The sequence below is a fragment of the Oncorhynchus gorbuscha genome, linkage group LG02 (genome assembly GCF_021184085.1).
Source record: "Oncorhynchus gorbuscha isolate QuinsamMale2020 ecotype Even-year linkage group LG02, OgorEven_v1.0, whole genome shotgun sequence".
Taxonomy (NCBI): domain Eukaryota; kingdom Metazoa; phylum Chordata; class Actinopteri; order Salmoniformes; family Salmonidae; genus Oncorhynchus; species Oncorhynchus gorbuscha.
This window is the reverse complement of record NC_060174.1, coordinates 23,996,185-24,140,363: the sequence shown is the minus strand read 5'-3', so window position 1 is coordinate 24,140,363 and position 144,179 is coordinate 23,996,185. Positions and strand designations below refer to the sequence as shown.

Sequence of the window (144,179 nt, the reverse complement as noted above, 5' to 3'; positions counted from 1 at the left end):
TTTGTGTATACTGTATGTTTTGATTATTTAATCTATCACTTAAAATAACAAGAAAACACTTCTCAGTGAGAATCACCATAATAACATGAATGCATTAATGAGGGCAACATTTGCACTGAATGATATGCAATGCAAATTATCATAAATTGTCAATTTGCTTGAATGATTTCATGGTGCTTTTACACATATGAATTGCCTGTTGGTCCAAGGAGTGGAATAGATTGCTTAACCAGGCACAGCAATCCTAGTTTATGAACAAATATCACAGCAATTAGTGTGGAAAAAGCTTCAATGGCATTATTGGATACTGCCTTGTGCATAAATATTCATAGCTGGAATTTTTTATGATTGGAGGACACCCATTAAATGTGAAGTGTCCCGTCAAAGGAATTCATTAGATGACTGTACTGTATGCAGTCAAAACTGTTCGCTGCTCTGGCCCCCCAATGGTGGAACAAACTCCCTCACGACGCCAGGACAGCGGAGTCAATCACCACCTTCCGGAGACACCTGAAACCCCACCTCTTTAAGGAATACCTAGGATAGGATAAGTAATCCCTCTCACCCCACCCCCCTTTAAGATTTAGATGCACTATTGTAAAGTGACTGTTCCACTGGATGTCATAAGGTGAATGCACCAATTTGTAAGTCGCTCTGGATAAGAGTGTCTGCTAAATGACTTAAATGTAATGACTTAAATGTAAATGTATGTTTTGGAGCGCAGACACAACAGGCTCATCAGGCATTGACATGAGGAGCAAAGCTTTCCTTTCATCGTGAAGTAGATGAGACCAATAAATACACTATGTACTGTTTAGCAATGACAAAATGAAAGCAATAAAATAAAGTGATTTGGGATCTAATGCAAATAGTAATGCAAGCTCAAATAAATTGTATCGTATAGCACCATATAAAATCAACTGTTGCTTCTATGTGACCTTGCTCTCGAGTGGAAACTCAAATGCATTTCCCAAAAACTAGCTGGGGACCTTTGACACGGACGTCTACATTTGCTGGTGAATTAGGTGGAAAGATCACAACAACTCAGTGCTTAAAATTGACCCTTGCTTCTCATTCTTGTCGAAATAGCTTGAGACCAAAATGTTTTTAGAGACCAGCTTATGCTGCTGACACCAGTTACCATAAATGCTTCATTAGTTTGGGTTGAGTAAGAATAAACATCTCAATGAATATGAATGGAGAAAGCCTATCACCCAGCATCACCCCTAGGCAAGTCAGTTAAAAATTATTATTTACAATGGCGGCCTACCAAAAGGCAAAATGCCTCCTGCGGGAACGTGGGCTGGGCTAAAAACTAAAACTAAATTAAAAAACAACATAGGACAAAACACACATCACGATAAGAGACACTACACAACATTACATAAAGAGAGACCTAAAGACAACAACATAGCATGGCAGGAACACAACATGACAACAACAGGGTTACAACAACTAGTGGCCACATGTCACTAATGAAGATATGAGGGTTGCATCCATGTCAGTTAAGTTGTCACACAACACAGTGGTTAAAGGCAACTAAACCAAAGAATGGTAATTGACTGTAAATCTCAAAGGAGAGTAGAGGTACTGTAGCGTTATATAGCTGAATGGAATGACTATGAATCTGTACTATGAATCTGATCAACAACGAAGACTCACCGGCTGAAAGCAGCTCATCCAGCATGTTGACGATATTGAGGTAGCTCTCAATGTCCCCTGCATTCTGTGAGGAGAAAAGATTAACACTGCGTCAAAACCTCAGCCAGGCTGCTGCTGTTGCTGTCTGTAATGTTGGCTGTACAGTGGAAACTTGAAAGAGAGAACTGACATTGACATTGTTGTTACATTTCCATACCTATTTTAACAATGTGACCTTGCTATCGAGTTGCAACACAAATTCATTTCCTAAAATCCAGCCAGGGACCTATAATTCGGACATCTAATTTTGCTGATGAGTTAGGTGGCGAGATCCCTTAGGTCACAAAAACCCAGCGATGTGTGGGTCCAAATACTGCAGCCAGCCCAGGGACAGGAAACTGAATGCCCTGGGTCCAGCAGGGGTTTGGTGGAGCTTCTAACCTCTGTCTCGCTTGGCGGCACTTTGAAGAAAGACAGCACCTAAACAGTCATGGTGGTGAAGTGTGAATGGATCACCTACACCAGTGGTTCCCAAACTTTTATAGTCCCCTACCCCTTCAAATATTCAACGTCCAGCTGTATACCCCCTCTAGCACCAGGGTCAGCACACTCTCAAATTTAGTTTTTTTTTGCCATCATTGTAAGCCTGCCACAAACACACATTATACGATACATATATTAAATATAAGAATGAGTGTGAGTTTGTCACAAACCGGCTCTTGGGAAGTGACAAAGAGCTCATATAGGACCAGGACACAAATAACAATAATAATCAATCATTTTGCTCTTTATTTAACCATCTTACATATAAAAGCTTATTTGTTCAACGAAAATGGTGAACAACTGGTTAATGAGAAGGGTATGCTTGAAAGGATGCACATAACTATGCACTGTTGGGTTGTATTGGAGAGAGTCTCAGCTTTAAATCATTTTCCACACAGTCTGTGCCTGTATTTAGTTTCATGCTAGTGAGGGCCGAGAATCCACTCTCACATAGGTACGCGGTTTTAAAGGGCATCAGTGTCTTAACAGCACGATTTGCCAAGGCAGGATACTCTGGGCGCAGCCTGATCCAGAAATCTGGCAGTGATTTCTGATTAAATTACATTTTCACAGAACCGCTTGTTGCAATTTTGATGAAGCTCTCTTGTTCAGATATTGGTAGGTGGACTGAAGGAAGGGCATGAAAGGGGTAACACATCTAGTTGTTTGTGTCATCCATTTTGGGAAAGTACCTGCGTAATTGTGCATTCACCTCACTCAGGTGTTTCGCTACACCACATTTGACATTGTCCGTAAGCTTGAGCTCATTTGCACACAAAAATAATCATACAATGATGGAAAGACCAGTGTGTTGTCCTTGTTAATGCAGACAGAGAGGAGCTCCAACTTCTTCATCATAGCCTCAATTTTGTCCCACACATTGAATATAGTTGCGGAGAGTCCCTGTCACCCTAGATTCAGATCATTCAGATGAGAAAACCATCACCCAGATAGGTCAATAGTGTGAGAAACTTGTCATCATGCAAGCGGTCAGACAAGTGAAAATTATGGTCAGTAAAGAAAACGTTAAGCTTGTCTCTCAATTTTTAAAAAATGTCAATATTTTGCACCTTGATAACCAACGCACTTATGTATGTTGTAAAAACGTTACATGGTTGCTGCCCATATCATTGTCTAGTGCAGAAAATACATGTGAGTTCAGGGGCCTTGCTTTAACAAAGTGAACCATTTTCACTGTAGTGTCCAAAACGTCTTTCAAGCTGTCAGGCATTCCCTTAGCAGCAAGAGCCTCTCTGTGGATGCTGCAGTGTACCCAAGTTGCGTGTGCAACTGCTTTCACACGCATTACCACTCCACTATGTCTCCCTGTCATGGCTTTTGCGCCATCAATACAGATACCAACACATCTTGAACATCAAAGTCCATTTGATGTCACAAAGCTGTCCTGTACTTTAAAAATATCCTCTCACATTGTCCTGGTTTCCAGTGGTTTGCAGAAGAGGATGTCTTTCTTAAAACCTTCTTTGGGATAGGTGGCAGCATTTTCACTTTTGGATGAATAGCGTGCCCAGAGTGAACTGCCTCCTACTCAGTCCCAGATGCTAATATATGCATAGTAATATTAGTATTGGAAAGAAAACACTCTGAAGCTTCTAAAACTGTTTGAATGATGTCTGTGATTATAACAGAACTCATATGGCAGGCAAAAACCTGAGATAAAATCCAAACAGGAAGTGCGAAATCTGAGGTTTGTCATTTTTGAACTCACCCCTATTGAATACACAGTGGGATATGGGTTATTTTGGACTTCCTCAGGCTTCCACTAGATGTCAACCGTCTTCAGAACTTTGTTTCAGGCTTCTCATGTAAAGGGGGGCTGGATAGGAGCTGTTTGACTAAGGGGTCTGCCCGCAGCCTCGATCTCAGTCACGCACTTTCACATGAGAGCGACCTGTGTTCCATGGCTTTTCTACAGACAATGGAATTCTCCGGTTGGAACATTATTGAACATTTATGATAGAAACATCCTAACGATTGATTCTATACTTAGTTTGACAAGTTTCTTCAACCTGACTGGACCAGATTGCGCTTTTGGATTTGTTTACCAAACGCCCTAACAAAAGAAGCTATTGGACATAAATTATGGAAATTATCGAACAAAACAAGCATTTATTATGGAACTGCGATTCATGGGAGTGCATTCTGATGAAGATCATCAAAGGTAAGTGAATAATTATAATGCTATTTATGAATAATGTTGACTACCCAACATGGCGGATATTTCTCTGGCTGGTTTGGGCTCTGAGCGCCGTTCTCAGATTATGCTATTTCCGTAAAGTTTTTTTTAAAATATGACACAGCAGTTGCAATAAGGAGAAGTGTATCTAAAGTTCAATGCATAACACTTGAATTTTCATCAACATTTTTAATGAGTATTTTTGTGAATTCATGTGGCTCTCTGCAATATCACTGCATGTTTTGGAATGACTGAACGTAACACGCCAATGTAAAATTGTCATGTTTTGTCTTAGATTGTCTTGTCATTTTGCTTTTCCCTCTGTTCATTTTCCCCCTGCTGGTCTTTTTAGGTTCGTTCCCTTTTTTTCTCTCTCCCTTCCCCTCTCTCTTCTCTCTATCGTTCCGTTCCTGCTCCCAGCTGTTCCTATTCCCCTAATCAATCATTTAGTCTTCCCACACCTGTTCCCGATCCTTTTCCCTGATTAGAGTCCCTATTTCTCTCCTTGTTTTCCGTTCCTGCCCTGTCGGATCCTTGTCTATTGTTCACCGTGCTGTGTCTATGTATCGCCCTGTCGTGTCGTGTTTCCCTCAGATGCTGCGTGGTGAGCAGGTGTCTGAGTCTGCTACGTTCAAGTGCCTTCCCGAGGCAACCTGCAGTTCTTGATCAAGTCTCCAGTCTGTTCTCGTCATTACGAGTAGAATTATGCCTTTTGATTGTAAAGTTACTTTACTGGATTAAAAACTCTGTTTTCGCCAAGTCGCTTTTGGGTCCTCATTCACCTGCATAACAAAAATAAGATTTTGGGACATAAATATGAACTTTACCGAACAAAACATACATGTATTGTGTAACATAAAGTCCTATGAGTGTCATCTGATGAAGATCAAAGGTTACTGATGAATTGTCTCTCTATTTGTGCTTTTTGTGACTCTTCTCTTTGGCTGGAAAAATGGCTGGGTTGGTGTTGAGTTGGTGGTGACCTAACATAATCGTTTGTGGAGCTTTCGCTGTAAAGCATTTTGGAAATCAGACACTGTGGCTTGATTAACGAGAATTTTATCTTTAAAATGGTGCTTAAAACTTGTATGTTTGTGAAATTAGATTTATGAGATTTCTGTTGATTTGTATTTGGCGCCCTGCAATTTCATTGGCTTTTGGCCGCTAGCGAAGAAAATTGGCATGTTCTGTTTCTAAATGTCTGTGCAAAGACTGAAGGTTTCATAGAATCGTGAGATAGTACTTTTGCACATATAACGCACTGTGGCTGAGGAAAGGCACTACTCCCAATATAAGTGAACCCCAAATCAATGTAGTTCTCATTATATTTGCGCCTCTTCGATGGTCCAACGTCCCTGTCTGTTCTTCGGTGCATTCCCGGGTAAGGGGGCTGTAGATCTTCAGCTGCATCAGATTCACAACTATCAGTGTCCATACTAAACTCAGCAAAAAAATAAATGTCCTTTCACTGTCAACTGCATTTATTTTCAGCAAACTTAACATGTGCAAATAGTCACTCTGGATAAGAGCGTCTGCTAAATGACTTAAATGTAAATGTAAATGTATTTGTATGAACATAATACGATTCAAAAACTGAGACGTAAACTGAACAAGTTCCACAGACATGTGACTAACAGAAATGGAATAATGTGTTCCTTGATCAAAGGGGGGGGTTCAAAATCAGAATTAACAGTCAGTATCTGGTGTGGCCACCAGCTGCATTAACCTGTTGTGGATGCAATCCCGATATCGGGATCGATATGACATCTACCAGTGAAAATAGAGGGCGCCAAATTCAAACCACAGAAATCTCATAATTACAATTCCTAAAACATACATGTGTCTTATATCATTTTAAAGCTATTCTCATTGTTAATCCCACCAAATTGTCTGCTTTCAAATAGGCTTTTCAGCGAAAGCACTACAGACGATTATGTTAGGTCTCCACCAAATCACAATAAGCACAGCCATTTTCCTGCAAAATATAGCATGCACAAAAAGCATAAATAAAGATAAAATTAATCACTAACCTTGAATTATCCTCATCAGATGACACTCATAGGACTTCATGTTACACAATACAAGCATGTTTTGTTTGATAAAGTTAATATTTATTTGGCCAATTGGCTATTTAGATTCACTAGTTCCAAAAACATCAAGTGATTTTGCATAGCCACATCGTTTCAACAGAAATACTCATCATAAATGTAGATGATAATACAAGTTATACACATGGAATTATAGATATACCTCTCCTTAATGCAACCGCTGTGTCATATTTCAAAAAAACGTTTACGGAAAAAGCAACCCATGCAATAATCTGAGACGACACTCAGAACAGTAGCCAAATTAGCCTCCATGTTGGAGTCAACAGAAACCAGAAAATACATGATAAATGTTTCCTTACCTTTGATTAACTTCATCAGAATGCAGTCCTGGAAATACCAGGTCCACAATAAATACTTGATTGGTTCGAAAATGTCTGTTATTTATGTCCAATTTGCTACTTTGGTTAGAGCGTTTGGTAAACAATTCCAAAGTCACAAAGCGCGTCCACTATAACGTGACAAAATGTCCAAAAGTTCCGTAACAGTCAGCAGAAACATGTCAAACGATGTACTGAATCAGTCTTTAGAATGTTGTTTACAAATATCTTGAATAAAGTTCCAACCAGAGAATGATAATTACTTCAGATGAGTGGTGGAACGCAAGTCCTTCCCATGTGAAAGCGCCTGGTGAAAGCATGGTCCACTCATGGCTGTGGTGACTATTTCCTGTCTCAATCGACCCCCCTTCACATTAGAGTCATCAGACAAAGTTATATTGACTCATAACTCATCCATATCTCGCTGTAATTTCAATGAGACCTTGGTTGACGTCATTTCCGGTCACAATTTGCAGGCTTGTTTTCGAATTGCTGTGCGTTTTGTTGCCAACCTATTATGCTACCTGACAACTTTACGGTTTTCACTTTTTAATTACCGTTCATATATTTATTTATTTTTTCCTCAACTTTTTCAATCCGGACGCTTTATCTGGACACGATTCGTCAGGACCTCCAACAGCCGAAGCTAAGTAGTAACATTAACATGATGCCTTCTAATTGCAGCCGCTGTGCTCGCCTTATGGCGAGGATAGCTGTGCTGCAAGCCCAGCTTCAGACGCAATCGTTAGGCAAGGGTAATTTCAGTGTAGGAAAGGATGAAACAGCGTCTGTGCCACCAGTAAGTACAGATAGTAGTATAAATCCCCTGGCACAGTCCCCGCAGCCGGACAACTTTCTCACGGTTTCTGGAAGGAAATGCTGTAGGAACGCTCAACCGGTGTCGCTCATTCAGCCGACAGAAACTTTCAACCGGTTTTCCCCATTAAGCAGCGGGTCGGTGTCAGAGGCCGAGTCTTCTCTGGTCTCTACTCCTCCCGTTACGGGGTCTGAGACGCCGAAGCTTCCCACTATTAGCTCTGACAAATTGAAAACTCTAGTCATTGGCGACTCATTACCCGCAGTATTAGACTTTAAGCGAATCATCCAGCGATCATACACTGTTTACCCGGGGGCAGGGCTACCGACGTTAAGGCTAATCTGAAGATGGTGCTGGCTAAAGCTAAAACTGGCGAGTGTAGAGAGTATAGAGATATTGTTATCCACGTCGGCACCAACGATGTTAGGATGAAACAGTCAGAGATCACCAAGCGCAACATAGCTCCTGCGTGCATATCAGCTAGAAAGATGTGTCGGCATCGAGTAATTGTCTCTGGCCCCCTCCCAGTTAGGGGGAGTGATGAGCTCTACAGCAGAGTCTCACAACTCAATCGCTGGTTGAAAACTGTTTTCTGCCCCTCCCAAAAGATAGAATTTGTAGATAATTGGCCCTCTTTCTGGGACTCACCCACAAACAGGACCAATCCTGACCTGCTGAGGAGTGACGGACTCCATCCTAGCTGGAGGGGTGCTCTCATCTTATCTACCAACATAGACAGGGCTCTAACTCCTCTAGCTCCACAATGAAATAGGATGCAGGCCAGGCAGCAGGCTATTAGCCAGCCTGCCAGCATAGTGGAGTCTGCCACTAGCATAGTCAGTGTAGTCAGCTCAGCTATCACCATTGAGACCGTGTCTGTGCCTCAACCTAGGTTGCGCAAAACTAAACATGGCGGTGTTCGCCTTAGCAATCTCACTAGGATAAAGACCACCTCCATTCCTGTCATTACTGAAAGAGATCATGATACCTCACATCTCAAAATAGGGCTACTTAATGTTAGATCCCTTACTTCAAAGGCAATTATAGTCAATTAACTAATCACTGATCATAATCTTGATGTGATTGGCCTGACTGAAACATGGCTTAAGCCTGATGAATTTACTGTGTTAAATGAGGCCTCACCTCCTGGCTACACTAGTGACCATATCCCCCGTGCATCCCGCAAAGGCGGAGGTGTTGCTAACATTTACGATAGCAAATGTCAATTTACAACAAAAAAAATGACGTTTTCGTCTTTTGAGCTTCTAGTCATGAAATCTATGCAGCCTACTCAATCACTTTTTATAGCTACTGTTTACAGGCCTCCTGGGCCATATACAGCATTTCTCACTGAGTTCCCTGAATTCCTATCGGACCTTGTAGTCATTGCAGATAATATTCTAATCTTTGGTGACTTTAATATTCACATGGAAAAGTCCACAGACCCACTCCAAAAGGCTTTCGGAGCCATCATCGACTCAGTGGGTTTTGTCCAACATGTCTCTGGACCCACTCACTGTCACAGTCATACGCTGGACCTAGTTTTGTCCCATGAAATAAATGTTGTGGATCTGAATGTTTTTCCTCATAATCCCGGACTATCGGACCACCATTTTATTACGTTTGCAATTGCAACAAATAATCTGCTCAGACCCCAACCAAGGAATATCAAAAGTCGTGCTATAAATTCACAGGCAACACAAAGATTCCTTGATGCCCTTCCAGATTCCCTCTGCCTACCCAAGGACGCCAGAGGACAAAAATCCGTTAACCACCTAACTGAGGATCTCAATTTAACCTTGCGCAATACCCTAGATGCAGTTGCACCCCTAAAAACTAAAAACATGTCTCATAAGAAACTAGCTCCCTGGTACACAGAAAATACCCGAGCTCTGAAGCAAGCTTCCAGAAAATTGGAACGGAAATGGTGCCACACCAAACTGGAAGTCTTCCGACTAGCTTGGAAGGACGGTACCGTGCAGTACCGAAGAGCCCTTACTGCTGCTCGATCATCCTATTTTTCTAACTTAATTGAGGAAAATAAGAACAATCCGAAATTCCTTTTTGATACTGTGGCAAAGCTAACTAAAAAGCAGCATTCCCCAAGAGAGGTTGACTTTCACTTTAGCAGTGATAAATTCATGAACTTCTTTGAGGAAAAGATTATGATTATTAGAAAGAAAATTACAGACTCCTCTTTAAACCTGCGTATTCCTCCAAACCTCAGTTGTCCTGAGTCTGCACAACTCTGCCAGGACCTAGGATCAAGAGAGACGCTCAAGTGTTTTAGTACTATATCTCTTGACACAATGATGAAAATAATCATGGCCTCTAAACCTTCAAGCTGTATACTGGACCCTATTCCAACTAAACTACTGAAAGAGCTGCTTCCTGTGCTTGGCCCTCCTATGTTGAACATAATAAATGGCTCTCTATCCACTAGATGTGTACCAAACTCACTAAAAGTGGCAGTAATAAAGCCTCTCTTGAAAAAGCCAAACCTTGACCCAGAAAATATAAAAAACTATCGGCCTATATCGAATCTTCCATTCCTCTCAAAAATTTTAGAGAAGGCTGTTGCGCAGCAACTCACTGCCTTCCTGAAGAGAAAACAATGTATACGAAATGCTTCAGTCTGGTTTTAGACCCCATCATAGCATTGAGACGGCACTTGTGAAGGTGATAAATTACATTTTAATGGCATCGGACCAAGGCTCTGCATCTGTCCTCGTGCTCCTAGACCTTAGTGCTGCTTTTGATACCATCGATCACCACATTCTTTTGGAGAGATTGGAAACCCAAATTGGTCTACACGGACATGTTCTGGCCTGGTTTAGATCTTATTTGTCGGAAAGATATCAGTTTGTCTCTGTGAATGGTTTGTCCTCTGACAAATCAACTGTAAATTTCGGTGTTCCTCAAGGTTCTGTTTTAGGACCACTATTGTTTTCACTATATATTTTACCTCTTGGGGATGTTATTCGAAAACATAATGTAAACTTTCACTGCTATGCAGATGACACACAGCTGTACATTTCAATGAAACATGGTGAAGCCCCAAAATTGCCCTCGCTAGAAGCATGTGTTTCAGACATAAGGAAGTGGATGGCTGCAAACTTTCTACTATTAAACTCGGACAAAACAGAGATGCTTGTTCTAGGTCCCAAGAAACAAAGAGATCTTCTGTTGAATCTGACAATTAATCTTAATGGTTGTACAGTCGTCTCAAATAAAACTGTGAAGGACCTCGGCGTTACTCTGGACCCTGATCTCTCTTTTGAAGAACATATCAAGACCATTTCGAGGACAGCTTTTTTCCATCTACGTAACATTGCAAAAATCAGAAACTTTCTGTCCAAAAATGATGCAGAAAAATTAATCCATGCTTTTGTCACTTCTAGGTTAGACTACTGCAATGCTCTATTTTCCGGCTACCCGGATAAAGCACTAAATAAACTTCAGTTAGTGCTAAATACGGCTGCTAGAATCCTGACTAGAACCAAAAACATTGATCATATTACTCCAGTGCTAGCCTCTCCACTCTGGCTTCCTGTCAAAGCAAGGGCTGATTTCAAGGTTTTACTGCTAACCTACAAAGCATTACATGGGCTTGCTCCTACCTACCTCTCTGATTTGGTCCTGCCGTACATACCTACACGTACGCTACGGTCACAAGACGCAGGCCTCCTAATTGTCCCTAGAATTTCTAAGCAAACAGCTGGAGGCAGGGCTTTCTCCTATAGAGCTCCATTTTTATGGAACGGTCTGCCTACCCATGTCAGAGACGCAAACTCGGTCTCAACCTTTAAGTCTTTACTGAAGACTCATCTCTTCAGTGGGTCATATGATTGAGTGTAGTCTGGCCCAGGAGTGGGAAGGTGAACGGAAAGGCTCTGGAGCAACGAACCGCCCTTGCTGTCTCTGCCTGGCCGGTTCCCCTCTTTCCACTGGGATTCTCTGCCTCTAACCCTGTTACGGGGGCTGAGTCACTGGCTTGCTGGGGCTCTCTCATGCCGTCCCTGGGGGGGGGTGCGTCACCTGGGTGGGTTGATTCACTGTTATGGTCAGCCTGTCTGGGTTGGCGCCCCCCCCTTGGGTTGTGCCGTGGCGGAGATCTTTGTGGGCTATATTCAGCCTTGTCTCTGGATGGTAAGTTGGTGGTTGAAGATATCCCTCTAGTGGTGTGGGGGCTGTGCTTTGGCAAAGTGGGTGGGGTTATATCCTTCCTGTTTGGCCCTGTCCGGGGGTGTCCTCGGATGGGGCCACAGTGTCTCCTGACCCCTCCTGTCTCAGCCTCCAGTATTTATGCTGCAGTAGTTTGTGTCGGGGGCCTAGGGTCAGTTTGTTATATCTGGAGTACTTCTCCTGTCCTATTCGGTGTCCTGTGTGAATCTAAGTGTGCGTCCTCTAATTCTCTCCTTCTCTCTTTCTTTCTCTCTCTCGGAGGACCTGAGCCCTAAGACCATGCCCCAGGACTACCTGACATGATGACTCCTTGCTGTCCCCAGTCCACCTGGCCATGCTGCTGCTCCAGTTTCAACTGGCCTGGGCCCTAGGACCATGTCCCAGGACTACCTGACATGATGACTCCTTGCTGTCCCCAGTCCACCTGGCCATGCTGCTGCTCCAGTTTCAACTGTTCTGCCTTACTATTATTCAACCATACTGGTCATTTATGAACATTTGAACATCTTGGCCACGTTCTGTTATAATCTCCACCCGGCACAGTCAGAAGAGGACTGGCCACCCCACACAGCCTGGTTCCTCTCTAGGTTTCTTCCTAGGTTTTGGCCTTTCTAGGGAGTTTTTCCTAGCCACCGTGCTTCTACACCTGCATTGCTTGCTGTTTGGGGTTTTAGGCTGGGTTTCTGTACAGCACTTTGAGATATCAGCTGATGTACGAAGGGCTATATAAATACATTTGATTTGATCATCAGCATAGGCTGAAATACGAATAGGAGGAATATCCTCTGAAAGGCACACCCCTGCAACGCGACTTCTAATGCTATTTAGTAGTGGCTCTATAGCAATGGCATATAACATCCCTGACATAGAACATCCCTGCCTAATACCTCTACACACTTTAAAAGGAGCACTCAAACCACCGTTAACTTTCAATACACTTTCAATGTCACCATATATCACCTTTATCATGGCAATAAAACCAGAGCTGAACCCAAACGCCTCAAACGTGTGCCATAAATATTGATGTTCAACTCGGTCAAATGCCTTTTCCTGATCAATTGAAATTAGACCAGCATCCAACCCAATAGCCCTAGAGACATCCAAAAAATCATGAATCAGAGAAATGTTATCCCCTATCTGCCTGCCAGGAACACAGTAGGACTGATCCATATGTATGATTTGCCCCATCACCTCCCTCAGCCTGTTGGACAAAGCTTTTGACAATATCTTATAATCAGTGCACAATAAAGCCACCGGCCTCCAGTTATTCACCTCCCTCGGGTCACCCTTTTTGGGCAGTAAGGTGAGGACAGCCCTTCTGCAGCTTAACCCTCCGGTTAAACTATCATTAGCTACTTCTAACCAATCGTCTCCCAACATAGCCCAAAAAGACAAAGTCAACGGGAAGCCCATCAATGCCTGGTGCCCTTCCATTTTCCATGCCTTTCAATGCAGGATATAAATCCTGCAAAGACAATGGTTGGACTCAATCCAAGAACTGTTGTGTCACCGTTTTGTCCCCTTTGTACTCACACTTGTAGAGCTCAGCATAGAACTCTAAATCAAATCAAATCAAATGTATTTATATAGCCCTTCGTACATCAGCTGATATCTCAAAGTGCTGTACAGAAACCCAGCCTAAAACCCCAAACAGCAAGCAATGCAGGTGTAGAAGCAGGGTGGCTAGGAAAAACTCCCTAGAAAGGCCAAAACCTAGGAAGAAACCTAGAAAGGAACCAGGCTATGTGGGGTGGCCAGTCCTCTTCTGGCTGTGTCGGGTGGAGATTATAACAGAACATGGCCAAGATGTTCAAATGTTCATAAATGACCAGCATGGTCGAATAATAACAAGGCAGAACAGTTGAAACTGGAGCAGCAGCACAGTCAGGTGGACCGGGGACAGCAAGGAGTCATCATGTCAGGTAGTCCTGGGGCACGGTCCTAGGGCTCAGGTCCTCCGAGAGAGAGAAAGAAAGAGAGAATTAGAGAGAGCATATGTGGGGTGGCCCGTCCTCTTCTGGCTGTGCCGGGTGGAGATTATAACAGAACATGGCCAAGATGTTCAAATGTTCATAAATGACCAGCATGGTCAAATAATAACAAGGCAGAACAGTTGAAACTGGAGCAGCAGCACAGTCAGGTGGACCGGGGACAGCAAGGAGTCATCATGTCAGGTAGTCCTGGGGCATGGTCATAGGGCTCAGGTCAGTTGAAACTGGAGCAGCAGCATGGCCAGGTGGACTGGGGACAGCAAGGAGTCATCATGTCAGGTAGTCCTGGGGCATGGTCCTAGGGCTCAGGTCCTTCGAGAGAGACAAAGAAAGGAGAGAATTAGAGAACGCACACTTAGATTCACACAGGACACCGAATAGGACAGGAGAAGTACTCCAGATCTAACAAACTGACCCTAGCCCCCCCGACACAAACTACTGCAGCATAAATACTGGAGGCTGAGACAGGAGGGGACAGGAGACACTGTGGCCCCATCCGAGGACACCCCCGGACAGGGCCAAACAGGAAGGATGTAACCCCACCCACTTTTCCAAAGCACAGCCCCCACACCACAACTCTACTGCCCTCTTTCTAATTTCACTAGGGCTAGTGAGCTCTTGTCCAACAGCTGATTTGAGACAATGAATAATTTTTATTTGTCCATTCTTTTTCTCTAAACCAAAGAAAAATTTGGATGAGGCATCCATTTCAGATATTCCCTGAAATTTACTTCTCACCAGTGCCCCCTGTGCTCTGATAGCCAGCAGGTCTGCCAATGCAGTTTTTTCTCCTCTTGAGGGCCTGAGTATGGCCTCGATCTCCTGTGGTCTCAACCAACGTCATGAGTTCCTCTATTTCAATCTCTAGGGCTTTCATTGATCTGGTGATATCTTTGGTGACATTCCTCGTGTATTGATTACAAAATTGTTGAATCTGGATTTTCCCTATATCCCACCACTGTTGAATGGATACAAAACTGGCCTTTTGAGACCTCCACCTCACCCAAAAAACTGAAACAGTTCCTGAAGTGAGCATCACTCAATAAAGTTATATTAAAATGCCAGTATGCGCTTTTGGGTTTTACATCGTTAATGAACACCACCTCTGTTATTAAACAATGATCAGAAAATCCCACTGGAGTTATCACACTTGATTTACAGACCTGAGATTGATGCTCAAAAACATAAAACCTATCTAACCTGGCCATAGAGATGATGTTCTCTCTCACATGCGCCCAGGTGTACTGCCTTGTTCCTCCATGTTGACTCCGCCAAATATCACACAATTCATTTGTTACAATGAGGCGTTTTAAAAACATCCTTGAGGCTATATGAGGTTCTTGGTGATTTCTATCTAAATCACTAACTGTGCAGTTAAAATCCCCAGCAATAAACAAATCATCTTCTTTGTTACATTTCTCAATGGTATTTGATAGTGTCTCTAAAAACATACCCTCTCAACTGTCACCACTGGGGCATATACATTTATCAGACACATAGTGATGTATTCATACCTTGCTCTAACTTTTAATAACCTCCCCTCAACTACCTCTTCAACCTCATGTGACAACGGAAAAAACCCGTTTGAGAACAAGATAACCACACCCCCACTTTTTGAGTTTTTATGACTACACACCATTGTCCCCCCCCCCCCCCACTCCTGTTGCCACATAACTTCATTTTCCAAATTACTATGCGTTTCTTGTAGAAAAATGATGTCACTTCCCTTTCCCCGAATTAACTCATACACCATGGCTCTTTTTTAACATCTCTTGCCCCATTTACGTTTAAAGAAGAAATCTTAAAACTGCTCATGGATAATAAAAATATATATATATACATAGGAAGATCCAGCCACCACATCTCTTTAGAGTTAAGACTGCAACTGAACTCTTTCATTTTCTTTAGAATTTACATCACTTATCACTCTTGTGACCACTTTCTTGAGTCTAGCAATTTCAGGGCTTTTCAAACTTCCCCCTGTAATTTGACATCAGAAACTTTGCCGATTCAATAAACAATTCACGTTCAGGGAAAAAAATCAGTTACATTCTAATCCTGCATATATTTCTTCCCTTTTGTCAACTTCAAAAATTGACGTATCCTCTCGATCCCATACCTCCCTTCCACCCCATTTATCTCACTATATTGTTGTGACGCGTCAGATGACTCACTCTCACTATCCTCCCCAGAAGAATACACCATCTCTACACCTTGTTCATCTTCAATTGATTTATCAAACTCTACCTTTCTCTTAGAATTAGACCCTTCACCACCCCTTAAATTCTTCCTTTTACTCCTCGGTATTTTGAAAACATCTGCTTCCTTTTCCATTATTTCAATCTCTTGACTTCCAATGTCATTTTCCAGCACCACCTCAGCGACGGCAGTCTGCAATCTCACCTACTGTTTCCCCTCCCTCTTTGTTCTGATCTACCACAATTGCCCCCGTATCCACACTGCCTTCCTCTCCTACTTTTCCAACCACATCTGCCCACATTCTCTTCCACTGCACCCGTAGTATTTCCATCCCTTCGCGGCGGTGCACCCGCACTAAAGCTACTACCAGGCTCAGCTCTCTCATTTTCGGGACAACTCCGCACCAAATGTAGATGCATAGTAGACATAATCAAATCCATCAATCTTAAAGCTAAACGCTAAATTCAGTTCATATCCTTCCTTTTTAAAAATCATATGCACTTGTCTCCTATGAGACACGACATGTTTCAACAACGGAGATTTGCATCCAAAAAGAACCTTCTTTATTGTAGATACTATTTGACCATGGCGCGATAACTCTCGCTCTAACACTTCATCTCTAACAAATGGTGGCACGTTAGAAAGCATGACTTTCTTCGCGGGATTCATAAGCGGAAATACCAGCGTCTGTGTCTGCCTTAACACAACACCCCTCTCAACTATTTTATTCACCTTTTCAATTGAATCTAAGAATATCACTACAGCGCTATTCATCCTTGAGGATGATTTGATGCTATCATACCCAATGATAGCACCCACAGCCAAGCTACATTCTTCCACTGAACACCCTGCCGCAGCAGGAATCTGTTACTCCATGCCTCCGACTAAGTTTTTCAAACTCTCCATTTCCACGAGTGGCCATAGCAACCAGCCCCACCCGCTGGTTGTGCCCTCACGAAAAACCAACCTCAAAGATCCCACAACCCCTATACGTGCTTATATATTTATATATATATATATACCAAAACCCGATAGTGAAAAGAAATTCCCTTCGCTCTCACAAACACTACTGTTTGACGACTCACTCCCAGCATGCACTCCGACAAGAGAGAGAGAACTCTCCAACAGAAACAAACTTTTCAACAGAGATCCCGACGACACACTGAGCGTAAATATACATATTGATTGCAATTGTTCCCGAATGAGTGAGCGTTCATGTGCTAAGGATAAGCATGTCAATTGTTATAATTATCAACTGTGTGATGTCTTATCTCAGTCGACTCCCACTTCCCTTTTGCACACCAAGCCGCGATGCCGGTTTATCCCACTAGGGAAACTCTGTTATCATTTCCTTGTAACTATCTACTGTTTGTTTATGCATTTCTGTGAATTACTTAAATTATTTTAAAACAATTGATGTATCGATGACTCATAGTAAAATAAATAATTAATTAATCAGAAGACTAATTGATCAGAAATAAAATATCTGAAAAGTTATTAGGAAAATTATAACTTTGTAATCTGAATATTTTCCTTGGTGCCCCGACTTCCTAGTCAATTACAGTTACATGATTAATCAGTTTAATCGCGTAACACTAATTACAGAGAATCTTTGATAAAAACTAAAAGTCTTCATTTATTGATAGTAAAGACATAACAATTGTGTATGTGTGCCATTCAGAGGGTGAATGGGCAAGACTTAAGTGCTTTTGAATGGGGTATGGTAGTAGGTGCCAGGCGCACTGGTTTGAGTGTGTCAAGAATTGCAGCTCTGCTGGGATTTTCACTCCCAACAGTGTCTCTGTTTTGTACACTCAGTGTATAGCTAGGCCTATATACATATAGTCCCTATTTTAACATATTCAAAAACCACATCAGCTGTTGTGAAATATTATCTTCTGTAAGCTGTTTCTAAACATGTGCGTGACATGCAACCGCTAATCAGATGAAATAAAGAGCTAATATTAATTTCTTCAATGGAAGGTAGGTGCATGGATGTAACCTCGCCAGCCATTGACTTGCAAATGCAGCAATAAATCAGAAATAACTGAATCGATCTGAGGATCTAACGTGTGTGGATCTGAGGGGGATAGAGAATGGGTGCTATATGCCTGTGTGAGAGCAGGTATTTTTTTAAGCGTATAGCTTATGTGGTTGATGTATAGGCTTCCTGTACTGTACGTGTTGGTGGCATCAAAATGGAGACGCCAGTGAGGTTGAGAAGTCAGCCATGTCTTTTTCTCCCTGTCACCCCTGTTGATGACACAAGACAGGACAGCAGCCCACTGGCAGGGAGATGAAACTGGCTGTGACGAGAAGGGACCAGAGAGGAGAGCAGCCAGCTGCTAGGATCTGATAACTTTATTACACCGTAAGCAGCCTTTAGAGCATGGACCAGGTACACACTCTTCCTCACATCAAGGACAAAAAGAGGCCAGCTGCACTTTTTCTCGAGTCAAGGAAACTTGTATGAACCTACGATGAACCCAAGGGGTGCGAATGTTGTAACATATAATTATAGTGAGGGAGGGGATTGATATTAAACTATTATTTGCCAATATGTGATCATGCACCAAATGGCTGACCCTATCATTTGAACAAAATGGTATAACTTCACATGTAGACAGACACCTCACATGTTATTAAACATCAACAATGTTCTCCAATTAGTTTGGCCTGTGAAATGTGTGCAGTGAAAATAATCTTCAGCCCCCCCAACACCAAAAAGGGCATTGAATACAGTCATCAAGTATATGCAGGCAATAAAACATTAATGGCAGTATGAGTTGTATAATTCTGAAATGTAATGGATGAAAAAGACATTGTTCCTATAAAGCTACACGCATGCCTCATAAAATATTGTAATCCAGCTGAAGTGAGAATCCAAATATTTCACATAATTTCTGAGCCATGTAATAGCTATAGGCCTAGTTGTAGTGATACTAGCATCCAGACAGTGCCTCTGCTCTCATTGCTCTCTGTGACCAGGAGCACCCAATAAAACGGCCTGGAAAATAACACAGGTGATCAGGTTGTCTCGTCATCTGAAAAGTTACACCATCTCCTGGGCTACTCACTTTACGATGTGAAACACATCTTGCTAGTCATTACACCCAGAGGCCCCCAACCATCATCGGTAAGCACTCTACTTTTACTAAAACAGCTTACATCACATCAATGTTTCCTATCCCTGCACCTAACACACTAAGAGAGACAGGTGTCAAATCATAAAGGATGTCCACTCCTAAATGTAGCCTACAACCTGTGGCTGAGAATGAGAAAGGCTTTGCTCAGAGATTGAGGCTGTAAACGTCAAATTACTGCTTACTGGTTCAGAAATCGCTGAAGCATATCATGTACGTTTTGTAGGTGATCAGATAGTAAATTCCTGTTTTGGCTCCAGCAGTTATATTTAGGTCAGATTGAAACCTAGTATCTGTCATAAAACAAAGGTGAAAAATGATTGCACAAAGCAGATGTCCTAACCGACTTGCCAAAACCATAGTTTGTTAACAAGAAATTTGTGGAGTAGTTGAAAAACGAGTTTCAATGACTCCAACCTAAGTGTATGTAAACTTCTGACTTCATCTGTACACTAAGATTGGAGTCATTAAAAGTCATTTTTCAACCACTCCACAAATGTCTTGTGAACAAACTATAGTTCTGGCAAGTTGGTTAGGACATCTAGTTTGTGCATGACAAGTCATTTTTCCAACAATTGTTTACTGACAGATTATTTAACTTATAATTCACTTTATCACAATTCCAGTGGGTCTGATGTTTACATACACTATGTTTACTGTGCCTTTAAACAGCTTGGAAAATGCCAGAAGATAATGTCACGGCTTTAGAAGCTTCTGATAGCCTAAATGGCATTGTTTGAGTCTATTGGAGGTGTACCTGTGGATGTATTTCAAGGCTTACCTTCAAACTCAGTGCCTCTTTGCTTGACATCATAGGAAATTCAAAAGAAATCAGCCAAGACCTCAGAAAATAAATTGTTGGACATCCACAAATCTGGTTCATCCTTGGGAGCAATTTCCAAATGCCTGAAGGTACCACCTTCATCTGTTCAAACAATAGTACGCAAGTATAAACACCATGGGACCACACAGCTGTCAAAAAGCTCTGGAAGGAGACACGTTCTGTCTCCAAGAGATGAACGTACTTTGGTGCGAAAAATGCAAATCAATCCCAGAAAAACAGCAAATGACCTTGTGAAGGTGCTGTGGGAAACCGGTACAAAAGTATCAAAATCCACAGTAAAATGAGTACTATATTGACATAACCTGAAATGCGGCTCAGCAAGGAAGAAGCCACTGCTCCAAAACCACCTTTAAAAAAAGCCAGACTACAGTTTGCAACTGCACATGGGGACAAAGATCATACTTTTTGGAGAAATGTCCTCTGGTCTGACGAAACAAAAATATAACTTATTGACCCTAATGACCATTGTTATATTTGGAGGAAAAAGGGGGAGGCTTGCAAATCGAAGAACACCATCACAACCGTGAAGCACAGGGGTGGCACCATCATGTTGTGGGGGTCCTTTACTGCAGGAGGGACTGGTGTTCTTCACAAAATAGGGAGGAAGAAATGTGGATATATTGAAGCAACATCTCAAGACATCAGTCAGGAAGTTAAGGCTTGGTCGCAAATGGTCTTCCAAAAGGACAATGACCCCAAGCATACTTCCAAAGTTGTGGCAAAATGGCTTAAGGACAACAAAGTCAAGGTATTGGAGTGGCCATCACAAAGCCCTGACCTCAATCCTATAGAAAAAAATAATTGTGGGCATTACTGAAAAAGCATGTGCGAGCAAGGAGGCCTACACACCTGACTTACACCAGCTCTGTCAGGAGGAATAGGTCAAAATTCCCCCAACTTATTGTGGGAAGCTTGTGGAAGGCTAGCCAAAACATTTGACCCAAGTGGTGATCCTAACTGACCTAAAACAGGGAATATTTTACTTGGATTAAATGCCAGGAATTGTGAAAAACTGAGTTTAAATGCATTTGGCTAAGGTGTATGTTAACTTCTGACTTCAACTGTATATGGGAGAATTTGAGTGGTTCTGGCCAGGTTCAGACAGACATTTTGGTGTACAAATCTCTCTGAACACCGTAGGGTCCCGTGTCTTATAGTGCTAGAAAGCCCCATCTGTCTGCTCTCCGCTTCCACTCTCTCAGCGGAGCTGACTTGAAATGTCAGGTTTCAGACCCCACATTTGCATAAGGAGTGACGTGTCACATTTTCTGGCCTATCCAGACAAATAATCGATTTTCTCTTTCTCTGAATGACAGCACAACCAGTCTAGCGAATTCAACCGTTGTGGTTTCATCACGCTGTGATATTCTCTGCTGGATTTAGAGCTCTCAACATGAAAAAATACTAAATCATTTCATAGAATTTAAACAAAACCACTTTCTCCTGGTCACAGAGGATGTGGATGTTTAGGAGTCAATTCCCTGTTTATGATCATATTTATTTGTCTATAATTTGATTGTTATTATATTTAGAAAGCATTTCAAGTATTGCAACCCCTATTGGCCCACTTTTATTGAATTGGAAAAAAAAAAAAACATTTTCATAATATTTGTACTATGTACTTGAGCTTGTGTCCTCAAATGTGAGTACACCTCAGCAATTTATAACTATTTTAACCTGAAAGTTGACTTCCAGACCTTCCTAAAACTATGCAACATGACCAGTTAATGTTTATGGCCATCTCATGATGCCCTATCATTTATCTGGTTGGTGCATGTATAACAGGTAACGTAAATCCTAGCAAATTAGCACATTAAAAGCTAAACCAGGACTTAACCGGCTCGTTAGCAGTGGGATATGATGGGAGCCATCTTTCATCAAACTGCTTCCTCTCGAACGACACAGAGAGAACTTTTGGCCTTCGAATAAGTTGGTATTAATGAGAAACAATCTGTCCCTAGAGTTGAATTACCCCGGCACAAGTGTCTAGTGTTGGTGACACACAAGTCAGGTTTTTTCAATGACAAAGACACACACAACCCAATTACTTCTTCTTAAGGAGGAGTTGCTACCATTTCATTAAACTCTCATCCCTACAGGTCAGCAAATGAAGCTAGGTGACTGACTGCCTGTCACAACAGAACTAATTTCCCTCCCTAATCCACACATGGTCTATGAGTTATGACCTACACCTGTAGCGCTCTCTTTCTGCTCCTAGACACTGTTGACATGACTGTCCTGTGACGACAGACTCCCTCTCACCCGTTGACAGTTCTCATCCTGTTGTAAATCAAGGATTAGAACTTGCAGCTATCTCCCTCTCCAAATTCACGCAGGAATATGCCTTTGTTTCAGTTTTCCTACCAAAAGTCTAACATGTTCAAAAGTGAATACTGTAAGAATATTTCTCACATAGAACATGGGAAATGGTCAGAGGTGATCTAAAGAATAAAATGGCATTTTGATTGTTATTTTGTGATGTTATGTTGAAAAGGAAATTCTTTCTATAACTTTGTACAAGTGGGTAGTCATCGCCCCTTGAGTGAGGTCAGAGAGCGATTAAGCCTCACAAACCACCCCTTTTGAATGAACTGTATAAAACAATGGGTTAAGAATTAACATATCCAACCAGAGAGGATTTAACGTAACCTCCCGGACAATCACTGGTATGGCTGATTAGCTGTCCTAAGTAAATTATATAGAAAAGCTCATTTAAGTGGATCCATTCTCACCATAATATGATACTCTCATCACCACGGCTGGCTAGCCTATCTTCAAAGAATTATCTTCCATAGCAAGTGGAAGTAGAGTGAGCTCTGTGGTTCTGTTCAGGACTACACAATTGGTCAATAGATACCAGCAGAGGAGAGCAATAGTAGGAGACGGATGGGGACCCCTTTTGGACAATCAGAACCTTACAAGCATGCTGTGGAAAGGCCCAACAATCTTCCAAGAAGGCGTGTTCCAACAGAGATAATATGGCAAACCAAGGCATTTACACATAAATACATTCATGATTTCTTACTCCAAGCAGACGGTGGTTTGGGTGCAGAGTATATGATTACTGTGAGAGTAGTTTCTAAATGTCCCAAAGTATTACGTCTCTGTCCCTCTCTGCCCCCTCTCTTTTGTAACAAGACACAATATTCTGTCAGTCCACTAGTTCTTATGTATTGTGTGTATGTTTATCCTGTGTTACCATTTAGTTAGCTGGTAAATAAATAATGAAACCAGTGTGTGTAGTACTGAATCATAAGGCTGTGGTTTTTGCAGATGCAGGCGGTTACGGCTGTTCAGAATGATGATATGATATGAGATCGTGATTAATACGTTGACTGTTTATGGATGTGATAGATTCATTCGGGAGAGATTAATTCGGGAGATGGTAACTCTTTAAAAAACGCTATTGTGGTGCCCCAATTCCTAACAATTAAACATAGTTAGTTGACTAGATAAATATGAAAGTAAAGTCACAACACTGTGTTAAACACTTGACTCATACAGTATAACCTATTGTGGCTTTACAATATGGAAACAGATCACAGGGATAGCGCCATAGAAGAGATTGGGTAAAGAAGAGAAGGGCATTTGTATTGCAAAGCCTGAAACGATAGCTTGCTAGTGAGGTGCATCTGAGAACTGAGTTCCCAGAGAAATGAATTCACAGAGGCCTCCTGGAAGGAAAACTGTAGCAAGTGCTTCTTGAAAATCCAATATCATAAATGTTACTTCTGACATGCAAAACATTTTGAGACCAAAACATAGTTTTTGAGTGGATATTTCTTATAATGCATGGGTCTGTAAAGATACTGGACAAGATAATACACATTTCTATACATATCCAATATACTTCAATGTGCTAGAGGGACATTCTGTATATAGTCCCAAGTGTATCTCCAAATAAATGATACTGCTGTTGTGCAACATCTTGGGTTCCAACAGGAAGTTCATTAAGTAGCAGATCTTTTTTCATTTAACCAGGCAAGTCAGTAAAGAACAAATACTTATTCACAATGGACGGCCTACCCGGCCAAACCTGGACGACGCTGGGCCAATTATGCGCTGCCCTATGGGACTCCCAATCACGGCCGGATGTGATTCAGCCTGGATTTGAACCAGGGACTGTAGTGACACCTTTTTTTTTTAATTTCACCTTTATTTAACCAGGTAGGCCAGTTGAGAACAAGTTCAGAGCAACTGCTTTTTATAGAAATAACGAACTTTCCTATACACCTCATTAAGTAAGGAATCAACTGTAATTGGGAAGATTTACATTGAAACTACTAGGCTAGATATCAGTAAGCTAAAAATCTTGCAAGCGCATAGGTGGCTACAGAGTTTATTGTGGAGACAGAAGTTGGGAGAGGCAATGGCATGCAGACTAATTAAACTGAACCCATCAATGAATTAGAATCACATATCTAAGTAGCATGTAAGCTAACAATGTGAAATTCAAATCTATGCTGGGGTCCATGCTTGCACTGATACAAAAATAATAATGTCTGTGACATAAAACAATTATATGCATGTATGTGTGTGTATTTCAGGAAATGGCTTTCTGGAATCCTAAAGCAGCTGATTGGTCGGCCCCATTGCTGATTGGAGATCTGATCCCTCCCTCTTGTCAGGGGAAACAGCTGTCTCTTCAATTACCAACTCCTTCTCCAGCTTGATAAAAGCCAGTGTTCCTCCCTCATGGAGGAGAGCTTATTTTTATGTCAGGTGGTTGATGGCCAGGGAAAGTTGTTGATATTATTTTGTAGCCACTCCTTCAGAGGTATGTGTACACCAATAGGACTTTGTGTTTTTGGGTAATTGAAAGTGTTCATGTAAATTATTGATAAATTATTGTGTTTCATTTTGTTCCCAGGGGGGGGTTTAGGCAAGAGGCCTGCGGGCATATATAAACCACAGTGATCCTGATAAAGTCCCTTTATCAGGACCCTGTCTTTCAAAGATAAAAATCCAAATAACTTCACAGATCTTCATTCAAAAAGGTTTAAAAGCTGTTTCCCATGCTTGTTCAATGGACCATAAACAATTAATTAACATGCACGTGTGGAACGGTCGTTAAGACACTAACAGCTTGCAGAAGGTAGGCAATTAAGGTCACAGTTATGAAAACTTAGGACACTAAAGAGGCCTTTCTACTGACTCTGAAAAACACCAAAAGAAAGATGCCCAGGGTCCCTGCTCATCTGCGTGATCGTGCCTTTCGGCATGCTGCAAGAAGGCATGAGTCAATGTCCGTACTGTGAGACGACTAAGACAGCTCTACAGGATGACAGGATGGACAGCTGATCGTCCTCACAGTGGCAGACCACGTGTAACAACACCTGCACAGGATCGGTATATCCGAACATCACACCTGCGGGACAGGTACAGGATGGCAACAACAACTGCCCGAGTTACACCAGGAACGCGCAATTCCTCCATCAGTGCTCAGACTGTCCGCAATAGGCTGAGAGAGGCTGGACTGAGGGCTTGTAGGCCTGTTATAAGGCAGGACATCACCAGAAACAACATTGCCGATGGGCACAAACCCACCATCGCTGGAACAGACAGGACTGGCAAAAAGTGCTCTTCACTAACGAGTCGTGGTTTTGTCTCACAAGGGGTGACGATCGTTTATCGTCGAAGGAATTAGCGTTACACCGAGGCCTGTACTCTGGAGCGGGATTGATTTGGAGGTGGAGGGTCCGTCTGTAATGGCGTTCTTCGTTTGTAGAAAGAGAGTCGGACCGAAATGCAGCGTGGTGGTTACTCATGTCTTTAATGAAGAAAAACGGAACGATACATGAAATAACTAACAAATACAAAAACAACAAACGGAACGTGAAACCTATTACAGTCTATCTGGTGAACACTACACAGAGACAGGAACAATCACCCACGAAATACAAAGCGAAACCCTGTCATGTTTGTCATTTATTATCTTGTCTTGTCCCTGTGCTTCCCATTCTATTCGTTTCCCTCTGCTGGTCTTATTTGGTTCTTTCCCTCCTTCTAGCCCTCTCTCTCCCCCTCCCTCTCTCTCTCTCGCTCTCTCTTCTCTCTATCGTTCCGTTCCTGCTCCCAGCTGTTCCTATTCCCCTAATCATCATTTAGTCTTCCCACACCTGTTCCCGATCCTTTCCCCTGATTAGAGTCCCTATTTATTCCTTTGTGTTCCGTTCCTGTGCCGTCAGTTCCTTGTATTGTATTCACCATGCTGTGATTGCGTTTCGCCCCTGTCCTGTCGTGTTTTTGCCGTGATTGTGTATCACCCTGTCCTGTCGTGTTTTGTGCCTTCATCAGACGCTGCGTGTGAGCAGGTGTCTCAGTCGACTACGGCCTGCGCCTGCCCGAATGCGACCTGCAGTCTGTGGCCGCTTCTCCAGTTGTTTTCCCCTCTACAATCTAGAGGATTTCTGTTATTCCGTTTTGAACATTAATAAACTCTGTTTCTGTTAAGTCGCGTTTGGGTCCTCGTTCACCTGCATGACAGAAGGAACTGACCAAGGAATGGACCCAGCGACTTCAGACGCTGTTTACACTGCCGTCAAGATCCAAGGAGCCATGCTCGGCAGACACGAGCAGGAATTGTCTGCTGCTCTCGCCATGCCGTGGAGAACCTGGCCGCTCAGGTTTCCGAATGCTCTGGACAGTTCCAGAGTCTACGTCTCGTGCCACCTGTTACTTCCTGGCCTGCCGAGCCTCCAGAACCCAGGGTTAATAACCCACCTTGCTACTCCGGGCAGCCCACTGAGTGCCGCTCCTTTCTCACGCAGTGTGAGATTGTGTTCTCTCTCAACCCCACACATACTCTAGAGAGAGAGCTCGGGTTGCTTACGTCATTTCACTCCTTACTGGCCGGGCTCGAGAATGGGGCACAGCTATCTGGGAGGCAAGGGCTGATTGCTCTAACAGATTCCAGAACTTTAAAGAGGAGATGATTCGGGTTTTTGACCGTTCAGTTTTTGGTGGGGAGGCTTCTAACATAGCTTCCTTATGCCAAGGTGAACGGTCCATAACGGATTATTCCATTGAGTTTCGCACTCTTGCTGCCTCTAGTGAGTGGAACGAGCCGGCGCTGCTCGCTCGTTTTCTGGAGGGACTCCACGCAGTGGTTAAGGATGAGATTCTCTCCCGGGAGGTTCCTTCAGATGTGGACTCTTTGATTGCTCTCGCCATCCGCATAGAACGACGGGTAGATCTTCGTCACCGGGCTCGTGGAAGAGAGCTCGCATCAACGGTGTTTTCCTGCTCCGCATCGCAACCATCTCCCTCCTCTGGCTTTGAGACTGAGCCCATGCAGCTGGGAGGGATTCGCATCTCGACTAAGGAGAGGGAACGGAGGATCACCAACCGCCTGTGCCTCTATTGCGGAGTTGCTGGACATTTTGTTAATTCATGTCCAGTAAGAGGCCAGAGCCCATCAGTAAGCGGAGGGCTACTGGTGAGCGCTACTACTCAGGTCCCTTCATCTAGATCTTGTACTACTATGTCGGTCCATCTACGCTGGACCGGTTCGGGTGCTACATGCAGTGCCTTGATTGACTCTGGGGCTGAGGGTTGTTTCATGGACGAAGCATGGGTTCGAAACATAACATTCCTTTCAGACCGTTAGACAAGCCTACGCCCATGTTTGCCTTAGATGGTAGTCATCTTCCCAGTATCAAATTTGAGACACTACCTTTAACTCTCACAGTATCTGGTAACCACAGTGAGACTATTTCTTTTTTGATTTTCCGTTCACCGTTTACACCTGTTGTTTTGGGTCATCCCTGGCTAGTATGTCATAATCCTTCTATTAATTGGTCTAGTAATTCTATCCTATCCTGGAACGTTTCTTGTCATGTGAAGTGTTTAATGTCTGCCATCCCTCCCGTTTCTTCTCTCCCTACTTCTCAGGAGGAACCTGGCGATTTGACAGGAGTGCCGGAGGAATATCATGATCTGCGCACGGTCTTCAGTCGGTCCCGAGCCAACTCCCTTCCTCCTCACCGGTCAATGATTGTAGTATTGATCTCCTTCCAGGGACCACGCCTCCTCGAGGTAGACTATACTCTCTGTCGGCTCCCGAACGTAAGGCTCTCGAGGATTATTTGTCTGTGTCTCTTGACGCCGGTACCATAGTGCCTTCTTCTTCTCCGGCCGGGGCGGGGTTCTTTTTTGTTAAGAAGAAGGACGGTACTCTGCGCCCCTGCGTGGATTATCGAGGGCTGAATGACATAACGGTTAAGAATCGTTATCCGCTTCCCTGCCATGTCATCAGCCTTCGAGATTCTGCAGGGAGCCAGGTGCTTTACTAAGTTGGACCTTCGTAACGCTTACCATCTCGTGCGCATCAGAGAGGGGGGACGAGTGGAAAACGGCGTTTAACACTCCGTTAGGGCATTTTGAGTACCGGGTTCTGCCGTTCGGTCTCGCCAATGCGCCAGCTGTTTTTCAGGCATTAGTTAATGATGTTCTGAGAGACATGCTGAACATTTTTGTTTTTGTCTATCTTGACGATATCCTGATTTTTTCTCCGTCACTGAGATTCATGTTCAGCACGTTCGACGTGTTCTACAGCGCCTTTTAGAGAATTGTCTCTACGTAAAGGCTGAGAAGTGCTCTTTTCATGTCTCCTCCGTTACTTTTCTCGGTTCCGTTATTTCCGCTGAAGGCATTCAGATGGATTCCGCTAAGGTCCAAGCTGTCAGTGATTGGCCCGTTCCAAGGTCACGTGTCGAGTTGCAGCGCTTTTTAGGTTTCGCTAATTTCTATCGGCGTTTCATTCGTAATTTCGGTCAAGTTGCTGCCCTCTCTCACAGCTCTTACTTCTGTCAAGACGTGTTTTAAGTGGTCAGATTCCGCCCAGGGAGCTTTTGATCTTCTAAAAGAACGTTTTACGTCCGCTCCTATCCTCGTTACTCCTGACGTCACTAGACAATTCATTGTCGAGGTTGACGCTTCAGAGGTAGGCGTGGAGCCATTCTATCCCAGCGCTTCCAGTCTGACGATAAGGTTCATCCGTGCGCTTATTTTTCATCGCCTGTCGCCATCTGAGCGCAACTATGATGTGGGTAACCGTGAACTGCTCGCCATCCGCTTAGCCCTAGGCGAATGGCGACAGTGGTTGGAGGGGCGACTCTTCCTTTTGTCGTTTGGACAGACCATAAGAACCTTGAGTACATCCGTTCTGCCAAACGACTTAATGCCCGTCAAGCTCGTTGGGCGTTGTTTTTCGCTCGTTTCGAGTTTGTGATTTCTTACCGTCCGGGTAGCAAGAACACCAAGCCTGATGCCTTATCCCGTCTGTTTAGTTCTTCTGTGGCTTCTACTGATCCCGAGGGATTCTTCCTTATGGGCGTGTTGTCGGGTTGACAGTCTGGGGAATTGAAAGACAGGTTAAGCAAGCACTCACGCACACTGCGTCGCATTTCGCGCTTGTCCTAGTAACCTCCTTTTCGTTCCTGTTTCCACTCGTCTGGCTGTTCTTCAGTGGGCTCACTCTGCCAAGTTAGCTGGTCATCCCGGTGTTCGAGGCACTCTTGCGTCTATTCGCCAGCGCTTTTTAAATGGCCGACTCAGGAGCGTGACACGCGCCGTTTCGTGGCTGCGTGTTCAGACTGCGCGCAGAAGAAGTCTGGTAATTTTTTTTTCTGCTTCTGCTCCTGGTCTTGCTGGGTCTCAGTCTGTTCCCTGCCATCGCATCTCTCCTGTTCTTGTCCCTGCCCTTGCTGTGTCTCAGTCTGTCCCTAGTTCTCATTTTTTTTAGAGTAGTACCCTAGTTTCCCTTTTTATCGTTTTTCGAGGTCCTGAGGAGAGGAGTTGGGTTCTTTCTCGGGACGTGCTGGACCGTTTGATCTATGATTTCCTCCGTTGCAGCCAGTGTTCCTCCTCGAGAGCGCCAGGAGGCGCTTCGGTGAGTGGGGGGTACTGTCATGTTTGTCATTTATTATCTTGTCTTGTCCCTGTGCTTCCCATTCTATTCGTTTCCCTCTGCTGGTCTTATTTGGTTCTTTCCCTCCTTCTAGCCCTCTCTCTCCCCCTCCCTCTCTCTCTCTCGCTCTCTCTTCTCTCTATCGTTCCGTTCCTGCTCCCAGCTGTTCCTATTCCCCTAATCATCATTTAGTCTTCCCACACCTGTTCCCGATCCTTTCCCTGATTAGAGTCCCTATTTATTCCTTTGTGTTCCGTTCCTGTGCCGTCAGTTCCTTGTATTGTATTCACCATGCTGTGATTGCGTTTCGCCCTGTCCTGTCGTGTTTTTTGCCGTGATTGTGTATCACCCTGTCCTGTCGTGTTTGTGCCTTCATCAGACGCTGCGTGTGAGCAGGTGTCTCAGTCGACTACGGCCTGCGCCTACCCGAAGCAACCTGCAGTCTGTGGCCCTTCTCCAGTTGTTTTCCCCTCTACAATCTAGAGGATTTCTGTTATTCCGTTTTGAACATTAATAAACTCTGTTTCTGTTAAGTCGCGTTTGGGTCCTCGTTCACCTGCATGACAAACCCAGGCTACCTAAATACGGTTCCCAATCAGAGACAACGAGAATCACCTGACTCTGATTGAGAACCGCCTCATGCAGCCAAGCCCATACAACACCCCTACTCAGCTGCAATCCCAATACCTACAAAACCCCCAATACGAAACATAACATTAAACCCATGTCACACCCTGACCTGACCAAATATATAACGAAAACACAAAACACTATGACCAAGGCGTGACACCGTCATGGTCTGGGGCGGTGTGTCACAGCGTCATCGGACTGAGCATGTTGTCATTGCAGGCAATCTCAACGCTGTGCATTACAGGGAAGACATCCTCCTCCCTCATGTGGTACCCTTCCTGCAGGATCATCCTGACATGACCGCCAGCATGACAATGCCACCAGCCATACTGCTCGTTCTGTACGTGATTTTCTGCAAAACAGGAATGTCAGTGATCTGCCATGCCCAGTGAAGAGCCCGGATCTCAATCCAATTGAGCACATCTGGAACCTGTTTGATTGGAGGGTGAGGGCTAGGGCCATTCCCCGCAGAAATATCTGGGAACTTGCAGGTGCATTGGTGGAAGAGTGGGTAACTCACAGCAAGAACTGACAAATCTGGGGCAGTTCATGAGAAGGAGATGCACTGCAGGACTTAATGCAGCTGGTGGCCACACCAGATACTGACTGTTACTTTTGACTGTCACGTCTGTAGAACTTGTTCAGTTTGTCTCAGTTGTTGAATACAACCCCTCAGTACGAATGAACAATGTTTAAAGCAATGCTGCCTCAGTAACTAAACAGACATAATTCACTGCCACACCACAAACCTTTATTACTGTCAGACTAGGTGTCAGGAACCAGAGCAACAAAACAAATCCAGTAAATATAATTTCAATTTTGCCAATGTTCTAGTAACGTTCTTCAAATGGTTTGACATTCTTCTGTGGGAGTAACAGTACTTCAGCATAACATTTCCTACAGGTTTCAGGATTCTTTAGAATTTTTGCACTTTAATAACCGAAAATGTCTATTGTGTTTCACGGTATTACTTACCCGCCAGTGTTATGGTTGCCGGTGATATTTGCCTATTTGTATTTGTATTTATTATGGATCCCCATAAGCTAAGGCAGCAGCAGCTACAAAATTAAGGCAGTTTATACCATTTTAAAAACATCACAATATATTCAGACTGTGTGCCCTCGGGCCCCTACTCCACCACTACCACATATATACAGTACAACATCCATGTGTATGTGTGTGTATAGCATATATGCTACCGTGTGTGTATGCGCCTATGTTTGTGTTGCTTCACAGTCCCCGCTGTTCCATAAGGTGTTTAGTATTCAAATTTTACTGCTTGCATGTGTTACTTGATGTGGAATAGAGTTCCATGTAGTTATGGCTCTATTTAGTACTGTGCGACCTTCCATAGTCTGTACTGGACTTGGGGACTGTGAAGAGACATTTTGTGGCATGTCTTGTGGGGTATGCATGTCAATACTTCTCATAAATACAAGCAGTGATGAAGTCAATCTCTCCTCCACTTTCAGCTAGGAGAGTTTGACATGCATATTATTAATATTAGCTCTGTGTACATCCAAGGGCCAGCCATGCTGCCCTGTTCTGAACCAATTGCAATTTTCCTAAGTCCTTTTTTGTGGCAGCTGACTACACGACTGAACAGTAGTCCAGGTCTGACAAAACTTGGGCCTGTAGGACCTGCCTTGTTGACAGTGCTGTCAAGAAGGTAGAGCAGCGCCTTATCATATACATACTTCTCCCCAGCTTAGCTACTATTGTATCAATATGTTTTGACCATGACAGTTTACAATCCAGGGTAACTCCAAGCAGTTTAGTCACCTCAACTTGCACAATGTTGTCACGACTCTTACCGAAGGTGGCTCCCCTTCCCATTCGGGTGGCGCTCAGCGGTCGTCGTCACCGGCCTACTAGCTGCCACTGATCTTTTCCTCCCCCTCCTTGTCTGTTTATTAGTTACACCTGTTGTTAATTAGGTTTATTAGTTGGGCTTTATTAGCCAGCCGGCCCGCCTGCTGGGTGTGCAGGATTGTTTTATGTGTACTCATTATACACGCCTGTAAGTCACGGTTGTTTGTGTACATGAGTTGTTTTTGGGACTGTTTAGTTCCCCTGTGTTTTGGGGGCATTTGTTTTGAGTGGTGTCTGTTTTCACCTGGTCGGTGTATAAAGAAGTAGCGCTACTCTGAACTCTGTGTCTCCTGCGTCTGACTCCTTCCTCCACTACACCCCGGGCATTACAAATGTCCACATTATTTATTACAAGATTTAGTTGAGGTTTAGGGTTTAGTGAATGATTTGTCCCAAATGCAATGCTTTAAGTTTAAGAAATATTTAGGACTAACTTGTTCCTTGCCACCCACTCTGAAACGAACTGCAACTCTTTTGTTAAGTGTTAGTCATTTCAGTCTCTGTAGTAGCTGACATGTTTAGCGTTGAGTCATCCGCATACATAGACACTCTGGTTTTCCTCAAAGCCAGTGGAAATTCATTAGGAAAGATTGAAAAAGTAATGGGCCTAGACAACTGCCATCGGGAATTCCTGATTCTACCTGGAATATGTTGGAGGCTTCCATTAAAGAACACCCTCTGTGTTCTGTTAGACAGGTAACACTTTATCCACAATATAGCAGGGGGTGTAAAGCCATAACACGTAAGTTTATCCAGCAGCAGAATATGATCGATGATGTCAAAGGCTGCACTGAAGTATAACAAAACAGCCCCACAATCTTTTTATCATCAATTTCTCTCAGCCAATCATCAGTCATTTGAGTAAGTGCTTTGCTTGTTGAATGTCCTTCTCTATAAGCATGCTGAAAATTTGTTGTCAGTTTGTTAACTGTAAAAAAGCATTGTATCTGGTCAAACACATTTTCTTCCAAATGTTTACTAAGGGTTATTATTAGGCTGATTGGTACGCTATTTGAGCAATTAAAGGGGGCTTTACAATTAGGTAGCGGAATTACTTTTGCTTCCCTCCAAGCCTGAGGGCACACACATTCTAATAGGCTTAAATTGAAGATGTGGCAAATAGGAGTGATAATATCGTCCGCTATTATCCTTAGTAATTTTCCATCAACGTTGTCAGACCCCGGTGGCTTGTCATTGTTGATAGACAACAATCATTTTTTCACCTCTTCCACTCTAACTTTACGGAATTTAAAATGACAATGCTTGTCTTTCAAAATTTGGTCAGATATACTTGGATGTGTAGTGTCAGTATTTGTTGCTGGCATGTTATGCCTAAAATTGCTAATCTTGACAATGAAAAAATCATTAAAGTAGTTGGCAATATCAGTTGGTTTTTGTGATGAATGAGACATTTGTTTCAATGAATGATGGAGCTGTGTTAATCTTTTTCCCAGAATTTAATTTAAGTTACTCCAAAGCTTTTTACTATCATTCTTTATTCAATTAATCTTGGTTTAGTGTAGTTTCTTCTTCTTTTTATTCAGTTCAGTCACGATTTCTCAATTTGCAATAAGTTTGCCAATCGGTTGTGCAGCCAGACTTATTTGTCATTCCTTTTGCTTCATCCCTCTCAACCATACAATTTTTCAATTCCTCATCAATCCACGGGGATTTAATAGTTTTTAGAGTCATTAGCTATCTTAATGGGTGCATGCTTATTAGCAAATGGAATAAGCAATTTCATAAATGTGTCAAGTGCAGTGTCTGTTTGCTCCTCATTACACATTAACATCAATAACAGGAATCACTACAAAATGTATTGCATGCCCTCTTATACACTATATTAGGCCCAGCCTTTCGAACTTTGGTTTTCCTAGATATGGCTACTTATATTGTGATCACTACATCCAATGGATCTGGATACTGCTTTCAAGCTCATTTCTGCAGCATTAGTAAATATGTGATCAATACATGTTGATTTCATTTCTGTGCTGTTTTTAACTACCCTCGTAGGTTGACTCATAACCTGAACCAGGTTGCAGGCACTGATTACAGTTTGAAGCTTTTTCTTGAGTGGGGGTAGCTTGATGAAAGCCAGTCAATATTTAAATCACCCAGAATATACACCTCTCTTTTGATATTACACATATTCTTCAACAGTATTTGACAAGAGATCGTCTCTAATCTTTACAGGAATGTGGTTCTGAATATAAACAGCAACATCTCCACCATTGGCATTTCTATATTTTCTATAAATGTTATAACCTTAAATTGCTACCACTGTATCGTCAAAGGTATTATCTATGTAAGTTTCAGAGATAGTCAGAATATGAATGTCATCTGTTAATAATTAGCTAGTAACATATTTTATTTTACCTAAATAAATAAAGGTAAAATAAAATATGTTAATAGCAAATTATTGATTTCATGAACCTTGTTTCTTAAGCTACATATATTAACGTGGGATATTTTGAGCACTTTTCTTCTGGAATGCTTACTTGCTTTCATTGCTTTACTGGGAAGCTTAGTAGATGTGCTCATGTTATTTACATTAGTACAGGGTGAGCTGCTCACAGTGGACTTCCTCCTAGTGCACACTGGCTTAGTGCTAACAGTATAAATCTATTGATTTCTCCCGCCGGAACGGCATTTGTTGTCAAAATGGGAAAGCTGTTTTGACCTTGTGGCTGTGTTATATAGAGGAAATCGGGTCAAGTGGCAGTGGCCAATGATTTCCTGGTTGATGAAATTCTACACTTTTTGCTAAATTTCAGTTTATGTGAGAAAACAATAGTGTAGGGAATCATTGTCATTGTACCATCAAAATCGCTGTGAAATGTATTTTTTCAATAACAAAAATGATTGTTTTTACAGCTATTTGAAGTTGGTGCATCTCAAGGTCCTGGAGTGGCCTAGCCAATCTCCAGACCTGAACCCAATAGAACATCTTTGGAGGGAGCTGAAAGTCCATATTGCCCAGCGACAACCCCGAACCCTGAAGGATCTGGAGAAGTCTGTATGGAGGAGTGGGCCAAAATCCCTGCTGCAGTGTGTGCAAACCTGGTCAAGAACAACAGGAAACATATGATCTTTGTAATTGCAAACAAAGGTTTCTGTACCAAATATTTAGTTCTGCTTTTCTGATGTATCAAATACTCATGTCATGCAATAAAATGCAAATTAATTACTTAAAAATCATACAATGTGATTTTCTGGATTTTTGTTTTAGATTCCGTCTCTCACAGTTGAAGTGTACCTACGATAAAAAATTCCAGACCTCTACATGCTTTGTAAGTAGGAAAACCTGCAAAATCGGCAGTGTATCAAATACTTGTTCTCCCCACTGTAGTTAGCAACACATCTGCCACGCTGATCCTCAACACTGGAGCTCCCCACAGGTGCGTGCTCAGTCCCATCCTGTACTCCCTGTTCACCCACGACTGCATGGCCAGGCACAACTCCAACACCATCAACACCATCATTAAGTTTGCTGACAACACAACAGTGGTAGGCCTGATCAACGACGAGACAGACAACGAACCTATCCTTCAACGTAACCAAGACTAAGGAGATGATTGTGGACTACAGGAAAAAGAGCACCTAGCACAGTTTCAAATTACTTGGTGTCCACATCAACAAACTAGATTGGTCCAAACACAACAAGACAGTTGTGAAGAGGGCACGACAAAGCCTATTCCCTCTCAGGAAACTTCTGCTACTCTCTGTTCATCATATATGCATAGTCACTTTAATGATACCTACGTGTACATACTACCTCAATAAGCCTGACTAACAGGTGTCTGTATATCGCCTTGCTACTCTTTATCTTTCTACTATTTTGTTCTTTACTTACCTATTACTTCTTTACTTACCTACACGCACACACACACACATACCTTTTTTTTGCACCATTAGCCTGTAAGTAAGCATTTCACTGTAAGGTCTACACCTGTTGTATTCGGCGCACGTGACATATAAACTTTGATTTGATTTGACGTCTGCTGGACAATCCGGGTACCAAACAAAAGTCTCCAGGGGACCATGACACAACATCCTTAAAACATTATCTGGGACATTCCTGGGACAAACCGTGAACTAAACAAAACCTCCAAGAGTCCATGACACAACGTGCCAAGAATGTCCTTAAAAACCTCCCCGGGGACGTCCCAGGGACAAACCACAAACTAGACAAAACCTCAAGGAGACCATGACACAATGTCCCAAGAAAGTCCAAAAAAATGTCCTCAGGAAAAAACAGGAACTAGAAAAAACCTCCAGGAGGCCATGGACCAACCGGGAACTAGACAAAACCTTGAGGGGACCATGACACAATGTCAGGCAACCATTTCGTGAAGTGAAAGAATAAAAACTGAAACAGTACCGTGTGGACCAAACACTCACACGGAAAACAAACACCCACAAACCAAAAGTGAAATCCAGGCTACCTAAGTATGATTCTCAATCAGAGACAACAATTGACAGCTGCCTCTGATTGAGAACCATACTAGGCGGAACTCAAAACCCAACATAGAAAAACAAACATAGACTGCCCACCCAACTCACGCCCGACCATACTGAAACAAAGACAAAAACAAAGGAACTAAGGTCAGAACGTGACAGAACCCCCCCCCCACTCCGGCCGCAAAACCTAAACCTATAGGGGAGGGTCTGGGTGGGCATCTGTCCACGGTGGCGGCTCTGGCGCGGGACGTGGACCCCACTTCACCATAGTTTTTGTCCGCCTCTTAGCCCGCCTCCGTGGCCTCTTTAGAGTGGTGACCCTCGCTGCCGAACTTGGACGGGAGATTCCGGCAGCGCTGGACAGGTGGGAGACTCAGGCAGCTCCGGAGTGAAGGGCAATTCTGGCATCGCCTGGCTGACTGACGGCTCTGGTGGCTCCTGGCTGACTGACGGCTCTGGCGGCTCCTGGCTGACTGACGGTTCTGGCGGCTCCTGGCTGACTGGGTCTGGCGGCTCCTGACAGACTGGCAAATCTGGCGGCTCCTGGCTGACTGACGGTTCTGGCGGCTCCTGGCTGACTGGCAGGTCTGGCGGCTCCTGACAGACTGGCGAATCTGGCGGCTCCTGGCTGACTGGCAGTTCTGACGGCTCCTGACAGATTGGAGAATCTGGCAGCTCCTGGCTGACTGCCGGCTCTGGCGGCTCCTGACAGACTGGCGGCTCTGGCGGCTCAGGACAGACTGGCGGCTCTGGTACGTGGAGGTGGCATCGGACAGACCAGACCGTGAAGGCGCACTGGAGCTCTTGAGCCTGCCCAACCTTACCTGGTTGAATGCTCCCCGTAGCCAGGCCAGTGCGGCGAGGTGGAATAGCCCGCACCGGGCTGTGCTGGCGAACCGGTGACACCATGCGTAAGGCTGGTGCCATGTACACTGGCCCGAGGAGATGCACTGGAGACCAGATGCGCTGAGCCGGCTTCATGGCACCTAGCTCGATGCCCACTCTAGCCCGGCCGATACGAGTCGCTGGGATGTACCGCACCAGACTATGCACACGCACCGGGGACACCGTGCACCTCATGGCATAACACGGTGTCTGCCCAGTCCCTCTCTCTCTCCGGTAAGCGCGGGAAGTTGGCGCAGGTCTCCTACCTGCCTTCGCCACAATCCCCGTGTGCCCCCCTGCCTCTCAGGCTTCCAACCTCGCCGCCGTGCTGCCTCCTCATTCCATCGCCTCTCGGCTTTCACTGTCTCCAGCTCAGCCTTGGGCCGGCGATATTCTCCAGCCTGTGCCCATGGTCCCTTGCCATCCAGAATCTCCTCCCAAGTCCATGAGTCCTGCGATCGCTGCTGCTGCCCGTTACCATGCTGCTTGGTCCTTTTGTGGTGGGTGTTTTTGTAAAGGATGTCATCTGGAGATAGAGAGGAGGACCAAGGTGCAGCGTGGTAAGTGTTCATGTCGTTTTTAATAAACAAACTGAACACTGGAACAAAACAACAAACGATGAACGAACAGTCCCGTAAGTTGAATGACAAAACATGAAACAGGAAATAAACACCCACGAAACCCAGGTAGAAAAAGGCTACATAAGTATGATTCTCAATTAGGGACAACAATTGACAGCTGCCTCTGATTGAGAACCATACTAGGTGGAACTCAAAACCCAACATAGAAAAACAAACATGTCTATTCACGCCCTGACCATACTAAAACAAAGACAAAAACAAAGGAACCTAGGTCAGAACGTGACACTTGTCTCATTACGCACACCTGTGTCCCATTCCCCCTGATTAGTATGTTATATATGTGCCCTCTGTTCCACATTGTCCTTGTCGGTTATTGTTCCCATGTCCGTTGGTCTTGTGAGTACCTGGGCTTTGTTGTTTCGGCTTTCGTGCTACGTGGATTGTGCACTTGTTATTTCGGGTCTCGTTCCGTGTAGTGTTATTACGGGTCTCGTCCCGTGTAATTGTTAGAGGTTTAGACCCCATTCTTTTGTTTGGGTTACATCCCTGTGTATTTTATATAATTGTTTGTTTTGGGTGTCGTCCCTGTGCCTTTTTCATGAAATGTTGAATTTTGGGTGTAGTAATAAAACCCCCTATTACGTATCGCTGCAACTGTCTCCGATTCGTATACAATGTGACAGAATAACCGATCCGCAAAATGGAGACAGCGGGAAAGGCAGAGCTGGCATCATGAGGACTGTCTCTCCAGACTCGGCAACACCATGGACAGCATGCTGGCAACCATCCTGCATTTGGAGAGGAACCTGTGCTGGAGACTGGAGGGACTGCACATTCCGGAATCTGGAGCACAAGGCTACACCTGCTCCGTGGCCAGAGCCGATGGAGGTGGGCTCTGCACGTTTGCCCGAGGCAGAGAGTAGGAGAAGGAGGAATCTGGGCCTCTGCTCCAATTGTGGAGAGAGGGGTCATTTCTCCCCGACCTGCCCTCTATCCACAAATAGGCGAGGAGGAGACAAGCCAGGGAATTCTCCTGCTCCCACCCAGGAGTGTCAGGGAAGGTGTCTAGCGGTGTCTGTCAACACCACCACGTTGGAATGTCTGGACCACGCCCCTCAAGTGGATTTACCAGAGGAATACCAGGATCTGCACCGGGTTCTCTAAGACCCAGGCTACACGCCTGCCTCATCACCCCTGGGACTGTGCCATTGACCTGCTGTCTGAAGCAGCACTCCCGAGAGGACGCGTACATCCCCTCTCCTATGCTGAGACCGAGGCCATGGATCTACGTACAGGAGAGCATCCAGCGGGGTTTTATCCACCCCTCTACATCACCAGCCTCCTCAAGCTTATTTTCTGTTAAAAAGAAAGATGGGGGACTGCCCCCCCAATTGATTATCAAACTGAATAATGCCATTATCAAGTTCTGTAAACCTTTACCCCTTATCCCAACCATCATCAAACAAATGCACAGGGCGCAGTACTTCACGAAACTGGAATTGAGGAGCGCCTACAATCTGGTGCACGTTCGTGCTGGCGACAAATGGAAAACGGTCTTTTCCGCTATTACGAGTATCTCCTAATGCCTTTTGGCCTGTCTTATGCTCCTTCAGTCTTCCAGGCCATTATTAACTAATTGTTTCGGGACATGCTGGGACGGGGCATAGTGGTTTTATGTAGACAACATTTTGGTCTATTCTGCTGACCGCACCCAGCATGTCTCGTCAGTCAGGACTGTGCTGGAAAAACTGCTGGAGCATGATCTTTTTGTCAAACAAGATAAATGTTTCTTTTTACAGTGTTTCCATGTTCTTTTTGGGCTACCTCATATCCACGGAGGGAGTGGAGATGGAGGAGCAACACATCTGCGCAGTCAGGTCATGGCCCGTCTCCAACTCCGTGAAAGCAGTCCAGCGAATTCCTTGGGTTCGACAACTATTTCCAGAGGTTCAACCGGGGCTTCAGCACAGTGGTCGCACCTCTTACCTCCCTGCTAAGAGGTCCCCAGCACCTTTGTTGGATGGCGGAGGCGGCGAGGACGTTGGAGACACTGAAGGCACGCTTCACCACCACTCTCGTACTGGTACATTCCGACCCCTCACTCCCCTTCATCGAGTCGGGGCAGTGCTGTCCCAGTGCACTGGAACCACTCCAAAGCTACGGCCCTGCACCTTCTACTCCAAGCAGCTGAGCCCCACCCAGAGAAACTATGGCGTAGGGAACTGGGAACTCTTGGCGGTCATGAAGGCTCTGAAGGCGTGGAGGCACTGGCTGGATGGGTCCAAACACCATTTCCTGGTGTGGACGGACCACCGCACCCTGGAGTACATCAGGGCAGCAAAGAGGCTAAAGGTGGGTTCTACTCTTCACCAGGTTCCAATTCACGCATTCCTATATGCCAGGCTCGAAGAATGGGAAGGCCCGAGGCCCTGTCTCGCTTCTATGATGCAGAGGAGAGGCAGGGAGAGAAGACACCCATCATTCCTCCGTTCCGTATCATCACGCCAGTGGTGTGGGATGTGGACGCTGACATACAGCAGGCCCTGTTCACGGAACCCGAACCTGCACAATGCCCAGAGAACCATGCCTATGTGCACACAGGTGTGCGGGACCGCCTCCTTATCTGGGCATACACGGCGCCTGTGTCGGGTCATCCTGGGATAAGCCATACCATCACCTGCCTGTCTGAGAAGTACTGGTGGCACACCTTGGCTAGGGACACCAGGATTGAAGTCTCTTCCTGCTCCATCTGTGTCAAAGACACCCACACACCTTCCTTAGGAAAGCTCCTTCCCCAGCCAGTTCCACAATGACTCTGGTCTCACCTCACGGTGGACTTTGTCACTGACCTTCCCCCTTCCCAGGGGAACACCACCGTTCTCGTCATTGTGGACCTGTTTTCCAAAGCTTGTCGCCTCCTTCCTCTGCCTCGGCTCCCATCGGCCATGCAAACAGTGGAGGCTCTTTTTACGCATGTCTTCCGTCACTACGGGATCCTGGAGGACATTGTGTCAGATCGTGGTCCTCAGTTCACCTCACGCGTAAGGAAGGCGTGAATGGAACGCCTGGGGGTTACGGTCAGTCTTAACTCCGGGTACCATCCTCAAGCTAATGGGCAGGTGGAGAGGGTCAATCAGGAACAGAATTTCCCCTGCCACTCCTTCACTAACCTCACTCCTTTCTAGTGCATGTTGGGGTTTCTGCTGGCCCTGGCACCTTGGCATCCGAGCCAGACTGAGGTCCCTGCTGTGGAGGAGTGGTTTCGGCGTGCGGAGGATACTGATGCGCACACTCGTCTCCAGCGGGCTGTGAGTCGGCACAAGGAACAGACCAACCGCCACTGCAGTAAGGCGCCTGTTTTCTTTCCAGGCAACCAGGTCTGGCTCTCCACCCGGAACCTGCCCCCCCCCCCCCCCCGCCTGCTCTGCTGGAAGCTGAGCACGAGGTTTGTGTGGCTGTCTTAAAGTCCCGACAAGGGTTAATGAGGTAACGTACCGTTTGCAATTCCCTGCTGATTACCGCATTAACCCGACTTTTCATGTGTCTTTCCTCAGGATATTGAGGGAGGTCTGGCGTACTCGCTCGATGAAGTTCTGGATTCGAGGCGTCGGGTGGGGTGTCTCTTTCTGCGGTGGACATCCTGGACGCTTCGTGACCAGGTATTTTTTACCGTCCGGGGGGGGAGGGGGTACTGTCACGCATTCCCCCGGTACTGCTGCTCATTCCGTGCACCAGTTCTGGAGGTCTACTTTACCGGCTTTCTAGGCATCACTGAATTGGATTCATTACCACTAACCCGGACTGTCTTATCTCATGTCTGTAGTGACACCTCTTGCACTGAGATGCCTTAGACCACTGAGCCACTCGGTCATAGTAATTTGATAATGCTTTTTTCATCATTTGTAATGCGTATGGACATAACGCACATGCTCCAAATAAGACCTTTTTGCCCAATTTACCATAAAATTACAGGATTTACGCAACAAATACTTGGATTTTAACGAAACACCTGATGACTCTGCTGATCGTTTTCCTCCTAGACTGAATCAAAGCTCTCCAAATAGCAATATCATAACAATATTGCGCAGGGATTTCTCTGTTGATGATGCCTGGAAATTACTTCAAAATGGATGCAAAGTGTTATACCAGGACCAACAAAGCTATGTCACGAAAATGTAGAATAGATTTATTCCTAAATTACCCCTTTTTGTTACAATTTGTTATAGATGTAGATCATCAGTTGGCTCGCTTTTCTGATCATCATTTGATATCCCTGAATTTACAAGCTACTGTCATGCCCTGACCAGTTTGCTTTGTATGTTTATATGGTCAGGGTGTGATCTGAGTGGGCATTCTATGTTGTATGTCTAGTTTGTCTATTTCTATGTTTGGCCTGATATGGTTCTCAATCAGAGGCAGGTGTTAGTCATTGTCTCTGATTGGGAACCATATTTAGGTAGCCTGTTTTGTGGTGGGTTTTGTGGGTGGTTGTTTCCTGTCTTCTGTCTTTGTGTCTATGCACCAGATAGGACTGTTTCGGTTTTTCACATTTGTTGTTTTGGTATTTTGTAGTGTTCACGTTTATGGTCTTTATTAAACATGTTGAACTCTAGACAGAGTGAAAGAAACACCAGTTATTTTTATACACTTGAAAAGAGAAACTACAAAATATAGCTGTAAAGGCACTCAAAATGAATGATGTATTACACAAAGTTCCCAGTACAATGTCAACATTTTGCAATTCCTTTTACGAAAAGTCACAATTTGATACAGATACAGTGGGGAGAACAAGTATTTGATACACTGCCGATTTTGAAGGTTTTCCTACTTACAAAGCATGTACAGTGGGGCTAAAAAGTATTTAGTCAGCCACCAAAGTTCTCCACTCTAAAATATATGAGAAAATAAATAAGAAAATAATTTTTATCATAGGTACACTTCAACTGTTAGAGAAAGAATCTAAAACAGAAATCCAGAAAATCACATTGTATGATTTTTAAGTAATTAATTTGCATTTTATTGCATGACATAAGAATTTGATCACCTACCAACCAGTAAGAATTCCGGCTCTCACAGATCTTAAGAAGCCCTCCTGTTCTCCACTCATATTACCTGTATTAACTGCACCTGTTTGAACTCGTTACCTGTATAAAAGACACCTGTCCACACACTCAATCAAACAGACTCCAACCTCTCCACAATGGCCAAGAACAGAGAGCTGTGTAAGGACATCAGGGCTATAATTGTAGACCTGCACAAGGCTGGGATGGGCTACAGGATAATAGGCAAGCAGCTTGGTGAGAAGGCAACAACTATTGGCGCAATTATTAGAAAATGGAAGAAGTTCAAGATGAAGGTCAATCAACCTCGGTCTGGGATCTCCATGCAAGATCTCACCTCGTGGGGCATCAATGATCATGAGGAAGGTGAGGGATCAGCCCAGAACTACATCGCAGGACCTGGTCAATGACCCGAAGAGAGCTGGGACCACAGTCTCAAAGAAAACCATTAGTAACACACTACGCCGTCATGGATTAAAATCCTGCAGCGCACGCAAGGTCCCCCTGCTCAAGCTAGAGCATGTCCAGGCCCGTCTAAAGTTTGCCAATGACCATCTGGATGATCCAGAGGAGGAATGGGAGAAGGTCATGTGATCTGATGAGACAAAAATAGAGCTTTTTGGTCTAAACTCCACTCGCCATATTTGTAGGAAGAAGGATGAGTACAACCCCAAGAACGCCATCCCAACAGTGAGGTATGGAGGTGGAAACATCATTCTTTGGGGATGCTTTTCTGCAAAGGGGACAGGACGACTGCACCGTATTGAGGGGAGGATGGATGGGGCCATGTATCGTGAGATCGTGAGATTTTACCATGTATATCTTGGTGGGGCTAAACCAAAAAATAAACAATTCAGATGCATGGCAGCAAACCCACTACACAATACTAAATAATACATGAATTGCACTATAATGGTGACAAACGGTGCCCACACACTGTTAGGGCCTACATAAAGCTGTCCCAACAGCATAGTCCAAACATCATACCATGGCTACACCTGACTATCAGCTGAGCCTTGTCTGGCAGCGAAACAGTTAATTCAGCCTTATTTACTGCCTTTAAAAAACATAGCTGATATGGATAACTTGCTGAAACAAATGTGGTTTCTAATGACAATTGAGATGTAGAAACTATGGCATAAGGAGACGCCTAGCGGATAAGAGGCAATCTGAAAGATTAGTGGAATCTGTGTGGGTTGCTGGACAGGTAGGATGACTGACAGTGAAAGTGAACAGGTGGTCACGTGTCAGGTGACAGAGGAATGTATGAGACTGAGGCAGGAATTCCTTTAACCATAAAGTATTATTGTTATAAAATGGTATATTTACTGGGTAGTCTGTGCTGCATCACAAAGGAAACAAATAACATGTATACAATCAAATTCATAATCAAAGATCAAATCATATCAGTCATTATTAACATAAGTTAAGGAATTCAACAGTCCATTTCATTGAGAAGTCAATAGTAATCATCCGCGAGTCATTTAGGCTCATAACTATTTATCATAAATAATGAAAGAATGCAAACAGTGAATGGTTATACAATCTATAATCCCCATGATCAAAGTCAATCAGTTAGCAAACAATGACGTTTCTCATTTCACGCTTTCAATAGTCTTCATGTGTACATATAATTAATTTCAATACACATGAACCATATCGATTGTGTAATTGGCCTATGAGGATCTGTAGGGCCGTGATCATTGACAATTCACATTACACAATATGTATGAAGCGTGCGCTCCAAGCCGCGCTCCGCGGTGATAACTATAAACAATAACTGAATGGCCCACTCTCCCGATCACCACAGATCATTCAATTGAAAGGTAAGAGTCGGTGGATTCATGGACGCACAGAACTTCTGGATCAGATGGAGTTAGGGAAGAGAAAGCAGTGAGATCAGGCGATGGCAATTTCCTCCTTTTATGGAGTTGAGATCTGTAGGACATTTCCACCTGACCTAATTAAAGCGCCCCTGGCCCAGCTGAGTAAATGGCAATGAATTAAAGGAGTATTCCACCAACTCCATGGGCCTTTTCTACACAATCCTTAATTTCGATAAAGACAATGAGCGAGCTAGGATGGACGTAATCAAAATAACTATTTGTTCAGCACTTTTTAAATGTACACCAACAGAATTCAGAACATGGGCCGTTCTTACAGTATTCTACCTGTACACCAAGTCAGAACCATAGGATAAAAAAGGGGCTTATGAGCAGACAATGAAAGCTCTTACAATATTTGATGATTACACTTCTCTTAAACAGGTTATAGGCTACATATGCACCACCAAGTCAGAACAGTAAGCAAAATTAGGATGGGAAACGGGACCAAATTACTAGGGTGAGGCACACGGGCTACTAACAGCTTACTACACAACATACGCTTAGAATTCCTTTCTTAGCTACAGTATGCTGCGTTTACTGTGGAGCCCCTAGTCCCACTCAACATGCCTCAGATACCTATTTTGTCCCATCTCCCACACATGCGGTGACTTCACCCAGCACATCCAGAGATGCAACCTCTTATCGTCACTCAATGCCTAGGTTTACCTCCACTATACCAGCACCCTACCATACCCCTGCCTGTACATTAAGCCTTGAATCTATCCTACCACGCCCAGAAATCTACTCCTTTTATTCTCTGTCCCCAACGCACTAGACAACCAGTTTTGATAGCCTTTAGCCGTACCCTCATCATACTCCTCCTCTGTTCCTCGGGTGATGTAGAGGTTAACCCAGGCCATGTGTGTCCCCAGGTGCTCTCATTTGTTTACTTCTGTAACCGTAAAAGCCTTGGTTTCATGCATGTTAACATCAGAAGCCTCCTCACTAAGTTTGTTTTACTCACTACTTTGGCACACCTCCCCAACCCTGAGGTCCTTGCCATCTGAATCCTGGCTTAGGAAGGCCACCAAAAATTCTGAGATTTCCATCGCCAACTACAACATTTTCCGTCAAGATAGAACTGCCAAAGGGGGAGGAAGCCTGCAAAGTTCGGTCATACTTTCCAGGTCTATGCCCGAACAGTTCAAGCATCTAATTTAATTTCCCTCCAGAAACAAGTTTCCGCCTGTTATAGACCCCCTTCAGCTCCCATCTATCTTCAGAGTTCATTCTGTTAGGTGGTCTAAACTGGGATATGCTTAAAACCCCGGCAGTCCTACAATCTAAGCTAGATACCGTAAATCTCACACAAATAATCAAGGAACCCACCAGGTACAACCCTAAATCCGTAAACATGAGCACCCTCAAATATATTATCCTGACCAACTTGCCCTCCAAATACACCTCTGCTGTTTTCAATTAGGATCTCAGCGATCACTGCCTTATTGCCTGCATCCACTATGGGTCCGCGGTCAAACGACCACCCCTCATCACTGTCAAACGCTCCCGAAAACACTTCTGCAAGCAGGCCTTTCTAATCGACCTGGCCCGGGTATCCTGGAAGGATATTGATCTCATCCCGTCAGTAAAGGATGCTTGGTCGTTCTTTAATGTAGAACTAAGAACAGAAATAGCCCTTGGTCACTAAAGTCCATGGAGAATAAGGGCTCTCCTCCCAGCTGCCCACTGCACTGATGCTAGGAAACACTGTCACCACCAATTAAATCCACAGAAATCGAGAATTTCAATAAGCATTTCTCTACGGCTGGCCATGCTTTCCTCCTGGCTACCCCGGCCAACCTCTCCATACTCCCCGCAGCTACTTGCCCAAGCCTCCCCAGCGTCTCCTTCACCCAAACAAGATAGCAGATGTCCTGAAAAAGCTGCAATACCTGGACCCATACAAATCAGCTGGGCTAGACAATCAGGGCCCTCTCTTTCTACACTTATTCAATGCCATTGTTGCAACCCCTATTACCAGTCTATTCAACCTCTCTTTCGTATCATCCAAGATTCCAAAAGATTGGAAAGCTGCCGCGGTCATCCCCATCATCAAAGGGGGAGACACTCTAGACCCAAACTATTACAGACCTATATCCATCCTGCCATGCCTTTCTGAAGTTTTCGAAAGCCAAGTTAACAAACAGATCACCGACCATTTCGAATCCCACAGTAACTTCTCCGCTGTGCAATCCGGTTTCATAGCTGGTCATGGGTGCACCTCAGCCACGCTTAAGGTCCTAAATGATATCATAATTAATAATAATAATAATAATAATTTTGCACGCCCAATTTTTCAGTTTTTGATTTGTTAAAAAAGTTTGAAGTATCCAATAAATTTCGTTCCACGTGTCATGTGGCAAAAGGTCGCAAAGTTCAAGGGGGCCGAATACTTTCGCAAGGCACTGTATATCAATGTCTCTCTTGCTGCTGGTTATTCTCTGATCCACCTCTACGCAGATGACACAACTCAACATCTGGCCCTTCTTTGGACACTGTGTTAACAAACCTCAAAATGAGCTTCAATGCCATACAACACTCCTTCTGTGGCCTCCAACTGCTTTTAAATGCTGGTAAAACTAAATGCAGGCTCTTCAACCGATTGCTGCCCGCATCCGCCCACCCGACTAGCATCACTACTCTGGATGGTTCTGACTTAGAGGATGTGGACAACTACAAATACCTAGGTGTCTGGTTAGACTGTAAACTCTCCTTCCAGACTGACATTAAGCATCTCCAATCCAAAATTAAATCTAGAATCGGCTACCTATTTTGCAACAAAGCCTCATTCAGTCATGCTGCCAAACATACCCTCGTAAAACTGACTATCCTACTGATCCTTGACTTTGGCGATGTCATTTACAAAATAGCATTCCACAATCTACTCAGCAAACTGGATGTAGTCTATCACAGTGCCATCCATTTTGTCACCAAAGCCCCATGTACTACCCACCACTGCAACCTGTATGCTCTCGAGGGCTGGCCCTCGCTATAAATTTGTTGCCAAACCCACTGGATCCAGGTCATCTATAAGTATTTGCTAGGTAAAGACCCACCTTATCTCAGCTCACTGGTCACCATAGCAAAACCCACCCGTAGTACATGCTCCAGCAGGTATATGTCACTGGTCATCCCCAAAGCCAACCACACCTTTGGCCACCTTTCCTTCCAGTTCTCTGCTGCCAATGACTAGAACGAATTGCAAAAATCAGTGAACCTGGAGACTTATATCTCCCTCTCTAACTTTAAGCATAAACTGTCAGAGCTGCTTACCGATCACTGTACCTGTACACAGCCAATCTGTAAATAGCACACCCAACTACCTCATCCCCATATTGTTATTTATCGTTTTGCTCTTTTGCACCCCAGTCTCTCTACTTGCACATCATCATCTGCATATCTATCACTCCAGTGTTAATGCTAAATTGTAATTATTTCTCCTCTATGGCCTATTTATTGTCTTACCTCCCTACTCTTCTACATTTGCACACACTATACATAGATTTTTCTATTGTGTTATTGACTGTACTTTTGTTCATGTGTAACTCTGTGTTGTTGTTTTTGTCGCACTGCTTTGCTTTATCTTGGCCAGGTCGCAGTTGTAAATGAGAACTTGTTCTCATCTGGCCTACCTGGTTAAATAAAAGTTTAAATAAAAAAATTGCAAAAATCATTTCATGTTTAGCACACAAAGTAACCGGTGACCTAATGTTTAAAGTGGAACTGACAGCGTTTTAACTACTTGACAGATCATAATATCAGACAATCATAATATCAGTAAAAAATATCAATTCAATGCATGATTAATATAATTCACCAATACATTTCTTGGTAATCCAACAAATATTGCTATCAGGTTGTAAACCACAGCTGGCCTGGTACATTGTTTGCTGCCTTCATTCGGGATGCACTGGCATTTTTTCTGCCTCCATGTACAGAATTCTCATGGAAAACCAGAACACCATTGTCAATCACAAATATGAGAATCTGCTCACAAACTATGAGCCACGCCATGAAACCATTACGCAATAAACATTGTTTTCTGAAAAAAGGACCATTGGTGCCAAACCGGCTGTATAATATGGCAATCAACGGTGCAAATACCCCTCCCAGCTGTTCAAATCTTGCCTACTTCCATAGATGTATTTTGATAATCCATCTGGTGCCAGATCACAGGCTGTTCTCAACACATTATTCAGTTTCATTGATAGGTATCAGACATCTAAATAAAGGACTGCTGCCAAACCACAACAAGCTCAATTACCTGAAATGTTCTACTTTACTATCAGCTGTGAGAAACACCCCACTCAGCACCCTGAACCTAACCTGAACCAGTATGGCTCTTAGAAAACTGCTGGGGCCATATAAAGACCAACAACTTACTGTACTATTTGGGAGCACACCTCGGTCTGATATTACAGCACATATCAAGCATGGTTATGTTGCGGGGGTCAGTGTGCTGCTAAAAGCTTAGCTTACTCCACTGTCCGACTGCCCCATACTGGGCTCGTACCACTGATCTTCTGCTTTGCAACACATGTGACCGCCCTCCTTGACAACATGTAAACAAAAAGTAACTTGTGCTTGGCTGCATCAGCGGCACTTCAAGCTAGCTGTGGAGTAATGCAGTTATGTTCTTAACTCTGTTACAGTTCCTCAGCTCCCATTAGCAGTTCCATCCAGTCTGCCAACAATGAAGAGATAGGGGTCCAAGAGGAAAGGTTGGTGTCTCCATGTCCTCATATGTATCCTCAGTCATCGCCCTCCCCCTTCTATGTTTCTTCATGCTATAATGGCCAACCCTTGAGGTTTGAAAAGGGCTTGGTTGTGTCCCACTGGACACACCACATCATTTCAACATGGAAATTTGGGTAATACTTCGTTGAGACGTTTATTAATGAGATTTCAACCTTTATTCACCCACTCAAAAAGACAGCCAGACGTTTGTTGAATTACCAATGTGCTATCACTATGCTTTCAACGATCTAAAAACACAACCAAATTCCCAATCAAAAACAATGTCTGATTTTTGGTTTAGTTGTCACCGCGCTTTCAACCATTTAAAAACAAAGTTCAAATGGGAATGCAATGTCAGATATTTTGTATGGATAGAACAACTTAATGTGCTTGATTTAATAGCACAACCAAATTACCTGGATGGATTCCAGTTGAGATTACATTCAAAGTACATAGGGCAAGTGATCAATACTGTTTGAGATACTGCACAGATATTTATAGCAATTACAAAAAATCTCCACAGACCTGTAACCTGCTATCTTGAACATGCAGGCTTCTATGATTACATAAGAAGAGATTTACAGTCACAGTAACCTCAACATGTGGCCATGGATCAGCGGAGGCTGATAAATAGAAAAACTGAGGAGGATGGGAGACCCACGGTATAGGCGTGGAACGCACAGAGATGTCAAAGTGTGTTGCAAAAACCGTCAAAGAGTAATTATTTTAACATAAAGCATTTAATAAAGACATTTATAGCACAATATTAAAGGGAATGGGAATGAGAGGGCTACTTACACCGTTTTAGGAAGGGATCACAGCAGTGATTGAATGAGGGTATGAGGAATGAGTTGAGCTGTTCAGAGGCTTGACTTCAGTGCGGTACAGGACATGACTAGGAAGACAAAAAACAATAACACAACACACTACACAGTTCGACAAAAGAGCTAAGGATGAGTTAGTTCAAGCAAGGAGTAAAATCATTGATGTGTAATAACGTGATTGTATATGTGATTGACTACATACAGTAATGAGAGAAAAATGATAGGGGTACTCACAGTGCTTAAAGAGGACACATTAAATGTAACAGTGGATGATCGGGCACATGAGACGTGGCTTCAGTTCATGTCAGGAGAGAGTTGACAATGGTAGTGGATTTGAATGGTCATCACTTCTTAAATCAGGGAACAGGAGGGGACTTAGCTGGAAATACAAATACATTCTATTATGCGCCACTGTAGGGTTGAACAACACGTTTGTCCATGAAGTTAAACAAAGACAGCGCATCTCGCCTGCCTGACACATCAAAGTATCCCAAGAAACGTTCCTGAAAAAAGCTCTGATCATTCACATACCTGACGATAACTGACAACAGCAAGCAGACTGGTGGCACCATAGGTCCCAGAGTTGGGGGCAATTTTTTCTGTTAAGCAACCTTATATTTGGACTAGATAAGGTGGGGGATTTCCTCTACCCAGACACAGAAACAACAACTGATAGACAATAGAACTCATGGGCCTGAGCCTGCTTTATGCATGATTGCATCATGCAGGCCTATGCAACTGTAGGCCTCATGACTATTATCTTGATTGATTCATCCCAGTTAATAATGTTGGATTGAAAACGTATAGGCAGCCTAGCCAGCCCAATTTTGAATATAAACCAAATTTGATCACATTCACATTTTCTCCTGACACACAAATTGACTATAAATACATAACGTTACCATTTAGTTACCCTGACCAAATGGACAGAAAATGGATGCATCTGCTCTTATTAGTAGTCTGATCAGACAAAAAAATGGTCTCGTTTTCATCCCATATAGCAAGTCAAATCTCAAATGTTTAGGTGTAGCCTAGGCTACAGCAACATTTATTTAATGCGTTTTTGCTTGTGTCTGTCTGGAGTGATCATGTAATAATAATAATAATAATATATGCCATTTAGCAGACGCTTTTATCCAAAGCGACTTACAGTCATTGTGCATACATTCTATAAATACCCTGGCGTTACAAGCGCCATGCTCTACCAACTGAGCTACAGAAGTGTTATCATCTTTGCTAAATAAATACTGGAGGAAAGTGGAAAGCATACTTGAGCGAGCAATGAAAAAAAATGTGCTGCGTCAACCTCTCTCTTTAATATAACTTTTAATGGATGATGCAATGAAACTATCAAATCATTCTGAATTGATTTCGACATCCCAGAAAAGACAGTAGAAAGTTCCATATGTTCAGCAAGTAAAGTATCGTAACGTGCAATTACCGCTACAAGCTCATTGTGGTTGCACTTGTTAGCAGAACTTTCCTACGTCGTGTCCTCTTAAAGCCAATTATTGCATGCCCAAAAACTCTGTGGTGTTGATAAACTGCTTGAGAACATCCCTGTTTCTTCTCACTTCCTCGTTGAATACGCAAACCTTCGCCATGATCGATGCAGCTTTTTCCCAGAAGCTTGAATCGTATGTGCTCCCTGCTTTTGCCGTTTAGCTGAACGATCGATGTTCTTCAAGTCACTGTGCCCCTCTTTCGCCCAAGGCTCAGACTTTCCAAAGAGCAGGCCAGGGCAGCAAAACAGGCGGATTGATAAAAGGCTCCCTGTTAATGAGGGACCAACGCCCTCACCTTTTCATCTTACTTCATGAAACTGTTATCAGGCAGAGGTTGAGTCTCGTTTTATTCGCACCTTTTCCTGTACCCCGGAGAATGAAAGTAGTTCAACAAAAATACCCCCCCCCCCCCCCCCCCCCATAATGTAAATCCTCATCAATCTACACACAATACCCCATAATGACAAAGTGAAAACAGATTTTTTGAAATGTTTGGATATTTGTTACTAATAAAAAACAGAAATACCTTATTTACTTAAGTATTCAGACCTTTTGCTATGAGACTCAAAATTGAGCTCAGGAGCATCCTGTTCCCATTGATCATCCTTGAGATGCCTCCACAACTTGATTGGAGTCCACATGTGGTAAATTCAATTGATTGGACATGATTTGTCAAGGCACACACCTGTCTATATAAGGTCCCACAGTTTACAGTGCATGTCAGAGCAAAAACCAAGCCATGAGGTCGAAGGAATTGTCTATAGAGCTCTGAGACAGGATCGTGTCAAGACACAGATCTGGGGAAAGGGTATCAAAAAATGTCTGCAGCATTGAAGGTCCCCAAGAACACAGTGGCCTCCATCATTCTTAAATGGAAGAAGTTTGAAACCACCAAGACTCTTTCTAGAGCTGTCCGCACAGCCAAACTGAGCAATCGGGGGACTAGGGCCTTGGTCAGCGAGGTGACCAAGAAACTGATGGTCACTCTGACAGAGCACCAGAGTTCCTCTGAGAATTGAGAAGCTTCCAGAAGGACAACCATCTCTGGAGCACTCCACCAATCTGGCCTTTATGGTAGAGTGGACAGACGGAAGCCACTCATCATTAAAAGGCACATGACTGCCCGCTTGGAGTTTGCCAAAAGGCACCTAAAGACTCTCAGACCATGAGAAACAAGATTATATGGTCTGATGAAACCAAGATTGAACTCTTTGGCCTGAATGCCAACTGACATATCTGGAGGATAGCTGGCACCATCACTACGGTGAAGCATGGTGGTGGCAGCATCATGCTGTGGGGATGTTTTTCAGCGACAGGGATTGGGAGACTAGTCATGATTGAGGCAAAGATGAACAGAGCAAAGTACAGAGAGATCCTTGATGAAAGCCTGCTGCAGAGCGCTCAGGACCTCAAACTGTGGTGAATGTTCACCTTCCAACAGGACAACGACCCTAAGCACACAGCCAAAACAATGCAGGAGTGGCTTTAGCACAAGTCTCTGAATGTCCTTGAGTGGCCCAGCCAGAGCTCGGACTTGAACCTGATCAAACATCTCTGGAGAGACCTGAAAATAGCTGTGCAGCGACGCTCCCCATCCAACCTGACAGAGCTTGAGAGGATCTGCAGAGAAGAATGTGAGAAACTCCCCAAATACAGGAGTACCAAGCTTGTAGCGTCATACTCAAGAAGACTTGAGGCTGTAATCACTGCCAAAGGTGCTTCAACAAAGTATTGAGTAAAGGGTCTGAATACTAATGTAAATGTGAAATTTCAGTTTTTTATTTTTAGTAAATTTGCAAAGATTTCTAAACCTGTTTTTGCTTAATAATTATAGTATATTGTGTGTAGATTGATGAGGGGAAAATGACTAATGAAACAAAATGTGCAAAAAGTCAAAGGGTCTGAATACTTTCCAAACACACTGTAGATACATCTCCTTCAAATGTTGACATTTGGTTGCACTGACAACCAAACACAATTCAATATCCAGTTTGTTTACAAATTAATTACTGATATGTTGGATTCACATCTTTATCTCAACCAAAAATATAAGTTAAAGGATGGAACCAAATAAAATCAAACTTTAAAGGCACTTTAAATAAAGTTAATCCTATTCTTTAACTTAGATTTTTGGTTGAGATGGCGACATAAATCCAACATATTCATTATTAACGTAAATATTACATTTCAAATCAACCAAATCTTGAAACCCTAGGCCTATATGTATTGTCTAATTTTAGTTGAAGTTTGGATTTAATTGAAACAATAGCTGTTAATGACTTCGCAAAAGATATATATAGACCTTGTATCACTAAACTATAAGGCACAAGGGTGAATATATGGCCAATTTACCACGGCTAAGGGCTGTTCTTATGCACAACACAGAGTGCCTGGAAACAGACCTTAGCCGTGGTATAGTGGCCATATACCACAAACTCCTGAGGTGCCTTATTGCTTTTATAAAGTGGTTACCAATGTAAAATAAGTGTTTTGTTATACCCGTGGTATACGGTCCCCTATAACACAGTTTTCAGCCAATCAGCATTCAGAGCTCAAACAATCCAGTTTATAATTCATGTTATATGACTTATAAAGTAAAGTTACATTTCATTTGCTCTGTTAAACGTACCCTTTGAAATGACTTTGATAGCAGTAAATCTATTTATTTATTAATGGGATCTCTCAGTAATCATTCTCACGATAGCACATAGGTAGTAGTCAGTGACAAATATCAAAGCTAAGCAGAGTTGGCCTTAGTTAAAACCCTGGATGGGACACCAAATGGATAGCTGTAGATAGATTAACTATCCAGTAGGAGGTGCTGCTCATCTTATTCTCTTTTTTTCTGATAGTGGATATAACATTGAAGATCTGACCTTGTTTCAAAGGTCAAAATGAAACATATTTTATAAAAAGTTTGTTTGTGTTGAAAACATGTTACCTTCAAAACAACAGCTTACATTGACTACTTGATCGCAAGTGTCCCTAATTAGTAAGTACCAGTATTAGAGATGTTTCTTTGCTGCGCTCTGGCATTCAAGGGATATCATTGCAGTTCTATATTCTATATTGGAGTATTGGACTGCATAATGCACCTTGCTTGCTTACCTCCTTCTGAAGTGCCTTATTCATTCCCTTGGAGATGGCTTTTCTGTGAACAGATAAGTTGTATTTACTCTACACTATATGCCACAGTATCTGCAGTGGTGTACAGTTGTAGGCCTACTTCCACTAGAGGGAACTCTACACTAGACAAAGGCAAAATTATAGACATGAAGCCACACCAAGTTTTTTTTTTAAAAGTCAATGTAGTGCAAAACATGAACCGAATGAGTAACATGTATTTTTCCTTGTTCAATGGTTGAACTTCATGTTCATTTTCATTGATGAGTTTTTCTGGAAAATTTTACAAGACTTGTCTTTAGAGTAATATCATTGCTTGGGAGAGAGAGAGTGCCCTCATCTTTGTGGGGAGACTTGAAAGAGGTTGAGGCAAGAGGGATTGGGTTAAATGCATTAGACACATTCATTGTGCAACTGACTAGATATCCACTTTCCCTTACAAATGATCTATGTACTGTAATTCATTAATTGTCAGTGGGCATGCTATTGTTTTGCTGTTACCACCAAGAGGAAGAGGGCGGATCCCATTCTGTCGTTTAATCCGATTGGTCTATTAGTTGTCAAAATCGCACCCAAAGATCTACTTTTATTGGTTGTTGTGCTGAATTGCATAAAATAGGTTGCCGGAATTGGGTAAAGAAACATACCACTGGATATGCATTTTTTCCTGATTTCCCACCTCAGACCGAACCCAGTTGCAGACAAAGTGGCGTGAAGGACCTCAACTACTTAGAGTAAAATCATGGTTTAATCAATCAACCAGAAACTATACACTTCTTGGATTCCCGTTTAACAACCATATGTATGTGAGTATGCAGTCAATTGTTATTAGGCTACTTTGCAAGTGTTTATCTGGATGTTGGCTAGCTTGTCATCTGAAGTCTTGACAGAAGGAGTAACTAGGTGGACGTCGTTACTTCAGCTAAAGTTTGTTTGGTAGTTAGTTAGCTGGCTGGCTAGGTAAATTAGCTGTTAAACTTATTTTCATATATATAACTAGCTAGTTAGCTTGACATAACATAGGGTTAAACAGGATTATTTGATACAAATTGGTGGTACTCTAGAAATAGAAGGAGAAAACAATGTAACGTTAACGAGTTAACCAGTTAGCAAACTAACTATCTAGTCCTTTGGCGAAACCATCGATAATTGGCTAGCTAGCGTTAACGTGCAAGGCCTGACCAGATTTTTCTGAAGATATTTTGGGGGGCTAAGGCTGTCAGTTTAGCTTGCCTTAACAATGTGAGCGTTTCAATTAATTTCGCTATTGTCATAATCGGACTTCATTAGCTAGCCTACAATGCAACGTTTATTGGAATGCCAGCTTTGATGTCATGACATGATTCCACATGTGGCTTGTGTTCAATTGTCTGAAGGAAATTGAAGCTATCTAACCACGCCACCTTTTGTCTTGAATGCAACTTTTTGTACTTTTATAGGAGTTTTACAATTTAAATTTATTCACTCAACAGCTGTTGTAGCCTAGGTGATACTTCGTTAACGTGATAATTATTTAAGTTATTTGTTTGAAAGTAGCCAGCCGCCCACCACCCAGGATTTCAATATGATTTATCAGCGTAGTTATATCTTGCTGGCTGGCACATAGGGGTGTATTTTGATGTCTTTGTTTAATAATAATCATAACACACTAAACAACATGGTTGATTTCCATTCATGAATACGTTTGAAAAAATAAATGTTATTTGGCACCCTACTGAGACGTTGAAAGCAAAATGCATAATTCCAGGGCTATAGCATTAATAGGCTAGGAGTAAACTGGGACCTTGGTGACTAAAATAATTTAAAAGTTAGGCAGTAAAACAAAATAGCTTTTAGACTTAGTTTTGGAAAATAAGTTAATTTACAATGACAACTTTTACAATTTAAAATCTTCATTTTCCAAGTCACACCAGACCAGACACATTAATAAATTCATCCCACTTTAGATGGCAGATTCAGTCCAAAATGTAACTCTTTGGCTTTTCTCTGGTCCATCTGGAACAGGATGGCAAAGTGGCCTCCAAAATAATTGTTTCTCAGCCATAAAGGATTAATTCTTCTACTAAGAGAATAATTTTCATCTTTGAAAGCTTCTGGCTTGAAGGTCCCTGACTCCCTGGAGCTGTTCTTTCAAACATTTTTCATTAGACTAACTCACTGGCTTGTCAAAGTAGCGTGAGGGTTTGAACCCACATGGCCTCAGTTGCACAGACACCAGCCATTTCCCAATGGGCCATGTAGAGTCCCTACGGATTGATAGAAGCTCTTGGTTATTAGGACTGCAAACCAGCTGGTGATCCATTCAGCATCACAAATGCAGAGAAGTTCCCTGCTTCAGACTCCTGAACCCCCAGTTCTCCTCCATCCTCCCTGTGTCTAATAAAAAGGAGTAGCACTGGAATACAAACACCATGTGAAAAGATCCTGGAAAGGCGTTTAGTTAGAAGGGCTGAGATGTTTACGGAGGGAAGAAACAAGATGGGGAAAATGGGGACATTTTTTTTTCTAAGTTGCCTATTGGTAATCTAATTAAGAGGCCCCATTCATGTGTGAATGTCCTGGAAGTTTGGTATTTAGTCTCACAGAGAATGATTCAGCATCGTCCTGATCATGCTGGGCATGACTGGCAGTTATTATTGGCAGTAATAGCTGATTAACAGGTTCTATCTCCAGGCCATCAGACTGCTAAACAGTCATCATTAGCTGGCCTCCGTCCAGTACCTTGGCCTGAACCTTAGACACTGTCACTAACCGGCTACCACTCTGTACTCTATCCTGCACCTTGGACTGCTGTCCTATGTACATAGTCAACACTGCTCACTTAAATGTTTACGTACTGTTTTACCCACTTTATTTATTTAATGTATTCTAGTCATTGCTCATCCTATATGACTACTGCTGTACACACCTTTTCTAGTCATGCTGTCTATACACACACACACACACACCAGTCACATATTTATATTGCCGCCTCTGATATTGCTCGTTCTGATATGTCTTAATTTTTAGAGTTGAACTTTTGTTTATTGTATTTCTTCATTACTGCACTATAGGACCTAGAAACCCAAGCCTTTTGCTGCACCTGTGATAACATCTTCAAAACTGTTAGCCTGACCAATAAACGTTTATTTGAGTAACATAAACCACCATCAGAACTCCTTTGGCCATTTTGTGGTTCCCCGGCCTAAGTAAATCAAATCAAATGTATTTATATAGCCCTTCGTACATCAGCTGATATCTCAAAGTGCTGTACAGAAACCCAGCCTAAAACCCCAAACGGCAAGCAATGCAGGTGTAGAAGCACGTACCAGCTCATAAGCTGCATAGCATTTTTCCTGACTACATGAAATATCACCCAGCCCTAATCAGACCGGCCTCTTGAGGGAGCATTTTTTGGGATCTGATGCTGCCCCCCCAACCCTCTTCAGTCTGTGTCTGGATCAGCGGTATTTGCTGGTGTAATTGGTACAGGACAATCGCACTGCTTTGCATTTACTAAATGTCATGGTTTGCTGTGTGCCCCATCTTTTTTGTGACTGACCTGCTGCATTGTGTTCCCTGTCAACCTGACATTGACATTTTTAAATGCCTTGCTGATGTGTGTATGCCTGTCTGTGCCCTCCAACCTGCCACAACTGAACCCAAACCTGTCTGCTATGGACCCCAAACTGCATGTCAGCACACATACTTGGGCTGCTACTATTAAAATTAAGTTCCTGAAACAGGGCTTTTATATACTCATCTGTTTCCATGCCATGTAGTTAAAAGAAGACTTGATCCTTTTGGGATTGGAGTGTTGCTATGCGGTAGAAGTACTAACAGTGATTGAGCAGCAGTGTGCACCCCATGATATTTCCCCTCTGTTGAAAAAGAAAAGCATTCTAATGAATATTGAGTGCAATGTCTGCTTGTCTGAGATTGGAATGACTTCACTAATCGAATACTCTGTGGTATATAATGGTTTGAAAGCTCTGAATTGGTTTATTAATTACTGTTAGTGTTTTGTGGACTTTGATGACAAGTGGGAGAGACCGTTTTTAAAAAGGGATGCCCTATGTTGACTGACCATTATTAATAAACCGGCTCAACTGTAGATTTGCTGATATGCTATGAAACGTGCCAGGAAGTCTGCTTAATGATTTAATATGCATGTAGGCCATCGATAAGACATAACATAGGCTAGGAACTGTATCTACTACAATTTAATAAATAGGATTTGGTTACTTTGAAAGGTTGATTTTTGAAAGGCTTTCCCACAAACTCTTAACAATTAGGCTATGCTTTACTCAGGAGATTCATTAAGTGGCTTGAATGTGCAATTTAGCTCGGGCGCATTCTGGCCGCATTACTCTGTGGGCCTTCGATGATGTGTGTGTGTGTGTGTGTGTGTGTGTGTGTGTGTGAGCTCTATTAATAAAAAATGCTGAGACTGCTGAATAATTTCAGACATCAAGTGATGTTATAATGTTGTACCTACTAAGCATGGTTCATTTACATGAGTGACTTTGAAGAATAAAAAAAAAGCACTTTAAATAGCCTAACCAAAATCATAGGCCTAACTTGTTTGATTCAATAGACATATCCACCTTAGGATGATCCATTTTCTGCAATTAGGCTTAGAGGTGTTGTAATAGGCATTATTCCAATGTAGGAATGGCATTCAAATAAGCAGCACGTCAAATAGATCACATGATCTAGATGTTGCCTAGTAATTGAATACATTTCCCCCATTTGGTTGTCTATGATCAGTTGGATAAATAATACTTTTTTTCAAATTATATTTTAAGTCTGCCCTTAACTTTGGGCCAATGAGTAGATGTAAAGAATCTTAAGTTGATTTGATTTAACAATAAATCCCCATTTGAGCTCAACTTTAGAACAAAATTGTATGGTGGGAAAAATATCCACCAGTTTGTTTTGAATCTCATTTTCTGTTTTTGTTTTTCAGTAGTTGGAGAAATTAGGACAAGCCACTCCCTGGAGGTCTCTGAAACCATGTCAGTCAGCGTCCATGAAAACCGTAAGTCCCGGACCAGCACGGGCTCCATGAACATCTCACTGTTCCATAAGCCCTCGCATCCAGACAGCGTGCTCACCCACCTCAACACCCTCCGCAAGCAGTGCATGTTCACTGATGTGACGCTGTGGGCGGGGGACCGCTCCTTCCCCTGCCATCGGGCGGTACTGGCCGCATGCAGCCGCTACTTTGAGGCGATGTTCAGCGGCGGGCTCCGTGAGAGCCTGGACAACGAGGTGAACTTCAGAGACAGTGTGCATCCAGAGGTGTTGGAGCTGCTGCTGGACTTTGCCTACTCGTCACGTGTCATCATCAACGAGGAGAATGCGGAGTCTTTGCTGGAGGCGGGAGACATGCTGCAGTTCCACGACATCAGAGACGCTGCGGCGGAGTTCCTGGAGAAGAACCTGCATTTGTCCAACTGCCTGGGTATGATGCTACTGTCTGATGCCCACCAATGCAAACAGCTGTATGAGCTCTCCTGGAGGATGTGCCTGGTGCACTTTGAGGCGTTGCGGGACACAGAGGACTTCTACAGCCTCAACAAAGACAAGCTGCTGAACCTGATCCTCAGCGACGAGCTGGAGATCGAGGACGAGCATATTGTGTTCAATGCTGTGATGCGCTGGGTGCGCTACGACCTGGACGGCCGCAGAGACGACCTCCCTGAGCTGCTGGGTGGAATCCGCTTGGCCCTGCTGCCCTCTGAGTGTCTGATTGAGGCGGTGGCCTGCGAGGAGCTGGTGATGTCAGACAAGAGGAGCCGGCAGATAGTGGAGGAGGCTATGCAGTGTAAGAAGAAGATCCTGCAAAATGATGGGGTGGTCACCAGCCCATGTGCCCGGCCCCGCAAGGCAGGCCACACGTTGCTCATCTTGGGAGGACAGACCTTCATGTGTGATAAGATCTACCAGGTGGACCACAAAGCCAAGGAGATCATTCCCAAGTCGGTCTTGCCCAGTCCCAGGAAAGAGTTCAGCGCCTGTGCAATTGGCTGTAAGGTCTACGTGACTGGGGGGAGGGGTTCTGAGAACGGGGTGTCCAAGGATGTTTGGATCTATGACACGGTCCACGAGGAGTGGTCTAAAGGAGCTCCCATGTTGATAGCACGGTTTGGCCATGGTTCAGCTGAACTGGAGAACTGGCTGTATGTGGTGGGTGGCCACACTGCCATAGCAGGCATCTTCCCAGCCTCCCCCTCAGTCTCCCTCAAACAGGTAGAGCGGTATGACCCACTCACCAACAAATGGACCATGATGGCGCCGCTCAGAGATGGTGTTAGCAATGCAGCTGTGGTCAGCGCCAAGCTAAAGCTGTTTGTGTTTGGTGGTACCACCATACACAGAGACAAGGCCTCAAAGGTGCAGTGCTATGACCCTCTAGAGAACCGCTGGGCCATCGCAGCAGAATGTCCGCAACCGTGGAGATACACAGCCGCTGCTGTTCTGGGCAGCCAGATCTTCATAATGGGCGGAGACACTGAGTTCACCGCCGCCTCCGCCTACCGCTTTGACTGTGAGACCAACCAGTGGTCTCGTGTTGGGGACATGACTTCTAAAAGAATGAGCTGCCATGCGGTGGCCTCTGGGAACAAACTGTACGTGGTGGGGGGCTACTTTGGGACGCAGCGCTGCAAGACGCTAGACTGTTATGACCCCACGTCTGATAGCTGGAACAGTATAACCACAGTGCCTTACTCACTAATTCCCACTGCGTTTGTAAGCACCTGGAAACATCTACCTGCCTAGCAACCTTGACATGAACAAGGAGTGGTCTCCAGAACTGGGTAAGTGTTAGATTAATTTAGTTCTTATGTGTTCATTAACCAATTTAAAATACTCTGTCATAATACCATGTACATTGGATTAAATACCTCACATTTTGTCATAGCGTCTTGAATGCCCCTCCTTCTCTCCGAAAAGGACAAAGCTGCTTCTAAAGTCCATTCCAACCCACTAGCGCACATACATTACACACTATATCTGTATTATCTCCTGAAGTCTCACCACAGTATATTACCACTTGACAATTCCAGTCCCCTCCCCAGATACGGAAAACTCTCGCTGTCTTATTTTATCCCCACAGGGTTATAGCCGGGTCGGTTCAAACAGGTTAAGGATTCTCTTTGCTTACTTTAGACACATACATTCCTTCTTCCACAATGGTTATCATTTCCAATTACCCCTTGTCCATGTCACACAACCTCTTTCTTATGAACTAACATTATTCATCAGATATAATAAAACGGGGCAGAATTCAAATAGTTATAGTTAAATGTATACATTGTCATCCTTTGAACATATTCATGGAGCACTTTCCATAAGATGTGTACTAAATTTCCCCAAATTCAGATTTTCAAAGGCTTTCAAGTGAAAGCGACTCAAGTCTGCTAGCTGTTATGTACACACTCGGCAGACTGATCTCAGGATAAGTGAACGCCAGACTGCTAAGCTTGTCTAAATTCTGCTTTTTAAGGTAGAGGTCGACCGATTTTATAAGTTCAACGCCGATACCGATTATCGGAGGGCCAAGAAGGCCGATACCGATTAATCGGTCGATTAAAAAAATATATATATATATATATATATATACAGACAATTATAACAATACTGAATGAACACTTATTTTAACTTAATATAATACATCAATAAAATAAATGTAGCCTCAAGTAAATAATGAAACATGTTTAAATAATGCAAAAACCAAGTGTTGTAGGAGAAAGTAAAAGTGCAATATGTGCTAAGTTTTCAGTTCCTTGCTCAGAACATGAGACCATATGAAAGCTGATGGTTCCTTTAACATGAGTCTTCAATATTCCCAGGTAACAAGTTTTAGGTTGTAGGATTTATAGGACTATTTCCCTCAATACCATTTGTATTTCATTAACCTTTGACTATTGGATGTTCTTATAGGCACTTTATTAGTATTGCTAGTGTAACAGTATAGCTTCCGTCCCTCTAGTTAGCGCGCGCTAACGAGCTAGCCATTTCACTTCGGTTACACCAGCCTCATCTCGGGAGTTGATTGGCTTGAAGTCATAAACAACTCAATGCTTGACGCACAACGAAGAGCTGCTCGCAAAACACACGGAAGTGCTGTTTGAATGAATGTTTACGCACCTGCTTCTGCCTACCACCGCTCAGTCAGATTATATGCAACACAGGACACGCTAGGTAATATCATCAACCATGTGTAGTTAACTAGTGATTATGATTGATTGTTTTTATAAGATAAGTTTAATGCTAGCTAGCAACTTACCTTGGCTTACTGCATTCGCGTAACAGGCAGTCTCCTGTTGTGCAACGAGAGGCAAGTTGTTAATTGTGTTGGACGAGTTAACTGTAAGGTTGCAAGATTGGATCACCCAAGGTGAAAATCTTTCGTTCTGCCCCTGAACAAGGCAGTTAACCCACCGTTCCTAGGCCGTCATTGAAAATAAGAATGTGTTCTTAACTGACTTGCCTAGTTAAATAAAGGTATAATCGGCTCCTGAAAATTCAGATTGTTATGAAAACTTGAAATCGGCCATTCCGATTATTTGGTTGACCTCTAGTTTAAAGTCATTAGGGGAATCCGTCTTGTATTTTGTGTGCTGAGGGGAGGTGTGGCTACTCAATGAAAGGGGTAGGGACGCACGATATATCGGTGAACCTATTGGAACGTGCAAAACCAATGTCAAAGCTGCTGTGCATACCTATATAACATAGGTACATGACTTAATGATTCCACGTAAAAGTTTGTGCTCTAAGTGCAACACAGTAGTCCTAAACTAGCCAACAATGTCTGCTGTGTGAATTGAGCAGTCATTTGAAAGAGTAATCATTTCAGCGAGACCACTCGGGCGAAATCCGTTAAAGCCAAGATGATGGAATTCATTGCTCTTGACAACCAACCGTTCTCTGTTGTGGGTGATGTTGGCTTTCGCCGACTTGTTGAGCACTGGTACACACTACCAGGTGCGGTATTTTTCAGATGTTGCACTACCGGAGTTGCACAGTAATGATGTCACTGCTATTAGCTTCACGACATACATACTATAGAACACTGTTTGTCTTTGCGCGTCAAAAAAAGATACAGTAGCACTGTCAAAGCTGTACAGAACAGTCTGCAAACACCGGCCACGAATGATGTGTTTACAATACCGCGTTGGTAATAAAGCATTTTGTTCGACTGCAACTTCTGGGTTAGCTAGCTTTAGCTTGGTACCTAGAGGGCGCCAATACAACCAGACTGAAAACAATGACGAGTACAACCTACAGTCATTCTCATTATTCTTAGCAATGATTTGGAAAAGTACAAACTCTGCAGTACCTGGATGATGATGGCTTTTGGGAGTGGTAGCTAGTACTATAGTAGCAGTAAAGGCTAGAAGGTTTATCAGGGGGAAATCGCTGTGCCTCTATCAGGATCAGCAGAGCAGTAAGCCACTCAGACATTTATTTGTGAGCTGCATTAGAGGTTTTCCAGTCAATTGGCTATTAGCCTATTGGAGAACATGCTGGGGCTCAATCGGTTTTACATGGCGTGACCAGGGAGCAACCAAGAGATACACTAATGGGGGTGGGTGCTGTTCAGTTGTGAAAGCCGGTAGATCCCAAATGTACCTTACCCCCATTTAAATATAGTCTAAAGTACAGCCCTGTAGTTTCCTAAACTGACATGATGTCCTGTTTTTATCATGAATAAATGAGACCATCGCAGTTATTTACAGTTATGCATGTGCCTGAATTGTGCAATGTTATTTAATCCAATGCTATGGTTCTTATCTGAAAGGTAGGTGAGTGTGTTTGCTGATGCTGAGCTACTATAGTGGGATTGGAGTATTGCTGAAAAGACCTTCAAACCCAATAACCCCTGTAGTCTTAAAGGATGATTCTGAAAGAGCTGAAAAATCTGGACCCCTACAAATCAGCCGTGCTAGACAATCTGGACCCTTTCTCAAATTATCTGCCGAAATTGTTGCCACCCCTATTACTAGCCTGTTCGACCTCTCTTTCGTGTCGTCTGAGATTCCCAAAGATTGGAAAGCAGCTGCGGTCATCCCCCTCTTCAAAGGGGGGGACACTCTTGACCCAAACTGCTACAGACCTATATCTATCCTACCATGCCTTTCTAAGGTCTTTGAAAGCCAAGTCAACAAACAGATTACCGACCATTTCGAATCTCACCATGCATACTTCTCTGCTATGCAATCTGGTTTCAGAGCTGGTCATGGGTGCACCTCAGCCACGCTCAAGGTCCTAAACGATATCTTAACCGTCATCAGTAAGAAACATTACTGTGCAGCCGTATTCATTGATCTGGCCAAGGCCTTCGACTCTGTCAACCACCACATCCTCATCGGCAGACTCGACAGCCTTGGTTTCTCAAATGATTGCCTCGCCTGGTGCACCAACTACTTCTCTGATAGAGTTCAGTGTGTCAAATCGGAGGGTCTGCTGTCCGGACCTCTGGCAGTCTCTATGGGGGTGCCACAGGGTTCAATTCTTGGACCGACTCTCTTCTCTGTATACATCAATGAGGTCGCTCTTGCTGCTGGTGAGTCCCTGATCCACCTCTATGCAGACGACACCATTCTGTATACTTCCGGCCCTTCTTTGGACACTGTTAACAACCCTCCAGGCAAGCTTCAATGCCATACAACTCTCCTTCTATGGCCTCCAATTGCTCTTAAATACAAGTAAAACTAAATCCATGCTCTTCAACCGATCGCTACCTGCACCTACCCGCCTGTCCAACATCACTACTCTGGACGGCTCTGACTTAGAATACGTGGACAACTACAAATACTTAGGTGTCTGGTTAGACTGTAAACTCTCCTTCCAGACCCATGTCAAACATCTCCAATCCAAAGTTAAATCTAGAATTGGCTTCCTATTTCGCAACAAAGCATCCTTCACTTATGCTGCCAAACATACCCTTGTAAAACTGACCATCCTACCAATCCTCGACTTTGGCGATGTCATTTACAAAATGGCCTCCAATACCCTACTCAACAAATTGGATGCAGTCTATAACAGTGCAATCCATTTTGTCACTAAAGCCCCATATACTACCCACCATTGCGACCTGTACGCTCTCGTTGGCTGGCCCTCGCTTCATACTCGTTGCCAAACCCACTGGCTCCATATCATCTACAAGAACCTGCTAGGTAAAGTCCCCCCTTATCTCAGCTCGCTGGTCACCATAGCATCTCCCACCTGTAGTACACGCTCCAGCAGGTATATCTCTCCAGTCACCCCCAAAACCAATTCTTTCTTTGGCCGCCTCTCCTTCCAGTTCTCTGCTGCCAATGACTGGAACGAACTACAAAAATCTCTGAAACTGGAAACACTTATCTCCCTCACTAGCTTTAAGCACCAACTGTCAGAGCATCTTACAGATTACTGCACCTGTACATAGCCCACCTATAATTTAGCCCAAACAACTACCTCTTTCCCAACTGTATTTAATTAAATTATTTATTTTGCTCTTTTGCACCCCATTATTTTTATTTCTACTTTGCACATTATTCCATTGCAAAACTACCATTCCAGTGTTTTACTTGTTATATTGTATTTACTTTGCCACCATGGCCTTTTTTGCCTTTACCTCCCTTCTCACCTAATTTGCTCACATTGTATATAGACTTGTTTATACTGTATAATTGATGGTATGTTTGTTTTACTCCATGTGTAACTCTGTGTCGTTGTATCTGTCGAACTGCTTTGCTTTATCCTGGCCAGGTCGCAATTGTAAATGAGAACTTGTTCTCAACTTGCCTACCTGGTTAAATAAAGGTTAAATAAAAATATTTAAAAAATGATGTTGCTACAGGGGACAGGGAGGCTCAAGTCAGTGTCCAGTCATCTACCAGGCTGGTGAGAACTGAAGCAACTAACTTAGTTCACATTACCCCTGTGCTGTGAGCTGAGGTTTAGTCTCCTGTGTGTAATCATTAACACTCACCTTACAAACATCACAGGGCTCTATTTCAAAGGAGCAGATGGCCCAGCTTCATAATTAGCCCCTGGGGTCCAGGCTAGAGAGGCTGGATCCCCAGGGTGGCTGCCCTTCCTCTCGCCCTGACTGATGAATGTGGCGGCTGGGCTGCCTGGGAGACTGTAGCTGGGTGACTCTGGTTGTTGTGAAATTGTTAGGTTAGATATTACTGCATGGTCGGAACTAGAAGCACGAGCGTTTCGCTACACTCGCATTAACATCTGCTAACCATCTGTATGTGACAAATAAAATTTGATTTTCATTTGAACTTACAGCTGCTGTTACATCCTCACCCTCTCCACACATTTCTCCCTAAACACAATTTGTTGAATGACTGCAACCAACTTCCCCTGTAAAGGAGTCAGAGGTGAGGTGGTCACAGTACAGACACCCACATGCTTTGGTCTGTGAGCAGGCCTGTGAATCCTGTTTCAGTTATTTACTTACTTACTTATTTTTTAAATATTTTTACAACTACATCAGGTTAAAGGGGAGAGTAGACTACCTGCCCGCATCTAGCCACACTCCACCTGCTATTCAAGTATCTCTCTGGTACTGCCCCTGAACTTTAAGACAGTCTCGACTCCCCAGCAATATGATTGAGCCATAGTGTTGGACCAAACCAGTGAACAGAAAAACATGTCAGTACTCAGTAGGCACCTTTTATGCCAGAAGTGCGTATCCTAATCATTTTAGATTCGACTGGAGCCTCTTGTCAGACATTTTGGTACCCTCTTACACTTAATCAGATGTCAGGGCTTGAAGCGCTCACATTTTAATGAGGACTTTTTTTTTTGTCCCCCTGACTAGAAGCCAGCCTGTGAGGACTAGGGTTACACTGGATGGTTTTGGGTGGTCGAATAGGCATGATTATTAATCCAATCCAATATGAGGAATGATTCTATGAAATATAATTTAGGAAATTTGAATCATTGGTCCATAATATTAAGCCTTTGATACTGTTGGTTCGTTTCCTTGTCAATCATTGGTGAAATTAGCATTGACTATCTTTAATTAACTCATTAAAACCTTTAATGCATTTGCAGACAAGTTGACAACAGGAACACAGCGCATGTTTCTGAGTAAGTTCTGCAAAAAGGTAAAAGGTCCCAAGTTATTTTATTAAACCTGTAGTCCAGCCCTAGTGATGTCACTGCATACATCATTATCTTCTACTCCTGAGACCAAAACCATGCCTACTCAACACAAACTCTTGTTTATATAGCTATATAAAAGCTTAGCAGTAAATGTCCAAGTTGATTTTATAGTGGAATGTTTGACTAATCTCTTACACTCCCTTGCAGAGTTCGGTCTTCATTCACACATTTCTCAGAAAGTTTCGTAAGAGGCAGAGAGCCTAAACACATGTGGAACAATACTAAACCTCTATAATGAATATATATTGTTAATCTGTAGTCTAGGACCCTATAAATGTAAGGAGGATGGGGTCTTAAAACTCCTCCCCTTCTTTTAATACAACATAAGCATATCGATTATTATAATATATCAAACATTTGATATAGCCCGTATCATGAACCCTAGGTGAACCCTTTTCAATACCAACATGGTAGAAACACTGTATGGAAAATTTATCTGGAGTACTGATGTGCTTAATTTGGCCTGCCTGTGTGTCTGAAGTAGAGGTCGACCGATTAATCGGAATGGCCGATTTCAAGTTTTCATAATCAGAAATCGGTATTTTTGCCCTTTAAAAAAATAAAATAACTAGGCAAGTCAGTTAAGAACACATTCTTATTTTTAATGACTGCCTAGGAACGGTGGGTTAACTGCCTTGTTCAGGAGCAGAATGACAGATTTTCACCTTGTCAGCTCAGGGGTTCCAATCTTGCAACCTTACAGTTAACTCGTCCAACGCTCTAACGACCTGCCTCTCATTGCACTCCACGAAGGAGCCTGCCTGTTACGAGAATGCAGTAGAAGCCAAGGTAAGTTGGTAGATAGCATTAAACTTATCTTATAAAAAAACAATCAATCAAATTCACTAGTTATTACTACACAGCTATCTAGCTTGTCCTGCTTTGCATATAATCGATGCAACGCTGGGGGATGATTAAACAAAAGCACATTTGCGGAAAAAAGCACAATCGTTGGACGACTGTTCCTGACCATAAACAACAATGCCTTTTAAATCAATACACGGAAGTATATATTTGTGAACTTGCATATTTAGCTAAAAGAAATCTAGGTTAGCAGGCAATATTAACCAGGGGAAATTGTCATTTCTCTTGCGTTCATTGCACGCAGAGTCAGGGTATATGCAACAGTTTGGGCAGCCTGGCTCATTGCGAACTAATTTGCCAGAATTTTCACTGAAATAATAAACGTTTGTTTTCGAAATGATAGTTTCCGGATTCTGCTAAGTATTTCTGTGTGTTATGTTATAATTAAGTCTATGATTTGATCAGTCCGACTGAGCGATGGTGGGCAGCAGCAGGCTCGTAAGCATTCATTCAAACAGCACTTTCGTGTGTCTTGCCAGCAGCTCTTCGCAAGCACAGCGCTGTTTATGATTTCAAGCCTATCAGCCTAATGGCTGGTGTAACCGATGTGAAATGGCTAGCTAGTTAGCTGGGTGTGCGCTAATAGCGTTTCAAACGTCACTCGCTCTGACACTTGGGAGTAGTTATTCCCCTTGCTCTGCAAGGGCCGTGGCTTTTGAAGCAGCGTTACCCATCGCTCCACGAGTTTGGCTGTTGTCGATATGTTCCTGGTTCGAGCCCAGGTAGGGGCGAGGAGAGGGACGGAAGCTATACTGTTACACTGGCAATACTATAGTGCCTATAAGAACATCCAATAGTCAAAGGTATATGAAATAGTCCTATAAATACTATGTTAACTACAACCTAAAACCTCTTACCTTGGAATATTGAAGTCTCATGTTAAAAGGAACCACAAACCTTCATATGTTCTCATGTTCTGAGCAAGGAACTTAAACGTTAGCTTTTTATCATGGTACATATTGCACTTTCTTCTCCAACACTTTGTTTTTGCATTATTTAAACCAAATTGAACATGTTTCATTTTTTGAGGCTAAATAGATTTTTATTGATGTATTATATTAAGTTAAAATAAGTGTTCATTCAGTATTGTTGTAATTGTCATTATTACAAATATATTTAAAAAATAGACCGATTTTTAATCGGAATCGGCTTTTTTGGTCCTCCAATAATCAGTATCGGTGTTAAAATCATAATCGGTCGACCTCTACTGTGAAGAGTTCTGTAAATTGCTCTCCACACTGACGCATTCACCCTAGCTGGGCAAATGAAGCAAATCCGTACGCAAGATACATTTTACATAGTGTTTCTACCATGTTGGTCTCACAGGCTTTGCCCTCCCAAAGCGCTTCGTCGTTTTGAATCTAATGAATGTCCATAGGGAGGTGTAGACCTATTAGAATGCTCTCTTGGCACAGGGATGATACCTCTCTTTGCTTCGCTGTGTCCTAGGGGTGGATTCTCCTCAGTTCAAGATGGTGACTGTCAAAGGCCTGTATCCTCTTCTCATTCCTGACATTTGTTTGTGAAAGTCACCCACAGGGCCTTGAGCTTATGGTTTTTATTTGCCTGAGTGTGGCTTACATCTTTACTCCTTCCTGTATAGTGTGATAGTGGTTGGTTGTGGGAGGAAGAGGAAAATAATAGTGTTAAAACTATGAAGAGGTGTCTCTGTCTTGCTTGGCTTGGAGATGGGGGTTTTCCAGCTCAGTGGTTAGGCTCCATACTGAGTTCAGATTTAATTGAATTACGCCCGAGCAGAATATAAGGGGATACTATAACATCGTGATCACTTTCACTCTCAGCAAACTAAAGTATCCTATTTACAGTACTCCCGAGTGGCTTCAGCAGTCTAAGGCACTGCATCTCAGTGCTTGAGGTGTCGCAACAGACATCCTGGTTCGAATCCAGGTTGTATCACTACTGGATAACTTATTGGTATTGCTTTTAATCTTTTTAAATTAATTTATCTTATTAACACTTTGTTCTAGCTAGCTATTTGTGTAGGTAGCTATCAAGTAAACGCAATGATAATAGCAATGACCATAGGGCTGCGCACAATTGGCCCAGCATCATCTGGGTTTGGCCGGTGTAGGCCGTCATTGTAAATAAGAATTTGTCATTAACTGACTTGCTTGGTTAAATTATAAAAATAATACTGTATGAATCAAAGGTCTTCTGCTTCCACCCAATGCTATTATATTTTAAAGTATGTTTTTATGAACCTCAGACCCAGAGGCAACTATATAGTGATGGTTGACCATAATTCTGAACAGATATACAGTAATGGTGTCTTTCTTTAATGAACCAATCTGAGTTTACCACCGATACCCTGGGCAATTTGACGAAGTTGCAGAGATGTAGGACAGATGCCCAGCACCCAGTCAGTCATATCGGACATCTGAGCTCCACTACAGTAAATGGTCCTCGGGGGGAGCCTGCCAGGCTGCTACACACCTCAGGCTACAGTCTGCCTGTTCTTTCACCAGAACTTTCCACCGCAAGCAGCCACACTGTAGAGAATACTTAATGGCTGTACTAAATGGGCAACATTAAACACATGGCCATTTCCTCTAATTTTACTGTTAATGCTTTTTGAGATTGGTTCGTTTTCTGTTCTATATTTAACACTTTGGTTTCAAAGATACATTTAAAGTTACATGCGCTCTTATGGGGTCTGAATAGTGTAACGCAGAATAAAACAATTTTATAGTCCCATGATGGTAGTGACCGCTTATCACTTATTAACCATGATTAATTCACATTACTTTACCAAAATGCCTCCGTGTCTATATTAGATTTGCTTCATGACTTCATTATTTCATCTCATCTCTAGATTTCCTGTCTGATCGGGATAGGCTTTTGACTGTTCGAGTACCCCCCCCCCCCCCCCCCAAGTACTCTGGGAAGGGTGAAGAAAAAGAAACACGTTTCAGTATGCCTTTTTTTATGATTAAATTATTGAAACCGTAATATCAACTGTATATGTCGTGGCACACAATCTTCAAAAAGGTAATAACCTCAGCACTGTGGCCCTTTTAATTTGGCAGACAAAACACTTGTTTCCTGGACTCCTATGGTCAAGACTAGTAAAAAAACAATAACAGAATAGTGCGTGGACATCTCATGTCTCAAGCAGTTATTCTCAGTGATAATTTGAAACTGGGCTTAATTTGGCAAGTTGAGGGTTAAAAACAAATCTCTTTTCGATATACAGACATTCAGTTTAGTTTATGCCCATTCCTTGGAATTTTCTAAATTGATGAACAATTCTACCTTGAATGCTGCATGGGCATTAATTACCGCCACATCTGAGTAGGCCTGCGGTTTTATTTGACCAGTCCTGAACCTGTGACCAGGAACATGCTACGTAGGGGCAATATCAGAATAAATGATCTACTGCTCGTCTCTTCTGAGCAAAGTCTACAGAGCTGAGATCTATCAGCAAACTTAACATGTGTAAATATTTGTATGAACATAAGATTCAACAACTGAGACGTAAACTGAACAAGTTCCACAGACGTGACTAACAGCAATGGAATGTGGCCTTAGCCCTCACCCTTCGATCCAACAGGTCCCAAACGTGCTCAATGGGATTGAGATCTGGGCCCGGCGCTGGCCATGGCTGAACACTGACGTTCCTGTCTTGCAGGAAATCACACACAGAATGAGCAGTATGGCTGGTGGCATTGTCATGCTGGGGGGTCATGCCAGGATGAGCCTGCAGGAAGGGTACCACATGAGGGAAAAGGATGTCTTCCCTGTTACACACAGTGTTGAGATTGCCTGCAGTGACAAGCTCAGTCCGATGATGCTGTGACACACCGCCCCACACCATGACGGACCCTCCACCTCCAAATCGATACCACTCCAGAGTACAGGCCCCGGTGTAACGCTCATTCCTTAGACGATAATCGGGAATCCTCATGCTTCCTTGCAGCATGCCTAAGGCACATTCACGCAGATGAGCAGGGACCCTGGGCATCTTTCTTTTTCAGAGTCTGTAGAAAGGCCTCTTAGTATCCTAAGTTTTCATAAATGTGACCTTAATTGCCTATTGTCTTTAAGCGGTTAGTGTCTTAATGACCGTTCCATAGGTGCATGTTCATTAATTGTTTATGGTTCATTGAACAAGCATGGGAAACAGTGTTTAAAACCTGTTATGGCTGCATCCCTTTTGTTCTCAATTTCCGCCTGAAGACATACCCTAACCTAACTGCCTGTAGCTCAGCCCCAGAGGCAAGGATATGCATATTCTTGGTATAATTTGAATGGAAACATTCTGAAGTTTGTGGAAATGTTAATTGAATGTAGGAGAATATAACACAGATCTGGTGGAAGAAAAGAGAAAGAAAGAGCATACGTTTTCTGTCTTTTATTGTTGTAGCATCTTTCATATGTAGTAGAATAGCCACACAGTCAGATAGGATGCTGGAGATAATTTTGATGGATAACACAAGAGGGCAACTGTAGGTGTGCAAAGTGTCAGACTGATAACTTCAGAAATGGGTGAGCTACATGACATTTAGCATGAAGTCACCCAGGTGTCCCACACAAGTTGCCCAAATGTACCCAAGTGGCCGAATTGGTGAAATTACATAACTATATACAACAGTGCAAATAACTATATACAACATATCAAAAAGCAATTCTAACACACACACAAAAAAAAAATGTAAAACATTTTTTAACATTTTTTTAAACAGTACACCCTTTGGAAGTCCTCGACACAATATTTTGCTGCCTGTGCCATATCCCATAGCAGTCTCTTTCTGATGTAAAGCAGGGGCAAACTGAACAAGTGGTGCAGTTCATGCGACACAGAACACAACGACGCCTCCATGCTGTGCCCTTTTGGCCCTGAGGCACAGTCATGCCTGCAGTAATGAACTGTGGCATATGAACACTACTGGGGGCAGAGGTAGAGCGGGCAGCTTGGCACTGGGGGCTCCCAGTCGGAGTCGCTATCACTGTGAAAGAAAACATTAAAACAAATATTTGTATTGTATCCACCTTTTATCATCACATAAAATAAACAGATATGAATTGTATAGAGCAGAGGGAACAGTCACTGAGGTGAAGTGCTGTTCCATTCAACTCCGGCCATTTTTGTGGGCCTGCCCTCCCCTGAACAGCACCCAATGGCTATTTCATGTTGAAATGGGGAGGAGTAGCAGGCGCAGTGGCCATGTGTGTGTTTGCTGTTCTACTCCATTCCATTTGAATAAAAATATGGAAAATATCATCTTTAATAGAAAGAAAAGAAAACAAATATATATATAGCACTTACCCGTCCAGAAGTACGTCCTGTCCTTGTAGAAACAGATTCCTCAAACAAAAAATCTCTCACTTTCACTTTTTCACATTCACTTTAGACTTTGACTTCTCTTTTCCTGATTTATTCGCCATATCTTCAATGAAATCGTTGAAAAACTTTCCAAAATACTGCTGCCCGTAACAAGCCTCACAGCAACTCCTCTGATCGTCAAGGTGAGGATGGAGTTCGTTACGCGTGCGATTACAAACAATGGTGGTCCAACTCAAAACCATTATATACTGGCATTTACCTCAGCTCATTGGTTATCTACCCAGCTAGATTTCAAGAAGATCAGTGGTCATTGGGCAGAAATACAGTCAATCAACGAAGCTTCGCTAAAATGATTGGTGCACAAGGAAGTGATTGCTCGTTGTCTTCAAATCAGTTCACTTTGGTCAATACTCCCCGCAAAAAAAACAATGACGTTTGGCTGTTTTGCAAACATCCAGAGGAATGCACTGAAACCAACCATGACTAGATAAACGATGGTTTGCCGTGTGTAATTACGTCGAATGCTCAGTAAAAAATTGATAGAGATGGAATTCACGGCACAAACGGTTTACAAAATGTTTCGATTTTAGGCTATAAAAATGGATTTTATCAAAGAAAACTGCACTTCATTTGATCACTGGGACCCTCAGGAAGAGAAATAAGAGCAAGATATCAGAATGGGATTTACAAATAAATTCATTTAAAAATCCTACAATGTGATTTTCTGGATTTTTGTCACCTCATTTTGTCTGTCATAGTTGAAGTGTACCTATGATGAAAATTACAGGCCTCTCTCAACTTTTTAAGTGGGAGAACTTGCACAATTGGTGGCTGACTAAATACTTTTTTGCTAGGTCAGGGTCTTTCAGCCTCCATATATCCACTAGTTCTCATGTATCCATGATATTTGTGATCTCTATAAGTGCATGAGAGTGATTTCTTTTAAGATACATTGAGGTCCCTAACCGTATCATCTCACCACAATAAGTGATTCAGTCGTTGCTCGTGAGCCCAATAGATTTATAAATTCTGGGATCCCGGCTGGCATAGCGGTCTAAGTCACTGCATCTCAGTGCAAGAGGCGTCACTGCAGTCCCTGGTTTGAATGCAGGCTGCATCACATCCGGTCTATTGTGACGCCTCTAGCACTGAGATGCATGGCCAAAATTATGTTAACACCCCTTCAAATTAGTGGATTTAGCCATTTCAGCCCCAGCTGTTGCTGACCTGTGTATAAAATCGAGCCCATGCACTCTCCGTACACAAACATTGGAAGTAGAATGGCCCATACTGAAGAGCTCAATGTGGCACCATTATAGGATGCTTCCTTTCCATGTAGGCAGTTTGTCAAAAACTTTCCAAAGTGACTGACTGGGGTGAGTTCTCCTTTTATAAAAGCTGTACAATCTCTGTTTTGCAAGTAACAATCATTTTGTCTGACCATACTATGACAGTTCTCATAGCCATCTGTAATAGTGTCTCTGCCTTTTTTCAAAAGGTATTACTTTCAGCTTTGCTGTGTTATGGCTGATCGCAAGGATATCAATCAATTGAAATTGGGAGACTGGCTTACGCACTGGGGAGCAATGCCCAGCCAATCAATTATTATTTTTCTTTGCCCACACAAGGGCTTTATTACAGACAAACATTCTTCGGTTTCATCAGCTGTCCAGGTGGCTGGTCTCAGAAGATCCCGCAGATCAAGAAGCTGGATGTGGAGGTCATGGGCTGGTGTGGTTACACATGGTCTGTGGTTGTGAGGCCGGTTGGACGTACTGCCTAATTTTCTAAAATGACATTGGAGGCTTCTGGTAGAGAAATTCTGGCAACAGCTCTGGTGGACTTTGCTGCTGTCAGCATGCCAATTGCACACTCCCTCAAGTCTTGACATCTGTGGCATTATGTTACAACTGCACATTTTTTAAGTGGTATCGTGTCCCCAGCACAAGGGGCACCTGTGTAATGATCATGCTGTTTTAATCAGCTTATTGATATGCCACACCTGCCAGGGGGATGGATTATCTTTACAAATTTGTGCACAAAATTTGAGAAGAGTAAGATTTTTGGGGCATATGGAACATTTCTGGGATTGTTTATTTCAGTTCAAGAAACATGGGACCAAAACTTTACATGGCACTAGCGGAGCTTTGCTAGTTAGATGCACTATGCAGAAATTGCTCTGCCATTTCCTGGTTGCTAAAATTCTAATAGTTCACCTAATTTCAGTTTGATTAAAAAAGCATGCATCGTGTAGAGCAGGGCTCTCCAGCCCGGTTCCTGGAGAGCTGCGTTCCTGTAGGTTCACTCCAACCAGACTCTAGCACACCTGATTCTAATAATTAGTTGGTTGATAAGCTGAACCTGGTTAGTTACTGTGGTTGGACCAAAAACCAACAGGAAGGTAGTTCTCCAGGAACCGGGTTGGATGACAATTTGTTCTTAAACCATGACAGAATAATTCATTTAGACATTTTTATGCCCATCATAGGTACAAGGCCATCAGACTGTTAAACAGCCACCACTAACATAGTATGTTGGCAGCAGCCACTCAGACTCAACTCCAGCCACTTTAATAATGGAGAAGTTGATGTAAAAAATTTATCACTAGCCACTTTAAACAATGCCACTTAATATGTTTACATACCCTACATTACTCATATGTATATAATGTACTCGATACCATCTACTGCATCTTGCCTATGCCGTTCTGTACCATCACTCATTCATGTATTTTTATGTACATATTCTTCATCCCTTACACGTGTGTGTGTATAAGGTAGTTGTTGTGAAATTGTTAGGTTAGATTACTCGTTGGTTATTACTGCATTGTCGGAACTAGAAGCACAAGCATTTCGCTACACTCGCATTATCATCTGCTAACCATGTGTATGTGACATTTGATATGCACCATGTAAACCATGTAAGGAATACCTAGGATAGGATAAGTAATCCCTCTCACCCCACCCCCCCTAAGTTTTAGATGCACTATTGTTAAGTGACTGTCCCACTGGATGTCATAAGGTGAATGCACCAATTTGTAAGTCGCTCTGGATAAGAGCGTCTGCTAAATGACTTAAATGTAAATGTAAATGTAAACCGCTGTGAAATATATTTTCCAGCTGTTTTTACTTTCAGTTTTTTAAGCCTGATTAAGACTCAAACTAGATTTAACGGGAAGCATAGAAATGGCAATAGATATTGTGCTTATGTTGCTTTCAATTAGAATTAAAGATCTATAACACTTCTATGTGAATTTGATCGGGATGCCCAAAAATTAGCATATTGCTGCTTTTAAAGCAAAATTGCAGCTCCATGTGTGTCCCAGTCCCAACACGTGACATTGTGTCTGAAAGCATGGTACACTTATGTTACTGCTTCTCTTACCTCCAGTCCAGAGGGATTGTATTGGGTAGTTGCATTGTGACTGTGCCTAGATCAGTAATCCAGTTAATTTGCCAGAACAAGCAGTCGTGACACCATGCCAACCAGTACCCCCTGCTTCCAGAAAGACTAAACCAGCTAATTGTGTGGCTGTTGCAGAGGCACTACATCAGATTTTGTGGATATTCATCTTATCTCTCTGTGGCACATGTTACTGTCGCAGGAAACATGGTGTTTTGGCCCAAAGTACTGGTGCTCCAACTGTAACGCCATGCAGCTGGTAGCTAGACACAGGGAACATAGAGAGTACTAGACTCTCCCTCACAAATCTACATACATTAAATGTAACTCCAAGTCAGTCACACTTCTGTGAAATCAAACTGTCCACTTAGGAAGCAACACTGATTGACAATAAATTTCACATGCTATTGTGCAAATGGAATAGACAGCAGGTGGAAATTATAGGCAATTAGCAAGACACCTCCAATAAAGGAGTGGTTCTGCAGGTGGTGACCACAGACCACTTCTCAGTTCCTATGCTTCCTGGCTGATGTTTTGGTCCCTTTTGAATGATGGCGGTGCTTTCACTCTAGTGGTAGCATGAGACGGAGTCTACAACCCACACAAGTGGCTCAGGTAGTGCAGCTCATCCAGGATGACACATCAATGGGAGCTGTGGCAAGAAAGTTTGCTGTGTCTGTCAGCGTAGTGTCCAGAGCATGGAGGCGCTACCAGGAGACAGGCCAATACATCAGGAGACGTGGAGGAGGCCGTAGGAGGGCAACAACCCAGCAGCAGGACCGCTACCTCCGCCTTTGTGCAAGGAGGAGCAGGAGGAGCTCTGCCAGAGCCCTGCAAAATTACCTCCAGCAGGCCACAAATGTGCATGTGTCTGCTCAAACGGTCAGAAACAACCCACGTCCACAGGTGGGTTGTGCTTACAGCCCTGTGCTCTTCACAGATGAAAGCAGGTTCATACTGAGCATGTGACAGTCTGGAGACGCTGTGAAGAACGTTCTGCTGCCTACAACATCCTCCAGCATGACCGGTTTGGCGGTGGGTCAGTCATTGTATGGGGTGCATTTCTTTGGGGGGGCCGCACAGCCCTCCATGTGCTCGCCAGAGGTAGCCTGGCTGCCATTAGGTACCGAGATGAGATCCACAGACCCCTTGTGAGACCATATGCTGGTGCGGTTGGCCCTGGGTTCCTCCTAATGCAAGACAATGCTAGACCTCATGTGTCTGGAGTGTGTCAGCAGTTCCTGCAAGAGGAAGGCATTGATGCTATGGACTGGCCTGCCCATTCCCCAGACCTGAATCCAATTGAGCACATCTGGGACATCATATCACGCTCCATCCACCACAGACTGTCCAGGAGTTGGCGGATGCTTTAGTCCAGGTCTGGGAGGACATCCCTCAGGAGACCATCCGCCACCTCATCAGGAGCATGCCCAGGCGTTGTAGGGAGGTCGTACAGGCAAGTGGAGGCCACACACACTACTGAGCCTCATTTTGACTTGTTTTAAGGACATTACATCAAAGTTGGATCAGCCTGTAGTGTGGTTTTCCACTTTAATTTTGAGTGTGACTCCAAATCCAGACTTCCATGGGTTGATACATTTGATTTCCATTGATCATTTTTGTGTGATTTTGTTGTCAGCATATTCAACTATGTAATGAAAAAAGTATTTAATAAGAATATTTCATTCATTCAGATCTAGGATGTGTTATTTTAGTGTTCCCTTTATTTTTTTGAGCAGTGTATATTGGCAGTAGTCTGAACAGGCTGACATGGCATTGCACTGAACTTCCCTTTCCTGAAATCCACTGGCTCGTTGCTATCCCTACCCGCCCTGAAATTTCAAACCTTATCGCATTATGCAGCAGAGCTATGTTCATTCTGCTCCAGTCTAGACCAGTGTCCAGATAAGGATATCATGAGCCATTACACTGTAATAGGAGGCTGAGATCCTTCATCATACAATTACCATGAACCGGTGATATGCCAAATCCGCTATTGTTTCTTTAAAGAAAATTGCCTTTCTTCCACACTGTGTGGGGTGTGAAAGCAGGATGTGCAGAGATGTTAAAAATACAAAGCATTGAGACTTGTTAAGCAAACTTATTGGTACCAACTTCCAGGGCATGTTCCATATTGTCTGAGAGCCTTACACAATAGTAGGCTGATACAGAACAAGTTAAAAGGTAATTGCCTGTCCTCCGCCTTTTACTCATTTTGAATGTAAAGGAATGCAGTCCAGCGTCTGAATCTACTAACTTTGAAGGTTAAATCTGCAGGATTATTCATAAATATTATCCTCTAAAGTGCTTTAACCTATTTCATCAACAGAAAAAGCTAAACTCATCGTAGTCTCTTGTTCGACGCTGTTTAAGTAGGGATGGGCAGTTATTCACATACCCAAACGGACGTTAGTATTTCATTTACTTGCGAGACTAATTTGAGTACATAAATGCCTATTTGAATTAAAAGGCTTTGTCTAAAATTGTATTAAATTCTGTGACATAGCTACATACAATGAAAGACTATGCATTTCTAAATAGCTTGTTATATCACTAGAGGTCGACCGATTATGATTTTCAACGCCGATCCCGAATTATTGGAGGACCAAAAAAAGCCGGTTCCGATTAATCGGCCGTTTTATAAATATAACTTTTTTTTCCCTTTTCATGACAATTACAACAATACTGAATGAACACTTATGTTAATACATTAATAAAATCAACTTAGTCTCAAATAAATAATAAATCATGTTCAATTTGGTTTAAATAAGGCAAAAACAATGTTGGAGAAGAAAGTAAATGTACAATGTGCCAGCAAACGTTTAAGTTCCTTGCTCAGAACATGAGAACATATGAAAGCTGATGGTTCCTTTTTAACATGAGTCTTCAATATTTCCAGTTAAGTTTTAGGTTGTAGCTATTATAGGACTATTTCTATATACCATTTTGTATTTCATAACCTTTTGACTACTGGATATTCTTATAGGCACTATAGTATTACCAGCCTAATCTCGGGAGTTGATAGGCTTGAAGTCATAATCAGAGCTGCGCTTCAAACATTGCGAATAGATGCTGGGAAACGCAGGAAAGTGCTGTTTGAATGAATGCTTACGAGCCTGCTGCTGCCTACCACCGCTCAGACTGCTATATCAAATCATAGACTTAATTATAATATAATAAACACACATATGAGCCTTAGGTCATTAATATGGTCAAATCCGGAAACTCCTCTAGAAAACAAAACGTTTATTTTTTTCAGTGAAATACAGATACGTTCTGTATTTTATCGACCAGAAGTCTAAATATTGCTGTTACATTGCACAACCTTCAATGTTATGTCATAATTATGTAAAATTCTGGTAAATTAGTTATGGTCTTTTGTTAGGAAGAAATGGTCTTCAGACAGTTCAACGAGCCAGGCAGCTCAAACTGCTGCATATACCCTGACTCTGCTTACACTGAACACAAGAGAAGTGACACAATTTCCCTTGTGAATATTGCCTGCTAACATGAGTCTTTTGCAAATATGCAGGTTTAAAAATATATACTTGTGTGCTGATTTTAAGAAAGGCATTTATGGTTAGGTACATTGGTGCAATGATTGCACTTTTTTCACGAATGCGCTTTTGTTAAATCATCACCTGTTTGGTGAAGATGGAAGTAGGCTGTGATTCGATGATAAACTTAACAGGCACCACATTGATTATTTGCAACACAGGACAAGCTAGTTAAACTAGTAATATCATCAACCATCTTTAGTTAACAACACTGTCATCTCAGATTTTCAAAATATGCTTTTGAACCATAGCTAAACAAGCATTTGTGTAAGAGTATTGATAGCCTAGCATAGCATTAAGCCTGGCATTCAACATGCAACATTTTCACAAAAACAAGAAAAGCATTCAAATAAAATAATTTACCTTTGAAGAACTTCGGATGTTTTCAATGTGCAGACTCTCAGTTAGATAGCAAATGTTCAGTTTTTCCAAAAATATTATTTGTGAAGGACAAACCGCTCCGTTTTGTTCATCACGTTTAGGTAAGAAGAAAAACGAAAATTAAGTCATTACAACGCAAACTTTTTTCCAAATGAACTCCATAATATCGACAGAAACATGGCAAACGTTGTTTAGAATCAATCCTCAAGGTGTTTTTCACATATCTATCGATGATAAATCATTCGTGGCAGTTTGATTTCTCCTCTGAAGAAATGGAACGCGCATGGACCTGGAGATTACGCAATAATTTTGATGCAGGACACCGGGCGGACACCTGGTAAATGTAGTCTCTTATGGTCAATCTTCCAATGATATGCCTACAAATACGTCATAATGCTGCAGACACCTTGGGGAAACGACAGAAAGTGTAGGCTTATTCCTGGCACATTCACAGCCATATGAGGAGACATTGGAACACAGCGCCTTCAGAATCTGGGGCATTTCCTGTATGAAATTTCATCTTGGTTTCGCCTGTAGCATTAGTTCTGGGGCACTCACAGATAATATCTTTGCAGTTTTGGAAACGTCAAGAGTTTTTTTCTTTCCAAAGCTGTCAATTACATGCATAGTCGAGCATCTTTTTGTGACAAAATATCTTGTTTAAAACGGGAACGTTTTTTATCCAAAAATTAAAAGAGCACCCCCTATCTCGAAGAAGTTAACTAGTGATTATGTTAAGATTGTTTTTTATAAGTTTAATGCTAGCTAGCAACTTACCTTTGCTCCTTGCTGCACTCTCATAACAGGTTGTCAGCCTTCCACGCAGTCTCCTCATAATCGGCGTCCAAAAATGCTGATTTCCGATTTAAGAGAACTTGAAATCGGCCCTAATTAATCTGCCAAGCCGATTTAAATCGGTCGACATCTAATTGTCACTTAGTCAAAGCAGCTCTGTCAGAGGCTCCATTTTGAGCATGCAACGTGGGAGATTTGTAAGCAATGCAACATTTTATTATAATTACAGAATTAATTTGGCTAAATGAGTATGCCAGGGTGATTCTCACAATCTTAGTTTCAAAGATTTCAAACATGAAATCTTTAAAGACATGCATCAACAAATTTCCTTTTTAGTCATTAATATCAAGGTCTGAAGTGTTTGAGCATACATTTTTAAAACATTTACTGACAATTTAACACCTTTTTGAACATATTTTCCAAAACAAGTCCTTAATCTCATTACATGAAGGTTCTGAAAACGTCAAGACCATTAGGAAAGCTAATACATTTTCACATAAAAATTAAAAAATATTTGTTACTTGAAACTCTGAAATAATTTTTTTTTTTTTATTTAAAATGTTTATTTGATTTTGACTGACTTCTCTCATTACCGCAACACCTTCCTCAATCTTCAACCTAATATTTTTTACATTTCATTGACACCTGACATATTTTCAAAATGCGGCAAGCCTGAAAGAACGTAACGTATAGATTCTGCATATGCATTTAAAAGCAAACTTTTCCATTCATTAAATTAACATTAAATGGACACGGGTTCGGAAATGAGGTTGATTTTGGTAATGATACTAAGACTGAGGCATAGTTAAAAACATGACATGGATTTAAGTTCAATCAATTTTGCAGTGCTTCAAAAGTACATAACAGGCTAAAAACAAAACACATAAACACATACAAAAACATTAGAGCACATATCACTACACACACTGGCCTGTACAGTGTCCCTTGGGATGACGTTTCTATGACCCCAAGCACTGGTGCAGCTTCTTTATCTTTAAGCCAAAGTTTTCATGCATTTTGCAAGCACATATTTCTGTCTGACTCTTTGCTGGCCAATCCAAAGTGGCTTAAGTTTAAAGATTTGTATTTTTTATTGCACCATCATTTAACCAGGTAGGCCAGTTGAGAACAAGTTCTCATTTACAACTGCAACCTGGCCGAGATAAAGCAAAGCAATGCGACAAAAACAAGAGATACACAAACTACAGTCAATAACACAATAGAAAAATCAATGTACAGTGTGTGCAAATGTAGAAGATTAGGGAGGTAAAGGCAATAAATAGGCCATAGAGGTGAAATAATTACAATTTACCATTAACACTGGAGTGATAGATGTGCAGATAATGACGTGCAAGTAGAGCCTTGGAAAGGTTGTGCCTTGGATTCTCAGACTTCTATGAAGATTTGCCATAGTGTCTGTCAGGGCTCTCTTACGGAATATCTGGCTCTTTTCCGAATTTCTCCGGATTCCCATTTATTACAGTGGAGACTTCACCTTGATGAAGGAAGCGGCTAATGAGTTTGCGCATTAGTCTTCTCTGGCTGTTATTGAATAATGTTCTCTGATGACCTCTCTTTGTAGTTTTCTGGACCTATCTGCCTTCCATGTTGTCAATTACCTGCTTCCTCTTGGCCATCATCTCAATTATTTTCTTTAGGTTAACATTCTCTTTGGTCTTCTCCAGCAGCTTTTCTGTGTAGCGCAACTTTGACCTCAATTTGGATTGTTTTCTTTCTTCGATTCTTCTTTCTGGGTGATTTTCTTGGTGCTTGTGTCTCTTCTTTTAGGAGTTGAGTTGATGGCAGGGACATTTACCTGCTGAGGTGAGAATGGCAGTTCTCTTGAGGAGGCTGTCTTCTTGAAGACTTTGAATAACTTCATTTTGCCTCTTGAACATGTTGAAGTGTATTGTCTTCCTCGCTTCATGGTATTATGTCCAATACAGCTTTTAGATGTTTATTTTTTCTGTAATACCTCTTGAGTTTTCCCACCACTGTGCTTCGTTTATGTTGCTGCTTTGTCAGATCTGGAGTTTTCTTGATTTTACAATTTTGCTTATTGTTTTTGCGATCTAGAAATGGAAAGGAAGCATGAAAGGAGCATGTCTCAAAACATGGGGGAAATCGTACTGTTATGGACACGTCATCTTATAGTAAAGACTGAATGGCTTACAGACTGTGTGGACATCCTATAGTATCTAAATGGCTTACTAATTCTGTGTGTGGTGGATGTGTGCGCGTGCATGTGTAGACTTCTAAACATTTGTAGGGTATTGAGTTCTTATAGACACTGTGAGGGCATAGGCTTCCTGTAGACCTATATGCTAATTACTCTTGCTGTAACTTCTCCAACCCCTAACCTCTCTTGTCTTCTTTCTGTACTCTTCCAGCAGTTCTGGGTTGGTGTAAGCTTTCTCTGAATTTTGTCAGCCTACAGTAAAGCTTTCTTTTTGACACTTGCTGATTGTCTCCAATTAAACAGGACAATAAAGAAAAATATCAACAGTTAGTAAATAATATTTAAATTAATAGTTCATTATATATATTAAATAGTCAGTATGATTAAATTCTCATTACCAAAACAGAAGTTCTCTCTACCACAACTAGCCTTAAATTGCAATGGTAAGTGAAAATGGTGTTGCGAAGGATAAGGAACCGTAGCATGTTTTGCTAACAATGGAGAAGACATGATGACTAAGCACATTTTTATCACTCAATGTACATAATTAGACATTAATTAATGAATTATATTTTCATAGATTTAAAAACTTAACCTTTTTCTAAATGTGGGAAACTACCTGTATCGGTAATGATAATCAATACTGTCGTGTATGCAGTCTGACGAGATTGTTTAACTTTTAACTGGAGAAATATAAAGATCTGCTTACCTGGTAGCCATCTTGAAGGTACTGGCAGATTTGTTGCTTCATTCAAAATCAAACGTTATTTAAAATTCTCTGTGTAAACAGTCCAAATGTTGCATAGGATGAGAACATCAGTCATGGACACTTTTTCCACCATTTTTTTTATTTTTATACATGAATATTCGGTTAATAATTTATCATTTGAAAACATCTATTATAACATCCATTTATTTTTTTCAGGATATTTTAATTTGACTCTTAAATTACAACATAACAACATACATTCAGACAGAGCTGGACGCGTTGCGGTAATTAGAATTGCAGCAGAACGCATCATTTTTCACCAGTACTTAAAACTGTCAGGATTTGGCCAGGGTTGTTCCGGTTTTTGGTCACTAGATGCCCCCATTGTGCCTTTTGACCTTTTCTTTTCCCTTGATCCCCATTATTATTTGCACCTGTGCCTCGTTTCCCCTGATTGTATTTAAACCCTTTGTTTTACTCAGTTCTTTGCTCTGTGTTTGTATGTTAGCACCCAGCCCTAGTACTCTGTGAACTCTTGTTGATCCCGGTGGACTCTCTTGTGGAATTCTTTTTTTTGTTCTTGTTTGTTTGTTTTTTAAGTATCTTTTGAGGCTTTTTTGTGCTATACCTTCCACCTTGTGGATTTACCTTTATGTTTTGGAGGATTACCTTTGTTCTTGTGGAATTCCTTTTGAGGTTGTGGAGTTACATGTTTTCCTGAAGAACTTCACTTTTTACTTCATTAAATACACCGTCTCAAGTACTGCTGTGTCTGCCTCATCTTCTGGGTTCTGCTGACTATTCGTGGCTCAGTTGGTTTAGTGACTGTTTCTCACTCCGGAGAACCTGGTTCGTAACCGGGTCCTGACAAAAACGAAATATATTATGCTCCATATATGCATACATTTGGTTATGCTACAGTAGAAACAACATGATATACAGAAAATAAGGCATGCACTTTGATATGCACCATGATTAGCTGAGATAACAAGTGGGCTGGACATGCTGAGTGATGAGTGTGGATTGGTCTGCAGTGTTGCATCTTGTCTATATAATGAGCTGCTCGTAATGCAGTTTTCGAAAGATATAACTTTAACCACGGGTAATTACAAATATTTTGCTGCTGCTCTCAACATTGCTGCCCTGAATTTATCAGATGCTATCGACAAAGGCCAGTGTGGAAAAACTTCTGGATGACGATCGTGCCATGCAATGCTGTTTCTAAAAATAACATGTTTTGAAATCGGTGGAACACAACCGGCCAAACAAGCTGTGTAACCTAAACAGAAACACAGGGGTTGCCATGAAGATTTCATCCATGTATACAGGTAAGAATCTAGCTACAGATTCAGACATTATGTTTCTAATTTTTGTTAACATTTTCATTGCAGGCTTCAGCTTGCTGTTAGCTAGCCAGCTGGAGTTCGATGCCTGGCTTGCTAACCAAATAACGTTAGTTTCATTGTTAACTTTAGCTTGCTATGACAATTTGTTTGTATTGCTAGTAACGTTACTCATCGGATTGGGATTATATTTCATATTTTAGCTAATGTGACTAAACAAAAGACCCCAAGTTAAAGCTTGCTGTTAGCTAGCTAACGTCAGCTGAGGTTACGTGGCTAGCTAACATTAACGTGTGTGTGTAACGTTAGTGTAGTTCTCAGAATGCCATTCCGCATTGCTAGTTATAGCCTAATGTTAGCTAGCTAACATTGAACCTATTGGGTTAACTTTAGCTAGCTATGACAATATGTTTGTATTGCTTGCTGTTAGCTAGCCAGCTGATGTTAGATGGCTGGCTAGCTACAGTAGCTAGCCAGCCCTGTATGAACTGTGTAGTGATATCTCAGAATGCCATTTCGCATCTATATAATAAGGCTAAAATATTTATCTGGAATTTATATTTCAGCATCAATCAGTAGAATACGCCTGACTCTAATCCACCAGTCTTACAGTTACCAAAACTCACCAATTTTCCCCTTGACTGGTGCTTCGGCCTTATCAAGCGGCGCTTCAGAAAGACCAGAGTGAACAGAGTGTCTGAGATTTCTAGTGTTGTGAAGGACAGCGCGGGTCAACATCTCACAGCTGGTTGGACTGGAGGATGGTACAGTACTGGTGGAAAGCTATGGCTGGCAACAACACCTGGCTCTGTACTTCAGGCTGCTGCCACAGAGCAAGCAATTCCAGCACATCAGGTAAAAAAATATTTTCATTAAGGTTATTCTTATCAATACTTGGGAGGTGAATTGATCTTGTGCAGGGTTGTAATGTCTTCTGATTTTTGTTATTCCCTGTTTTACAGGTTCGATGCTCTGGTGCTGTCACCAAGGAGTTTTTGGGAGGTCGGGAACATGGTTCAGCTTCTGCGCATCCTTCCTCACATAGTCTGCCTATAAAATCACCACCTGGACTGGACACAGCTAGACAAATGTATATTTTTAACAAGATCAGGGAGTTTTGCGACGAAGAAGCCAGGGACATCACATGCCCTGTACCAAAGTCAAGGGCAAGACCGAAACAGGCTCTCCAAAATATACATTCTCTTGTTCATGCATGGTTTGGACGGCCCAGTCATCAGCACTATCTGCAGTGCCTCTATTCACATGACTCTCTCCTAACACATACGTTGCTGCTAATATTAAATGTTTTTATCCTGCTGCTCACCCACTTTACCCCTGATTGTATACATATAACTCATCAATCACTGATAGATAGTGTTAATATAAATGTCTATTTCTGATATTGCTACTATGCAAGTAACCATTTGGCTGCACAGTTTACACCGTCTGTAGAGACCACCCACTTAGCAAAATATTGGTATGTGTGGTCGTAACATACCACAACAATATTGTGTGACCGTATCAAGTGTCATTTACAGAAATATTTGGCGCATGCATCTTTATGTACTGTACATGAGTAACTCACTCAGGTTGCATGGCCTTAACTTATGTATGGAATACTGTGAAAAGTGCATGTGTAACAGTTTATAAAGTATGTAAATGTGCTGGTGTGAAAGAATTTGGGCAGTGGTGTGAAGTATTTTTATTAAAGTACTTTCTTGTGGTACCTGTACACTACTTTACTTTTTTTCTATATTTTTGGGGGCTACTTTTACTTCACTACATTCATAAAGAAAATTATTTTTACTCAATACATTTTCCTTGACACCCAAACTACTTGTTACATTTTGATAGAAATTGTCCAATTCACACTTATCAAGAGAAGATCCCTTACTGCCTCTGATCTGGCCCACTCACTAAACACGTGCTTTTTTTTTGTAAATTGTCTTGAGTGTTGACGAGAGCCAGGGGCACACTCCAATAAATGGAATTGTGCCGTCTGGTTTAATATAAGGAATTTAAAGTGATTTATGATTTTACTCTGACAATTGAGTTGTTTTTTTACCACTGAATGTGGCTGGGGGTTATAGCATTTATTTCACGTAACCCATCAATTTATACAATTGTGTCTGGGTAAGTGTCTATAATATTTATCTGGACACTGATTGTTCCTTATTGTAGGCTACTATTACCTTTTTAGTCTTAGTCTTTACTACACTACTCACTGTTTTAACACGACCTCATGCGAATCCTTAAAGAGATGGGTGGGGCTGGTTTAAGAGGGTGTGAACAATGTTGAATGGGTGTAGACAAGCGAGAACTCCCAGTTGGTCCTTTTCTCAAAAGTGAGTTTACAAGTTGATCAACTTTCAAAGCAGAATTACTTGCCCATTGTTCCTAATTGCAGTGTATGCTATACCATTTTGTATCTCTGAGTCTCTACTTTTATTCAATTTCAAATGTTGCTACATAAGACTGATTTGAACTGGTGAGTCACATTTGCACAGTGAGTGCATTGAAAAGGTAAATATATTGTAGACTAGGTGGGGTTCAGCTGAAACTCATACTGAAACTCACCCCCCCCTTTAAGATTTAGATGCACTATTGTAAAGTGACTGTTCCACTGGATGTCATAAGGTGAATGCACCAATTTGTAAGTCGCTCTGGATAAGAGCGTCTGCTAAATGACTTAAATGTAAATGTAAATGTAATACTTTGTGGCTGTGGTAACTAGTGACTACCCTCACCCCTTCTATCTTAATAAGGGCTTGTATATTTGATGAAGGTTGGGTTGTCGAGTTTGTATTCATCCTCCTGCTTGCTGGCGGACATAAGTCCCCTCGTTGGAGAGAGAAATCCAAAAGGATAAGTAATAACACTTCCAACTGTAAAACATTTATTCACCAAATTATGTTAATGTTAAAATTATTTCATATTATTTCCAATGTTGAGTCACTGGTGTTTATCAGCCTGTTGTCAAGCTAGCTAACACAAGTTGGGGACGATGAAATAACAGAAGCCCATTTTTAATGACTGAAGCGAAGTGGGTGATGGAACTGCTGGACGACGCGAGCAGCAAAAATGGGAGAGGGACATAAACAGGGCGGGGCCATAGTTGGGGGAAAGCTGAAATTTATGCAAATACTCCGACATCTTTTGCTATTAACCAATCGAAGCTCAATATAATTTCCAGATCCTACTGGATTGGCTTATACCTTGCCTGCTTGCTAGCACCAACATGAGGGCGAAGCAAGTGTCGCCATCTGAATTTACGCGTTAAAAAGAATCTCGGACATGTCAGACGTGAAAGCTATGATGAACAACTAAACTAACTAATCAATCAAATTTAATCAAATTTATTTATAAGGCCTTCTTACATCAGCTGATGTCACAAAGTGCTGTACAGAAACCCAGCCTAAAACCCCAAACAACAAGCAATGTAGAAGCAATGCAGGTGTAGAAGCACGGTAGCTAGGAAGAAACCTAGAGAGGAACCAGGCTATGAGGGGTGGCCAGTCCTCTTCTGGCTGTGCCGGGTGGAGATAATAACAGAACATGGCCAAGATGTTCAAATATTCATAAATGACCAGCAGGGTCAAATAATAATAATCACAGTGGCTGTCGAGGGTGCAACAGATCAGCACCTCAGGAGTAAATGTCAGTTGGCTTTTCATAGCCGATCATTCAGAGTATCTCGACCGCTCCTGCTGTCTGTAGAGATTTGAAAACAGCAGGTCTGGGACAGGTAGCACGTCCGGTCAGGGTTCCATAGCCGCAGGCAGAACAGTTTAAACTGGAGCAGCAGCACGGCCAGGTGGACTGGGGACAGCAAGGAGTCATCAGGCCAGGTCGGTCTGAGGCATTGTCCTAGGGCTCAGTTCCTCCGAGAGAGAAAGAAAGAGAGAAAAAGAGTGCATACTTAACATACTTAAATTCACACAGGACACTGGATAAGACAGGAGAAATACTCCAGATATAACAGAATGACCCTAGCCCCCCAACACATAAACTACTGCAGCATAAATACTGAAGGCTGAGACAGGAGGGGTCAGGAGACACTGTGGCCCCAACCGATGATACCACCGGACAGGGCCAAACAGGAAGGATATAACCCCACCCACTTTGCCAAAGCACAGCCCCCACACCACTAGAGGGATATCTTCAACCACCAACTTACCATCCTGAGACAACCCAAGGGGGGGGCGCCAACCCGGACAGGAAGATCACCAGTAAGCCAGTGACTCAGGACCTGTAATAGGGGTGGAGAAAGGGGGACCGGCCAGGTGAGACAGCAAGGGTGGTTCCTTGCTCCAGTGCCTTTCCGTTCACCTTCACACTTCTGGGCCAGACTACACTCAATCACAGGACCTACTGAAAAGATCAGTCTTCAATAAAGACTTAAAGGTTGAGAACGAGTCTGCGTCTCTCACATGGGTAGGCAGACCATTCCATAAAAATGGAGCTCTATAAGAGAAAGCCCTGCCTCCAGCTGTTTGCTTAGAAATTCTAGGGACAGTAAGGAGGCCTGTGTCTTGTGACCGTAGCGTAGTGTACGGGTAGTTATGTACGGCAGGACCAAATCGGAAAGATAGGTAGGAGCAAGCCCATGTAATGCTTTGTAGGTTAGCAGTAAAATCTTGAAATCAGCCCTTGCCTTAACAGGAAGCCAGTGTAGAGAGCCTAGAACTGGAGTAATATGATCAAATTTGTGGGTTCTAGTCAAGATTCTAGCAGCCGTGTTAAGCACTAACTGGAGTTTATTTCGTGCTTTTTCCGGGTAGCCGGAGAGTAGAGCATTTCAGTAGTCTAACCTAGAAGTGACAAAAGCATGGATACGTTTTTCTGAGTCATTTCTGGACAGAAAGTTTCATATTTTTGCAATGTTACATAGTTGGACAAAAGCTGTCCTTGAAACAGTCTTGATATGTTCTTCAAAAGAAAGTTCAGGGTTCAGTGTAATGCAGATGTCCTTCACAGTTGTATTTGAGACGACTGTACAACCATCAAGATTAATTGTCAGATTCAACAGAAGATCTTTGTTTCTTGGGACCTAGAACAAGCATATATGTTTTGTCTAGGTTTAAAAGTAGAACATTTGCCGCCATCCACTTCCTTATGTCTGAAACAGAGGCTTCCAGGGAGGGCAATTTTGGGGCTTCGCCATGTTTCATCAAAATGTACAGCTGTGTGACATCCGAATAGCAGTAAAAATTAACATTATGTTTTCAAATTACATCACCAAGAGGTAAAATATATAGTGAAAACAATAGTAGTCCTAAAACGGAGCCTTGAGGAACACCGAAATTGACAGTTGATGTGTCAGAAGACAAACCATCCACAGAGACAAACTGATACCTTTCCAACAGATAAGATTTAAACCAGGCCAGAACTTGTCTGTGTAGACCATTTTCCGTTTCCAATCTTTCCAAAAGAATGTGGTGATCGATGGTATCAAAAGCAGCACTAAGGTCTAGGAGCACGAGGACAGATGCAGAGCCTCAGTCTGATGCCATTAAAAGGTCATTTACCACCTTCAGAAGTGCAGTCTCAGTGCTATAATGGGGTCTAAAACCAGACTGAAGCATTAAGAATACATTGTTAGTCTTCTGGAAGGCAGTGAGTTGCTGCGCAACAGTTTTTTCAAAATGTTTTGGAGGGGAAGTTCCGATTTTTTAAAATTTTTCTGGGTCAAGGTTTTGTCATGTTTGTCCATGTCTTCCCTGTGCTCCCATTCTATCCCCTGCTGGTCTTATTAGGTCCTCTCTATCCCCTCCAATCCCGATTGGTCACTCTCTCGCTCTCTCTTCTCTCTAGGCAGTTCCGTTCCTTCCTGTCGGTTCCTTGTTTAGAATTCACCGTGCTGTGATTGTGTATCGCCCTGTCCTGGCTCGTGTTTTTGCCTTCATCAGATGCTGCGTGTGAGCAGGTGTCTCTGCAATCCTGTCAGCTACGGCCCTGAAGACCGGGTCCCTGCAGTCTGTAAGCCCTTTCTCCTGTTATTCCTCCCCCTCCCCGTACAGACTAGAGGATTTCATTATTCCCTGTTTGGACTTGAATAAACTCTGTTTCTGTTAAGTCGCTGGGTCCTCCGTTTCTCATGACAGAAGAACGTGCTGGACCCAGCAACTTCACGTCATCGATGAGTTGCTGCGCAACAGTTTTTTCAAAATGTTTTGAGAGGAATGGAAGATTCGATATAGGCCGATAGTTTTTAAAATATTTTCTGGGTCAAGGTTTGGCTTTTTCAAGAGAGGCTTTATTACTGCCACTTTTAGTGAGTTTGGTACACATCCGGTGGATTGAGAGCCGTTTATTATGTTCAACATAGGAGGGCCAAGCACAGGAAGCAGCTCTTTCAGTAGTTTAGTTGAAATAGGGTCCAGTATGCAGCTTGAAGTTTTAGAGGCCATGATTATTTTCATCAATGTGTCAAAATATATAGTACTAAAAAATTGAGTGTCTCCCTTGATCCTAGATCCTGGCAGAGTTGTGCAGACTCAGGACAACTGAGCTTTGGCGGTATATCCAGATTTAAAGAGGAGTCCGTAATTTGCATTCTAATGATCATGATCTTTTTATCAAAGAAGTTCATGAATTAATCACTGTTGAAGTGAAAGCCATCCTCTCTTGGGGAATGCTGCTTTTTAGTTAGCTTTGCGACAGTATCAAAAATACATTTTGGATTGTTCTTATTTTCCTCGATTAAGTTGGTACTGCACGGTCCTGTCTTTCCAAGCTAGTTGGAAGACTTCCAATTTGGTGTAGAGCCATTTCCGTTCCAATTTTCTGGAAGCTTTCTTCAGAGCTCGGGTATTTTCTGTATATCAGGAAGCTAGTTTCTTATGACACATGTTTTTAGGGGTGCGACTGCATCTAGGGTATTGTGCAAGGTTCAATTGAGTTCCTCAGGTGGTTAACTGATTTTTGTACTTTGACGTCCTTGAGTAGGTGGAGGGAGTCTGGAAGGGCATCTAGGAATCTTTGGGTTGTCCGAGAATTTATAGTACGAATTTTGATGATCCTTTGTTGGGATCTGAGCAGATTATTTGTTGCGATTGCAAACGTAATAAAATGGTGGTCCGATAGTCCAGGATTATGAGGAAAAACATTCAGATCCATAACATTTATTCCAGTTAACAAAACTAGGTCCAAAGTATGACTGTGGCAGTGAGTAGGTCCGGAGACATGTTGGACAAAACCCACTGATGATGGCTCCGAAAGCCTTTTGGAGTGGGTCTGTGGACTTTTCCATGTGAATATTAAAGTCACCAAGATTAGAATATTATCTGTTATGACTACAAGGTCCGATAGGAATTCAGGGAACTTAGTGAAGAACGCTGTATATGGCCCAGGAGGCGTGTAAACAGTAGCTATAAAAAGTGATTGAGTAGGCTGCATAGATTTCATGACTAGAAGCACAAAAGACGAACATTTCAGTTTTTTTTGTAAATTGAAATTTGCTATCGTAAATGTTAGCAACACCTCTGCCTTTGCGGGATGTGTGGGGGATATGGTCACTACTGTAACCAGGAGGTGAGGCCTCATTTAACACAGTATATTCATCAGGCTTAAGCCATGTTTGTCAGGCCAATCACATCAAGATTATGATCAGCCATTAGTGCATTGACTATAACTGCCTTGGAAGTGAGGAATCTAACATTAAGTAGCCCTATTTTGAGATGTGAGGTATCACAATCTCTTTCAATTATGGCAGGAATGGAGAAGGTCTTTATTCCAGTAAAGATTGCTATGGCGAACACCGCCATGTCTAGTTTTGCCCAACCTTGGTCGAGGCACAGACAGTCTCAATGGGGATAGCTGAGGTGACTACGCTGACTGTGCTAGTGGCAGACTCCACTAAGCTGGCAGGCTGGCTAACAGCCTGCTGCCTGGCCTGCACCCTATATCATTGTAGAGCTAGGGGAGTTAGAGCCCTGTCTATGTTCGTAGATAAGATGAAAACACCCCTCCAGCTAGGATGGAGTCCTTCACTCCTCAACAGGCCAGGCTTGGTCCTGTTTGTGGGTGAGTCCCAGAAAGAGGACCAATTATCTACAAATTCCATCTTTTGGGAGGGGCAGAAAACAGTTCTCAACCAGCGATTGAGTTGTGAAACTCTGCTGTAGAGCTTATCACTCCCCCCTAACTGGGAGGGGGCCAGAGACAATTACCGACACATCTTTCTAGCTGATTTACATGCTGAAGCTATGTTGCGCTTGGTGACCTGACGGTTTCATCCTAACATCGTTGGTGCCGACTTGGATAACAATAACCCTGTTAGAGGTCGACCGATTATGATTTTTCAACACCGATGCCGATTATTGGAGGACCAGCGGGGCCGATATCGATTAATCGGCCGATTTAAAAAAAAACTTTTGTAATAATGACAATTACAACAATACTGAAATAACACTTATTTTAACTTTATATAATCCTTTATATAATCCTTTATATAATCCATCAATAAAATCTATTTAGCCTCAAGTAGATAATGAAATATGTTCAATTTGGTTAAAATAATGCAAAAACAAAGTGTCGGAGAAGAACCTAAAAGTGCAATATGTGCTATGTAAGAAAGCTAACGTTTCAGTTCCTTGTTCAGAACATGAGAACATATGAAAGCTGGTGGTTCCCTTTAACATGAGTTTTCAATATTCCCAGGTAAGAAGTTTTCGGTTGTAGTTATTTTAGGACTATTTCCCTCTATACCATTTGTATTTCATTAACCTTTGACTATTGGATGTTCTTATAGGCACTTTAGTATTGCCAGTGTAACAGTATAGCTTCCGTCCCTCTCCTCGCTCCTCCATGGGCTCGAACCAGCAACACAACGAGAAAGCCACCACTTCGAAGCAGCGTTACCCATGCAGAGCAAGGGAAACAACCACCCGCTCAGAGCTAGTGAAGTTTGAAACGCTATTAGCGCCCGCTAACTAGCCAGCCATTTCACTTCGGTCACCCCAGCCACATCTCGGGATTTGATAGGTTTGAAGTCATAAACAGCGCAAAGCTTGACGCACAACGAAGAGCTGCTGGCAAAACGCATGGAAGTGCTGTTTGAATGAATGTTTACGCGCCTGCTTCTGCCTAGCACCGCTTAGTCAGATACTTAGATACTTGTATGCTTGTATGCTCAGTAAGATTATATGCAACACAGGACACGCTAGATAATATCTAGTAATATCATTAACCATGTGTAGTTAACTAGTGATTATGATTGATGTTTTTTATAAGATAAGTTTAATGCTAGCTAGCAACTTACCTTGGCTTACTGCATTTGCGTAACAGGCAGTCTCCTTGTGGAGTGCAACGAGAGAGAGGCAGGTCGTTATTGCGTTGGACTAGTTAACTATAAGGTTGCAAGATTGGTTACCTTATCTCCCCTGGGGCGGCAGGGTAGCCTAGTGGTTAGAGAGTTGGACTAATAACCGAAAGGTTGCAAGTTCAAATCTCCGAGCTGACAAGGTACAAATCTGCCGTTCTGCCCCTGAACAGGCAGTTAACCCACTGTTCCTAGGCCGTCATTGAAAGTACGAATGTGTTCTTAACTGACTTGCCTAGTTAAATAAAGATTAAATAAAGGTGTAAAAAAAAAAGTCAAATCGTCGCCCAAAAATATCATTTCCGATTGTTATGAAAACTTGAAATCGACCCTAATTAATCGGCCATTCCGATTAATCGGTTGACCTCTAAACCCTATACACTCTACACTCGCCAGTTTTAGCTTTAGCCAGCACCATCTTCAGATTCGCCTTAATGTCGGCAGCCCTGCCCCCTGGTAAACAGTTTATGATCGTTGGATGATTCATTTTATGTCTAATACTACGGGTAATGGAGTCGCCAATGACTAGGGTTTTCAATTTGTCAGAGCTAATGGTGGGCGGCTTCGGCGTCTCAGACCCCGTAATGGGAGAAATAGAGACAAGAGAAGGCTTGGCCTCTGACTCCGACCCGCTGCTTAATGGGGAGAACCTGTTGAAAGTTTCTGTTGGCTGAATGAGCGACACCGGTTGAGCGTTCCTACAGCATTTCCTTCCAGAAGCCATGAGAACATTGTCCGGCTGTGGGGACTGTGTGAGGGGATTTATACTACTATCTATACTTACTGGTGGCACAGACGCTGTTTCATCCTTTCCTACACTGAAATTGCCCTTGCCTAACGATTGCGTCTGAAGTTGTGACCGGAAATTAAACACTAATCGTAGATTCAGTAGTGTTAATTGGTAAGACCCAGACAGATTATTATTTTTTTATCATGAATTGGCTAATTTGCTAGCCAGCTAAAGACATGTGGCAAATTAGTTTTCCCATTTGTTTTCAGGGACTAAAGAGGGCACCTGATTGGCATTTCACGCAATTGGCTTAGCAGAAGGAAAGAGTTATGCTTAACTCATTTGGAGGTAAGACTTTCAACATCTGATGGAAAAATGTAAATGCAGCCAATTATGTTCAATCTAATCTAAGTTATTTGTGCATTCTGTTGAGTCTGTTTACCTAACGTTTGCTGACTTTCTCTTACGATATTGTGTTGTACCGTTGGGTTTGTCTTTACTAGTTAAAATTAGAGGATAAGTTATTTTACTACTCTTAATGTAAACAACTTGATCAAGTCTATAAATATGCAAAACTTAACAAAACAATTGCACATTTAAGAGGTTGTTGTGGCTTCAGCAACTTGAACCACCACTGGAATTTGAGCAGTGAGGTTAATATCTCCCCTCTTATCTGTGCTTGTTCCAGGTTGAAGGATATCCCACCCTGACACCTGGGCAGATGTAAAGAACTTGAGATCCCCCCAGCCACCAGGACAATCACCATATCCCAGGATTTGTTTCAGGGGTGTGCAACATCACAATGTTGCACCAGATATAACATCTGCTAATCTGTGATGTGACCAATAAACTTTTATTTGATATAGAAATAGATTCATCCAGGTTATTGTTTGTCATGCAGATTGTTCAGGTCATTGTAATTTATGACGCTCTTTCTAAAATACAGATGTGACTTCTGGGGGATTGCACTGTGTGAAAGTCTTAAATTTAGACCACAATTAGTTGAATGAGGTGTTGGTAAAGGGCTGGAACAAAAACCTGTAAACTCCAAGCTATTTAAAGGAACAGTCAACTAAGTGCATGTAAACGTCTTGACCCACTGCAATTGTGATACAGTGAATTGTAAGTGAAATAATCTGTCTGTTAACAATTGTTGGTAAAATTACTTGTGTCATGCACGAAGTAGATGTCCGAACCGACTTGCCAAAACTCTAGTTTGTTAACAAGAAATTTGTGTAGTTGTTGAAAAACTAGTTTTAATGACTCCAACCTAAGTGTATGTAAACTTCCGACTTCAACTGTATGTACCCCACACATAGTGCAACGAGAGAGAGGCAGGTCGTTATTGCGTTGGACTAGTTAACTATAAGGTTGCAAGATTGGTTACCTTATCTCCCCTGGGTTCTGTAGGGTTCCTCAGTCAAGCAGTGAGTATCAAACACAAAGACCAGGGAGGTCTTCCAATGCCTCACAAAGGGCAGCTAAAAATTAATGCAGACATTGAATATCCCTTTTGAGCATGAAGTTATGAATTACACTTTGGACGGTGGATCAATACACCCAGTCACTACAAAGATGCAGGTGTCCTTCCTAACTCAGTTACCGAAGAAGAAGGAAACCAAGAGGAAGGAAACAGTTAGAGTAAAATTGGCTGGGATATGACAAAATGGAGAATGGATTAACAACATTGTAATTTCTAAACTATACTAACCGAAATGACAGCGTGAAAAGGAAGCCTGTACAGAATAAAAATAAAAGAAATTCATTTTATGAATACAAAACCTTATGTTTGGGTAAAATCACTGAGTACAACTTTTCATATTTCCAAGCATGGTGGTGGCTTCATCATGTTATGGGTATGCTTGTCATCGGCAAGGTTTTTTTATTTTTTTATTTAAATAAACCGAGGTAAGCAGGGAAAAAATGCATGAAGATGTTGGTTGATCTGCTCTACGACGCACACAAGCTTCAGGGGATCTGAAGGTAACCCAGGACCTGGCTGTAAAAATTGCAAAAAGTGCATATGGGGTAAAATGAGCCAAAAATAATGTGACCAAACCTGAGTTTTATTATATCTCTCGGATATAGGACAGACACTTCAAAATCTTGTTCCGTATTATTTATTTATTTTACTGTGTTTTGCTATTTATGAATTATTCAATGCGTTTCTATGGGCTCTAGCAGTAAATCAAATCAAAGTTTATTTGTCACGTGCGCCGAATACAACAGGTGTAAACCTTACAGTGAAATGCTTACTTACAGGCTCTAACCAATGGTGCCAAAAAAAGGTGTGTGTGTGTGTGGGTAAGTAAAGAAATAAAACAACAGTAGAATGACATTTGAAAAAAATAGTAGCACGGCTAAATACAGACACCTGTTAGTCAGGCTTATTGAGGTAGAATGTACTTGTAGGTATTGTTAAAGTGACTGTGCATATATGATGAACACAGAGTAGCAGAAGCGTAAAAAGGGTTTGGCGGGTGGGTGGGACACAATGTAGATAGCCCAGTTAGAGCAACGGTTGGTCGGGCCAATTGAGGTAGTATGTACATGAATGTATAGTTAACGTGACTATGCATATAAGATTAACTGAGAGTAGTAGCAGAGTAAAAGAGGGGTTGGGGACACACACACAATGCAAATAGTCTGGGTAACCATTGGTTACCTGTTCAGGAGTCTTATGGCTTTGGTTAAAAACTGTTGAGAAGCCTTTTTGTCCTAGATTTGACACTCCGGTACCGCTTGCCATGCAGTAGTAGAGAGAACAGTCTGTGGCTTTTTAGGGCCTTTCTCTGACACCACCTGGTGTAGAGGTCCTGGATGGCAGGCAGCTTTGCCCCAGTGATGTACTGGGCAGTACGCACTACCCTCTGAAGTGCCTTGTGCTCGCAGGCCGAGCAATTGCCGTACCAGGCAGTGATGCTCTCGATGTTGCAGCTGTAGAACCTTTTGAGGATCTCAGGACCCATGACAAATCTTTTTAGTTTCCTGAGGGCGAATAGGCTTTGTCGTGCCCTCTTCACGACTGTCTTGGTGTGTTTGGATCAATCTAGTTTGTTGTTGATGTGGACACCAAGGAATTTGAATCTCTCAACCTGCTCCACTACAGCCCCGTCGATTAGAATGGGGATGTGCTCTATGCTCCTTTTCCTGTAGTCCACAATCATCTCCTTAGTCTTGGTTACATTGAGGGATAGGTTGTTATTCTGGCACCACCTGGCCAGGACTCTGACCTCCTCCCTATAGGCTGTCTCGTCGTTGTCGGTGATCAGGCCTACCACTATTGTGTCGTCAGCAAACTTAATGATGGTGTTGGAGTCGTGCCTGGCAATGCAGTCGTGGGTGAACAGTGCGTACAGGAGGGGACTGAGTACGCACCCCTTGGGAGCTCCAGTGTTGACGATCAGCGTGGCAGATGTGTTGCTACCTACCCTCACCACCTGGGGGCGGCCTGTCAGGAAGTTCAGGATCCAGTTGCAGAGGGAGGTGTTTCGTCCCAGGATGCTTAGCTTAGTGATGAGCTTTGAGGGTACTATGGTGTTGAACGCTGAGCTAGGATAATGGTGTTGATGTGAGCCATTACCAGCATTTAAAAGCACTTCATGGCTACGGAGGTGAGTGCTATGGGTCTGTAGTCATTTAGGCAGGTTGCCTTTGTGTTCTTGGGCATAGGGACTATGGTGGTCTGCTTGAAGCATGTTACAGACTCAATCAGGGACATGTTGAAAATGTCAGTGAAGAAACCTGCCAGTTGGTCAGCACATGCCCGGAGCACACGTCCTGGTAATCCATCATGCCCCGCAGCCTTGTGTATGTTGACCTGTTTAAAGGTCTTACTCACATCGGCTACGGAGAGTGTGATCACACAATCGTCCTGAACAGCTGATGCTCTCATGCATGCCTCAACTTTGCTTGCCTAGAAGTGATTTAGCTCGTCTGGTAGGCTCGTGTCACTGGGCAGCTCACGGCTATGCTTCCCTTTTTAGTCTGTAATAGTTTGCAAGCCCTGCCACATCCGACGTGCGTCAGAGCCGGTGAAGTATGATTCAATCTTAGCCCTGTATTGACGCTTTGCCTGTTTGATGGTTCGTCGCAGGGCATAGCAGGATTTCTTGTAAGCTTCTTGTAAGGTTAGAGTCCCGCACCTTGAAAGCGGCAGCTTTACTCTTTAGCTCAGTGCGAATGTTGCCTGTTATCCATGGCTTCTGGTTGGGGTATGTACATACAGTCACTGTGGGGACAATGGTTTCAATGCACTTATTGATAAAGCCAGTGACTGATGTGGTGTATTCCTCAATGTCATTGGAAGAATCCCGGAACATGTTCTCGTCTGTGATAGCAAAGCAGTCCTGTAGTTTAGCATCTGCTTCATCTGACCATTTGTTTTATAGACCGAGTCACTGATGCATCCTGCTTTCATTTTTGCTTGTAAGCGGGAATCAGGAGGATACATTTATGGTCGGATTTACCAACTGGAGGGCGAGGGAGAGCTTTGTATGCGTCTCTGTGTGTGGAGTACAGGTGATCTATAATTTTTTCCCTGGTTGCACATTTAACATGTTGATAGAGAATTGGTAGAACTGATTTAAGTTTCCCTGCATTAAAGTCTGCGGCCACTAGGAGCGCCGCCTCTGGGTGAGTGGTTTCCTGTTTGCTTATTTCCTTATACAGCTGACTGAGTGCGGTCTTAGTGCCAGCATGTGTCTGTGATGGTAAATAAACAGCCACGAAAAGTATAGCGGAGAACTCTCTAGGCAAGTAGTGTGGCCTGCAGTTTATCACAATATACTCAACTTCTGACGAGCAAAATCTAGAGACTTCCTTAGATTTCGTGCACCAGCTGTTGTTTACAAATATGCACAGACCGCCCCCCCCTCGTCTTACCAGAGTGTGCTGTTCTATCCTGCCGGTGCAGAGTGTATCCTTCCAGCTGAATATCCATGTCGTCATTCAGCCACAATTCCGTGAAGCATAGGATATTACAGTTTTTTTAAGGCTATATTCAATGTTAAATGTTTTTTGATACCTACATAGGTCCTAAAAAATTCTAAATCAAATGGCTAAATGATACATTTTATGAACAGCTTATAACAATTCCATACGTTAGCTTAGTAGATATTGTGATCTAAGGACTTAAACCTACAGGGGGTTTAATTGCACATACAGAACTAACATTAACAATATGCATGCCAGACATTCCTGCTTTATTTGACCTTTATTTAACTAGGCAAGTCAGTAAAGAACAAATTCTTATTTACAATCACGGCGTACCCTGGCCAAACCTGGACGACGCTGGGTCAATTGTGCCCCGCCCTATGGGACTCCCTATCACGGCCAGATGTGATTCAGTCTGGATTCAAACCAGGGACTGCAATGACATCGCTTTCACTGAGATGCAGTGCCTTAGACCGCTGCGCCACTCAGGAGCCCTGAGGGTTGACGAGAAATGATCTGCTTCTCCTAGTTTTTATGAGAAATATTACTGTGATGAAAATTCCAGATTGTCTGCATAATCAAATAACATACAGCTCAGACACCCATATAGACCCCACAATAAATGCCACCAGGGGTCTCTTCACAGCCCAAGTCCAAAACGAATTCATGCCAACACACAGTATTTACTATACAGAGCCATGATCGCATGGAACTCCCTTCCACCTCCAATTACTCAAGCAAAATGACCATTAAAAATATAGAAAACATCTCATGGCACAATAGGGACTGAAATTATGCACACATTAACAGTCTACACATTATTTAGTTGTATTGTTTGTATATCGTTGTATTTTACATTTGTGTGACCGTTCTTGTCTATCAGTGTATCTGTGGAAGAATAGCTGCTGCTTCTAATGGGGATGTGAATAAACCAATAAGTTGTGTTGATGTCTTGAGTCTGTATTCCTCATTGGCGCTGTTTTGTCTATTTCAGTGTTTTGCCTCTGAGTCACGAGACTTTGGTTTCACTGTGTATCCATCCGCCTCTCTGTTCACAGATGTCACATGTTTCCGGCCATAGTGACAAGCAGAGGCTTGCTGGGGCCTGCCTGCCTGTAGACCAACGAGGTGTCAAGCGAGTAAACACCCCATCGGAGGTAAAGACTGTTCCAGATTATCTGGGGTCCAACGGCAGAACACAAGCTCCTCCCAGAGGGATGCCATTTGCTGGATCTTCTCCCTCACATCACAAGGAGACATCCATACCATTCTTCCTAACAGTCTTATTCATGACCATGGAGAGAAACAGACCCTTTATAGACAGACAACCGATTTGGGTATTATTGCTCAGTATTTCTAACTGAGGCGATTTTTAAATGTCGTATTATTTGTGGGATCCCCTATTAGATCATTCCAGCATTGAACCCAGGCGATGTAGTCTTAAGGGGTGATTGTTTTTTGTAAATGACAATTAATTAACTACAGTAAGCAGGAACACTATCCCTTCCATCATAAAATGTGGTGCTGTTTGTTAGCGCTTTGCTGTAGGCTCTCAGCACACACTGTTAATGAGCCTCAGCAGACACTCAGATCCAACAAGCAGCCCTACACTACATTGCAAGTCAACTCTTTAAAACAATGAGATACTGTATATCAACGAAACACAACACGTATCATCTAACTTTCAGGGGAAGTACATGTTAAAGTATAAGCAGTTGTACTGTATTTACTTTGTATCTATGAAACAATTCAGCCTGGGACTCCTGTCAACACCACAGCACAATTTGCTATTGTTGACCTCTTATCATTGAAGCATTTCTTGAAGGTTTGAAACGATACCCATTACTCACTGGTTTAATCAAGATTGTTTCCATGTCATTTCAACCCCCAAATGAAATGTGATTACATTTAAAAACTGTGAAAACTGATTTGGATTAGTAAAAAGTAATCAACGTAGGGGAATTGTCTTTTTTTCACCCACCTTTTAACCTAAATCCAATGGACATGGTGACATTTCTTGTTGATTTCAAGTTGAATTCACATTTGTTGACAACTCAACCAAATTTAAAATCAAAACTAGATGTTGAAATTGCATCTGTACCCACTGTGGTTGATGTGTGTTTTAGTTATACAACCTTGGCACTATACATTTGATAATATGTCAATGAGGATACTAAGCTTTGATATTGGGATTTTTCCAGGGGTGAATTTGGTTTATATCTGGAGTTTTATTGTGGAATGATAGCCGCACAGAAGCTACAACCTTTTTCTTCAGAAGCCCCGTAGTAGGGGGGACTTTTTTTTAAATGATAAAGACTCACTTTTGAACTACAGTTACTTTTCCATGTGGGGGGTGGCTTCAAGGTCTGTAATAATGCCTCCTTGTGAACTGAATTCCTTGTGCCTAATACTGGTAGAAAGGTTTGTCATAAATTCAGTCTGTTAAAGTGTTTGAATAAATTACTTTTTAATTTACATTGACTACTGGTTGGTTCCATAAGTACAGGGACGGGGATTAATTGAGGGCCTCAGCCTGCCGTCCTGATTTGTCACACCTCTAATGCAGACATTCCAGAGGGCTTTGAAGTAGACAAAATCATCTTATCGTAATTAGAGTTAGATTAAGAGCAGTGGGGATTTATTCCGGAATTTCATCCTTTTTCTGATGTGGTTAGTGTGATGGGAACGTTAATAGAAGAGGTAATAGGCACAGCTAAGTCAGCCAAGTAGTAGAAGTAGTCGAAGGAGGTGTCCACTTCACTGGCTGTAGCAACAACAATGCAAGAAATATGTTCTCTTGAAAGCTAAGATTCATTATTTAATGCAAGGTTTTTTGGAAGCACAGTTCGGTCAATATTTGTTATTTTACTTTAAGATTCAAAACACTTACTCTTGCAGTATGCTGCATCAAATGACCCATTCTGTATTTTCACTTGTATATAGAATCCCTCCTTCATGAGCACCAATATAAAGACCCTAAAGCTAGTCCAGTGAAGGCAACAGTAACAATAAACCTCGCTCTGCTGAATATGTTGTCTGCCTAAATCAATTATTTAGAGTTCTATTTATAACTGTTTGCCTTGCAACCCTCTCTTTCCCAGGATACAAGGGTCTTATCCTGTAACGTTTGCTCTGCTACAGTGAGAAGCTATTAGCATGACCCATTAGGCTGGGAGTGACAGGTGTGGAAGCGGACCACAACAGAGATATTTCCAGCTCAGTCCTGGCCCCTTAGGGAAAATAAATGCAAACTCTAGATTTCACAGATTATTATTTTTTTAGCTGAAAGGAAAGTTTAAAAACAGAAGTATTGTCCCCGGCCACTTTTTAAGTAGTGGAAATGGGAATATTTGATCTAGATGTCCACTCATCCTTATACCCGTCCAAATAATAACACCAACCCACTTACCAATCTCTCAACCTGACACTCAGAGTGACAGTATGTCCACAAGGTTGTTGCAACTCTGTTTTTAGCTCATTACAGACACATTTACCCTCACCTCTAATCTGCATGTGTGGCTGTCAGCCCAGAAGCTTTAGGAGGAGTTCCAAAAGGCAGCCAATGACGGCACAGGCAGGCATCGCCAGGCAGTGTAGCAAGTCCTCTGGGCAGGTGGAAGGTGAGTCTTCTGCCAGGAGACGATCCCACCTGCCTCTCAGCCGTCTGGACAGACCACCTGTTGCCCTTCATCATCGCTGATATCCAATATCATCCAAGATCACCTTCCCTCCAACACATACTTTAATTTCCTTTAGAGGCGTGCATACAAGAGACTGCAAATATCACATTCCTTTTTCATTTATTAATTTATGTGTACAAGGATGTGGGCTTGTCCTGCATGTTAGATTGGGATGGCACTGTTCATAAAACTAGTTGATTTTCCATGTAATCAATTCCCACTATATGCTGTTTTCCATCCTGAGATGGTGGCACTCTGCACCAGGACGTCCCTTGTAACCCCCACACAAATTTACTCCTGACTATAGGTGTTACCATATAATAAAGTACTATACCTAACTACTTTCAGGCTGCATACTTCCAAACTGCTACATGAAATGGTCTGTGTATGGCCCTAATAGCATGTTAGCATTCACAGGGAGGTTGCTCTCTAATTGAAATGCAGCATCAGAGTTGTTACAGGTGTTTTCATAAGCTGCTTCATAATTGAGCAATCCTGGATCTTCACTTATGTATATTTTAGCATATCCACCCCTCTCTTCCCAGTTCAGAAAACCCTCAAGCAACACTTAAGTCTTGCTAAACTTCACAGGATTTCAAAATGCAATGAATGCCTACTGTTTTGAATAAATAAATATCAACAACCTTTCTCACTGTTCAGAGAAGGGAACACAAATGCCTTGTTTCAGTGTCCTTTCATGTTTTCTGAGAGGTATATGGCAGGGTCTACAGGAAATCACTACAAAAATAAAAACCAGCCACGTCACGGACACCGATGACACACTTCCAGACAAACTAAAAACCCTCCTTGCCCGCTTTGAGGATAATGCAGTGCCATTGTCGCAGACCGCTAACAAGGACTGCACCCCCCCCCCCTTCTACGTGGCCGATGTGAGTAAAACATTTAAACGTGTTAACCCTCGCTAGATTTCTGGCCCAGACGGCATCCCTAGCCACGTCCTCAGAGCATGCGGTATCCTGGAAGGATATTGATCTCATCCCGTCAGTAGAGGATGCTTGGATATTTTTTTTAAATGCCTTCCTAACCATCTTAAATAAACATGCCCCATTCAAGAAATTTAGAACCAGGAACAGATATAGCCCTTGGTTCTCCCCAGACCTGACTGCCCTTAACCAACACAAAAACATCCTATGGCGTTCTGCATTAGCATCGAACAGCCCCCGTGATATGCAGCTATTCAGGGAAGCTAGAAACCGTTATACACAGGCAGTTAAAAAAGCCAAGGCTAGCTTTTTCAAGCAGAAATTTGCTTCCTGCAACACTAACTCAAAAAAGTTCTGGGACACTGTAAAGTCCATGGAGAATAAGAACACCTCCTCCCAGCTGCCCACTGCACTGAAGATAGGAAACACTGTCACCACTGATAAATCCACCATAATTGAGAATTTCAATAAGCATTTTTCTACGGCTGGCCATGCTTTCCACCTGGCTACTCCTACCCCGGTCAACAGCACTGCACCCCCAACAGCAACTCGCCCAAGCCTTCCCCATTTCTCCTTCTCCCAAATCCATTCAGCTGATGTTCTGAAAGAGCTGAAAAATCTGGACCTCTACAAATCAGCCGGGCTAGACAATCTGGACCCTTTCTTTCTAAAATTATCTGCCGAAATTGTTGCCACCCCTATTAACTAGCCTGTTCAACCTCTCTTTCGTGTCGTCTGAGATTCCCAAAGATTGGAAAGCAGCTGCGGTCATCCCCCTCTTCAAAGGGGGGGACACTCTTGACCCAAACTGCTACAGACCTATATCTATCGTACCATGCCTTTCTAAGGTCTTCGAAAGCCAAGTCAACAAACAGATTACCGACCATTTCGAATCTCACCATAACTTCTCTGCTATGCAATCTGGTTTCAGAGCTGGTCATGGGTGCACCTCAGCCACGCTCAAGGTCCTAAACGATATCTTAACCGCCATCGATAAGAAACATTACTGTGCAGCCGTATTCATTGATCTGGCCAAGGCTTTCGATTCTGTCAACCACCACATCCTCATCGGCAGACTCGACAGCCTTGGTTTCTCAAATGATTGCCTCGCCTGGTTCACCAACTACTTCTCTGATAGAGTTCAGTGTGTCAAATCAGAGGGTCTGCTGTCCGGACCTCTGGCAGTCTCTATGGGGGTGCCACAGGGTTCAATTCTTGGACCGACTCTCTTCTCTGTATACATCAATGAGGTCGCTCTTGCTGCTGGTGAGTCCCTGATCCACCTCTACGCAGACGACACCATTCTGTATACTTCCGGCCCATCTTTGGACACTGTGTTAACAACCCTCCAGGCAAGCTTCAATGCCATACAACTCTCCTTCCGTGGCCTCCAATTGCTCTTAAATACAAGTAAAACTAAATCCATGCTCTTCAACCGATCGCTACCTGCACCTACCCGCCTGTCCAACATCACTACTCTGGACGGCTCTGACTTAGAATACGTGGACAACTACAAATACTTAGGTGTCTGGTTAGACTGTAAACTCTCCTTCCAGACCCATATCAAACATCTCCAATCCAAAGTTAAATCTAGAATTGGCTTGGAGCGAGTGGTCGCATCTGCACGTCGCTCCAACGGGTAGTATAACTTTTTCATTATATTTCATTATATCACAACGGTTTGATTTGTCTTATCTTAGCAATTTCTTCTCAGCTAGCTACATAGCCGTCTTTGTATCAAAGATAATTGCGTAATTATCGTATTTCGCCGTCCTAACGTAGTCTTCACTAGCCAGCTAGCTAACGTCCACTGATTAGCTGCACTGGAGAAACTGTTACACTCAACTGAACGACTTGATTAGTTTAGTGTTAGCTAGCTACATAGCTGTCTTTGCTGTCTTCGTATCATCGTATCATCGTATCCAAGATAATTGTGTTGTTTAGGTTTAGAGTGTGTAGTCTTAGAGTGATTATCTTAATTTACCGAGGTTAGCTAGCCAGCTATTTGTCGTCCTTAACGTAGGTGACTCTGCTAGCTAGCCAACAGCTAGCCAACGCTAGCCAACGTCTTCTGTATAGAACTCAACTACCCGGTCGCATTCACAGGTTGTATCACATTTTCACTTCATTTTCATTACAGTACAACGGTTTGATTTGTTTGATCGTAGCTAGCTACTTAGCTAGCTACATAGCCGTCTTTGTATCAAAGATAATTGTGTAGTCTAGAGCGATTTTCTAGGTTCGCTAGCCATCTATTGTCGTTCTTTTAACGCAACGTAACGTAAACAACACTGCTAGCTAGCCTGCTAGCCCCCGAATAGCAACACTGCAGAAACTATTACACTCAACGGAACGACTTGATTAGTGTAGTGTCAACAACGCACCCACTGCCAGCTGGCCTACTTCAGCAGTACTGTATCATTTTAATCATTTTAGTCAATAAGATTCTTGCTACGTAGCTTAACTTTCTGAACATTCGAGACGTGTAGTCCACTTGTCATTCCAATCTCCTTTGCATTAGCGTAGCCTCTTCTGTAGCCTGTCAACTATGTGTCGGTTTATCCCTGTTCTCTCCTCTCTGCACAGACCATACAAACGCTCCTCACCGCGTGGCCGCGGCCACCCTACTCTGGTGGTCCCAGCGCGCCACGACCCACGTGGAGTTCCAGGTCTCCGGTAGCCTCTGGAACTGCCAATCTGCGGTCAACAAGGCAGAGTTCATCTCAGCCCATGCCTCCCTCCAGTCCTCGACTTCTTGGCCCTGACGGAAACATGGATCACCACAGACAACACTGCTACTCCTACTGCTCTCTCTTCGTCCGCCCACGTGTTCTCGCACACCCCGAGAGCGTCTGGTCAGCGGGGGTGGTGGCACCGGGATCCTCATCTCTCCCAAGTGGTCATTCTCTCTCCCCTTACCCATCTGTCTATCGCCTCCTTTGAATTCCATGCTGTCACAGTTACTAGCCCTTTCAAGCTTAACATCCTTATCATTTATCGCCCTCCAGGTTCCCTCGGAGACTTCATCAATGAGCTTGATGCCTTGATAAGCTCCTTTCCTGAGGACGGCTCACCTCTCACAGTTCTGGGCGACTTTAACCTCCCCACGTCTACCTTTGACTCTTTCCTCTCTGCCTCCTTCTTTCCACTCCTCTCCTCTTTTGACCTCACCCTCTCACCTTCCCCCTACTCACAAGGCAGGCAATACGCTCGACCTCATCTTTACTAGATGCTGTTCTTCCACTAACCTCATTGCAACTCCCTCCAAGTCTCCGACCACTGCCTTGTATCCTTTTCCCTCTCGCTCTCATCCAACACCTCCCACACTGCCCCTACTGGATGGTATCGCGCCGTCCCAACCTTCGCTCTCTCTCCCCCGCTACTCTCTCCTCTTCCATCCTATCATCTCTTCCCTCCGCTCAAACCTTCTCCCACCTATCTCCTGATTCTGCCTCCTCAACCCTCCTCTCTCCTCCCTCTCTGCATCCCTTGACTCTCTATGTCCCCTATCCTCCAGGCCGGCTCGGTCCTCCCCTCCCGCTCCGTGGCTCGATGACTCATTGCGAGCTCACAGAACAGGGCTCCGGGCAGCCGAGCGGAAATGGAGGAAAACTCGCCTCCCTGCGGACCTGGCATCCTTTCACTCCTCCTCTCTACATTTTCCTCCTCTGTCTCTGCTGCTAAAGCCACTTTCTACCACGCTAAATTCCAAGCTTCTGCCTCTAACCCTAGGAAGCTCTTTGCCACCTTCTCCTCCCTCCTGAATCCTCCGCCCCTCCCCCCCCTCCTCCCTCTCTGCAGATGACTTCGTCAACCATTTTGAAAAGAAGGTCGACGACATCCGATCCTCGTTTGCTAAGTCAAACGACACCGCTGGTTCTGCTCACACTGCCCTACCCTGTGCTCTGACCTCTTTCTCCCTCTCTCTCCAGATGAAATCTCGCGTCTTGTGACGGCCGGCCGCCCAACAACCTGCCCGCTTGACCCTATCCCCTCCTCTCTTCTCCAGACCATTTCCGGAGACCTTCTCCCTTACCTCACCTCGCTCATCAACTCATCCCTGACCGTTGGCTACGTCCCTTCCGTCTTCAAGAGAGCGAGAGTTGCACCCCCTTCTGAAAAAAACCTACACTCGATCCCTCCGATGTCAACAATTACAGACCAGTATCCCTTCTTTCTTTTCTCTCCAAAACTCTTGAACGTGCCGTCCTAAGCTCTCCCGCTATCTCTCTCTGAATGACCTTCTTGATCCAAATCAGTCAGGTTTCAAGACTAGTCATTCAACTGAGACTGCTCTCCTCTGTATCACGGAGGCGCTCCGCACTGCTAAAGCTAACTCTCTCTCCTCTGCTCTCATCCTTCTAGATCTATCGGCTGCCTTCGATACTGTGAACCATCAGATCCTCCTCTCCACCCTCTCCGAGTTGGGCATCTCCGGCGCGGCCCACGCTGGATTGCGTCCTACCTGACAGGTCGCTCCTACCAGGTGGCGTGGCGAGAATCTGTCTCCTCACCACGCGCTCTCACCACTGGTGTCCCCAGGGCTCTGTTCTTGGCCCTCTCCTATTCTCGCTATACACCAAGTCACTTGGCTCTGTTAACCTCACATGGTCTCTCTTATCATTGCTATGCAGACGACACACAATTAATCTTCCCTTTCCCCCTTCTGATGACCAGGTGGCGAATCGCATCTCTGCATGTCTGGCAGACATATCAGTGTGGATGACGGATCACCACCTCAAGCTGAACCTCGGCAAGACGGAGCTGCTCTTCCTCCCGGGGAAGGACTGCCCGTTCCATGATCTCGCCATCACGGTTGACAACTCCATTGTGTCCTCCTCCCAGAGCTTGGCGTGATCCTGGACAACACCCTGTCGTTCTCAACTAACATCAAGGCGGTGGCCCGTTCCTGTTTCATGCTCTACAACATCCGCAGAGTACCACCCTGCCTCACACAGGAAGCGGCGCAGGTCCTAATCCAGGCACTTGTCATCTCCCGTCTGGATTACTGCAACTCGCTGTTGGCTGGGCTCCTGCCTGTGCCATTAAACCCCTTCAACTCATCCAGAACGCCGCAGCCCGTCTGGTGTTCAACCTTCCCAAGTTCTCTCACGTACCCCGCTCCTCCGTTCTCTCCACTGGCTTCCAGTTGAAGCTCGCATCCGCTACAAGACCATGGTGCTTGCCTACGGAGCTGTGAGGGGAACGGCACCTCAGTACCTCCAGGCTCTGATCAGGCCCTACACCCAAACAAGGGCACTGCGTTCATCCACCTCTGGCCTGCTCGCCTCCCTACCACTGAGGAAGTACAGCTCCCGCTCAGCCCAGTCAAAACTGTTCGCTGCCCTGGCCCCCAATGGTGGAACAAACTCCCTGACGCCAGGACAGCGGAGTCAATCACCACCTTCCGGAGACACCTGAAACCCCACCTCTTTAAGGAATACCTAGGATAGGTTAAGTAATCCCTCTCACCCCAAAGTTTTAGATGCACTATTGTTAAGTGACTGTCCCACTGGATGTCATAAGGTGAATGCACCAATTTGTAAGTCGCTCTGGATAAGAGCGTCTGCTAAATGACTTAAATGTAAATGTAAATGCTTTCTATTTCGCAACAAAGCATCCTTCACTCATGCTGCCAAACATACCCTTGTAAAACTGACCATCCTACCAATCCTCGACTTTGGCGATGTCATTTACAAAATAGCCTCCAATACCCTACTCAACAAATTGGATGCAGTCTATCACAGTGCAATCCGTTTTGTCACCAAAGCCCCATATACTACCCACCATTGCGACCTGTATGCTCTCGTTGGCTGGCCCTCGCTTCATACTGTCAGTCATCTACAAGACCCTGCTAGGTAAAGTCCCCCCTTATCTCAGCTCGCTGGTCACCATAGCATCTCCCACCTGTAGCACACGCTCCAGCAGGGATATCTCTCTAGTCACCCCCAAAACCAATTCTTTCTTTGGCCGCCTCTCCTTCCAGTTCTCTGCTGCCAATGACTGGAACGAACTACAAAAATCTCTGAAACTGGAAACACTTATCTCCCTCACTAGCTTTAAGCACCAACTGTCAGAGCATCTTACAGATTACTGCACCTGTACATAGCCCACCTATAATTTAGCCCAAACAACTACCTCTTTCCCAACTGTATTTAATTTATTTTGCTCCTTTGCACCCCATTATTTTTATTTCTACTTTGCACATTCTTCCATTGCAAAACTACCATTCCAGTGTTTTACTTGCCATATTGTATTTACTTTGCCACCATGGCCTTTTTTGCCTTTACCTCCCTTCTCACCTGATTTGCTCACATTGTATATAGACTTGTTTATACTGTATTATTGACTGTATGTTTGTTTTACTCCATGTGTAACTCTGTGTCGTTGTATCTGTCGAACTGCTTTGCTTTATCTTGGCCAGGTCGCAATTGTAAATGAGAACTTGTTCTCAACTTGCCTACCTGGTTAAATAAAGGTGAAATAAATTAAAAATTAAAAAATGCGCAGACCGACTGGCTATCAAGGACTGTGGGCTCTCCTTCTCTGTGGCCAACGCGAGTAAGACAATAAACATGTTAACCCTCACAAGGCTGCCGGCCCAGACGGCATCCCATACCGCGTCCTGGTGGCTGGTATGTTTACGGACATATTCAATCTCTCCCTATCCCAATCTACTGTCCCCACATGCTTCAAGATGGCCACCATTGTTCCTGTACCCAAGAAGGGAAATATAACTGAACTAAATGACTACTGCCCCGTAGCACTTACTTCTGTCATCAAGAAGTGCTTTGAGAGACTAGTCAAGGATCATATCACCTCTACCTTATCGGCCACCCTAGACCCACTTCAGTTTCATTACTGCCCCAACAGGTCCACAGACAAAGCAATCGCCATCACACTGCCCTATCCCATCTGGACAACATATGTAAGACTGTTGTTCATTGACTACAGCTCAGAGTTCAATACCATAGTATCCTCTCAACCCGCCTTGTGCAAATGGGGCCTGGACTTTGATGGGCCGCCCCCAGGTGGTGAAGGTAGGAAACAACATCTCCACTTTACATTTTCATTACATTTAAGTCATTTAGCAGACGCTCTTATCCAGAGCGACTTACAAATTGGTGCATTCACCTTATGACATCCAGTGGAACAGCCACTTTACAATAGTGCATCTAAATCTTTTAAGGGGGGTTGAGAAGGATTACTTTATCCTAGCCTAGGTATTCCTTAAAGAGGTGGGGTTTCAGGTGTCTCCGGAAGGTGGTGATTGACTCCGCTGTCCTGGCGTCGTGAGGGAGTTTGTTCCACCATTGGGGAGCCAGAGCAGCGAACAGTTTTGACTGGGCTGAGCGGGAACTGTACTTCCTCAGTGGTAGGGAGGCGAGCAGGCCAGAAGTGGATGAACGCAGTGCCCTTATTTGGGTGTAGGGCCTGATCAGAGCCTGGAGGTACTGAGGTGCCGTTCCCCTCACAGCTCCGTAGGCAAGCACCATGGTCTTGTAGCGGATGCGAGCTTCAACTGGAAGCCAGTGGAGAGAGCGGAGGAGCGGGGTGACGTGAGAGAACTTGAACACTTCACTGACCCTCAACACTGGGGCCCTACAAGGGTGCGTGCTTAGCCCCCTCCTGTACTCCCTGTTCACTCACGACTGTGTGGCTATGCACGCCTTTAAGTCAATCATCAAGTTTGCAGACAACACAACAGCAGTGGGCTTGATTACCAACAACAAGAAACAGCCCACAGGGAGGAGGTGAGGGCACTCTGTGTTTGGTGTCAGGAAAACAACCTCTCAGTCAATGTCAACAAATAAAAGAGATGCTTGTGAACTTCAGGAAACAGTAGAGAGGGAGCACTCCCCTATCCACATCGAAGAGACAGCAGTGGAGAAGGACAAAAGTTTTAAATTCCTCGGCGTACACATCACAGACAAACTGAAATGGTCCACACACACAGACAGTGTGGTGAAGAAGGCGCAACAGTGCTTGTCACCCAAAACCCTGACAAACTTTTACAGATGCACAATCAAGAGCATCCTGTCGGGCTGTATCACAGCCTGGTACGGAAACTGCACCACCCTCAACCGTAAGGCTCTCTAGAGGGTGGTGCAGACTGCACACTACCTGCCCTCCATGACACCTACAGCACCCGATGTCACAGGAAGGCCAAAAAGGACAACCACCACACGAGCCACTGCCTGTTCACACCTCTACCATTCAGAAGGCGAGGTCAGTACAGGTGCATCAAAGCTGGGACCGAGAGACTGAAAAACAGCTTCTATCTCAAGGCCATCAGACTGCTAAACAGCCATCACTAACTCAGAGGCTGCTGCCTACATTGAGACCCAACCACTGGCCATTTTAATGAATGGATCACTTGTCACTTTAACTAATGCCTCTTTAAATAATGCCACTTTCATAATGTTTGCCTTTCTTACATTGCTCATATCATATGTACATAATGCATAACATCTACTGTACATACAGTATACCATTATACCATCTACCTTTCCTATGCCACTCGGCCATCGCTCATCCATATATTTATATGTACATATTAATCTCTTTAGATTTGTGTGTATTAGGTAGTTGTTGGGGAATTGTTAGATTACTTGTTAGATATTATTGCACTGTCGGAACTAGAAGCACAAACATTTCGCTACGCTCACATTAACATCCACTAACCATGTGTATTTGACCAATACACTTTGATTTGAGTTGAGCTACTGCTAACAATAAATATGTATTATCCCTCAAAGTGCAATTATCTGGGTACATTCATTCATGTCAATCCTGTCCTTTAGTGTTACCATGAATCCATTTGAGATCATTGGCATAGGAGAACTTCGTTTGACAGCTAGTAAATCTCTTCTGAAATGATTCTGTTCATAAGACTTGAACATGAACAATCCCAGCTTTAGAACTCTGGGTGTCACCTAGTCTGATTAATCAGCCTGTAATACCAATTCATTGGTGCAGTTGAAGTCGGAAGTATACATACACTTAGGTTGGAGTCATCAAAATTTGTTTTTCAACCACTCCACAAATTTCTTGTTAACAAACTATGGTTTTGGCAGGTCGGTTAGGACATGTACTTTGTACACGACACAAGTCATTTCTCCAACAATTGTTTACAGACAGATTATTTCCCTTATAATTCACTGTATCACAATTCCAGTGGGTCAGAAGATTACATACACTAAGTTTATTGTGCCTTTAAACAGCTTGGAAAATTCCAGAAAATGATGTCATGGTTTTAGAAGCTTCTGATAGGCTAATTGACATCATTTGAGTCAATTGGAGGTGTACCTGTGGATGTATTTCAAGGCCTACCTTCAAACACAGTCCCTCTTTGCTTGAAATCATGGGAAAATAAAAATAAATCAGCCATGATCTCAGAGAAGAAATTGTAGACCTCCACAGGTCTGGTTCATCATTGGGAGCAGTTTCCAAACGCCTGAAGGTACAACGTTCATCTGTACAAACAATAGTACGCAAGTTTAAACACCATGGGACCACGCAGCCGTCATACCGCTCAGGAAGGAGATGCGTTCTGTCTTCTAGAGATGAATGAATGTAATCCCAGAACAACAGCAAAGGACCTTTGAAGATGCTGAAAACAGGTACAGAAGTATCTATATCAAAAGTATGTTGTTATGGTCTAATCCCAGAACAACAGTTGTTAATCTAATGGATCTAATGGTCTAATGTTGTAATGGTCTAATGTTGTTATGGTCTAATGTTGTTATGGTCCTTGTTGTTATGAAGATGGTCTGGAGGTCTAATGGTCTAATGTTGTTATGGTCTAATGGTTATGGTCTAATGGTCTAATGTTGTTATGGTCTAATGTTGTTATGGTCTAATGTTGTTATCTAATGCTGTTATGGTCTAATGGTCTAATGTTGTTATGGTCTAATGTTATGGTCTAATGGTCTAATGGTCAATATGGTCAATGGTCAATAACCTGACTGTAAGTCGCTTTGGAAAAAGGCCAAATGGCTCAGCATATGTCAACATAACCTGAAAGGCCACTCAGCAAGGAAGAAGCCACTGCTCCAAAACCGCCATCAAAAAGCCAGACTACAGTTCGCAACTGCACATGGAGACAAAGATTGTACTTTTTGGAGAAATGTCCTCTGGTCTGATGAAACAAAAAATAGAACTGTTTGGCCATAAGGACCATCGTTATGTTTGGAGGAAAGGGGGAAAAGCTTGCAAGTCGAAGAACACCATCCATCCAGCAATGAGGTGGCAGCATCATGTTGTGGGGGTGCTTTGCTGCAGGAGGGGCTGGTGCCCTTCACAAAATAGATGGCATCATGAGGATGTAAATTTATGTGGATATATTGAAGTAACATCAAGACATCAGTCAGGGAAGTTAAAGCTTGGTCGCAAATGGGTCTTCCAAATGGACAATGACCCCAAGCATACTTCCAAAGTTGTGGCAAAATGGCTTAAGGACAACAAAGTCAAGGTATTGGAGTGGGCATCACATAGCCCTGACCTCAATCCAATAGAAAATGTGTGGGCAGAACTGAAAAAGCGTGTGCGAGCAAGGAGGCCTACAAACCTGACTCCGTTCCACCAGCTCTGTCAAGAGGAATGGGCCAAAATTCACCCAACTTATTGTGGGAAGCTTGTGGAAGGCTACCTAAAACGTTTGACCCAAGTTAAACCATTTTCAAGGCAATGCTACCAAATACTAACTGAGTGTATGTAATCTTCTGACCCACTGAGAATGTGATGAAAGAAATAAAAGCTGAAATAAAACATTCTCTACTATTATTACTATAACATTTCACATTCTAAAAATAAAGTGGTGATCCTAACTGACCTAAAACAGGGAATCCCCACTAGGATTAAAGGAATTGTGAAAAACTGAGTTTAAATGTAGTTGGCATAGGTTTATGTAAACTTCTGACTTCAACTGTATATACTTGCAGCAAAATCATGTAAATGTTCCTTACAAGCCAGAATGTTGAATAAAATTACAAACCTCACATACCATTTGTCTGTGCGGTTTGTCCTTCAGCTGCTCTACATTTTTTACAAAATATCCACAGGTAAGTATTGTTTACCTGACTTTTTAGAAAGCTGGTAGGCATATCAGAGTAGGATGGAGAACAAGCAACACCTTTTTTTAATGTTTATTAGGATTTAAATATACCAACAAATTTTAAAAATGCACTTTTTTTATGTGTTGTTCTCCATCCTCTCCTGATTTCTTACCTTTATTTAACTGGGCAAGTCAATTTAGAACAGTTATTTTATATTTTTATGACAGCCTAGGAACAATGGGTAAACTGCCTTATTCAGAACAACATATATTTTACTTTGTCAGCTTGGGGATTTGATCTTGTAACCTTTCAGTTACAAGTCCAACGCTCTAACCACTAGGCTACCTGCCAACCCATTGTTCATGGAATGCTTGGTTCAATAGCTATAGATGAGAGAAAACCAAATATCCAATATAAAACAAACTTTACCTCGGTGCCAAATCAAACCATACCTACCAGCTCCCTGAAAAGTTGGTAAAGCAATACTTTCCTGTGGATGTTTTGTCCAAAATTTAGAGCAACTGAAAGACAAGCCGCACAGGCAACCGTTAGAGAAAGTTTACATTTTGTTCAACATAATGACTCGTAAAGAATGTTTACACGATTTTTCAGGCAGTATCTCTCAATTGCCCTACTGTAAATGTACAAGTACAAGGATCTGACATATACTGTGAGCCACACTGTTGATGACCACAATACTGTGGGCTATACTGTACGTACAGTCAGGCTAATAACCTAGTTTGGCAGCTACCCAGAAATGTCATGAACATACACAATTGAGTGGAGAAACAATGCATGCCGGTGAGATAATAATTTAAGCTGAATACAAATATATACACAATTCCTGGAAGCGGAAAATGTCAGAGTTCCTTCATGGTCTGCGTACTCACCAGAAATGTCACCCATTGAGCACGTTTGGGATGCTCTGGATCAACGTGTACGACAGCATGTCACAGTTTCCGTCAATATTCAGCAACTTCGAACAGTCATTGAAGAGGAATTGGACAACATTCCACAGGCCACAATCAACAGCCTGATCAACTCTATGCGAAAGATGCAAACTTTTTTTTTAAAGGTATCTGTGACCAACAGGGCCCCATCTGTATTCCCAGGCATGTGAAATCTATAGATTAGGGCTTTATTTATTTATTTCAATTGACTGATTTCCTTAGATGAAATGTAACTCAGTAAAATCTTTGTTCCATGTTGCGTTTATATTTTTGGTCAGTGTACATTAAGAAGACCTTTCACACATTCACTCCTCCCTCTAATGCCAAACATAGATCAGGGCTTGTCAGATACTCCACAATCTCATATTTGATTTACCACTGACTAAGAGAGACATGTGAAATCAATAAATTCCATTAGCCCTATAAGTCTGTGTAAAACTAAATAAACACTTTGAACAGCGAATCTCACTCACCAGCGATGGGATTGACAGTGGTCTGCTGCACTCACTGCTTAGTATGCAGACATGTTCTGCAGAAAGTCTATTGACCTTCTCTCAGTGAGTGCCTTGGATACACAGACTCATGGGAGTTGAGAGGTTAAACGTCAAGCTGAGAATTGGCTGCAGCAATATTGTAAGGGGTGGTTGGTGTTGTCATTGTGGAGCAGAGAGCAGCAGACTAGGACTGGCCTGACTGCACCACTGGGATAGAGCATACAAACAAGAACAGTTGAGGACAAAACTACAATTACAACAAACCCTACACTGAACAGTAGGCTACAACATGGATAGTGTTGTGTTGTAAATTTGCTAGCTACCGCATTCACAATGGCTCACAAATTCTGGGGAAAGTATAAGAAGTAAAATTAAGGGGGGGGGGGTGAGAGAGAGAAGCAAGCTGTGTAAGGTTGTAAAGCCACTTGGAAATACCATTGTGTAGTCTTTCTAGTGATAGGGAGTAGTGAGCTACTGTACATTTAGCTCCACTAGTAACTATACTCCATTTTGCAGTAGCTTGGTGGTAGTTGAACTAAATTCAAATATAGTTAGTGTTTTCAGTAGTTAATTACTATTTTGCCATGTAGCGGTGTAGAAAACAACTGGAATTACTAATAAATTACTTTTTTGCAAAAAGTAAAGATGGGTCTACATTCTTAGAAAAAAAGGTTTCCGAAAGGGTTCTTCACGGTTCTCCTATGGGGACAGCCAAAGAACCCTTTTAGGCTTTTGTTTTTCTTCTAAAATTGTAGGCAAGAATTTCCTTTCTTTGTTAGCATAATACCTGCCTCATTTTCACTTGAAACATAGGTTTGTGTTTAATAGACTCAACAACACATCCTGTTAACAAGGGACTCGAGAGCGATCTGCTTTTGCTATTTGTATTATATGACATCTTAGATTTGCATATGATCATTTTTCACAAAGTAGTTTGGATGTAGATAACTACTTTTTCAATGTATCTTTAGTTAATAAACTATATTTTTCTGAAGGGTAGCTTTAGTATAGCTTAATTCTTCCAGTATGAAGTAATTGGTACCTTGGAAAACTATATATATATTCAGAATAGCTTCCCCAACACTGAATCTCTTTCAACAATCCATGGACTTTAAGCTTGAGCTGGAATTCAGAACCAAACATCATAAAGACAATCAAATATTCCATCCAGGACACAACTGTTGCATGTTGTCCTCCTCTATTATAAATCATGTATAGCAGCCATGAGAATTAACAACATGTGAGCTGAGCCAGGTCTCTAGTTGAATTTAAGCTGAATGTATTAATTAGTCCCTGTAATATGGTGTATGTAGTAACACTGGTTAATTCATGTAATAACTTTTATAAATATAACAACATTTAGTATTTTATTAAGATCCCCATTAGCTGTTGCCAAGGCAGCAGCTACTCTTCCCAGGGTCAGAAATAAAACATTACATCATACAAAACATTGTGCATCATATGTACATTGCTCCATTATTCCATTACTAAGAATAATGTGTATGTGTCTCTCGCTCTCCCCCTTTCACATTGTGCTGTGAGTTGTTGATTTATCAGTTTTTTTTCAAATCCGATTGTATTGCTAGCTTGAGTTACCTGGTGGGAGAGAGTTCCATGTAGACATTGCTATATATAGTATGGTGCGTTTCTTAGCCTCTGTTCTGGACTTGGGGACTGTGAAGAGACCACTGGTAGCATGTCTTGTTTCAGTGGGGTATGTATGGGTGTCTGTGCTGTGTTTTAACTGATTGAAACAGACAGTTTGGTACTTTCAATACATCAATACCTCTGACAAAGACAAGTAGTGATGCAGTCAATCTCTCCTCCACTTTGAGTCATGAGAGATTGACATGCATGTTGTTGTTTTTTTGTAAATTCCTGCCAAGAAGAGAGACTCAGAAGCACAGTTAGCCTAAAGTTTGAAATGGAGGTCGTTAACAATGCTGCAGGAGCTGTGAAATTTTGTTTTATTCCCAGATAACGTGGTCCCCCTGGACTTTCAATGTAGCGACTGTTTGCTCGCAGAGGACTACAGAGGTGAAGTGGCTACTCTTAGCAAACAAGTAGTGAACTTACACAAGCTATTGGGGAATCCACATCACCTGACTTGCCAAGGTAAATAAAAGTTAAATATAATAAAATAAAACATCCACATACTTTCTCTTCTACTCCAGTAGCTGGACGCCGCTCTGACCTGATGGGTGTGTTGCCGCCATGTCGTCTCTCCATAAACGACTGGCCAGTGTTCTGCAGGGATCCCTCCACGAAAGGGTCTCCCCCTTCCCTGGGAAATTGAATTAGTAGGATGCTTCTGGATGACTTAATGGATGTTCCTATTTGTTACAGGCTTAGGTTTTTCCATTTGTTGTTTTGACTGAATGGAAGGCCAATGCAATGATACTGTATGTTGCATGGTTCTAGGTTAGATATTGTCCACCCTACATACTAACATACTGTACATTCAAAATTCAACATATCACCTACCTCAGTCCAAAGTCTTTTGACGGCTGGACATTTCCATAACAGATGCATTAGTGTACCAACCTCGATTTTGTGCTTTTCCATGTTGCATCCCACTGTACTGCAGTGAGAGATACACCCATGTCCTGTTCCCAACATAACTGAGCAGGGATGTTGTTGTTTGAGGAGGAGATGCCAACCAGCTTGTATAAGGCGGAAAACGTTTTTTCCCATAAGCAACACCCCTCAGTTTGTTGTCTATCACACTTTTAGATCCCACATCAATACCGTTTGAGGATTTACATTTTATTATTGATTTGTGTCAGGACCTGGTTACAAACTCAGGCCTCCGATGTGAGAAACAGTCACTTAGTAAACTGAGCCACTAATAGTCAGCAGAACCCAGAAGATGAGGCAGACACAGCAGTACTAGAGACAGTGATTTAATAAAGAAAATAATCTTCAGGCAAAAGCATAAATCCACAACGTCAAAAGTAATTCCAAGAGAAAAAAATGTATATCCTCCAAGACACAAGGAAAATCTACAAAGTGGTAAGAACAGCTGGGAAAAAACAAACCTCAAAAGAATAATCAAAAATAAACAAGAACAAAACCAGAGTACCTCAAGAAAATCCAACTAGAGAAACAAAAGTTCACAGCATGGCTGGGTGCTAACATACAAACACAGAGCAAAGAAATAAGGAACACTAAGGGTTTAAATACATTCAAGGGAAATGAGGCACGGGTGCAACCAATAACTAGAACAAGGGAAAAACAAAAGGGTCAAAAAAGCACAATGGGGGCATCTAGTGACCAAAACCTGAACAATCCTGGGCAAATCCTGACAATTTGAGCTGCAAATAGGGTAGAAATGCCGTATCTGTCACGCCTGTTCCCGCTCCCCCTCTCTGGCACTCAAGGGTGCCAGGCTGCCCATCATCATCTCCTTTGCATTAGCGTAGCCTCTTCTGTAGCCTGTCAACTATGTGTCTGTCTATCCCTGTTCTCTCCTCTGCACAGACCATACAAACGCTCCACACCGCGTGGCCGCGGCCACCCTAGTCTGGTGGTCCCAGCGCGCACGACCCACGTGGAGTTCCAGGTCTCCGGTAGCCTCTGGAACTGCCAATCTGCGGTCAACAAGGCAGAGTTCATCTCAGCCTATGCCTCCCTCCAGTCCCTCGACTTCTTGGCACTGACGGAAACATGGATCACCACAGACAACACTGCTACTCCTACTGCTCTCTCTTTGTCCGCCCACGTGTTCTCGCACACCCCGAGAGCTTCTGGTCAGCGGGGTGGTGGCACCGGGATCCTCATCTCTCCCAAGTGGTCATTCTCTCTTTCTCCCCTTACCCATCTGTCTATCGCCTCCTTTGAATTCCATGCTGTCACAGTTACCAGCCCGTTCAAGCTTAACATCCTTTTCATTTATCGCCCTCCAGGTTCCCTCGGAGAGTTCATCAATGAGCTTGATGCCTTGATAAGCTCCTTTCCTGAGGACGGCTCACCTCTCACAGTTCTGGGCGACTTTAACCTCCCCACGTCTACCTTTGACTCATTCCTCTCTGCCTCCTTCTTTCCACTCCTCTCCTCTTTTGACCTCACCCTCTCACCTTCCCCCCCTACTCACAAGGCAGGCAATACGCTCGACCTCATCTTTACTAGATGCTGTTCTTCCACTAACCTCATTGCAACTCCCCTCCAAGTCTCCGACCACTACCTTGTATCCTTTTCCCTCTCGCTCTCATCCAACACCTCCCACACTGCCCCTACTCGGATGGTATCGCACCGTCCCAACCTTCGCTCTCTCTCCCCCGCTACTCTCTCCTCTTCCATCCTATCATCTCTTCCCTCTGCTCAAACCTTCTCCAACCTATCTCCTGATCCTGCCTCCTCAACCCTCCTCTCCTCCCTCTCTGCATCCTTTGACTCTCTATGTCCCCTATCCTCCAGGCCGGCTCGGTCCTCCCCTCCCGCTCCGTGGCTCGATGACTCATTGCGAGCTCACAGAACAGGGCTCCGGGCAGCCGAGCGGAAATGGAGGAAAACTCGCCTCCCTGCGGACCTGGCATCCTTTCACTCCCTCCTCTCTACATTTTCCTCCTCTGTCTCTGCTGCTAAAGCCACTTTCTACCACGCTAAATTCCAAGCATCTGCCTCTAACCCTAGGAAGCTCTTTGCCACCTTCTCCTCCCTCCTGAATCCTTCTCCCCCTCCCCCTCCTCCCTCTCTGCAGATGACTTCGTCAACCACTTTGAAAAGAAGGTCGACGACATCCGATCCTCGTTTGCTAAGTCAAACGACACCGCTGGTTCTGCTCACACTGCCCTACCCTGTGCTCTGACCTCTTTCTCCCCTCTCTCTCCAGATGAAATCTCGCGTCTTGTGACGGCCGGCCGCCCAACAACCTGCCCGCTTGACCCTATCCCCTCCTCTCTTCTCCAGACCATTTCCGGAGACCTTCTCCCTTACCTCACCTCCCTCATCAACTCATCCCTGACCGCTGGCTACGTCCCTTCCGTCTTCAAGAGAGCGAGAGTAGCACCCCTTCTGAAAAAACCTACACTCGATCCCTCCGATGTCAACAACTACAGACCAGTATCCCTTCTTTCTTTTCTCTCCAAAACTCTTGAACGTGCCGTCCTTGGCCAGCTCTCCCGCTATCTCTCTCTGAATGACCTTCTTGATCCAAATCAGTCAGGTTTCAAGACTAGTCATTCAACTGAGACTGCTCTCCTCTGTATCACGGAGGCGCTCCGCACTGCTAAAGCTAACTCTCTCTCCTCTGCTCTCATCCTTCTAGATCTATCGGCTGCCTTCGATACTGTGAACCATCAGATCCTCCTCTCCACCCTCTCCGAGTTGGGGATCTCCGGCGCGGCCCACGCTTGGATTGCGTCCTACCTGACAGGTCGCTCCTACCAGGTGGCGTGGCGAGAATCTGTCTCCTCACCACGTGCTCTCACCACTGGTGTCCCCCAGGGCTCTGTTCTAGGCCCTCTCCTATTCTCGCTATACACCAAGTCACTTGGCTCTGTCATAACCTCACATGGTCTCTCCTATCATTGCTATGCAGACGACACACAATTAATCTTCTCCTTTCCCCCTTCTGATGACCAGGTGGCGAATCGCATCTCTGCATGTCTGGCAGACATATCAGTGTGGATGACGGATCACCACCTCAAGCTGAACTTCGGCAAGACGGAGTTGCTCTTCTTCCCGGGGGAAGGACTGCCCGTTCCATGATCTCGCCATCACGGTTGACAACTCCATTGTGTCCTCCTCCCAGAGCGCTAAGAACCTTGGCGTGATCCTGGACAACACCCTGTCGTTCTCAACCAACATCAAGGCGGTGGCCCGTTCCTGTAGGTTCATGCTCTACAACATCCGCAGAGTACGACCCTGCCTCACACAGGAAGCGGCGCAGGTCCTAATCCAGGCACTTGTCATCTCCCGTCTGGATTACTGCAACTCGCTGTTGGCTGGGCTCTCTGCCTGCGCCATTAAACCCCTTCAACTCATCCAGAACGCCACAGCCCGTCTGGTGTTCAACCTTCCCAAGTTCTCTCACGTCACCCCGCTCCTCTGTTCTCTCCACTGGCTTCCAGTTGAAGCTCGCATCCGCTACAAGACCATGGTGCTTGCCTACGGAGCTGTGAGGGGAACGGCACCTCAGTACCTCCAGGCTCTGATCAGGCCCTACACCCAAACAAGGGCACTGCGTTCATCCACCTCTGGCCTGCTCGCCTCCCTACCACTGAGGAAGTACAGCTCCCGCTCAGCCCAGTCAAAACTGTTCGCTGCTCTGGCCCCCCAATGGTGGAACAAACTCCCTCACGACGCCAGGACAGCGGAGTCAATCACCACCTTCCGGAGACACCTGAAACCCCACCTCTTTAAGGAATACCTAGGATAGGATAAGTAATCCCTCTCACCCCCCCCTTTAAGATTTAGATGCACTATTGTAAAGTGACTGTTCCACTGGATGTCATAAGGTGAATGCACCAATTTGTAAGTCGCTCTGGATAAGAGCGTCTGCTAAATGATTTAAATGTAAATGTATTACGCACACCTGTCACCATCGTTACGCACATCAGCACTTCATTGAACTCACCTGGACTCCATCACTTTGTTGATTGCCTCCTTTATATCTGTCTATTTCTCAATTTGATCCCCATGTCAGCATTAATGTCGTTATGTTTCCCTTGTCCAGGCGCCCGTGTTTTGTTTCATGTCTGTTATTTATCAAATATTCAGTCCCTGTACTTGCTTCCCCTCTCCCAGTGTCTGTCCTCACAGATGCTGACACCAATATTGGAAGCATCAGGGAGTTTTTTGTTGTTTTTTGTTTTGGTTGGTGAAGTCGGGTCCGTGTGCCACTGCCTGAAGAAACCAGGGATGCCTTAGCTGGCTCGAGAGGTTTTATTATTTTTGTTATCCCTTTTTCTCCCCAATTTTGTGTTATCCAATTGGTAGTTACAGGTCAAGAGCTATGCATCCTCCGAAACACAACCCAGCCAAGCTGCGCTGCTTCTTGACACAATGCCCTCTTAACTTGGAAGCCAGCCGCACCAATGGGTCGGAGGAAACGCTGTACACCTGGCAACCATGTCAGCGTGTATTGTGCCAGGCCCGCCACAGAAGTCGCTAGTGCCCGGTGGGACAGGAACATCCCTGCAGGTCAATACGAACCACAGAACCCCCCCAAAAACATACTCTGTTAGTGATCCCTCTAAATTCTGGAAAACTGTTCATTCACTGAAGCTTGGTAATTCCTCTACTTCCCTGCCTAAGCAAGTAGTTTTAAACTCCATCATTACTGAAAAAGTTCAGATCTGTGATGCTTTTAATCAGCATTTTATTTCTGGCTTCCTGTTTGGCTTCATATTTCCTATTCCTGTGTAACGGTTCTCTTGTGGTGAAGGGGAGTCGGACCAAAATGCAGCGTGTAGATTGCGATCCATAATTTAATAAACAAACGTAACACGAATCTAAATACAAACACTACAAAAAACAATAAACGTAACGAAAACCGAAAACAGCCTATACTTGTGTACACTAACACATAGACAGGAACAAGGACACTAAGGACAATCACCCACGACAAACTCAAAGAATATGGCTGCCTAAATATGGTTCCCAATCAGAGACAATGATAAACACCTGCTTCTGATTGAGAACCACTCCAGACAGCCATAGACTTTGCTAGTTCACCCCACTAGCTACAATCCCAATATATACACACCACATACAAAAACCCATGCCACACCCTGGCCTGACCCAATACATGAAGATAAACACAAAATAATTCGACCAGGGCGTGACAGAACCCCCACCCCCCTAAGGTGCGGACTCCCGAACGCACCTCAAAACAATAGGGAGGGTCCTGGTGGGCGTCTGTCCATGGTGGCGGCTCCGGCGTGGGACGTGGACCCCACTCAGTCAATGTCTTAGTCCCCTCTCCTCGCGTCCCTGGATAGTCCACCCTTGCCGCCGACCATGGCCTAGTAGTCCTCACCCAGAACCCCACTGGACTGAGGAGCAGATCGGGACTGAAGGGCAGCTCGGGACTGAGGGAAAGCTCGGGAATGAGGGAAAGCTCGGGAGTGAGAGGGAGTTCGGGAGTGAGAGGAAGCTCGGGAGTGAGAGGAAGCTCGGAGTGAGAGGAAGCTCAGGCAGGTAAATAGATCTACCAGATCCTGGCTGGCTGGTGGTTTCAGCAGATCGTGGTTGACTGGCAGATCCTGGCTGACTGGCAGATCCTGGCCGACTGGCGGATCCTGGCCGACTGGCAGATCCTGGCCGACTGGCAGATCCTGGCAGATCCCGGCTGACTGGCGGATCTGGAAGAGTCTGGTTGACTGGCAGATCTGGAAGAGTCTGGCGGATCTTGAAGAGTCTGGCTGACTGGCGGATCTGGAAGAGTCTGGCTGACTGGCGGATCTGGAAGAGTCTGGCTGACTGGCGGATCTGGAAGAGTCTGGCTGACTGGCAGATCTGGAAGAGTCTGGTTGACTGGCAGATCTGGAAGAGTCTGGTTGACTGGCAGATCTGGAAGAGTCTGGTTGACTGGCGGATCCTGGCAGACTGAAAGATCTGGCTGCTCCATGCTGACTGTCGGCTCTGGCTGCTCCACGCTGACTGGCGGCTCTGGCTGCTCCATGTAGGCTGACAGCTCTGGCGGCTTCTTACAGACTAGCAGCTCTGGCGGCTCCGTGCAGACTGGCAGCTCCTTGCAGACTGACAGCTCCTTGCAGACTTGCAGCTCCTTGCAGACTGGCAGCTCCTTGCAGACTGGCAGCTCTGGCTGCTTCATGCAGACTGACATCTCTGGCTGCTTCATGCAGACTGACATCTCTGGCTGCTTCATGCAGACTGACATCTCTGGCTGCTTCATGCAGACTGACATCTCTGGCTGCTTCATGCAGACTGACATCTCTGGCTGCTCCATGCAGACTGACATCTCTGGCTGCTCCATGCAGGCTGGCAGCTCTGGCTGCTCCATGCAGGCTAGCAGCTCTGGCTGCTCCATGCAGGTGAACCGGAGACACCGAGCGCAAGGCTGGTGCCATGTAAGCTGGCCCAAGGAGACGCACTGGGGACCAGATGCATAGAGCCGGCTTCATGGCATTTAGCTCGACGCTCAATCTAGCCCGGCCGATACGCGTAGCTGGAATATACCGCACAGGGCTATGCACCCGCACTGGGGACACCGTGCGCACCACTGCATAACACGGTGCCTGCCCGGTTTCTCTAGCCCTCCGGTAACCACAGGAGGTTAGTGTAGGTCTCCTACCTAGCGTAGCCCTACTCCCTGTGAGCCACCCCCCAATAAATGTTTGGGGCTGACTCTCGGGCTTCCATCCGCTACGCCGTGCTGCCTTCTCATACCTGCGCCTCTCAGCTTTTACCGCCTCCAGTTCTTCCTTGGGGCGGCGATATTCTCCAGGCTGAGCCCAGGGTCCTTTACCGTCCAGTTCGTCCTCCCATGTCCATTTCTCCAGGTAGTGCAGCCTCTGTTGCCTCTCCTGTGGCTCCTGCCTGTTGACACGCTGCTTGGTCCGTTTGTGGTGGGTGATTCTGTAACGGTTCTCTTATGGTGAAGGAGAGTCGGACCAAAATGCAGCGTGTAGATTGCGATCCATAATTTAAAAAACAAACGTAACACAAATCTAAATACAAACACTACAAAAAACAATTAACGTAACGAAAACCGAAAACAGCCTATACTTGTGTACACTAACACATAGACAGGAACAAGGACACTAAGGACAATCACCCATGACAAACTCAAAGAATATGGCTGCCTAAATATGGTTCCCAATCAGAGACAACGATAAACACCTGCCTCTGATTGAGAACCACTCCAGACAGCCATAGACTTTGCTAGATCACCCCACTAGCTACAATCCCAATATATACACACCACATACAAAAACCCATGCCACACCATGGCCTGACCCAATACATGAAGATAAACACAAAATACTTTGACCAGGGCATGACATCCTGGTTTCCTATTTGAAAGAAATGGTAGTCAAACTGGTCTTGGCCAGCTAGTTAAGCACAACTATGGCTACCATTTTTGTTGCAAAATAAATTGCAAATGCCTTAGATGATAGAAAGAATTGTGCTGCCAATTTTGTAGCTTGTTAAAATCTTTTGATACTGTAGTCCATGTTTTTCTGTTGAATAAGCTATCCTCAATAGGGTTGGGTACTGATGCTTGCCAATGGTTTCATAATTATCTCAATAACATAACTCAGGCCATCAAGGTAGATGGGGTCAAATCTGAGTTCCTTTAGTTACATTCAAGGGGTTCCCCAAGGTTTGATACTCGGCCCAGTATGCCCCACTAATGTTTACAATCTATATATATACTGAACAACAAATGTAAAGTGTTGGTCCCATGTTTCATGAGCTGAAATAAAAGATCCCAGAAATGTTCCAAACACACAAAAAGCTGATTTCTCTCAAATGTTAGTGAGAATTTCTCCTTTGCCATGATAATTAATCCACCTGACAGGTGTGGCATATCAGGAATCTGATTAAAAAGCATGATCATTAGACAGATGCACCTTGTGCTGGGAACAGTAAAAGGCCACTCCAAAATGTGCCTACCCTTAGTGACTATTAAAACCTACCCTAACCAGAAACCGTGTTTAAGTAACGATCTTCTTCATCTGAGGAACAGGAATAGGAAGGATCAGACCAATATGCAACGTGGTACGTGTCCATGTTAAATGTATTACAACTGAACACAAAATAACAAACGTGAAACAACAAAAATCAAAACAGTTCTGTATGGTGAAAACACAGACACAGAAAACAACTACCCACAAACCATAGTGGGAAAACAGGCTGCCTAAGTATTGTTCTCAATCAGAGACAACGATTGACAGCAGCCTCTGATTGGAAACCATACCAGGCCAAACACATAGAACTATAACATATAGAACAAAAACATAGAATGCCCACCCCAACTCACTCCCTGACCAAACTAAAATAGAGACTTTAAAAAAGGAACTAAGGTCAGGAAGTGACAGTATCCTACCCAAAGGTGCGGACTCCGGCCGCCAAACCTAAACTCATAGGGGAGGGTCTGGGTGGGCATCTGTCCGCGGTGGTGGCTCCGGCGCAGGACGTGGACCCCACTCCACCTTAGTCTTGGCCTACTTAGAGCGGCGATCCCCGCCGGCGACCCCGGACTGGGGACTCTTACATCGGGCCCCGAATCGCCGGGCGACTCTGGCAGCGCCGGAGTGAAGGGCGGCTCTGGCAGTGCCGGACTGACGGGCGGCTCTGGCAGCTCCTGACTGATGGGCGGCTCCTGACTGACGGGCGGCTCCTGACTGATGGGCGGCTCCTGACTGACGGGCGGCTCCTGACTGACGGGCGGCTCCTGACTGACGGGGGCTCTGGACAGGAGGGAGACTCGAAGCGCCAGACAGGCGGGAGAACCTGGAGGGAGGAGATTGGGAGACAGCCTGGTGCGTGGGGCTGCCACAGGACCCACCAGGCTGGGGAGACCTACAGGAGGCCTGGTGCGTGGAGGAGGCACCTGGATGGACCGGGCTGTGGGGGAGCACTGGAGCTCTGGTGCGCAGCCTTGGCACCACTCCTCCATGCTGGATGACCACTTTAGCCCGGACCCTCCAGAGTGCAGGTACAGGTTGAACCGGGCTGTGGGGGAGCACTGGAGATCTGGTGCATACCACTCGCACCTCTCAATGTCCACATTCGCCCGGCACGGGCGGAGCGCAGGCATAGGGTGAACGGCACCCTACCAGCGCCCGGAGACACAGCACGCAGCGCCGGCGCAGGATACCCTGGGCCGAAATGGCGTACCGGACACCAAAATGCTGAGCTGGCACAAAACGCCCTGGCTGGATGCCCACTCCCACTTGCAGGGGGCTGGCCTATAGCGCTCCGGGCTATGAGCGCGCACTGGCGACATTGTGCACTTTACCGCATAACACGGTGCCTGACCAGTACTACGCCTCTCCTGGTAAGCACGGGGAGTTGGCTCAGGTCTATTGCCTGACTCCGCCAATCTCCCCGTGTCCCTCCCCTCAAAAAAAATTGGGGGCTGCCTCTCGTGCCTGTTGCGCTGTCTTACCTCATATCGCTGCTGCTCAGCTTTCGCTGCCTCCAGTTCTTCCTTAGGGCGGCGATATTCCCCAGCCTGCGCCCAGGGTCCCTTACCGTCTAGTATCTCCTCCCAAGTCCAGGAGTCCAGAACCCTCTGCTCCTTGTTACCACGCTGCTTGGTCCTTTTTTGGTGGGTAGTTCTGTAACAATCTTCTTCATCTGAGGAACAGGAATAGGAAGGATCAGACCAATATGCATTGTGGTACGTGTCCATGTTAAATGTATTACAACTGAACACAAAATAACAAACGTGAAACAACGAAAATCAAAACAGTTCTGTATGGTGAAAACACAGACACAGAAAACAACTACCCACAAACCATAGTGGGAAAACAGGCTGCCTAAGTATGGTTCTCAGAGACAACGATTGACAGTTGCCTCTGATTGGCAACCATACCAGGCCAAACACATAGAACTATAACACATAGAACAAAAACATAGAATGCCCAACCCAACTCACGCCCTGACCAAACTAAAATAGAGACATAAAAAAGGAACTAAGTTCAGGACGTGACAGGATAGTTGGCAGCATTCGCGCAAAACTGAAAGCGCGAACCATCGCATTTATCCATGGAAAGATGACTGAGAATATGGCTGAATACAAAAGTGTAGTTTTTCCGTCCACAAGGCAATCAAACAGGGCGAAATGTCGGTATAGGGAAAGTGGAGTCGCAATTCAACGGCTCAGACAAGACGTTCGTGGCAGGGTCTACATGCAATCACGGATTACAAAGGGAAAACCAGCCATGTCACAGACACTGACGTCTTACTTCCAGATAAACTAAACATCTTCTTTGCCCGCTTTGAGGATAATACAGTGCCACCAACATGGCCCGCTACTAAGGGCTGTGTTTCCTCCCTCTCCTTCTCCATGGCTGAAGTGAGTACCAACAACGACAAGACAGCCTACAGGGAGGAGGTGAGGGTTCTCGGAATGTGGTGTCAGGAAAACAACCTCTCACTTAACATCAACAAATCAAAGGAGATGATTGTGGACTTCAGAAAACAGCAGAGGGAGCATCCCCCTATCCACATTGACTGGACAGCAGTGAAGAAGGTGGAAAGTTATAAGTTCCTCGGCACATCTCGGACAAACTGAAATGGTTCACCTCACACAGACAGTGTGGTGAAAAAGCCGCAACAGCGCCTCTTCAACCTCAGGAGACTGAAGAAATGTGTCTTGTCACCTAAAGACTTGAAATAGAACCCCTTCAAATTCATAGACAGTGCTCTAGTTGCAGAAGCAGAAGAGTCTCTGTGTTTACACAAATACACAGATTGATGGTGGCAGCACTTCCTTATTCAGCGATTGTTCCACTATAACTCCGAGGCCAGTGTAATAAATAAGACCTTATCACTGCTGCTGCTGGGACTGAGCTCACTCCTTTCTACAGGACCCTCCCCCTCTACCCCACTACAATACAGGCAACCTGACCTCAGGACACACCAGGACTGTTTACATGGGAGGGTTTCTGTTGGAACTTACCTAAGTCAGTGGTCATATCCAAATGAGTTAAAGAGAAACTGGAGAGTCATCAGCGTCTCCCTTGCCTGAACTTTACTTATCTCCGAAACTACTGTGATCTTCAAAAAGTTATGTATTTCTTTGCTCTCCTAATCTAATCCCATATAACAGTATAGTTACATTGCTACATCATTTCATATTTTATATTTTCTTTCATAATTTGTTACGGTTAAGTGAATCATTTTATGTAAACCTGCTGAGAAAATTCTCAACATTACTTACTGTAAAGCCTTCTGTGTAATGACAGCTTGAGAGAGGGGAATGTAGGAGCGAACATAGCATTTCCACAGAAACATGCTGTGACACGCTCCACCCAGGTTCAATGGGAAGCCTGGCTCCTTAAGATTGTCAAATTTACATAACAGGAGTCTGGAGCTGCCGGGTATAGGTAAGCCCAGGGCTCCACAGCCCAGGATCTCTGTCTGTCTGTGCATTACTCTGGGGTAATGTCATCTCTCTGTCTGTCTGGCAGTAAATGTGCCAAGTGTGGGAAGGAACTATGCGAGAAATGAAGCTGTAAAATCAGAGGTGACCTCCCAGAGCAGTGCTGAAACAACAAAGCTTGTGCTGGATGCCACAGCCACACAAGCTCACACTCTGTCTTACACACGCTCTCTCTCACAAACATGCATATACACGCTCTCTCTCACACACATGCATGCACACACTCGCATGCGCACAATCCCATGCACGCACACTCACACACAACAAAGAACAATATAAAACTCTTTCATTTTTGCTAATCCTTGAGAGATTATCTTCAAGTACACATCTCCTGCAGCTGAGTAGAGGAACAGCATGCCAGGGGAGAACAGTGTTCACACGTCAACAGCACACAGAATAATGAATCTGAGCACAGGGTTTAGTCACTCTTTGCTGCACTGCCTTTCAAAGTAGGACACTTTGTTTGTTGTCATTGTTTGCATTGCTGTTTCCATTTTCTCGTGAGTGAGAATCATGTTATGTAAACCATGTTCACTGGTGAAAGAGCGGGAGATGTGAAGTGGGCAGAAGGGAGGAGGGAGGGATGGAATGGGGGAGTTGTTTCAAGCCTCACACCACATGGAAGAAAGATATTTTGGAGGCAGTCATGTCAGCCACAGACTCAGCGTGTGAACAAGGCCCAGTGGGGGTTTGATGCGTCCTCTTATAGAAAGCACAACCTGAAGAAGTGTAGCCTGATGTTCTACCCCGAGAGGAATACTGTACAAAGAGCATGGAAGTCATCAGTTCTCACCAATGTAATTTGTAAATGTATTATGGAATCTACGTGGAAAAAACATTGGATTTGAAAATAGTTGTTTTGAGGGTGAAATTTCAACCACAGGATTATGTCATCATGGTAACCAAATTTCAACATAGACAAATCTTGAATAAAATACCTTTAGAACAATGTCAGATTTTCAACGTTATATCCATTACCAGACAAAAATGATAGACCGGGCAGCACCTCCTACTGGAGAATTGATCTATCTACAGCTATCCATTTGGTCTTCCATCCAGGGATTTAACCAAGCCCAGCTTAGATATGATATTTGTCACTGACTATTACCAATGTGATACAGTGAGAATGATTATTGAGAGATCTCCACTCAAAAACTAAATAGATTCCCTGTTTATAGTGAAGTCATTCCTAAGGGTAGAGCGAATGAAATGTGGCCATACTTTATCACTCATATATAATTTGCAAAGTCATCAACAGCTATAGTTTCAATTTAACTCAGAAATCAACTAACAATAGACAATACATAAAAAAACACTTAGCAAAAGGGTTCTTTGGCTGTCCCTATAGGAGAACCCTTTTTGGTTCCAGGTTGAACCCTTTTTTGTTCCATCTAGAACCCTCTGGGGAAAGGCTTCTTTGTGGAAACCAAAAGGGTTCTTCTACCTGGAACCAAAAATGGTTAATTAAAGGGTTCTCCTATGGGGACAGCCGAAGAACCCTTTAAGGTTCTAGATAGCAACTTTTTTTTTTTTGCGGGTGTTGGCCTTGTCAACGCAACCAAATATCAACATTTGAAGGAGATTAATCTTCTGCTTGGATAGTTCCATCTGTGCTACTGGCTTTAATTACAGCTTATCTCCAACTTAATAATTGATGTGTTGGATTCACATCGTCATTTTAACCAAAAATCAAAGTTGAAGAATAGCACTTAATGAAATCAAACTTTATTTAAAGTGCATTTAAACTTTGATTTGATTTAGCCCTGTTCATTCAATTCTATTTTTTTTGGTTGAGATGGAGACCTGAATCCAACATCAATTATTCATTTATATAAAAACTGGAATTTAAGACACGGATGGAAGTAACCAAGCAGAAGATACATCTCCTTCAAATGTTGATATTTGGTTGCATTGAAAACAAACATAATTCAATATCACTTTTGAAATACAATAGCTTATTTACTTGTCGACAAGTTAACAATTTATATGTTGGATTCATGTTTCCAACTCAACCTAAAATACAAATTGGATTAAGCCAGTGTCTCAGATGGAACTATCCAAGCAGTAGTTACATCTCCTTTAATTGTTGATATTTGGTTGCATTGTCAACCAAACACACGTCAATATTACTTTTGTAATACAGTAAAAATCCTAAATTTAAGGCTATTTTACAAACTAATGTAACATTCTATTTTAAAATGAGTAACACATCCATGGCCACCATATAAAGTGTGCATGTTCAAGAGAGCATGCCTAGGTGGTTACAGGTCTGTGGAGATCTTCACAATTCCTGTAATAATCTGTGCAGAATCTCGAACAGCATTAATCACCTGCACATTGCACTTACAATGTAATCTCAACTGCAATCCATGCAAGGCATTTGGTTCTTCTATTAGATGAATAAACAAAATATCTTATGTTGTATTCCCATTTGAATTTAGCTGTGCTTTTAAAAAGGGTTGAAAGTGCAGTGATAGACATTTGTGTGAAAACTAAAAGAAGCAATCTGTCAAAAAAATAGTTTTTCTATTTAATTTTGGTTGTACTTTTAGATGGTTGGAAGCATAGTGATTCCAAATTGGAAATTCAACTAACTTTTGGCTGTATTTTTGAGTGGGTAAATATAGGTTGAAGTCTTATTGATCAAAGTCTCAACCAAATGCACCACTTGACCAAAAGTATGCTCGTTGAAAATTTCATTCCAAAATCATGGGCATTAACATGGAGTTGGTCCCCCCTTAGCTGCTATAACAGCCTCCACTCTTCTGGGAAGACATTACACTAGATGTTAGAACATTGGTGCAGGGACTTGCTTCCATTAAGCTACAATAGTTTATGTTGAGGTCAGGCACTGATGTTGAGAGATTAGGTCAGGCACACAGTCTCAGTTCCAATTCATCCCAAAGGTGTTCGATGGGGTTGAGGTCAGGGCTCTGTGCAGGCCAGTCAAGTTCTACCACACCGATCTCGACAAACCATTTCTGTATGGACCTCACTTTGTGCATGGGGGCATTGTCATGCTGAAACAGGAAAGGGCCTTCCCCAAACTTTGTTGCCACAAAGAATCGTTGATAATGTCATTGTATGCTGCAATGTTAAGATTTCCCTTCACTGGAACTAAGTGGCCTAGCCCGAACCATAAAAAATTGCCCCAGACCATTATTCCTCCTCCACCAAACTTGACAGTTGGCACCATTCATTGGGGCAGGTAGCGTTCTCCTGGCATCCACCAAACCCAGATTCTACCAGATGGTTAAGTGTGATTCATCACTCCAGAGAACGCATTTCCACTGCTCCAAAGTCCAACGGCAGGAAGCTTTACACCACTCCAGCCTCTTGACATTGCACTTGGCATTGCTGCTCGGCCATGGAAACCTATTTCATGATGCTCCCGACTAATAGTTCTTGTGCTGACGTTGCTTCCAAAGGCAGTTTGGACTTGGTTGTGAGTGTTGATTCCGAGGACAGACCATTTTTATGTGCTATGAGCTTCAACACTCAGTCCCGTTCTGTGAGCTTGTGTGGCCTACCACTACGCGGCTGAGCTGTTGTTACTCCTAGATATTTTCACTTCACAAAAACAGCACTTACAGTTGACCGGGGTAGCTCTAGCAGGGCAGAAATTTGACAAACTGACTTGTTGGAAAGGTGACATCCTATGATGGTGCCACGTTGAAAGTCACTGAGCTCTTCAGTAAGATGATTCTAATGCCAATGTTTGTCTTTGGAGATTGCATGCCTGTGTGCTCGATTTTATACACCTGTCAGCAACGTGTGTGGTTGAAATAAGCTGAATCCAATTTTTGAAGGGGTGTTCAAATGCTTTTGTATATATAATGTATTACCCAATTATCCAAGTTTAAATGGCGTGGTGTGCCCATTGGGCAGTATTCTTCCTTTCTATTTTGTAGTCTTGCTCTATAGACTCCCCAAATATGGTAAATATGTCACTGGAAGAGCACTATACTTACAGTGCTCTGTGCGCTATGCAGGGATTCCACTTCCACATTTCAGGACTCTGTATACTGTATACTCTAATGTGGATGGAATCTCAAAGGTCTCCCATCCCTCCCCTTCTGCCAACTGTTGTGTGACAGGACCAGGCCTCTTGTTAGTCAAGGTAGGTGTAGTACAGTCTGCAGTGAACAGGGCCATGCACCAGCCAGAGCACCGCGGCTCCCAGGGGCCCAATGGACAGGCCTGGTCAGGACATGACAGGAGACAAGAGAGGTGTGGTCCCCTGGACAGATGAGTCATCCCACACATTTTTAACAATGCAATTAACAGCCTTTGAAGAGGTGGGATACCCGGCCTGTTGGAGGGAGATCTCTGGGGTACGGAGCAGTGAAGAGAAGACGAGATGAAAGAGGAGAAGAGGAGAGAAGCTGCTGGCTCTCTCTCACTCTCTGAGAGGAGTTGTTCTACCTCTGGAAACCAACAGCAGCCAGCCTTGGTGCCAGAGTAGAGTAGAGCAGAGCCAGTGTGTCAAAGACAGGATATGCAGCATAACACATCCACCCTAATGGACCTTACCTGGCATTCCTGTCCTTTATCAGATCACTCTGCACTTTAGAACCCAACCCTGCTATATGCTGAATCACTACGCTATACAGATTATTAAAGGGCACGGTGCCTTTCAAGAATACTGTAGGAATGCTGTCATAATACATCATAGCATAATATAAGCTCTTTACGGTAAATGTGTCATATATAGCATGTCACTGGAAAGAACACAGTGCAAAGGACACAAATTACAGGGTCATTAATAAAGTAATGTATAAAGTATGGTGTTCAGGTGTTGTGACAATAATCGTCAAGAGGTCACTGTTGGGGCACAGTAATCTATTTGCCATAATAGCTGGAGAACAGTATCCTGAAAACCCGGGCATCAGAGCAGCCATACTGCTGTTATTCTTTAGTCTCCTCTCCCCTTCTTCTCTGAGTGACCTCACCTCTCTCCCTGGTTTCCCCTGACTGTAATTCAGTAGAACACATTACTGTGGCTCATGTAACCACCCTGTCACATTGTCTACTGCGGTGTTCGGGGTAAATACAGCTGCTGCTCCCTCCCTCCATCCCTCTCCCTCCAGCAGTAGGTTATATGGCCAGACCGAGCCAACTGCTGGGGCCGAGGGGGGGAGGGGTGGGCTCAGGGCGTCAGTCTGTCCAGTCCTAGTAGCTGTGTATTTGTATAACAGTCTTATGACACTGTGACCTGGTATTAGAACTGTCCTGAGGAGGGGGTGGGACAGGGTATAAACCCAGTGTTTAGAGGGGTAACCACCGGAATGTCTGGGGTAGTACTCGCCTGAAGCTGTCTAAGCTGTAATTTTGGTCCCACTCTTGAAAGTTGTAATAGTAGAATGAATGGTAACACTTTACTTGACACTCAGTGTCACAACACATCATAATATGTCATAACCGCTGACATAACTTGTCATTAACTGTAATATGGTCATAACATTGTCATGACACATATTTAGACCTGTTGTGACATATATTGCGTTATTTCTTTCATCACATTCCCAGTGGGTCAGAAGTTTACATACACTCAATTAGTATTTGGTAGCATTGCCTTTAAAATTGTTTAACTTGGGTCAAAGGTTTCGTGTAGCCTTCCACAAGCTTCCCACAATAAGTTGGATGCATTTTGGCCCATTCCTCCTGACAGAGATGGTGTAAATGAGTCAGGTCTGTAGGCTTCCTTGCTAGCACACGCTTTTTCAGTTCTGCCCACAAATTTTCTATAGGATTGAGGTCAGGGCTTTGTGATGGCCATTCCAATTTCTTGACTTTGTTGTCCTTAAGTCATTTTGCCACAACTTTGGAAGTGTGCTTGGGGTCATTGTCCATTTGCGACCAAGCTTTAACTTCCTGACTGATGTCTTGAGATGTTGCTTCAATATATGCACATAATTTCCCTCCCTCATGATGTCATCTATTTTGTGAAGTGCACCAGTATCACCTGCAGCAAAGCACCCCCACAACATGATGCTGCCACCCCCGAGCTTCACGGTTGGAATGGTGTTCTTCGGCTTGCAAGCCTCCCCCTTTTTCCTCCAAACATAACGATGGTCATCAGATTCGAGGACATTTCTCCAAAAAGTACGATTTGTCCCCATGTGCAGTTGCAAACTGTAGTCTGGCTTTTAAATGGTGGTTTTGGAGCAGTGGTTCTTCCTTGCTGAGCGGCATTTCAAGTCATGTTGATATAGGACTCGTTTTACTGTGGATATAGATACTTTTGTACCCGTTTCCTCCAGCATCTTCACAAGGTCCCTGTGCTGTTGTCCTGGGATTGATTTGCACTTTTCGCACCAAAGTATGTTCATCTCTAGGAGACAGAACAGTCTCCTTCCTGAGGGGTACGACGGCTGCGTGGTCCCATGGTGTTTATACTTGCGCACTATTGTTTGAACAGATGAATGTGGTACCTTCAGGTGTTTGGAAATTGCTTCCAAGGATGAACCAGACTTGTGGAGGTCTACTATTTGTTTTCCGAGGTCTTGGCTGATTTCTTTTGAATTTCCCATGATGTCAAGCAAAGAGGCACTGCGTTTGAAGGTAGGCCTTGAAATACATCCACAGGTACACTTATTGACTCAAATTATGTCAATTAGCCTATCAGAAACTTCTAAAGCCATGACATCATTTTCTGGAAGCTGTTTAAAGGCACTGTCAACTTCGTGTATGTAAACTTCTGACCCACTGGAATTGTGATACAATGAATTATAAGTGAAATAATCTGTCTGTAAACAATTGTTGGAAAAATGACTTGTGTCATGCAAAGTTGATGTCCTAACCGACTTGCCAGAACTATAGTTTGTTAATAAGAAATTTGTGGAGTTTTAATGACTCCAACCTAAGTGTATGTAAACTTCCGACTTCAACCATATTTATTTATTTTCCTTTTTGTACTTAACTATTTGCACATTATTACAACACCATACATAGACATAATATGACACATCTTTATTATTTTGGAACCTTTGTGAGTGTAATGTTCACTGTTAATTATTTATTTCACTTTTGTTCATCTATTTCACTTGCTTTGGCAATGTAAACAAGACCATGGTGCTTGCCTACGGAGCTGTGAGGGGAACGGCACCTCAGTACCTCCAGGCTCTGATCAGGCCCTACACCCAAACAAGGGCACTGCGTTCATCCACCTCTGGCCTGCTCGCCTCCCTACCACTGAGGAAGTACAGCTCCCGCTCAGCCCAGTCAAAACTGTTCGCTGCCCTGGCCCCCCAATGGTGGAACAAACTCCCTCACGACGCCAGGACAGCGGAGTCAATCACCACCTTCCGGAGACACCTGAAACCCCACCTCTTTAAGGAATACCTAGGATAGGATAAGTAATCCCTCTCACCCCCCTTAAGTTTTAGATGCACTATTGTAAAGTGACTGTTCCACTGGATGTCATAAGGTGAATGCACCAATTTGTAAGTCGCTCTGGATAAGAGCGTCTGCTAAATGACTTAAATGTAAAATGTAAAATGTAAAATGTAAACGTATGTTTCCCATGCCAATAAAGCCCCTTAAATTGAAATTGCACACACATTGATGTCAGACATGCACATACCCCAATGCTCTGTTGCTGATGAGTGGAATGACTGCAGGAGCAGATTTCAGCAGCAGGACAAGACACCCTTTTTTTAACTTATGACTGGCATGTACATGATAGGCCTATTCGGCTTATATGATAATGATGGTCATAATGTTTCTTGACAGTGTCATAAAATGTATTTTCTTATTCCAAGGAAAGTGACACAGGATGGTCGTAATGCTTCATGACAGTGTCACAAAGTTATTTAAAATATGATGGGGAAAAAACATGACTGTAAAAATTCATTAGAAAAAACAACAAAGGAATTAAGAAAAAGACTTTCAGATGAAAGGAATCTTCTTGGCAGGGAAAAACTCATTTGAATAATTTGGATTTTTACATTCTTATGTAGGTGTCACAACCAGCCATAGAATAATGCAATGACAGTGTTATGACCATATTATGACATGTTATGACAAGTATTGTCAGCTGTTATGGCACATCATACATGCTTATTACTGTGTCACAGCGTGTAATGACACTGGATGTAGAGTAAAGTGCAATTTTGAAATTGGGTATTGCATCAGTTTGCCTCTTGTCATGCCAGTCATTGCAGACCTTATATTTATAGCTTTTCAGAAATGTCCAGATCAACTAGCCTTTTTTTTAGCTAGGATTTTAACCCATTGATTTTGTTGTAATGTTGGTCACTCAAATATCACATGAACCAACATGAGCTTTAAAACTGCAAAATGTTCTCATCACCCAATGGCAAATGTTGTATAATTGCAGGAAATTAACTTTAAATTAGCTTTAAAATGAAGAAAAAATAAAAATAATTCCACACCATGGAAAAATGTATGGAATTGCAGGAAATAAGCTTTAAACCTGCAGAATTCTCTCCGCCAACAAGAGGGGTGTGAAAAGTTTGTCTCATTGACAGTGCTTGTGCCCATAGAAATACAAGTGCCTTCAGAAAGTATTCTCACCACTTGACTTGTATCACATTTTTTTGTTGTGTTACAGCCTGAATTTAACATGTATTACATTTAGTGCAATTCTTATTTTCAAAGGTTTACTAATTGATTAAAAATGAAGGGCTTAAATATCTTGGGTCAATAAGTATTCAACCCCTTTGTTATGGCAAGCCTAAATATGTCCAAGAGTAAAATTTTGCTTAACAAGTCACATAATAAGTTGCATGGACTCACTCTGTGTACAATAATAGTGTTGATTATTTTTTATGACCATCTCATCTCTGTACCAAATACATAAAATTATCTGTAACGTCCCTCAGTCGAGCAGTGCATTTCAAACACAGATTCAACCACAAAGACCAGGGAGGTTTTCCAACGCCTCGCAAAGAAGGGCACATATTGGTAGATGGGTATAAATAATATGACATTGAATATCCTTTAGAGCATGGTGAAGGTACTACACTTTGGATGGTGAATCAATACACCCAGTCAGTACAAAAACACAGGCGTCCTTCCTAAAGCAGTTGCCGGAGAAGAAGGAAACTGCACAGGGATTTCACCATGAGGCCAATGGTGTCTTTAAAACAGTTACAGAGTTTAATAGCTATGATAGGAAACACTGATGATGGATCAACAACATTGTAGTTACTACACATTACTAACCTAATTGACAGAGTGAAAAGAAGAAAGCCTGTACTGAATACAACATATCCAAAACATGCATCCTGTTTGCAACATGGCATGAAAGTAATACTGCAAAAATGGAGAAATGAACTTTTTTGTCCTTTGAATAGAAAGAGCTACGTTTGGGTCAAATCCATTTACAGAGTACCACTCTCCAAATTTTTAAGCATAGTGGTGGCTCCATCATGTTATGGGTATGCTTTTCATCGTTAGGGACTGGGGAGTCTTTCAGCATAAAGAAAAAACAGAATGGTGCTAAGCACAGGCAAAATCCTAGACGAAAACCTGGTTCAGTCAACTTTCCACCAGACACTGGGAGATTAATTCACCTTTCAGCATTACAATAACCTAAAACACAAGGCCAAATCTACACTGGAGTTGCTTACCAAGAAGACAGTGAATGAGGTTTTCTAACAATGACCAATTTGACAGAGCTTGAATTATGTTGAAAAGAATAATGGACAAAGGTTGCACAATCCAGGCGTGGAAAGCAATTAGAGACTTACCCAGAAAGACTCACAGCTGTAATCACTGTCAAAGGTGCTTCTACAAAGTATTTATTCAGGGTTGTGAATATTTATGTAAATTCAATATATCTGTATTTTATTTTCAATAAATTAGCAAAAATGTCAAAAAAACATGTTTTCACTTTTCCATTATGGATTATTGTGTGTAGATGGGTGAGATTATTATGTTTTTAATACAGTTTTAATTCAGGCTGTAACACAACAAAATGTGGAATAATATAAGGTGTATGAATACTTTCTGAAGGCAATGTAAACGTGACAATAGTGAAAAAGTTCAGGAACCACTTCACTAAAAGCTGGAGAATGACAATGACTGACGGTGATCACAGCTAAGGTATTAGGTTTCCATGAAGGCCAAAGAAAGGTATTTGGACAGATGTTGGGTAAAATGTGGAGAAATTATATTAAGAAAAGGAGAGAACATAGCACAGGCACACACAAACATTGAGTGACAAAATAAGATTTCTGAGAGGATACTATCTAGAAAACAACTTTCGGTAGTTTCACAAGCGAGGTGTTGCCGTGCGTCAGCATAGGGTACTATCCACTTTCACACCTTTCAGATGAAATCATAGAGAGAGAGAACACGCTGTACTGTCAGAGGGAAGGGGAAATGGGAAACGGGATGGATTCACCATTAAACTGTATTCACATCAAAGACACCGTATTACTGGTCTGGCATGGATTTTTAGAAACACTCGAAGGTCATGCATCTCATCATAATGAACATTGATGTCTGTCCTCCGCCTAAACTTACCATTTCATATCCACAGGGATCCGAAGAGGATATATGATGGATATGAAAGATTCCTGTCATTCAATCAGAGTACAAATAACTATATAAGGTTCCACAGTCGACAGTGCATGTCAGAGCAAAAGTCATGAGGTCAAAGGAATTGTCCACAGGATTGTCACAGTGGCCTCCATCATTCATCAATGGAAGAAGTTTGGAACCACCAAGACTCTTCCTAGATCTGGCCGCACGGCCAAACTGAGCAATCGAGGGAGAAGGGCTTTGATCAGCGAGGTGACCAAAAACCTGATGGTCACTGACAGAGCTCCAGAGTTCCTCTGTGGAGATGGGAGAACCTTCCAGAA

General features: G+C 43.3%; 1 protein-coding gene and 1 long non-coding RNA gene across 7 annotated transcripts; one reads left to right on the top strand and one right to left on the bottom strand.

The window, feature by feature from the left end:
- Nucleotides 1–50,804: 50,804 nt before the first annotated feature.
- Nucleotides 50,805–52,544, bottom strand: LOC123995313. Its single transcript, XR_006831807.1, has 3 exons — nt 52,273–52,544; nt 51,066–51,210; nt 50,805–50,902 (listed from the first exon to the last, which is right to left on the bottom strand). It is a non-coding gene; the product is annotated as an uncharacterized LOC123995313 (long non-coding RNA).
- Nucleotides 52,545–56,065: 3,521 nt separating this feature from the next.
- On the top strand, nt 56,066–104,611 carry LOC123999505 (kelch-like protein 25). 6 transcript variants are annotated; one of them, XR_006832474.1, is made up of 4 exons: nt 56,066–56,265; nt 60,408–62,262; nt 97,471–97,549; nt 97,890–98,365. XR_006832474.1 is itself a non-coding variant. In XM_046305380.1 (3 exons), the coding sequence occupies exon 2, from the start codon at nt 60,455–60,457 to the stop codon at nt 62,222–62,224; it is 1,770 nt and encodes a 589-aa protein (XP_046161336.1). In that variant the 5' UTR covers nt 56,066–56,265; nt 60,408–60,454; the 3' UTR covers nt 62,225–62,262; nt 103,195–104,611. The 6 variants fall into 6 exon arrangements, 4 of the variants coding, with proteins under 4 accessions (XP_046161336.1, XP_046161354.1, XP_046161346.1 ...); XR_006832475.1 differs by lacking the exons at nt 97,471–97,549; nt 97,890–98,365 and adding exons at nt 70,928–70,970; nt 71,793–72,272; XM_046305380.1 differs by lacking the exons at nt 97,471–97,549; nt 97,890–98,365 and adding an exon at nt 103,195–104,611.
- The last annotated feature ends 39,568 nt before the right edge of the window (nt 104,612–144,179 follow it).

What these genes read in the sequence shown, in the direction of transcription:
- LOC123999505 (XM_046305380.1), top strand. Translation starts at nt 60,455, where the DNA reads ATGTCAGTCAGCGTCCATGAAAACCGTAAGTCCCGGACCAGCACGGGC.